Source organism: Panthera tigris, chromosome A1 (genome assembly GCF_018350195.1).
Source record: "Panthera tigris isolate Pti1 chromosome A1, P.tigris_Pti1_mat1.1, whole genome shotgun sequence".
In the NCBI taxonomy this organism is placed as follows: Eukaryota; Metazoa; Chordata; class Mammalia; order Carnivora; family Felidae; genus Panthera; species Panthera tigris.
Window position 1 is genome coordinate 135,570,688 of NC_056660.1, and position 105,657 is coordinate 135,676,344.

The 105,657-nt window shown below is 36.5% G+C and overlaps 1 protein-coding gene across 8 annotated transcripts; it reads left to right on the forward strand.

Moving 5' to 3' along the window:
• The first annotated feature begins 11,111 nt into the window (after positions 1–11,111).
• Positions 11,112–100,228, forward strand: BDP1 (B double prime 1, subunit of RNA polymerase III transcription initiation factor IIIB). Of its 8 annotated transcripts, XM_042987969.1 has the most exons (40): positions 11,112–11,125; positions 11,277–11,550; positions 14,792–15,065; positions 16,414–16,523; positions 17,666–17,725; positions 18,872–19,000; positions 20,171–20,304; positions 21,823–21,917; positions 31,352–31,406; positions 34,150–34,293; positions 37,252–37,533; positions 37,880–38,027; positions 43,320–43,478; positions 47,389–47,548; positions 49,285–49,376; positions 50,265–50,469; positions 51,231–51,343; positions 52,496–54,008; positions 55,054–55,241; positions 55,687–55,909; positions 58,598–58,776; positions 59,528–59,732; positions 60,794–60,933; positions 63,828–64,026; positions 64,315–64,505; positions 65,521–65,908; positions 67,812–67,934; positions 71,967–72,003; positions 72,809–72,901; positions 74,005–74,230; positions 75,197–75,354; positions 80,037–80,190; positions 80,442–80,622; positions 83,439–83,502; positions 84,047–84,233; positions 85,227–85,431; positions 90,254–90,287; positions 91,156–91,423; positions 91,884–92,133; positions 97,535–97,687. In XM_042987969.1, exons 2-40 carry the CDS (start codon positions 11,339–11,341, stop codon positions 97,661–97,663), a joined length of 7,707 nt encoding a protein of 2,568 aa, XP_042843903.1. In that variant the 5' UTR covers positions 11,112–11,125; positions 11,277–11,338; the 3' UTR covers positions 97,664–97,687. The 8 variants fall into 8 exon arrangements, with proteins under 8 accessions (XP_042843903.1, XP_042843946.1, XP_042843914.1 ...); XM_042987980.1 differs by lacking the exons at positions 11,112–11,125; positions 97,535–97,687 and adding an exon at positions 97,711–100,228 and having other exon boundaries at positions 11,136–11,550; XM_042987963.1 differs by lacking the exon at positions 11,112–11,125 and having other exon boundaries at positions 11,136–11,550.
• Positions 100,229–105,657: the final 5,429 nt, after the last annotated feature.

Sequence of the window (105,657 nt, forward strand, 5' to 3'; positions counted from 1 at the left end):
TTGTAATTAATGATTCTGTTTGCAACTAGAAATTTCAATTTACCATCAAATCACAGATCTGATGTGCTTCTAGGTCTTCAAGCATACCAATACATAACTCTATGTTAAGTGTCTATTCATAAGCCACCCTAACAGTCATCTTTAGTAAAATATCTTGAATACCTCCTACCCGCCCCCCCAAATTCCAAGTCCTTGACAAAATCCTTCATCATGCAATATATGTCTATAAAAACAAAGTATTCAATAGGATTTTGTCTTGATTACAGCCAGGTTGGTAGACTATTTCTTGGAAACTAAAAAACTGTAAAAAACCTTTTTTCGGTAATACTGAAGGAAATGTTCCTGCATGGATGCACCAGCAAGCAAAGTCATGTCCAACTGATAAAGTAGCATGAGTAGGATGTGGTATGGGAAATATTTCTATAAAAGCTCTATTAATCAAAATCAAATTTTAACATTTCAATTTTCCTGGGCAAATAGCCTAACAGCAGGCTACTCTGAACTTTTTCATGCGTGTTAGTTAATTTAGTGGTAAAACGTTTTTGTTTTTAAGAAGCAAAGTTCTAAGGAAAAGCCTGTATGAAGTGTTAAACTTTGCTGTAATTTATGGGAAATTCTAATGGAAAATTATGATTGACAAGTCCATAAAAATAATTCAGTTTTTCAATTCAATTCTCATGTTTTTTTTTTTTCTTTTTTTTAAATAGGTCCTCATCACCAAAGGCAAATAGGAGTTTACCTCAACAAGTTGACATGCTCTGTGCTTAGGTTGTATCATTGCTAGTACCCGACACAGATGGTAAGACGTACCAATCTCATTATCTAAACCGCCAAAGTCAATTTTATATTAGGTTTCCACGTGAGGGATATTTTCCATTCCGTAGCTTCATGAGGTATGATTGACAGTATATTTAAGGTATACAATATGATTTGACATACACATATTGTCCGAGGACATGCTTGTTTAAGGTCAATAGTTTTCAAATAGCTTATAGGCTCAAAGCTAACAGCAGGACACATGCCTTGAATAGAAAGGAGCTCTTTTCATAAAGGCACAACTTGAAAATACATCAAGATTCTCACTTTATCCAAGTGAGTAGACTCTTCCCATCTATGAAAACATGCAGAAAAAGAACAAAATATACTTTTTAAAAAGTGAGAAAACTAAGGTCAGTAATCAGTATTTCCTGCAAGCTTTACTTTTCAAAAGCACCTATAGTGTGTTAAGTGGGTAACAATTTCTTACACACACAACTAACAGAAAAGGCATTCAAAAGGAGTCAAGTAGCTGATGAAACTGACCTGTTATCACCTTGGGCAGGAGTGGCTGCTACCTCTTACATTTCAGCAGGACTTAGGAAGATTGCTAACAACAATCCAGTACCTCCTATTAAGGATGATGCAAGACAGTAACTTTAACGCCTAGAAGAGTGTTCCGTGGTCTTCGGAATTTAAGTTACATTTTAAAGTTGGCACTACTTTGTCTAAATTTTATCTTGCTTTAGCAACATACCAAAAGAATTATCTAAAGTGAATATATAAGTTTACTTCACTGACTGGATGCAATTATTCATCTATATTTTTCCTTACTCTCTTCTTATTCAGGTATTAAGGGAAATACCTTGACCAGTTACCCTCTTAAGCTGGAGCCTGCTTTGGAATCTGTGTCTCCCTCTCTTTCTGCTCCTCCCCAGCTTGTGCTCTGTCTCTCTTGATCTCGGAAATAAACATGAAGAAAAAAGTTTAGCTATTTAACTTACCCTGCTTAAATATACTACAACCAAAGAAACTAAAGTGTCAATACATTAGAGCAATTAAACTTCATTTCTTCCTGTCACGGAACTTTTGTCGGCTTTGAGGAAACACAGTCATGTTCAAGTAAAAAATGAAACCCTTTATCTTAACAATGAATTCATTCAAGTAAATGCCATCAAATAATTAAGATTCAGTTTTGAAATCTTAATGATTACAACATAGAAATCTTCCTTATCCTAATATTCATGTTCTTTTACAAATTGTACTTTTCCCTAGACTTGTAAGGATTAACTGATTAAAAAAATTTTACATTTTAATATTTTTTATTTTTGAGAGACAGAGAGAGAGACAGAGCACAAGTGGGGAAGGGGCAGAGAGAGAGAGAGAGGGAGACACAGAATCTGAAGCAGGCTCCAGGCTCTGAGCTGTCAGCACAGAGCCCAACCTGGGGCTTGAACCCAGAAACTATAAGATCATGACCTGAGCTGAAGTTGGACACTTAACCAACTAAGCCATCCACCCAGGCATGCTGATTTTTTATTTTTACTTTTTTAATGAGACAGAGTACAAGCAGGGGAGGGACAGAGAGAGAATCCAAAGTAGACTCTATGCTGCCAACACAGAGCCTGACACAGGGCTCAAACCTACAAACCTTAAGATCAATGACCTGAAGTTGGTTGCCCAACCAAGACATTGGTAGAGAGAGAGGGAAACAGAATCCCAAGCAGGCTCTGTGCTCGATCCTAGGAACCTGAGATCATGACCAGAGCCGAAACCAAGAGCCCCTCTTGGTGCCCCTCTAATTCCATCTCTCAGTAGAGAGCTCACTTGGGATTCTCTGTCCCTGTCTCCCAAAATAAAAAAAATTAAAAAAGACATGGATGGCACAAAAACAGATACTCAGATCAATGGAACGGAAGAGAATCCAGAAATGGACCCACAAACGTATGGCCAACTAATCTTTGGCAAAGCAGGAAACAATATCCACTGGAATAAAGACAGTCTCTTCAGCAAGTGGTGCTAGGAAAACTGGACAGCGACATGCAGAAAAATGAACCTGGACCACTTTCCCACACCATACACAAAAATAAACTCAAAATGGATGAAAGACCTAAATTTAAGACAGGAAGTCATCAGAATCCGCGACGAGAAAGCAGGCAAAAACCTCTTTGATCTTGCCCGCACCAACTTCTTACTCAACACGTCTCTAGAAGCAAGGGAAACAAAAGCAAAAATGAACTATTGGGACCTTATCAACATAAAAAGCTTCTGCAGAGTGAAGGAAACAACCAGCAAAACTAAAAGGCAACCGACAGAATGGGAGAAGATATTTGCAAATGATATATCAGGTAAAGGGTTAGTATCCAAAATCTATAAAGAACTTATCAAACACCCAAAAAACAAATAATCCAGTGAAGAAATGGGCAAAAGACATGTCTCCAAAGACATCCAGATGGCCAACAGACACATGAAAAAATGCTCAATATCACTCATCATCCAGGAAATACAAATCAAAACCACTTGAGATACCACCTCACATCTGTCAGAATGGCCAACATTAACAACTCAGGCAACAACAGATGTTGGTGAGGATATGGAGAAAGAGGATCTCTTTTGCACTGCTGGTGGGAGCGCAAATTGGTACAGCCACTCTGGAAAAGAGTATGGAGCTTCCCCAAAAATTAAAAATGGAACTACCCTATGACCCAGCAATTGCACTACTAGGTATTTACCCAAGGGATACAGTATGCTGTTTCAACGGGGCACATTCACCCTAATGTTTATAGCAGCACTATCAACAATAGCCAAAGTATGTAAAGAGCCCAAATGTCCATCAACAGATAAATGGAAAAAGAAGATGTGGTATATATATATACACAATGGAGTATTACTCGGCAATCAAAAAGAATGAAATCTTGCCATTTGCAAATATGTGGTTGGAAGTAGAGGGTATTATGCTAAGCTAAATTAGAGGAAAACAAATACCATAGGGCTTCACTCCTGTGAGGACTTTAAGGCACAGAACAAACGAACCCAAGGGAAGGGAAGCAAAAATAATTTAAAAACAGGGAGGGGGACAAAACAGAAGAGACTCTTAAATATGGACAACAATCGGAAGGTTACTGGAAGAATTGTGGGAGGTGGGATGGTCCAAATGGGTAAGGGGCATTAAGCAATCTACCCCTGAAATCACTGTTGCACTATACACTAACTTGGATGTAAATTAAAAAAAAATTAAAAAATTTTTCAAATTAAAATTGTGAAAACAAAAAGACATGGAAACTACTCATTATGGGGAAAAAAAAAAAAAAAAAAAGCAAAGGATACAGCTCAGAGCCTAACAAGTGCTTTGTATTCATGAATTATCAGTATGTAGAAAACCTGGAGATAGGATTTCAGAAATCAGACCCATCAGGAATCTTTGTGGATGGGGTGCCTGGGTGGTTCAGTTGGTTAAACGTCAAACTCTGGATTTTGGTTCCAGTCATGATCTCATGATTTGGGAGATTGAGCCCCTGCTTGACATTCTCCTCTCCCTCTTCCCTTTTATTAATAAAGTTGACTTTAAGACCTACATTAAGTTAATGACAAAGATTCTAGATTTAAAAGAGATTATGTTAGCTTATCACATTACCTCTGTTAGATAAACGCTCACTGCTGATAAAAAAATAACATTCAACAATATGTCTCATGCATAGTTTTTGTTTTATTCTTTGAAGAATGGTTCTGAAACATCACACTAAGTCAGGCTGAGAGGTAAAGTTTAAATAGTTTTGTAAGGACATGTTGTAACATAGGACTGCTTACTCCACGGAATTTTAATCAGAGCTTATGATACACCTTGTTGGCAGTAGCACCCAGGTTTGCCAAACAGTCATCATTTTTCTCTCGTCTGCATGGACTTCTTCTCATTAGCTGCCTTCTGCTTTTGTTGCATTATCTCAGAGTCCCTATAATGGGGGAAAAGGCTGTAAGTTGTTACAGAAAACTCAATTTACATTCTCACTTGTTTCCTATACACAACCCATTAAGCATATTAAGATATAATTTAAAAGAAGATATAAAAATTCATGTCTTTGTTTTCTTGGAGACAGAATGGGAAGAAAAAGAATGGAACGGCTTTGAAGCTGGATCTTATTTTGAAAACCATCCCTGTTGTTATGGTCTTGGGCAAGTAACCTCAAAGATCTTTCGACATCACAACACTACTTACCAGGGTTGTTCTATGAAATAGCTACCAAGGTATATACTGGCCATTAGGCAGCTACATACAGAATAATGGCTATTACTCTTGGTTGTCAACACAAGACCCTTATTTAAAAAAGATGTATTTAATGGCTTTGTAATCAACACCTACGATCTGTTCATGAGTTCCAGCCCTGCATCAGGCTTGTTGCAGACAGCTCAGAGCCTGGAGCCTGCTTAGGATTCTGTGTCTTCCTCTCTCTCTACCCTCCCCCTCTTGTGCGCTCTCTCAAAAATAAACATTAAAAAACAAACACAAAAAGCTTATGTATGAGTATGAAGGAAAAACAACACACCTACAAAAAAAAAAAAAAAAAAGTAGTATTTACTTTTCTGTTTGAAACCAAGCTCTGTTGTGCTTGCTGTAACTTCAGTAATGTTACTGAAGTTCAGAGCATCAGTTTCCTGTTCTATACATTGAGGCTAACATTCCTTCTCAGGGTGATGAGTAGAGGTAAAACGTACATAGTACCTAGAACAGAGCTTTCTAACAAGTGGATAATAATTCAACAGTGATTATTATTGAACCAAGCTAGACTAGATCTAGAGATCTAGACATCTTCACTAAAAATTCCAGGTTCACTGATTGGTACTATGTTCACTTTTACTCCAATGTGAGTAAAGAGAAATTTAAGACAAACCTTATCACTTTAATACCACGGAAAGCATCAAGTGATAATTAGCCAATGTGGGGCTTCAACTCATAACCATGGGATCAAGAGCTGCATGGTCCATAGACTGAGCCAGCCAGACACCCCAAAACACTGATCTTTAACTCTAGTTGCACATCAGAATCACCTGAGGAAATTTTTAAAGTTAGGTTTAACTTACAATAAAATTTATCCAGAGCACCTGTTATGCCCAGCCCCAAACCAATTAAAGGACTGGAATTAAAGCACAGGCTTCAGTAACACTCAAGGCTTCCCACGTGTTTCTAATGTGCAGGCTTGAGGACCACAGAGAAGCCCTGCTAAAGCATGTGCAGTCACTTCTTCACCTGACCTCCAAGTTGTACATAGACAAAATTAGAGGGTTTTTTTTTGTCTCCCATTATAGCATGCTTTTATGTGTTCTGGAAGGCCTAACAGTGGGGAAACAAACTATTTGTTACCATCTTAAAAACAGAATGCCTATTTGCAATGATGGTTGCTTCTCTTTGTTCTTCCTGTTTACATACTACCTCAACCCTACATGTGTTTTAAATTCCCATTTAAGGGGAGCAGACATTAAAGACCTCTAATAATTTAGAAACCCAACTTTCTAGTTGTGGAAGCACTGACTTTCTCAACAAATTCTGCTTGGAGAGTTCTAGAATTAAGCAATCTCCTGGCCTCAAAGCCATTCTTAATTAAAACTACAAAAATTGGGGTGCGTGGGTAGCTCAGTCCATTAAGCATCAGACTTGATCTCAGCTCAGGTCTTGATCTCAGGGTTTTGAGTTCAAACACCTCATTGGGCTCAGTGCTGGGCAAGAAACCTACTGAATAAAACCTTTTACAAAGCAAAGCCAAAACACATGCTGGCTTTCATTAAAAAACAAAACAAAACAAACCCCCCCAAACCCCAAAAGTACAACAAAGTAACTACAGTGCAATTGTGAGGTATTTGTTTACTACTGTAAAAAGGCAGCAGATTGATGAAGTTGCAAGGGTTTAAGTACACATATCATTTAAAGCCATCTTCTTGGTGAGAAATTTTAAGCTGCGCTCTGAGAGTATTTCTGTATTATTACAAAATTACAATTAATTTTCTATTATTTCTTACATAATTACATATCAAGGCTGTGGACCTTCATTTTCTCCAACCCAATGGATCTTCAGAAATGAATATAGCTACACACACTTTTTTGTGTCTCTTTCGTAACATTTATCCCTGTAATTGAGTCACCTGTCATCCTGACAAGGTTGAGTCGGAGGTCTGCTTTGAAAATGTTGTATCCCTAGCATCTAACAGTGTCTTTCATATGGGAGGCATTCCATTACTTCGCTAAATGAAGTTCTTATGGTTGTGGTGGGGAAGCAGAAGATTCATCCTGGGATTGGGATGACTGTAGTCATATAGTTACAGCATGTGCAGCACAGCTGTTCATCTGTGACCCCCTACTATGCAAACTAAGCTTAGTTCTACCCAGGATTTAAAAAAATTCTTTCCATTCTTAAAAGGAAAACTTCAGAAATTTGAAAATTCGATTAGTATCACTTACCTCTGCTTTCTCTGAGAGGTCGTCAAGCTATCCTCTTTTCTTTTTCCCTTGCTAATTTCCTGGGATTTCTTCATGTTTTTCTGACGGGCAAGTTCTCGCTGATTTCCGCCTGCAAAGTTAAACAGTCATGCTCTTTTCCCATTTCAAAAATTAATACCAATTCCGTTAAAAGACTCTTATTTAAATGCATCTGAAGTTAGCTTTTCATTTTTTAACAGGCCAGCAGAGCACTGCACTGAACAGAGTTCCCATAGTAGCCGAGGAAGAAGCTCAGACACAAACACTTCAAGTCTTAAGAGCATTATCATACCAATTCAGGTGTTCAATTAATGTAAATACCAGATCACTTATAGCCAGCATTCCACTCCTGTGTCTATATGGGTCAGTACATTCCAAATTAAGGTCTAGCTTTTGAGGAGTATGGAGAGAAGGATAGATACACAGGGAACACAGCTCCACAAGTTGGCCCATCACAATTCCACTGTTAAACGAGTAAACGCAGCGGTTCGGGATACATTACCTCGAAGAGCCAAACAAAAGAACTAAGGAGGGGACTCAACCGGAGCTTCCTGTCCTTCTCAGGCCTTAGGACCTTAAGGACCAACTATAAACCACTTTCTGACCAAGACCCGTCCCGGGGCCGCCGTCTTCACACACCTCACCTCCGGAGAGGTGTTCTTTACCCTGTGAACTCGCACTTGGCCGGCAGGCACATGCCCCACTTCTCAGGCGGGCCCGAAGCTAACCGTCCCTCTCCCTCGGTGGGCTGAGAATGGGGTCCCCGCGCCGTCGGACCTAAGGGGATACATCAGCCGGCTCCCGCCTCGTCTCCAGCCGCGCCTACGGACCTCGGCTTCCTCTGCAGACGCTCCCCGCCGCGTCCCTCACCCGTCCGCATACTCACGGGCCATGCCGACACCCGACCGAACCCAAAAGAGAGCCACTCGGAGAAGCAACGGCCTCCTAACGCGCTCAGCGGTCGTCCTCTCCCGCGGCTCTTGAAGGCTGAGCCCGCGCCGGCCCTCAGCCGGGCTACGCCTCTGCTCCTTCCATCGCCCCGCCCACCGAGGCCCGACCGCAGCCTCCCGCGAGTCGGGCGGCTGACTGCGCGTGCGCCGCTGGGCAGGCGGGGGCGGTCCTCGCGGTGGGTCCGGGGCTGGCGCCTTCTGGAGTTTAATCTAGGCTAGCATCCCCTCGGTCACGCAAATTTGGTCGAGTCTAAAAAGCAGGTACTGCGTCTGTGGATTTTCCCCACTGTGTACCGAGCCCTGGGGGTTGGCCAGCCCCCTCTTTTTGGTAACGACAAAAACAAACGCCACTATATCTAACTTTTAGACCAAGAACGTTAGCATTCATTAATCCCCTTGCAGAAGCGGGAAGAGGAGGAAGGGGACAAAACCGATGAAGGGTTAACTCAATATGCAAAAGACAGTTTTGGCTCTTTACATATTTTTTTTATTTCAGCACCAAACTTGTAAGTAGGCTTCATTGTTCCTATTCTGCGGAAGAGGAGATTGAGACTGTGAAACGAGGAGCGACTGTCCTAACAGGTAGGGACTCTTAGAAGTGAGATTTATAGTGAAGATGGATTTTAAATCTGTTAATTTCCCTTTTAATCTCATTGCCTTTGTCGCGGTGGACAGTACCGAAGGAATTTTAGGTTAATGGCTGTATGCTTGGGTTGTATGATAGGAAGGGAATAGCAGGGGATGCAGTTTTATCTCCTATTCACAATAACCTTGGAATGTGGGTAGAAGCCGTGGAGCATTTGCCATTGCTAGAAACATGTGCAACGATGCCTGAGGTTAGTTCAATACTTATGTTTTTCATCTCTCCTGTTACTTATTACAAACAAACGTGTAGAGTTAGATCGTACACCCTAAAATCACCTTTTTATAAAGGCTTTTATGTTGGAAAATTTCAAACATCTACAACAGTATGGAAAATACTGCAGTGCATTCTCAAGTATATGTGACCAAGCTTCAACAATTTTTATTTTAACTCCTAAAAGTCACCTATTTTACAGAAGGTAGGACAAAGTGGTGAAGACTTGGAGCTCTGGAGATGGAATGTCTTGGTTGAAAGCCCAGCTCTACTAATGAGTAGATGTGTGCACTTGGGTGTGTTATTTCATTGCAGTAAAGCTTCCATATTAAATGGGAAGGTAAATGTACCTCTTTAATTAACTGAATTAATGTATGTGAAGTACGAAGTGTTCAGTATATGTTAGCACTCAATATGTTAGCTATTATCAATCTTTTAACCTCAGAGAGCCTTGTATGCTTGTCACTCACCTTAAACCCCACCTGTCTTCAATACTGTTTATGAGCCAAGCATCTGATTCCACTTAAACAACCTCTTCTGGAGTAAATTGAGCAGGGGCAAAAGATTGAATTGTGTCCTGGGTCATTGTGAAGAAGGGAGGGAAGCAATTTGGGATTGGAAAGTAAGTGGAAGTGTTATTGTTTGTGTATGTAGTCTTAATTTACAGTCTAATTGACCTTTTTCTTTGCGGTTGAAAATATACTCTGTGAATGGTAGGGATATACTCAAGAGATATTGGGTGTGTCTGCTAGAGAAAACTGAAGACTTTTAAAATTACTCTGATGCCTTTAAGAATTTACTCCACAGACTTGGTTGTGTAACATATCTTAAGACTTTATATTTAATAATAAAATTAGATCTGATTCTGTTCCCTTATTTATAGTAATGACAAATTAAATCCTTGTTATTAATTGCCTTACCTACAGAATTGTGGGAGTGCCCTAGATTCTTAGATGGAACATAACATTTTGGGAAAGGCAATATCTTTATACCAGAATATACTGGGCAAAGCGAAATGGTCCTAGTAGTGGCTACAAGATTCGCGAGACATCTTCAGTAGGGGGCTCTTTGTCAAGTTCTTGACCTTCTTTAGGTGTATCTGAAGTCCTGTTCCCTCCCCAGATTACTGGAGGGAGCCTACAGAATCCACAGACTTCCATTTTCTTTCCAGTCTTAGAGGAATCTCTTCTCTCTAACGTGCTTTCATCCCTCTTACTCTCAAAAACGCTTCTCTTTCTTCTTCTGGATGACATAGCAACCTCTTTAATTATTTAAAGATTTTATTCTTTTGCCATTAACATAGCAGGATGTTCTTGTAGAGTTTTATTCTTCCAAAAAGGAAGTTGGGCCTGGCTGTTGTAATGAGTCAGGGAATTAAAAAGCTCGCCCATACTGTGTACAGCCAATTTCATCTATGGCCATTTTTCTTCTAATCATGTAAGTCTTCCCTAACCATATTACCTAAAGTAAGCCAGCCTCCCAATAATCTCTTTCATAATACTCTTTAAATTTTTTTAACTTTTTTTTTATTTTTTATTTTTTTTATTTTTGAGCCAGAGAGAGACACAGCATGAACGGGGGAGGGGCAGAGAGAGAGGGAGACACAGAATTGGAAGCAGGCTCCAGGCTCTGAGCCATCAGCCCAGAGCCCGACGCGGGGCTCGAACTCGCGGACCGCGAGATCGTGACCTGAGCCGAAGTCGGACGCTCAACCGACTGAGCCACCCAGGCGCCCCTCAAGTTTTTAATTATTTTTCATAATCTCTACCCCCCATATGGGGTTCGAACTCATGCCCTGGTATCAAGAGTGGCAGGCTCCTCCGACTGAGCTAGCCAGGCGCCCCATGATTTTCATAGTCTTATAAAGGGTCTTGGGTCTTATAGGGTCTTGACTACCTCCTTTCACTCGTTTCTGTAACTCCTAGGGACGCTGGGAGAGGGGGAGAGCTGACCACGGAACATCTCAATTTCCGGTTCACTAGTAACTCTGTAGTTTGACAGTTACCATGGCTCCGGGCGCTGTGCGTCTTACGCTTTTCCTAGGCGCTGGGTGATGGCGTAATCAGTTCCGGCGCCCTACGAGGGCGGGGAAGCAAGGTACTGGGGGAAACTTAGCAGGGTCATGAAGAAGAGGCGGCGGCGGGAGGAAGGAGGAGGTGGTGGGGGTGTGAACCTGCGGTAGCTGCCCGCTGGGCTGGTGGTGTGGCCGTGTGGAAAGGACGTAGTTCTTAATCCCTTCTCCCGGCAGCAGCCGGGGCTCGGGGCTGAGAGCGGCCGTGGGGCCGCCTCCCCGGGCCCCCTGGCTCCGCCATGTTCCGCAGGGCACGCCTTAGCGTGAAGCCGAATGTCAGGCCTGGTGTAGGCGCCAGGAGCTCCTCCGCTCCCAACCCCCAACGTGGACAAGAGGCTCCCAGGGCCCCGGATCCTGCAGCCGCTTCTTCCCCGAAGCCAGCGGAGTCTACAGATGTGTCCCCGTTGGATTTCGGGGGAACGGAGCCGCAAGAAAAGCCTCCCAGGAGCAGGTAAGAGCATGCAGAGAGGAGTATTTTCATCTGCCCCGCCTCTCTGGGCCTGTCACCCGGAATATGACCCCATGAATTTACTTTAGGAGTATTCTGTCGCTTGCATTAAGTCTTACAGTTGAGACTCTATGAACCTACTCCAAACTGCAGTTTGTCACTCTGGCCACAGGGTGTGGCACATGTGGATTTTGTTAAAGGTCTGTAGTTTCTCCGGGTGGGAATCTTGTCTTCAAGTGGTGGTGAGAAAGAGTCCAGGTGCAACAGTCTTGACGTGAAATTTACACGTGGTAATGTTAGCTTAGATTACTTTGCGTAGTTTTTTTTTTTTTTTTCTTCCTTCTGGAGCACTTTGCAGGGGTAGGTACTTTTTTAGATTTTCAAAAAAACATTTATGTAGTCTTAAAAGACCAGTGTTACATTGGTTATGCTGAGTTGTGTCAATGGGGAGGAGATACGGCTACTTGATTTGATTCCAGGGCGTGCCCCTTTATAGTGGCCATGTTTTCTGAAGGGAAAAAGCATGTGCTAATACCACATTTGGAGTCTGGATTTTTTTTTTCCTTTAAAATTTTTTTTTAATTTAATGTTTGTTTATTTTTGAAAGAGAGGGAGAGGGGCAGGGAGAGAGGGTGACACAGAATCTGAAGCAGGCTCTGAGATGTCAGCCCAGATTCCAACATCCGGCTGGAACTCACAAGTACAGAGCCCAATGCAGGGGCTCGAACTCACAAACCGTGAGATCGTTACCTGAGTGAGCCTAAGTGAGACTCTTAACCGACTTAGCTGCCCAGGCGCCCTAGGATTTTTTTCGTAATTTAACAGTTTATCAGACTTTGCCCAGGCAGAATTTGCTTATCTGTAAAATGGAAATAATACTCTCTGATTTGGAGAGCCAAGTTATTGTGGAGTTTAGAAAAAACTGACAAACTCTTGAATAGGACATGGCAGAATAGTTGTCTACAAAAAGTTATCTTTTTAAAATAAAAGCAATGGTAGTAAATAACAAAGTAGTTAAAATTAAGCCATTTTGGGCTACTAATGGTCTCTGTTTCTGTAATACATATGTGAGGAAACCAATAAAAATGGATCGTATTAAATAACAATGAGATGGTGTAAATTCTTTGTATGCTCTAACCAGAAGGTGAACATTTTATCCTTTTCTTTTTGGCCTAACTTCCTCTGTTGGCCTGAACTGGTGCTGGGTATAGGATGTTATTTTGCCAGCTTACTGATACTTAGTAATATCCATGTTTCTTATATGAATATTTTTTCAAAATTACTCCTCAAAAAAGAAATACAAGTAACAGTCACTGTTAATAAAGTTTGCAGAGATCCTGTTAACTACATACAGATGCATGATGATTGATAATTTAATAAATTACTCTGATTCTGTAGTCTTGAGACATTAGAGGTTGGTAATATTTGCTTTCTTAGAGTTGGCATTTAGGGAGTATATTTGATTTTTTTTTTTTTTTTTTTTTTTTTTTTTTTACTACGTGTTTTCTTTCTTTGTGGGTCTTTGCAGCTGTAAAAATCTATAGGGTATATGTTTTGTCCTCAACGATTCAACATAATTGAATGAAATGCACATGATGCATGTATCATTACAAAGCCTGATCTCGGTGTCATAACTTTGGGCCCTATGTTGGGTGTAGAGATTACTAAAAAAAAAAAAAAAAAAAAAAAAAAAAAAATTAAAAACATGGAGCTATCCTGCAAATAACCTGGAAAGGTTATTCTATAGGTTTAGGCATTTTCAACTTTTTTTTTTTAATTTTTTTTTTTTAACGTTTATTTATTTTTGAGACAGAGGATGAACAGGGGAGGGTCAGAGAGAGAGGGAGACACAGAATCGGAAGCAGGCTCCAGGCTCTGAGCCATCAGCCCAGAGCCCGACGCGGGGCTCGAACCCACGGACCGCGAGATTGTGACCTGAGCTGAAGTCGGACGCTTAACCAACTGAGCCACCCAGGCGCCCCAGCATTTTCTACTTTTACATAAAACTAATAACATGAAAAATGTAGACTGCTTTTAATTCTTACACCCTCTCTCTTCTTGACTTAATTTGCTTTCAGGCCATTCCTGAAATGTGTGTATCCAATCTGAACCATATCTAATATGTATTTTGGAGTGACTAAGTACTTTTTTAAGTTAGGAGTTTGATAGCTGTGTAAGTATTCATACCAGACGAAAGAGGAATGATTTCTACCTCAAACAGTATTTGATTTGATTAATGTAGCTCAATGTATATTCTCAAATACTGTAGTAGAGATATTTTAGAAATTTGATGTTTTGTATGTTTGGTTTGACTCCTCTCAGGTTGATAAAGCAATTTATAATTTAGATCAGCTAGGGGGATGTCAATATAGATTATAAACTTAGTTTTTGAAAAAATAATTGTTGGGGCACCTGGGTGGCTCTGTCGGTTAAGCAACCGTCTTCATCTCAGGTCATGATCTCACGGTCCGTGAGTTAGAGCCCCGCATCGGGCTCTGTGCTGACAGCTCAGAGCCTGGAGCCTGCTTCAGATTCTGTATCTCCCTTTCTCTCTGCCCCTCCCCCGCTCTCCCTCTGTCTCTCTCAAAAATTAATAAAGATTAAAAAAAAAAAACTTAAATAAAAATTGTCAGTTATATAGTGATTCAAAGTAGGGTCATGAAGTTTTAATTTGTAACTTGGCCTTTTGTTTTTCTTGAACGAGTTAGGATGAGCATAAACTTATATGTTCTAATGCACTAAGGGACTTGACGTTTGAAAAAGATCAGCAGTCTTTGTTACAATTTATGTATCTGTTAAAAATTTTAGTAAAGGGGTGCCTGGGTGGCTCAGTCGGTTAAGCGTCCGACTTCGGCTCAGGTCATGATCTTGTGGTTCACGAGTTCGAGCCCCGTGTCGGGCTCTGTGCTGACAGCTCAGAGCCTGGAACCTGCTTTGGATTCTGTGTCTCCCTCTCTATCTGCCCCTCCTCCACTCACACTCTGTCTCTCTCTGTCTCTCAAAATATAAACATTGTCTCTCAATGTTGTCTCTCAAAATAAACATTAAAAAAAATTAAAAAAAAATAAAAATTTTAGTAAACAAAATTTTTATTGGAATCTGTCATGAATAATGTATATCTCAAGTCGTTGATTGTTTTAATAATGAGATTTTACTGGTTTAGATTTTTGCCAGGCTAGTTTTTAAAACTAGAATATGAAAGATCCATGGTGTCCTTTTTTTTTTTTTTTTTAAATTTTGACAGTGATGAAAAGACTGACAATGAGAATTATGTTGAAGAATCCAGTAAGTCTTCCTCTGCTGTTTCACAGAGAAGAAAGCGAATATCAAGTACTACTCTGGTTAAGTCTGGTGTCAGTGTTCCTTCAGAATCTCATCCCTTATCTACAGTTAATCAAGAAGTTCCACAGCCAAAGCCTATTTCAACAAAAGAGAAACAGCCATGTTCAGACAGATACCGAATATATAAAGCCCAGAAACTAAGAGAAATGTTAAAAGAAGAATTGAGAAAGGAGAAGGTAAGGGAGAAAAATCACATTTGACTGTTCCTACTAGGTTTCTGTTTTTATGTTAGGCATCATTTGGAGGATTAATATCTGTATTTAATGGAGCATAACCAGTTAATGTTCCTTATTTTAATAGAAGATCCCCTTTTGTGAACTGAATGATTAATAAGCGCGATGGACTTAATAAGCTATTTTTTCTGCTATGTTAATTTTTATATTCATCTATATCTTTGATTTTGGTGAAGGCCAAAAATAGAAGGTCTGTTTCTACACACATAGAAAATATACAAAGCATATTTATAAAATAAACTTTAAGTATCATTTTTCGTTACATGAATAACATTCATTTGAATTAAGACAGATATTTGAGCAAAATGAATTGGTAATATTTTATAAATTGACAGTATGGAAATTATAAATGGGAAAAATTTGCATTTATGTGTATAGTAAAGCTCATCTTTTTAATCTTGAAGATCGATTATTTTTCCAAGATTGCACTGTACCAATAGTGAAGCATGTAAGCTCTGCAGTTAGATATTTAAGATTTGAATCTTAGAGTCATCCCTTAGTATGTGTCGTTGGGCAATTTAATTGATTTTTCTGTCTGTATCCTCATTTGCAAAATAAGAGTGATGATAGTATATATCTCACTGGAGGGTTGTAAAGATTGGATGAGTAAATATATGTAAAACACATTAAGACTAGTGCCTGGCAAACAGAAGGAGCTTAACAAATGTCGGCTTTTATTATTACAAAATCCCCTTGTTAATTCAGAGGAAGGCACTTAGTATGAGTATGGTGCTTTATATTATTTAATTCTATCATCTTTGTGTAGTAGATACCGCTGTTTTATGCAGGTGGAAACAAGTTTAGAGAAGTTATTTGCTTTGTATCACATATCAGTGGGATTTGAATCTATATTGTTTAAAATCTAGGTCTCTAAAGATGTTCTATAGAATCTGCTTAGGTAGATTTATTTTCAGGAATTAAAAAATTAAACATTTGCTTTAAGAATTTTGTAAAATTCACAGAAATCTAGTTCATTACAGGGTAAACAAAAACTATGTATTTATAAATTCTTAGCAAACTATTATAGTTAGAAGGCATTAGTAAGTATGATTTTATACGTTGAGCTTTTATCCAGACCTAGACACTTTAGTTTTTAAAATTCCTTGATGTGCTACACTGTTTAATAATGCAGTTTATGAAGTTTGTCCTAAAATTGGGAATAATCGTGGTAAGAATAATACTAAATCACTTGCAATGAATATAAGAGTGGGACATACCTTTGAATATAGTACATGTGAAATTCTACATTTATAAAAGAAAAGTGGATCTTTGTGTGTGTTTGTGTGTCCAGAAACAATGGAAAAACAAATATGCCATAAATGAAAGTCAGAAGCCACCAGATCGTTCAAAAATGACTATGAGAGATTTCATATATTACCTGCCAGATAATAATCCAATGACGTAAGTAAATTTTTCTTGTTGTCCTTTCTTTGGGTATGTTGTGAGTTAAGTAACACTTAGGGTACAAGTTCGTGTTTTCCAAAGGTATGTTGACAAAACTTATAGCAAATATGTTTTTTCGATAGAATTTTTAAACAACATTTAGTTGTATTTCAGGTAACTGCTTTCTTGGGATGGTGCCCTTTACCTCTGAAATTAAAAATAAGTTTCCTTTATTTTATTTTATTTTATTTTATTTTATTTTATTTTATTTTATTTTATTTTATTTTTAACATTTATTTATTTTTGAGACAGAGAGAGAGCATGAATGAGGGAGGGGCAGAGAGAGAGGGAGACACAGAATCGAAAGCAGGCTCCAGGCTCTGAGCCATCAGCCCAGAGCCCAACACGGGGCTCGAACTCACGGACCGCGAGATCGTGACCTGAGCTGAAGTCCGATGCTTAACCGACTGAGCCACCCAGGCGCCCCAAAAATAAGTTTCCTTTCTTACATTACCAAAATGTTACAAAACTAAACAACTTTAATCAATACTGCAGTTTGTGTTTCTTGTACACTATACCCTGATTCTAAAGGAACACTGTAATTTTTATGCTCTACCTCCTAATTATTTATAGTAGATATTATTTATCTTCTAAGAACAAAGCTTCTTTAGTAAAGTTAGCCTGAGGAGGCAGATGGTTTATAATAAATCTCATTGTTATGTTGTTGATGGTTTAGCAGGTGGATGCAGGAGTGTAGCTTTTTTCAGGTTTACCAGGTCTTTGGCTTGCTGCCAAAGGGCCAGAAGCCTAGGTGGTAAGTTGTTTGACATATAGAATTTGGAGATAAGCCATGTAGGTTGCTTCAGACATGAGGACTGGGAGAGCCTCCCTTCACTAAGGAATTAGAGAGTCAAAACGTTCCTACCTAGGGCATAGCAGGTTTATATTTGATGACAAGGTTTTTGACTGAGAAATTGACTCTTGGGCCACACCGTTATTCATAATAGTGTTATGGTTTATCATATAAAAAAAATGCAAGTTAAAATAATTTCCTTCTTGCCAATGGGTAGAATTAACAAGATATATATTGTTCATTTAAAAATATTTTTTATATTAAATATTAAATTGTCTCACATTTAAAAACGTTTGTTGTTTATTAGTTCTTCACTGGAACAAGAAAAGAAAACTGAAAAATCATTGACACCAGTCCAGACAAGAGAGTAAGCATTTTATCTTAGTGTTTTTTTAAAATAAGTTTTTTGATGGGTACAGTTTTAAAAAAAAGAAATCAAATGATGCTTTTTGTTATAGTCAAATTGCATGTGATAGGAATGTTTAGATAGAATCACTAGCAAGAATAAAACTTACTGTCTGATTTAAGAGTCTCATGCTCTACCGACTGAGCTAGCCGGGCATGTCTGATTTAAATCAAAATGTAAGGCGGCCCATACTGTGTATTATATATGGAAATGGCCAATGGTGTTATTTTAACGAAACCTTATATTTTATTTTTATTTATTTTTAAAATATTGTTTTCTTTAATATTTATTAATTTATTTCGAGAGACAGAGTACGTGTTCATGATTGCGGGGGAGAGGGGCAGAGAGGAAAGAGAATCCCAAGCAGGTATTCCCAGAACTATCAGCATGGGGCTCCATCTCCACAAACTGTTAGGTCATGACCTGAGCTGAAATGTTGGATGCTCAACAGATTGAGCGACCCAGGGACCCCTCAATTGAAGCTTTTAGAATTAAAAAGGATTTTGTTTTGTTTTAGAATAGCATAATAAAACAGTACAAAAATCAAATGGAACAAAAGTATACCGAGAAGTCTTCCAACTCTGTTTTTCTGTCATCTGGTTCTGCTGCCTGAAGGCAACAATTGTTACCAATTTTTTAATGTATCCTTCTAATTCTATTCTGTGTCTAAACAAATAAACGTGTATATATTTTTCTTTTTATTTCCCTTTTATAGTTTTTAAAATAAATTTTTTTAATGCTTTTATTTATTTTTGAGAGAGAGACAGAGTGCAGGCAGGCAAGGGGCAGAGAGAGGGAGTCATAGAATCCGAAGCATGCTCCAGGCTCTGAGTTGTCAGCGCAGAGCCCTATGTAGGGCTTGAACCCACAAACCACAAGATCATGACCTGAACTGAAGTCGGATGCTTAACTGACTGAGCCACCCAGGCACCCCATAGTCGGGGAAATTCTTATAACCACATCCTTAACGTGTATCTTTACTTAGGGTATAGGGAAAATTGGAAATCAAATGAAGGTTGGATTCGAAGTAATTTATTTCAGAAGTTGATAGTACTCAGGAGATCCTTCTCCTGGATATATGAATTAAGCTATCTTTACATTCGGTAGGCAAGAAGGTAAAAGTACTCCTGATGCTGAAGGTCATGAAGAAGTAGAAGAAGAAGTGGATGACGGGCCATTGCTGGTTCCTCGAGTAAAAGTGGCAGAAGATGGTTCCATTATTTTGGATGAAGAAAGGTAAGTTAAAAAAAAAAAAAAAAAAGAGATTGTGGTTTCAAACATAAGAACAAATGTGCTTTGTCTAATGAGAGAGATTGAATTTCTGCATCATTCATGGTTACCTGACCATATAAACACTGATGTTTATATTTTTTAATGCATGTTATAAATAGAAAGATGAGTTAGATTCATTTGTAATTTTTAGCAATTTTTATGCTGTGTTTTTTATAAGAAGATGGTACTGCTGATCCGTCATCCATTAACCTTCCACAATTGTTTTACTAACTTTACTGGTAATTGGGATGAGCTCCACTAATTATATGCTGGTCTCTACTCATGATACATTTCAAAAATTGGCTCAGTCTTGAAGTCAAAATTCAGGTTTTCTTATTATTAACTAATACCATATTTTGGTGTATGGTTATAACTAATGAAAATGCAACAAATGAATCAGGTTTAATCAGGGTTAATATTCTATATAACTTTTGTTATGACACGGTTTAAATTCACTTTGTAGTTTCTCAGTTATAATATTAAATTTTTCAAATTTGGCATTGTGGAATTTGTTGTTTGTCCAAAGTGTGTTTTTTAAAAAAGAAGATAAATTTACGAGTAACTAAATATAAAAGAGGGATGTAAAGTAGTCTGACAGTTCAGTATAAAAATCTTTTTATAGCATATAAAATTCTATGATAATGAAACATAAATGCAGTACTTTTAATAATTGTGTGTTTTTTGCCATTATTTTGTGATGATCATTTTACTGGTCATTAAATAGTTAAAAGCATTGTACTGCTTTGTTTACAGGAATATAGAACAAAAACATAAGATGCTTATGTTTCTCATCTTCTCTTGGGTTTAGTATGATAATGTAATATGTGTTAAATGTAGGGGACATACAGAAGTCAATAAAATTTAAGTAATTTTTTGGTGGTGCAAAGATAATGTGTAAATTTTATATTGCTATTAACGATTTCAGAAGAATGTTGGCATTTAATTTTATTACTTGGCAATCACATTTTAAGTGAAAATTAACAGAATCTTGGAAAATATGCATACCTCAAGTATATATTATACTTTTGTTCCGATTCTGTCATGGCACATTTCAAAATATAACTATTCAAATATCATGTATTATTTTCTTTCTTGTTCTAAATGCAAATCTATTTAAAAGTGTGTCTCTTTCAGTTTAACTGTAGAAGTTTTAAGGACAAAAGGCCCCTGTGTTGTTGAGGAAAATGACCCCATATTTGAGCGTGGTTCTACAACTACATATTCCAGCTTTAGGAAAAACTATTATTCTAAACCATGGTCAAATAAAGGTAACTAATTTTCATTTTAAATGTTGTGGATATTTATTTGAAGTAAAGTGAATTATTTTCTGTAAGTAAATAAAATGAAAACCATGTTATTTTCTGTCTAGCTAATTTTATTGGAACTGACCTCTGCATCCCTTTCCCCCCTCCCCCCCCTCCCCCGCCACTTATTATGGAACTCCATCTCTGGCTTTATCTTAGTGATCTTTTTAGGAATTAGCATTATGGTAATTTGGGCTAGAGTAGTCCTCTCTGTCAAATCCCTGTATAAAAAATAACATGGAAAACTATTAATATTTCTAATACTCATAATAATGTTCTACCTTAGATACTATTGTATAACAGAGTTTCTAAGGGTCAAAATTGTGCTGTTAAAAAGCATATACTACTTTTTTTTAAGTTTATTTGTTAATTTTGAGAGAGTTAGTGCAAGCAGGGGAAGGGTAAAGAGAGAGGGAGAGAGCGAGAATACCAAGTAGGCTCTGCATTGTCAGCATGGAGGCTGATACAGGGCTTGAATTCATGAACCGTGAGATCAGGACCTGAGCCAAAATCAAGAGTTGGTCACTTAACCGACCGAGCCACCCAGGTGCCTGAAGCTTATAATACCTTTTGAATGGTATCGCTTATTCTTATAAAAAATAATGCAGGTTGTTTTTGGGGAAAAAATGAAACAGAACAGAGTAATTCAGGACAACAGCAAAGATTCTATACTTTCCTCCTCTGTATTCCCCAATCCTATTTTATTGAGGTTACTTCTTTTAATAGTTTGTGTGTTGTTTTGGTTACTTTCTTTCATATACTACTTAGTGCACCTTAGTTGCTTATGTTAAAGCAGTAATATAGTGGCTGTGACTGATGGTTTTCTTAAGAACACTTTGAGACCAGATAGGCAGAATGTTATTTTCTTCTTCTTCCTCTTCTCTTTCCCCTTCTTCCTCCTTCCTCTTCCTTCTCTCCTTCCTCTTCCTTCTCTCCTTCCTCTTCCTTCTCTCCTTCCTCTTCCTTCTCTCCTTCCTCTTCCTTCTCTCCTTCCTCTTCCTTCTCTCCTTCCTCTTCCTTCTCTCCTTCCTCTTCCTTCTCTCCTTCCTCTTCCTTCTCTCCTTCCTCTTCCTTCTCTCCTTCCTCTTCCTTCTCTCCTTCCTCTTCCTTCTCTCCTTCCTCTTCCTTCTCTCCTTCCTCTTCCTTCTCTCCTTCCTCTTCCTTCTCTCCTTCCTCTTCCTTCTCTCCTTCCTCTTCCTTCTCTCCTTCCTCTTCCCCTTCTCTTCCCTCTCTTCCTAATTTTAGCTTCTTGGTATGAGTTTATAAATTTCTTATGTTTCTGTATAAAAGTTTAGACATTATTTTAGATGCATGAAGTTCTTAGCAATAAAATTGACTAAAGATTTCCTGGCCTTTAATAAAAGACTATTAGATACTCTCAAATTTATTTTTAACTCAAAATATATACTTCATGTAAGATTTTTTTTTCCTCTGAAATATTGGGATTAATTTTCATTCTTTCTAAATCTTTTATTTTTACAGAAACAGATATGTTTTTTTTAGCCATCAGCATGGTAGGAACTGACTTTTCTATGATTGGACAGCTTTTTCCTCACAGAGCAAGGATAGAAATTAAGGTAAAGTAAACCCAATACATTTGTTGATTGGAAAAGGACCAAAAATTACTAATACTATTTTTTTAACTTTTGTTTAAATCTCAGTTCATCCTTATTCATTACTAGTTTTGAGTACGTGTGTCCTTTTTTACAGCTCAGAAAGTAATGCAGTATTAGTGAGTTCTAATATGAGTACAATCTCCTTACCTTTAGTGTATTATCTATGTCTTGCTCACTTCTAGAATGGATTTTAGGGAGTACCCATAAAACCACTGAATCTAAGATAAAAGAAGCATTATGTAACGAAGAGGGAAGAATAAATGTATCAGAATACGTATTTGGATTAAGGGTAGCTTTTGAACAGAGTGTATTGCTTAATTTCCTAGGAAGGCATGAAGAGAGGCATGCTAAATTAGATAATTCCCATGATCTGATCTAACTGTTGCTTTCTTAGACTACCTTAACTTTGTGGACAGGGCCGCTATTAACAAGAGCAGTGATGTAAATTAGTGCTTTACTATGCCTAACAGAGTGAGTAGTATTCTCTGTTTTATTTTTCCCTTTGTGAGAAACTTAGTTACAAGTTTCCTGGGATGGAGTGCATATGAGTGCACACTATGTTGGCCGTCATGCATTTTCAATTAAAAAAATTTTTTTTAATATTTATTTCTGAGACAGATACAGAGCATGAGTGGGGGAGGGGCAGATAGAGAGAGGAAGACAGAATCCGAAGCAGGCTCCAGGCTCTGAGCTGTCAGCACAGAGCCCAACACGGGGCTCGAACTCACAAACCATGAGATCATGACCTGAGCTGCAGTCGTTTGCTCAACTGACTGAGCCACCCCGGCGGCCCTATGCATTTTCAATATATTGTGAGCTCTTTTTTTATTAAAAAAATTTTTTTTAAATTTTTTATTTTATTTTTGAGAGGGAGAGACACACAGTGAGAGTAGGGGAGGGGCAAGAGAGAGATAGAGACAGAATCTGAAGCAGGCTCCAGGCTCTGAGCTGTCAGCACAGAACATGACATGGGGCTTGAACTCACAGACTACAAGACCATGACCTGAGCCGAAGTCAGACACTCAACCGACTGAGCCACCCAGGCACTCCTATAGTGAGCTCTTTATTCAACCATGGGTTTTTTTTCCTTCATTAATTAAACTATCAGGAAAGACAGATGTTTTGTTCTTGTGCTGCCCTAGGCATGGATCCATCACCTGGGGACCATTATATGGTGTAATGGTTATTCTATTTCTGCAAAAGAAGAATTGTTTATATTATCTATGTTCCTTTTCTAATGTTGATCTTTGATATAAGGAGAAGAAAACGTTAAAGTATGTGAAGGCTAGAAATTGTCTAGGGGAGCTCTCTGATCTGAGTAATTAATGATAAATTTGTCACTAAACTATTTCTCCCCAAAATTGTTTAGACTCCTCCCCTAAGTTTAATGTAGTTCTAACAAATCTTTGGGCAAAATTTAGAAAAGTGAAAATTTAGACTAGTGGATTGTATTGGTTTTCAAATATCAAACCAGACTTGTGCTATTCTTTCTGATGTTGGATTTTATTATATTTTCTTGAGAAATTTTTTTTTTTTTAAGGTCATAGAGAGTGCATGCACGTGAGCCAGGGAGGGGCAGAGAGAGACGTGATCAGGGGATCTGAGGGAGGCTCTGTGCTGACAGCAGCCAGCCTGATGGAGGATTCAGACTAATGAATTTATGAACAATGAGGTCACGATCTGAGCCAAAGCTAGATGCTCAACTGACTGAGTCACCCAGGTGCCCCTCTTGAGGATTTTTTGCATCTTTGTTCATGAGGGATATTTTGAATATTTATTTATTATTGATTTATTTTTGAGGAGGAGGGGGCAGCGAGAGAGAGGGAGAGAGAGAATCCCAAGCAGGCTCTGCACTGTTAGCACAGAGCTTAATGCGGGGCTGGAACTCATGACTGAAATGATCTGAGCTGAAATCAAGAGTTGGACACTTAACCAACTCAACCAGCCAGCCGCCCTATGAAGGATATTTTACAACTTTCTTTTAATGCCTTTATCATATTTTGGTACCAGGATTATGCTGGTTATAGAAAATGAGTTGGACAGTGTTTTTGTCTTTTTTTTTTCTTTTATCTGAATGAATTTAAGATTAATACTATTTCTCCTTTAGTGTTCAATAGAATTCAACAGTGAAAACCTTCAGACCTGTAATTTTCTTTGAGGAAGGATTTTAAGTTCAGTTTCTTTAATACATATAGGTATATTCAGATACTCAGTTTTTTTCTTGTCAGTTTTGATGCTAAGTTGTTGAATTTATAGGCATGAAGTTTTCATACTGTTCAGTAATCATTTTAATTTTTATAGGATATTTCTCTTTGATAATTGACGTTTTCCTTCTTTTTTTTTCTTTGTCTTGCTAAGGGTATTTTGACTTCCCCAAATCTTTCTAATGAACCAACCTGTAGTTACAAGTTTTTAATTGTGGATTTTCATTTTTTTAACTCTTCAACATTTCCTTCTATTTATTCTGCCTTTAATTATATTCTTCTTAAGATGAAAATTTTGAACATTGACTTTTAGTACTTTTTTTCTAATTAGACATTTAAAGCTATACATTTTCATCTGAGTCCTGCTTCAACTGCATTTCATAAATTTTGATAGGTTGCTTTCAGTGTTTCTCAGTTAAAAATATTTTCTACATGTAGTTCTGTTATTTAGAAGTGTGCTTAATTTCCAAATATTTGGGACATTGATAAATATTTTACTGTTTTGTAATTGTTTTATTCCATTGTGAACATCAAATATATAAGCTGTAAGATTTCAGTCTTTCTGAAATTTAATGAGATTTATTTTAAAAACATGTTATATTCATCTTGGTCAGTATTTTTGGTGCACTTGAAATGAGTGTATACTCTGTTGTTGGATATGTTGTCTAGTTCTAGTAGTTAACGAAGCAAAGAATTGACATCTGCCTTCATGGTCATAGATTCGCCTCTTTCTGTGTTTTTATATTCAGTTTTTGACGTATATTGACTTTCTTGTGTCATTCACTTTTGGGCACAGTAATGGGTACATTCACTTTTAGTGTGCTGCTAAATTGATCATACAGCAATTGTCTTTTCTGATTTATGTCACTTAGTATAATGCTTTCAGTGTCCATTCATGATGTTGCAAATGGGAAAATTTCTTCTTTATGGCTGGATAATATTTCTGTACACATATACACACACATATGTACCACATTTTTTCTTTTTTTTGTGCTTTGCTTTTGTAATTTTTATTTTTAATTTACGTCCAAGTTAGTATATAGTGCAACATTGATTTCAGGGCTAGATTCCTTATTGCCCATTACCCATTTAGACCATCTCCTCTCCCACAATTCTTCCAGTAACTCTCTGTTTGTTCTCCGTATTTAAGAGTCTCTTCTATTTTGTCCCCCTCCCATTTTTATATTATTTTGTTTCCCTTCCCTTATGTTCATCTGTTTTGTATCTTAAAGTCCTCATGTGAGTGGAGTCATATGGTATTTGTCTTTCTCTGACTAATTTTGCTTAGCATAATACCCTCCAGTTCCATCCACATAGTTGTAAATGGCAAGATTACATTTGTTTTGATTGCCGAGTAATGCTCCGTTGTGTGTGTGTGTGTGTGTGTATACATACCACATCTTCTTTATCCATTTATCCGTTGTTGGACATTTGGGCTCTTTCCATTCTTTGGCTATTGTTGCTAGCGCTGCTATAAACATTGGGGTGAATGTGCCCCTTCGAAATAGCATACCTGTATCCCTTAGGTAAATATCTAGTAGTGCAGTTGCTGGGTCGTAGTATAGTTCTATTTTTAATTTTTTGAGGACCCTCCATACTGTGATCCAGAGTGGCTGTACCAATTTGCATTCCTGCCAGCAGTGCAAAAGAGATCCTCTTTCTCCGCATCCTCTCCAACATTTGTTGTTGTGTGAGTTGTTAATGTTAGCTATTCTGACAGGTGTGAGGTGGTATCTCATTGTGGTTTTGATTTGTATTTCCCTGATGATGAGTGATGTGGAGCATTTTTGCATGTGTTGGTTAGCTATCTGGGTGTCTTCATTGGAGAAATGTCTATTCATGTCTTTTGCCCATTTCTTTCCGTGACTATTTGTTTTTTGGGTGTTGAGTTTGATAAGTTCTTTATAGATTTTGGATACTGACCCTTTATCTGCTTTGTCGTTTGCAAATATCTTCTCCCATTCCATCAGTTGCCTTTTAGTTTTGCTGATTGTTTCCTTTGCTGTGCAGAAGCTTTTTATTTTGATGGGGTCCCAATAGTTTATTTTTGCTTTTGTTTCTCTTGCCTCTGGAGATGTGTTGAGTAAGAAGTTGCTATGGCCGAGGTCAGGAGGTTTTTGCCTGCTTTCTCCTCGAGGATTTTGGTGGCTTCCTGTCTTCCATTTAGGTCTTTCATCCATTTTGAGTTTATTTTTGTGTATGGTGTGGAAAGTGGTCCAGGTTCATTTTTCTGCATATCGCTGTCCAATTTTCCCAGCACCATTTGCTGAAGAGACTGTCTTTATTCCATTGGATATTCTTTACTGCTTTGTCAAAGATTACTTGGTCATACATTTGTGGGTTTATTTCTGGATTCTCTATTTTGTTCCATTACTCTGTTTTTGTGCCAGTGCCACATTTTCTTTATTCATTTCTCACTGGACACTTAGATTGTCTTGGCTGCAGTGAACAATGCTGCACTGAACTTGGGGATACATACATCTTTTCAAGATAGTGATTTTGTTTCCTTCAGGTAAATATGCAGAAGTAGAATTGCTAGATCATGTGATAATTTTATTTTTTAATATTTTTGAGCAACATCCATACTGTATTCTATAGTAGCTGCAGTAATTTATCCAGTCTGACACTCTTTTAGTTTAATTTTATTATAGGTTGTATTTCTGAGAGAGACCAATTCATGGTCATTGAATTCTTACGTTGACCCTGATTTAAAAAAAAAAAAAAAAAAAAAAAAGATAAAATGTCTGTTGTACATTTCCATGTAATAATTTAGTTCATTTACCTTTAATGTAATAACTGATATGACTGGGTTCAAGTCTATCACCTCACTATTTTCCGCTTACCCATCTGTTTTTTATTCCTCATTTCCTGCCTTCTTTTGGGTTATTCAGATAAATCTTAGTATTCTTTCTTATTTTCTTTATTGTACCATTTTACTCTTTACACTTCATACTCCATATGTAATAATCTCTTACGAGTATATTCCATCTACCCTTCATCCTTTGTGTAATTATATATTTCACTTTTGCATACTGTAATCCAATTTTACATCAAACTTATTTTAGCTTATAGTCTTTTGTCTTTATTTATTTATTTTATTTTTAATGTTTATTATTTTTGAGACGGGTGGGAGGGGAGTGAGGGAGGTAGACACAGAATCGAAAACAGGCTCAAGGCTCTAAGCTGTCAGCCCCCATTGTCTTGTCTTTAAAGGAAATTGAGTAGAAAAGTGGAAAAAAGAAACTAGCCTTAATATTTAGCCACCATTTTCAATGCTTTTCATTTCTTCGTGTAGGTTTGGATAGGAGATTTACTGTTGAAAAATTCTCTCAGCTTTGATTTATCTGAAAGTCTGTTTCACCTTACTTTTTGTTTTTTTTTTGTTGGATATGCAAGTGGTTTGATAGGTTTTCCTTTCAGTGTTTTAAAATTGTCATTCTCTTGCCCATTGGCCTCCAGTGTTTTTGATGATAAGTCAGTCATATTTTTTGTTTTTATTCCCCTGTATGTGATAAATTGTTTTTCTCTATTTTTGAGAGTTTTTAACTCTGGTGTTCAGCAGTAGGGTTATGATTTTCATATGGATAGTTTCTTTTCAATATTTTTTCTACTTTGTCCTTTTCCTCTGGAACTCCACTTATGTCTATTAGCTTGCATAACATTATACTTCAAGTTAAAGCTCTGTTCTTTTTTTTTCCTAATCTTTTTTTCTCTATATCACTTGGTTAGTTTCCATTACTGTGCTCACAGGTTCACCCTGTCTTCTGCTGTCTTCGGTCTGCAGATATGCCCATTCAGTGAATGTTTCATTTCTCATGTTACATATTTTTCATTTCTTTAATTTCCACGTGGTTATTTTTCTTAGTTTCCTTTCTTCTGAGATTTCCCTGTTGATTCCGTATTTTTCTTTAAATCATTGAACATATTTATAACATGTTTTAACTTTCTTGTTTGTTAATTTCAGCATTTAGATCATGTTGAGATCTGTTTCTGTTGACTATTTTTTTGTGCATCACATTTTCTTGTCTTCTCATGTCTTATGGAGTTTTGTTTTTTTTTTTTGTTTTTTTTTTAAGTTTATTTGGAGAGAGCACATGTGTGTTAGCGGGAGGGGCAGAGAGAATGGGAGAGAGAGAATATACAGAGCCTGACATGGGGCTTGAACTCCTGAACCATGAGATCATGACCTGGGCCAGAACCAAGAACCAGATGCTTAAGTAGCTGAGCCTCCCAGGCGTCCCTTGTGGAGGTTTTTTAAAAGATTTTTTTTTTTTTAATGTTTATTTTTGAGAGAGAGCATGTGCGTGAGCGAGAGTAGGGGAGGGGCAGAGAAAGAGGGAGATACGGAATTCAAAGCAGGCTCCAGGCTCCCAGCTGTCAGCATAGAGCCTGATGTGGGGCTCGAACTCACAAACCACGAGATCATGACCCAAGCTGAAGTCGGACGCTTAACTGAACTACCTAGGCGCCCCATGGATTTTTTTTAAACTGAGTACTGGACATTGTGGATGATATGTTTGATAGTGTCTAGATTATGTTTGTTGGTTTCTTTCCTTTAAAGAGTATTAAGTTCTAAAAGGCAGTTAATATTCTCTCAACTCTCCTTGTTATTGTCAAGGCTTGATTTTAGGCTTTATTAAGGCAAATCTAGGCTAATCCTTTTTCTAGGTTTTTTATCTGAACCATAGAAAATCCTTTGAATTAGTTTTCTAAGTTCTCTGAGGACCATCATATTAGTACTATTCGAGATGCACAGAAGAGATGGTATAATTCATTACATATCGTGAGTGCTTTAGGGCATTAGAATTTAATTCTCATGCTAGAGCCCTGAGTGAGAAAGCCTGCTCTAAGACTGTGGTCCTTATCTCGAAGCGGTGGCTTTTCTGGTGTCTAAAGTAAATGTTTGGGTATTAACTAAGTCTTTCCTTTTGTGAGGGCTAGAATTCTGTCAGCTTGCTCTGTTAAGTAACTTCTAGTATCTTTGTTTTCTCGTTCCTGGAGTAGTTGTTTTCTGCTAGGCCTTAGGCTATTGGTATGTGGAACCCAGATATAGATCAAGTACCCATGGAATACTTCCACTAAGCTTGTGAGACTCCTTTTTATATAGCTGTCTTCTCTCTACAACCCCTAAATATTCTCTAGCTCTTGAGAGCTCTGCTCTCTTTGGGCTTTATCTCCTCTTCATTGTTTAGGGAATTTAACCCAGAGAGCCATGGTGATCATGGGTACATCTTAGATGTTTCCATTCTATCCAGAAATGTGAGGTTGTAGTTTTACTCTTGCTGTTGTCCATTGTTTGCAAACAGTTGATTGATTTATTTTGTTCAGTAGTAAAGTTATTTTTGGTGTGGTTGGATGTGTTGAGTAAGCCTGTAACCAGTTACTTCATCAGAGTCGGTGGAAATTATGGGATTTATTTTACAATCATGGAATTTAGTTTGCAGTAGTTCCTGCCTATAAATTCAAGGAATAATATCAATACATTCTTTACAAATGTTTTAAATTGTTCTCAATTATGTTCCTCATTAGGTAAAATATGGTATAGTATTGTTTTAGAATTGAATAATGCCTAAAGCTTATTGGCATTTCTCTTAGGATGTTCAATTTAGTGGTTATATAGCCTCTCATTTTTATGGAGGTAACTTTTGAGGAGATGTTTAAAGAATAATAGGATCTTTATGGGAGAAAGATAATGATCCTTGAAAACTTAAGTGTTATTTACTTGGGAATGAGTTTTATGAAGAAAATAAAGACTGGAAAAAAAAGGATAAGCTGTAGATGAAAAGATGTTGAAGGCCTATGAAGTTTTTAAAATATGGGCAAGGCTCACCTAAAGAGTTTAAAGATGCGTGTGCCCTTGAATGATAAACAGTAAGGAAAGCAAGATCGAGCTTTAAATAAAGTCAGGTCAGTGGTTAGGTTCTTTCAGAGGGAAGAAGGGGGCCATGAAGCACTTCTTTGTTTTGTGATTTTCTCTATTTTTTCTCAATAAAAAGTTTGATTTTTGTATTTTCAATAAAAGCTTTTAGACTGATCTATAAAAGGGAGAGATTGGTGATTATGCCCTCTCCCAGGATGTAATTGCATGATTAGATAATCTTACAAACAAGCTTATACCCTCACACTTCCTAATGACCTTAGTTAGGATGGATTGACCCTTAAACTTTAACCATCTCCATCTTAATGGAGGTAATCTGGAGTGCGACAGGGAATGATGATCTCTGCTGCTCAGAAAAGCATGAAGAAATGTGCCTTAATATAAAGAAGTCTCTCTCTTTTTTTTTTTAAACGTTTGTTTAATTTTGAGAGAGCGTACACACACATGTAAGCGAGGGAGGGGCAGAGAGAGAAGGGGACAGAGAACCAAATGGGTCCTGTGCTGATGGCAGAGAGCCCAATGCGGGGCTTGAAGTCCCTAACCCTGAGATCATGACCTGAGCCAATGTTGGATGGATGCTTAACCGACTAAGCCACCCAGGTGCCCCAATATGAAGAAGATTCTAAAGATAAACTTGGCCTGACTCAAAAATTTGTTTTCTCACAGTCTCTCTTCTGTGCCATAAAAAACATGAGAATAGTAATATAAGATGTTTAACTTGATATGAATATATTAGTTTTTAAAGAGTTAATATTAGTTAGCTTAATTGACTACAGTTTGATTTGTTACCAAGCTAGTTAACTTTTTTCTATCCTCTGTAACCCTAGCTTCCATTGCTGATTTATGCTGTTGATTATAAAGAGGTTCAGGGAGCTCAGTGTAGATCATCATCTCTTTTTAAAAAGCTGAAGGTTTAAGTAGCTTGCCTGTTGGCAAAGATGTTATGTACAAGAGAATCATTTGTTATAAGAATTTTTTTAATTTTTGTTTTAGAGAGAGAGAGAGTGTACAAGCAGGGGGGAGGGGCAGAGGAAGAGAGACACAGAGAGAGAGAGAGAGAGAGAGAGAGAGAGAGAGACACAGGCAGACAGAGAATCCCAAGCAGGCTCCATGCTTCGTGTGAAGCCTGACTCAGGACTTGAGCCCATGACCCTGGGATCATGACCAGAGCCGAAATCAAGAGGCAGACACTCAACCAACTGAGCCACCCAGGCACCCCAGAAGTTTTATTTTAATGCTTATTTTTTAACTGTAATCTTCACTTTTTTAATAGGATAAAATTACTATAGGTTTTTGTTTTCTTCTGTTAACAGAATAAATTTAAACGTGAAGAGAAAACAAATGGATGGAGAATAGACAAAGCCTTCCGTAAGTATTAAGACCTCTTTTATGACATATCACTTGGAGATCTTAAAAAAGGACCAGTTTGGTTCCGGTGTGTTTTAGATTTGTGTTTTCTCTTTATTGTCATAAGAAGAATGAGACTGGACATTTTTCTCTTGAGCAGTGCAGGTCTGGCAGCTGATAACAGATCTATAGACAAGGGATTAGTAAAACATTAAGAAGCAAGCAGAGTTCTGAGTTCCAGAAGTTACAGAGGGACTGAAGACACCTTTTCTAAGTGTTTTTTTGTTCTGAGTCAACTCTATTCAAGAAGGAATTGTTTCTGGAAGAACTAACAGTATAGATGATTCCTTCCAGCGGCCAGTCATTCATTCAGTTAATAATAGTAAACATCTGAGAGCTGTTTAATGTTCTAGGCATTGAGGATATAATGGTGAACAGAGCAAATGAGAAGTCTGCTTTTAGAGCCTTAAGTCTAATTAGATGTGGAAAAGGATAAAGTCAGTAGTCATGGTTAATTGCAGATAGTGATTAGTTTCTAAGAAGAAAAAAGAGAGTGAAGAGTGGATATGTAGAATTGGTAGTCAGGGAAGTTTTATCTGAAAAGGTGGCGTTTGAATTTATACCTGAAGGGATGATACCTATTTTTCAGCTTTTAAGTAATTGCTTTACTGCAGTTAACATTTTTTCTTTTTGAGTCCAGAGAAGAATATCAAGGGATCTGTACAAAAAAAGCAAAATTAAATGTATTGTTTAAAATAGTACCTGTAGAGGCACCTAGCTAGCTCAAACAGAAGAGCATGCAATTTTTGATATTGGGATCAAGCCCCACGGTGAGTGTAGAGATTACTAAAAAAAAAAATAACAAACAAGAGTTAAAAAAAAAAATAAAAATAAACCTATATTCCTTGTCTGGAAGATAATTATCAATGTTTCATGATAAATGTATTCACTGTCCTTTTGCTGTAGTGCTAATCTTAGGAAAAAACCTAAAAAGGGGATTGATGTCATATAGCACGTGTGTTTTACCTTACGAGGAGACCCTGAGATGAGTGGAGTGTACTCACAACGTTGTATTGGGTCTTTAGGGATAGCACTTCCAAAAATAGCTCCTGGAAGATCTGGAGTATTTTAGTCTTAAACTTCTCTCTATTTTGGAGAGGTGGTCATGAAACTGTTCATTATGTTCAGTGCATTATAATCAGAAGAGAATTCATAAATCCATAAAGTCTTCATGGGGTATGGAACCATTGTTAAGACCATTTTAATGGATTATTTTATTTTACTGAAAAAGTTTTTAATGTTTATTCTTGAGAGAGGGAGAGAGGTGCAGAGTGCAAGTCGGGAGGAGCAGAGAGAGAGAGAGGGAGACACAGAATCCCAAGCAGGCTCCACACTGTCAGGACAGAGCCTGACATGGGGCTCGAACCCACAAACTGAGAGATCCTGACCTGAGCCGAAGTCAGATGCTTAACCAGCTCACCACCTAGGTGCCCCTGTAATACACAATTTTATTATTGGCTGATTTGGGTGCTTTGTAGTGGAAAATTACAAAAAATTAAACTGCAATTTTTTTTAGAACTTATATTTTCAATTTTTCTGAGAATTTTTTTTAAGTTCATTTTTTTATTTTGAAAGAGAGCGTGATCAGGGGAGAGGTGAAGAGAGGTGGCAGGGGAGGATGGTGGAGTAGAGAATCCCAGCAGGCTCTGCACTGTTAGTGTGGAGCCCATTGTGGGGCTCGAACTTATAAACCTTGAGGTCATGACCTGAGCTGAAATCAAGAGTTGGGCACTTAACCAACTGAGCCACTTAGGCGCCCCATTTTAGTTTTTTAAAATTTAATTTAATGTATTATTATTATTATTTTGATGTTTATTTTTGATAGAGACAGAACACAAGTGGGGGAGGGGCAGAGAGAGGGAGACACAGAATCCAAAGCAGGCTCCAGGCTCCAGGCTCCGAGCTGTCGGCACAGAGCCCGATGTGGGGCTCAAACCCACAAACTGCGAGATCATGACCTGAGCCGATGTCGGACGCTTAACCGACTGAGCCACCCAGGTGCCCCCATGGCTCTTTCTGATGTAATGATATTGATGGGTATTTAGTGAGAATGGTCCTGATCAATATTCACTTGCTTCCCTGTTTGCTGATATTTGGAAGATTAAATAGTGAAAGGGTTGTGATGAAGAGAGGACATGAGGTAGAGAGGCTTTGAGGAGTTAGTCATCTAGTCTTTTCTCAAAGTTGATTTGTAATGTACGTACAGTGCAATTTATAGTTTGAGTTTTGACATAGGGTATACTTGTGCAACCACCACCCAAAACAAGGTATGGAATGTTTTCATCGAACAGAAAGGCCCCTGTGTCCCTTTGTAGTCAGTCTCCACAGCTATCCTGATGCAGGGCAACTGCTATTTTCATTTGAATCACCATAGATTAGTTTTGCTTGTTCTAGAACTTCTTACTCATGGAATCATACAGCATGTGCTCTCTTATGTCTGGCTTCTTTCAGTCAACATTTTGAGATTTACCTATAATATTGTTTATATCCGTACATAGTTGTTTTTTTGTTTTTTAAACTGATGTAACTTGTTCCTATTTATTGCTCAGTTTTCTTTTGTGAGTCTCTTCTACAGTGACTAGAGTTGGTTATCCATTCTCCTAATAAGCCCATTTGCTTTTGATGTATGGTACTTAACTTGAAAATTCTTTTTCTTTTTTTAAAATATAAACTTGTGGGTTCTTTTTCTCTTTTTTTTAAACAGAGGAAAAGCGCCCTTTTGACTTCGATTTTTTTGCTCATTTGCTTCAGAAAGTTCTTGCTGAAGAAGAGAAAAGAAAACAAAAATCTGTTAAAAATCAGAGTTCAAAGGAGAAGAAATCTTCTAAACCACGGAAAAATGTAAAAGGTATTTTAAAAGGAAGCATGTTCTATTATTTAATAGTGATACACTTGGAATATTGTCCCTCGAGTCTTTGAGCATTCCTCTGTAGTTCAGGTAGTTGAGATCATCGGGCATCCGTTTGGGGAGACTTGATTTTTCTTCAGTCTCCCAGTTATCTGGCCTAAAATAGCACTTCCTTTTAAATTTAATAATTTGCATGGCTGGGCTATTTGACATCTTTCTTGCTTGTAGAGTGTTGTTGTAGCTAATAAAAGAGCACTGGAATTTGGGGGTGTCATGTTTGGTTACTTATTATCATTTTCCTTTGTAAAACAAACCTGACACAAAGTTCTAATGTTTAAAAAATGGGACTCTGATACTTTTGCTTGTGACTGAATTGCATTGTTTGAGCACAGTTTATTTCTGAGGGTTAGTGTTGATTGGTGCTAGGTAGAAACTTGTATATATGTAGGCATTTCTATTTTTAGGCAAATATTTTCTTGATTATTTGAATTCTGATCTAGGAGGATAATGTTTAGTTACATCAAGTACTTTAAAGAATCGTGGAACTATGGGGAAGTTTATATGTTAGGTTGTTCACATCCCAGACCCTTTCCACATGTTTTAGTCACTTGGAAACAGCCCTGGAGATCTTAACTCTCCCTATGGTCTCACAGTTTAAGTATTGACAGATGTAGGACTCAAACCTAGGGCTGTGAGAGCCTGCTTTGGGGGTCTGCAAGACTAATGCGAGGTTGGATTATTTGCTAGGAGACTCAAAAGATGCAGTGTATGGTTTTACACCAGCTGAGATTTCTTACAGTGAAAGGCTATGGAACAGAATTAGCAAAGGGAGAAGATACATGGCTCAAAGTCTAGGAAAATCCAGGTACAAGCTTACAAGAGTCCTCTCTCCTAGAGTCCCACAGGAAGTGCTTCATTTCTGTAGCAACAAGTTATGATGAGATAGATAAAAAGTTGTCTTCCAGCTTTCTTGTTAGAAACTGAGGGTCCAAGGTTTTTATTGGAGGCTAGCAATGTAGACACCCTCTGCCTGGCACATATCAGAATTTGGAACTCCCAAAATGAAAGCAGTTGTTCAGCATAAATCATATTGTTGGTACAGACATTTTAGGCACACCGAGCCACTTTTGTCAGGCTGGTGTGAATTCTCCCCAAACCTATGTTTCCAGACACAGCCTAAGGGTCAACATTTTAATCAGGCCTTTCGAGGGATGGCTGTGAGGCCTGCCTGCTGCATTAATTGTCTTCTGCACAGAGCAGTCCAGCATTTCTTTTCTTGGAGCATGATGTCTCTATCTTTTTAAAAATAGTGTTGGTAAGGGGCGCCTGGGTGGCTCAGTCGGTTAAGCATCTGACTTCGGCTCAGGTCACGATCTCGCGGTCCGTGAGTTCGAGCCCTGCATCAGGCTCTGGGCTGATGGCTCAGAGCCTGGAGCCTGCTTCCGATTCTGTGTCTCCCTCTCTCTCTGCCCCTCCTCCGTTCATGCTCTGTCTCTCTCTGTCTCAAAAATAAATAAAAAACATTAAAAAAAATTAAAAAAAAGTGTTGGTAACTATAAAATTATTACATTTTTTAGTGTGTTTTTTTTTTTTTTTTTACTTTTATGGCCCTGGGAAATTAAAATAGATATATTAACATGATTATTATGTTATAGGTCATATCATAAATAACATGTTGTGTTTTATTTAATGTGAGAACTTTTTATAGTTTTTTTATAACAAGTCTCAGAATTTAAAAATTGCTGATTATTATTCTGATAGGAAATCCAGTGTTCTCAGTTGTAAATTCTTGTTTTGACTTTTTTTTTTTTTAACAAATTAAATGATGTTAATTTTATTATTTTTTAAGATTAGGGTTTTTTTTGTTTTTAAGACTAGATATTTTTAGAGATGTCTTGATCAACAGTTGTTGTGAAGTTTGCTTTTGGTTGATGTCTCCATGGTGATTTCTCATTTCTTTTTTTAAATTTTACATATTTTTTTTTTTTTTTTTTTTTTTTTTAACGTTTATTTATTTTTGAGACAGAGAGAGACAGAGCATGAACAGGGGAGGGGCAGAGAGAGAGGGAGACACAGAATCTGAAACAGGCTCCAGGCTCTGAGCTGTCAGCACAGAGCCTGACGCGGGGCTCGAACTCACGGACTGTGAGATCATGACCTGAGCTGAAGTCGGACGCTTAACCGACCAAGCCACCCGGGCGCCCCAAATTTTACATATTTTTATCTTTTGATGCAATTGACTATTAATATGTCTTCATTAGAAGGGTATTTTAAAAATTGTTTAAAATTGTTTAAAATATTGTTTAAAAATATTTTTTTTTTGTTTTTTTTTTTGAGAGAGAGAGAGAGAGAGAGAGAGAGAGAGAGAGAATCTTAAGCAGGGTCCCTGTTCAGCGGTGAAGCCGAAGCAGGGCTTGATCCCACAACCCGGGATCATGATCTGAGCTGAAATCAAGAGTTGTATACTTACCCAACCAAGCTACCCAGACGCCCCTAAAAATATTTGTTAGAAAGGGTTGTTCATTGAAAAACAAATAATACAGAAAATGGCGAATTCTCTTTCCTACCCTGCCTTCAAATCAAATTGTCCAGATTTTCTAGGGATAACTGTTAGTAAACACTTCTATTGAAGTATATGTGTGTCTTAGAGGATATGTAATTGTTTTTGCTTAATAAAAATGAGATCATAATCTATATGTTCTCTGCAACTTGAGTTTTTTGTACAAAAATACCTTTTGAAATCTTTTACGTTACTACTTACAAGCCTACCTCATTATTATTTGTTCTGTGGATTTTTATACCATAAACGTGTTACAGCTTAATCTTTAGTCCCAATTGGGTATTTTAGGTTGTCTTCAAAGTTTTGCCCAGATATCCCTGAGTATTTATCTTCTTCATCTTTAAGATTTTTTCTGTAGGTTATTTATATGTTTATAACAGTATCTTTTATTTTCAAAGCAAAAAAAGTTGCCAGTGAAGGAGGAAATGATGATCCAGATGAGTCTCTGAGCAGCAAAATTTCAGATACAGAACAGTCTCAAAAGGATGCTCAAACGGGTGAAGAAGAACAGTCTCAGACTTTATCAGAACAGGATTCAGAACAGATTGCATTAGAAACAGACCTAAATCAAAAGAAAAGAAGAAGAAAGAATCAGGATGAAACTGCTAAACAGGAAGTAAAGAATCTTTCAGGAAATGCCACTGTTCAGTTAGATCATTCTAAAGGAGAAAAATACATAAGTAAGTTTCTTACATGTATTGATAGTCCCTATATATCTTGAGAAGAGATGTACTGTCATCATGTATGTAATTTAAATACTTCTGAGTAGCAGCAATTAATAACGCTTAAATTCTACAAACTGCCCAGGAAATTTGGGCTGATCTATAAAACACAGTTAAAATTTATACAGTTGTGAGTTGACTAAATTTTCATAAGTGTTCTAAAATTAAGATCTCTGCCTTGGATATTGGAAATTGTGGAATGGATTAATGATTTGTAGGAATAGACTGTTTTATGTAAATTCCTGTGTGCTTTAAAAAGTGGATGTTTTCGTTTTTTAGAATAACATGCATTTTGTATTCATAGATAACAGTCAGTCTTTAAGGCCTGAGATGAATGAAGATGAAGGCAATAAGGAACAGAAGCTTTCTTGCATACAAAATATAGATGACGTTGTGGATTTATCCTCCAGTGAAAAAATTGAGAAAAGAACTGATCCTATCCTTTTATCGAGGTATTCTCTATACCTTTACTGACTTTGTCTACATCTTCTGTTAGTTACTGAATGGGGAGTGTGACATTTCCAGCTGTAATTATGAATTTGCCTATTGTTCTTCTGAGTTCTATTTGTTTTCATGACTTTTGAAGCTCTCTTATTAGGTGCGTACATATCTAGGATTGTTGTATCTTCTTGGTGAAATTACCCTTTATCATTTGTGGATATCATTCTGATACTGCTCTTTGTTCTGAAGCTTAACTTTGCTACAGCTGGCTTTCGGTTAGTGTTTGCATGGGCTTATTTTTTATAAAGATTTTCTCTTTATTTTTGGTTCTTAGCAGTTTGAATATGTATATCCTGCTGAGTTTGTTTTTTTAAAATATGGTAAAAAGCATGTGAGATGTGCTGTCCTAACAAGTTGATAATTTCTTTTTAGTGTCATTCATTTTTGAGAGAGAAAGAGTGTGAGTGGGGAAGGGGCAGAGAGGGAGACAGGGAATCCGAAGCAGGCATTAATCAGGCTCTGAGCTGTCAGCACAGAACCTGACACGGGGCTGGAACCCACAAACTGTGAGATCATGACCTGAGTCAAAGTCAGACGCTTAAGTGACTAAGCCACCCAGGTGCCCTAGTCCTAACAAGTTTTTAAATTGCGTAGTAGAGTATTATAAACTATTAATTAGCAAGGTGTTGTATATAAGATTTCTAGACCTTTTCATCTTGTATGACAGATACATTCTATAAATTGAGTAACAACTCTGCTTCCATTTTAACCCCAGTCCCTGGCTGCCATCCTTCTACTTTCTGTTTCTGTGAGTTTGGTTTGTTTAGATACATCATATAAGTGGAATCATACAGTATTTGTCTTTCTGCGACGGGCATATTTCACCTTGCATAATGTTTCGAAGTTTCACCTGTGTTGCAGCATGTGACACTATTTCCTTCTTTCTTTGTGGCCAAATAATATTCCATTGTACGTATATATCACATTTTCCTGTTTCACTTCTCTCTCCAAGACCATTTAGATTGTCTCCATCTCTTGGCTATTTTATTATTTTCTTCGTAAGTTATATTGCTTTTGTTTATGTTTTTTTGAGAGAGAGAAAGCATGCACATGTACAGGGGAGGGCCAGAAGGAGGAGAGAATCTTAAGCAGGCTCCACCCTCAGTGTGTAGCCTAACACAAGGCTCAGTCTCATGACCATGAGATCATGACCTGAGTGGAAATCAGGAGTTGGACACTTAACCCACTGAGCCACCCAGGAGCCCCTCTGTGCTATTTGATTTGATATGATTTTTTATTAAAAAAATTTTTTTTAATGTTTATTCTTTTTGAGAGACAGAGACAGAGCATGAGTGGGGAGGGGGCAGAGAGAGGGAGACACAGAATCTGAAACAGGCTCCAGACTCTGAGCTGTCAGCACAGAGCTCGACGTGGGGCTCGAACTCACAAACTGCGAGATCCTGACCTGAGCCGAAGTCAGACGTTCAACCAACTGAACCACCCAGGCGCGCCCCTCTTTGCTATTTTAAATAGTGCTATGATAAATTTGGGAATGCAGATATCTCTTTGAACTTCTGTTTTAATTTTTTCTAGATGTATACCCAGAAGAGGGATTTCTGAATCATAGGATAGTTCTATTGAAAAAATTTTTTTAAGATTTTATTTTCTTTAAAATAGTGTTTACCCCCAATGTGGGGCTCAAACTCACAACCAGGAGATCAAGAATCACATGCTCTACTGAGTGAGCTAGCCAGGTGGCCCTGTATGTTTAATTTTTTTGAGGAGCCTTAACACTGTTGTTCATAGTGGCTGTGCTATTTTACATTCCCGCCAGCAGTACACAAACATACCAGTTTTCTGTAAACTGGTTTTCCTTACCAACACTTGTTATTTTGTGTTTTCTTTATTTGTGTTTGATAATGGTTATTCAGACATTTGAGGTGATACCTCATTGTGGGTTTGATTTGCATTTCCATGATTAGTGATGTTGAAGATATTTACATATACCTGTTGGCCTTTTGTATGGCTTTGAAAAAATTCTATTCAGTCCTTTTTCATATTTTTTAACTAGGTTATTTTCTTTGAATTATAGGGATTTAATGTTTTTTTTTTAATGTTGTTTATTTTGAGAGAGCGAGTGGGTGTTCTTGTGTGCGCATAAGCTGGAGAGGAGCAGAGAGAGAGAGAGAGAGAGAGAGAGAGAGAGAGAGAGAATCCCAAGCAGTCTCCACGCTGTCAGTGTGGAGCCTGATGTGGGGCTATATCTCATGATGGTGAGATCATGACCCAAGTGGAAATCAAGAGTCAAATGCTCAACTGACTGAGCCACCCAGGCACTCCTAGGCATTCCTTTTATATTTTGGGTATTAAACTAACAGATAAATGGTTTGCAAATATTTTCTCCCATTCCACAGGTTGTCTTTTGACTTAGTTGATGATTTCCTTTGTTGTGCTCAAGGTATTTAGTTTCATGTTGTTTCACTTGTCTGTCTGTGGTAGTTTGTTCATACAATTCGGAAGGTTAATACTTTGAAGCTGAGTCATGACTCTTGGGTCCTTAATTTTCTAGGTGACAGACATCTAAATTATGGTTTCTGAGACACAACTTAATTTCATAAACTACACACAAAAAATACTGATGCCTTTTAGAGGACAAACAACCCTGTAATGACTGTTAAGATCCTAACTGGTTTTGTAAAACAGTGAGCTGATTCTAAAATTATTATATACACAAGATTGAACGGTCATGAGTGGTAAAGACAATTTGAAAAACAACAGTTCTGGAGAGGAAATATATTAATACTTTAAAGCTAGAATAATTATCCTGATGATGAGTGATGTTGAGCATCTTTTCATGTGTCTGTTGGCCACCTGGATGTCTTCTTTGGAAAAGTATCTATTCATGTCTTCCATACATTTTTTCACTGGGTTGTTTTTCGGATAAGCTTGGTAAGTTCTTTATACATTTTGGATACTAACCCTTTATCTGATAGGTCATTTGTACATATCTTCTCCCATTCTGTTGGTTGCCTTTTAGTTTTGTTGATTGTTTCCTTTGCAGTGCAGAAACTTTTTATCTTGATGAGGTCCCAATAGTTCATTTTTGCTTTATTTCCCTTGCCTTTGGAGACATGTTGAGCAAGAAATGGCTGCATCTGAGGTCAAAGATGTTGTTGCCCATTTTCTCCTGTAGGGTTTTGATGGTTTCCTGTCTCACATTTTAGCTCTTTTATCCATTTTGAGTTTATTTTTTTGTATGGTTTAAGAAAGTGGTCTAGTTTCATTCTTCTGCATGTTGCTGTCCAGTTCTCCCACCACCATTTGCTAAAGAGAGTGTCTTTTTACATTTGGATACTTTTTCCTGATTGATGAAAAGATTGTCGACATCACTCATCATTAGGGAAATACAAATCAAAACCACATTGAGATACCACCTCACACCAGTCAGAGTGGCTAAAATTAACAACTCAGGAAACACTAGATGTTGGCGAGGGTGTGGAGAAACGGGAACCCTCTTACACTGTTGGTGAGAATGCAAACTGATGCAGCCTTTCTGGAAAACAGTGTGGAGGTTCCTCAAAAAATTAAAAATAGAACTACCCTACAACCCAGCAATAGTACTACTACGAATTTATCCAAAGGATATAGGAGTGCTGATCCATAGGGACACCTGTACCCTAATGTTTATCAGAGCGCTCTCAACGATAGCCAAATTATGCAAAGAGGCCAAATGTCTGTCACCTAATGAATGGATAAAGAAGATGTGGTTTATATATACAATGGAATACTACTTGGCAATGAAAAAGAATGAAATCCTGCCATTTGCAATATTATGGCTGGAACTGGAGGGTATTATGCTAAGTGAAATTAGTCAGAGAAAAGACAGATTCCATGTTTTCCCTCACGTGTGGAACTTGAGAAACTTCACAGAAGACCATGGGGGAAGGGAAGGGGAAAAAAATAGTTACAAACAGAGGGGGAGGGAGGCAAACCATTAGAGACTCTTAAATACACAGAACAAACTGAGGGTGGATGGGGGAGAGGTGAGGGAGAGAGGCAAATGGGTGATGGGCATTGAGGAGGGCACTTGTTGGGATGAGCACTGGGTGTTGTATGTAATTGATGAATCACGGGAATCTATCCCCAAAACCAAGAGCACATTGTATATACACTGTATGTTAGCCAACTTGACAATAAATTATGTCAAAAAAATAATAAAGCTAGAATAATTAAAACAGTGTGTTACTGGCACAGGGACAAATGTACTCAGCAGAACTGAATGTAGTAGAGCTTGGGAAAAAAGATTTAGTAATCTGGTACATGGAAGAGGTAACATTAGAAATAAGTGGGTGGAAAAAAGAAATTAGTGGGTGAAGAGTGAATGAACTATATTATATTCATTAGATGGTGCTTGGGTGTAAAAAAGATAATATCCTTATTTCACCTTTGCTAACTTTCTGATAGATTAAAGGGTACATAAAACAAATCTTTAAAACTTTTAGAAGAAGGTGTCGGAAAATATCTTTGTGATATCAAGGATTTCTTAAGATATAAAAAGCAAAACTTTAAAAGGTAAAATTGATAAATTTGACTGCAGTAAACTTAACTTTTTTTGACAAAGGTTTCATAAAGAAAGTGAAAGGCAAGCTGCTGTCGGGGAGGTTTTGTGTATGTCTAACCAGAAAGGAATATATAAAGAGGTTTTGCTGATCAGTCGGGAAAAGACAAACACCCAGTAGAAAAAATGAGGGAAAAAATATCTGGCTAAATGCTTTATGTGTTGAAACTGGTTAGTACATGGCTATCATTTATGTTGTTACTTGAAATATTTCATAATACGGTAGTCCTCTCTTTGCATAATGCAGTGTTAACTGCAACTTATGTGTATTGGAGCTATGTCCTCGGATTACAGAACTTTTGGTTAGCAGGATACCATGCAAAGCAGAGCCTAAGTGTATAAAATTTTAACGAGAGAAAATTCCTCAATTTTACTATGATTTTACATACAGATTTGATTTGTCAACCCCATGTATGTAATTAAAACTTTTTAATTTTGTGACTTCTCAAGTGGTTTCCCAGGCCTGTTAATTTGCGGTTACTACTTTCTCTGAAGGTAGAGTTTTTAACAACATGGTACAAGAAGGATCATAGAAAAGCCGAAATATTTATATTGATAGTTCCAAACTATGAAGTATCATTTTCTAAAGTGGATTTATGTATTAAAAAAAATCTTTTAAGTAGCTATTATAAGACATGTATTACTAAAAATTTCTTTTCCCCTGATGTGTTTTCATTTTGCTTAGTGGTCAACAAGATGCCACGCCATTAGCAGCTGAGACTTCAGAATCAAGCCCTTCAGATTTGCCTTTATCAGAAGTTGAAATTAGCACACCAAGTGAGGTTAATAATGCTGAAAGTAGTTGTACAGAAGAAAGCAATGTTGACCTAAAAAATAAATCATTGTAAGTATTTTACGTGGTAAGATTTTAAAATTTAGTTTCAAAATTTCATGCGTTCTTATTTAAGAAATTATAATGTTGTTTTCTTTAAGGATTAGAAAGGGACTGTAGACCATTTAATATATAATTGTACCATGGTCTAAGTGTGACATCAAGGCTTATCACTTTATGTTTCATTACAGAAAGATTCTCTTTTTTTTTTTAATTTATTTTTTATTTTGGATGTTTTTTATTTCTGAGAGAGAGAGAGTGAGTGAGGAAGGGGCAGAGAGAAGGAGATAGAGGATTCTAACCTGGCTTTGTGCTTACAGCAGTGAGCCCAAGGTGGGGCTCAAACTCACAAACTGAGATCATGACCTGAGCAGAAGTTGGACACTTAAATGAGCCAATTAAACTTAACTTGGAACCCTACTCTTTGGTTTATTTCTTTAATTAGAGAAAGAGAGCATGAACGTGTGAGGGGCAGAGAGAGAATCCCAGCCAGGCTCTGCTCTGTTAGCACAGAACCTGATGCAGGGCTTGATTTCATGAACTCTGAGATCATGACCCCAGCTGAAATCAAGAGTTGGACACTTAAATGACTGAGCAACCCAGGCACCCCTCTTTGTTTTGTTTTTTTTTAAGGTTTATTTACTTTGGACAGAGAGAGAGAGAGCACAGAGCCTGTCAATGACCTCAGTCTCATGACTGTGAGATCAGTATCCGAATGGAATCAGGAGTCGGGTGCTTAACCTACTAAGCCAGCCAGGCACCCCAGAAAGATTGTCTTTCATATCTGATGTATAGTTATGAGGAGCTTTATGCAAAGTGGTGACTTATGATGAAATTCTAAAATAATTTGAAAAGGCTAAACATTTGCTGTGATATACTACTTTTACTTGGTTTGAGTCATTTTCAAAGCAGTAGATTTTTGATATTGATGCCTCTAAGGATATTATATTTCCTTGTATGAAAATAGTGACTAATATCTTCACTAAAAATGGAATAAAAGCACCAAAAGAATCTCCTTTTGAAGAGAGGTATCTTAAAAATTCAGACTTCCTTTTTGTGTTCTTCTAACCCTTCACATAGGCTTAAAAGCTATTTAGTTTATGAATTCTTATTTTCGGTAAAGCACAGTCACACTGAGAATTAAACTTTTTTAAATAAAAATTTAGTCTTTGAAATAGGCAAACTATTCTTTCTATGTCTGTTTTTTATTTATTTTGAGAGAGAGAAGGAGAGTGCTTGCAGGGGAGGAGCAGAGAGAGAGGAGAGAGAGAATCCTAAGCAGGCTCCATGCTCAGCGCAGAACCTGATGTGGGACTCCATCCCACAAACCATGAGATCATGACATGAGTCAAAATCAAGAATCAGATGCTTAACTCACTGAGCCACCCAGGTCCCCTCTTCATTAGTTTTGAATGGCTGTGTAGTGTTTTGGTGTATAGATGAATTATAGTTTATATTATCAGAGCCCAGCTGATGGCTATATGGGTTGTGTTTTCAAATAACACCACAATGGTTAGGGGCACTGACCCCTGAGCAGTTGAAAATCCATGTATAACTTTGACTCCCCAAAACTTAACTACTAATAGTCTACCGTTGCCTGGAAGCATGATAACATAAACGGTTGACCACACATATTTTGTGCATTATATGTATCGTATACTGTATTCTTACAATTTAAGGTAAGCTAGAGAAACAAAATGCTTTAAGAAAATCATAAGGACGAGGAGCACCCCTTGATTTCAGCTCAGGTCATGATCTCACCATTCGTGAGTTTGAGCCCCCTGTTGGATTCCATGCTCACAGTGTGGAGCCTGCTTGGGATTCTCTCTCTCTCCTTCTCTCTGCCCCTCTTCTGCTTGTGCTCCTACTCTCTCAATAAAATAAATAAACTTTAACGTGGTGCCTGGGTGAGTCAGTTGGTTGGGCATCTGACTTCAGCTCAGGTCAAGATCTCACTGTTGACGAGTTTGGACCCTGAGTCGGGCTCCACACTGACAGCTCAGATTCTGTGTCTCCCCCTCTCTCTGCCCCTCCCCTGCTTGGGCTCTGTCTCTCCCTCACTCAAAATAAACACCAAAAAAAAAATTTTTTTTTTCAAATCATAAGGATGAGAAAATACATTTATTGTACTGTACTATATTTACTGAGTAAAATCTGTGTATATGTGGACTTGTACAGCTTAAACTTGTGTTGAAAGGTCAGTTGTATGTTTTCGTAGGGTGAATTGCTCAAAATGGATTCACTTATTCTAATGTGTATGTGTCTGTGTATATACATGTACACACTTAGGATTTTGAGAGATACTTCCAAAATATTCTCTGTAGGAGTTAGACTAGTTTATATTCCCACCAACATTGTAAGAAATCTCTCCTTTTTCAGGAAATGGTGTTAAACTTGGGTTTTTGATGGTAATTTTGATATTATAAAATATCTTAGTATAGTATCTCCCCCCCACTCTTCCTTTTTTTGGCAGGGGTATGTAATTTGATTTCATTGTTTTTATTGAGTTTTTTATTTTAAAGTTTCCTAACCTAAGGAAAAGTCAAAAGAAGTAAACAATGAACGTGTATTTGTAATTCCCCTTAGATTCTCTGATTCTTAATGTTAATTTGTGCTTGCTTGCACATGCATGCACACTCTACCTCCCCTCACCTTTAATTTGTAGTTTTCTTAAAACCTATTTTTATTTTTTCTTTTTTAAAACTTTATATAGTTTGTCCATTTTTTAATTTTTATTTTTTATTTTTTAAATATTTATTTTGGGGGGAGCACAAGTGGAGGAGGGGCAGTGGGAGTGTCACGGAGGATCCAAAGAGGGCTCTGCGCTGACCAACGAGCCCTATGTGGGGCTGGAACTCATGAACCGTGAGATCGTGACCTGGGCTGAAGTCAGACACTCAGCCTACTGAGCCACTCAGGTGTCCCTGTCCGTTTTTAATAAGTTATTGATGATACTGTTTTGTGGGAGTTCGTTATATTTTAGGGAGATTAGTCTTATTGTATGATTTGTAAAACATGCTTTCTCGGTTGGTAGTTTGACTTTTGACTTAGCCATGTTTTGGCTATGTAGAAATTTTTTGATTTTTATGTTGTCAAATTTCTCAAATTTTTTTTTCTTTTGTAGCTCCTGAATTTTTAGTTAAATTTTATAAAGGCTTACCCCACCTCACGGTTATAAAGAATTCATCCGTGTTTTCTGTATGACTTTATTTAATTCTGATCCATTTGGAATATATTATGAGTACAGTGCAAGGAGTGGAGCTAATTTTACTTTAGTCCCCAGTGTTAGTTTTGCCATCACCATTACTTTGATATTATTTCTTCTTCTTCTTTTTGTTTTTTTTTGAGAGAGACTAGGCTCAAGTGAGTGAGGGTCAGAGAGAGAGGGAGTGAGAGAATCCCATGAGGGGCAGAGAGAGAGGGAGAGAGAAGCAAGGCTCACCCGATGTGGGGTTGAACTCAAAAATTGTGAGATCATGATTGGAACCCAAGTGAGAGGCTTATCTGACCGAGACACCCAGGTGCCCCACTTTGATATTATTTCTGACAATATGTTATCCTGTATTTCATCTTCACTATTTTGAAAAGCTACCTTTATTATATTCTATCAAGTGTTTTGGAGTCACTTCTCAATTTTCTTTTGTGTTTCATTTATCTGTTTATTTACATGTCAGTACCAGTGTTTTAATTATTGATGCTATAGAGTTTGTTTTTAACATCTGGTAGAATATGTTAGTTACCTCCTCATTGCTCTTCTTTTTCAGTCTTCTTTGCTACTCTTATTGTAAGTTAGTTTAAAGGTCTTCTTTTTTGGCTCTGAGTGGATTTTTAAAGAATTTTTCAGAATTTTATTTGACTGGGCCTGCACGTTGGTATAATTTAAATGTTCATTTTTTTTAAACATAAAAACTACATTTTTTAGGGAAACTGATCAATCAGGAAGTGTTAAACTGATGGCAAGAAGACAACTGCAGAGACCTAAACCCAATTTGTCAAGGGCAGTTGGGAAGAAATCTGTTCTTTCACAAGGTAAAACAGATGGAGAGAGCAAGAGTTTACATGCTGAAACTTCAGTGGAAAAGGTATGGAATAAGAGACTTCGTGGAAATTAAAATTGTGAAAATTCTCCCAGACTGGGAAAAAATTTGTTTTGGTTTATAATGACACAGTAATGTGACTGATACTAGAACGAAGTTACAAAGACTTACACATTAATATTCAATGTGTCTTCCTAGTCTCCTATTAATGCATTTTCTTTAGAAGCTAGGGCATATCATTTTCAAACATCCTCAGTAGTGACAAATCTGTTTTTTGTTTACATAAGATTTTTATTCAAAATATTTTTTAAACAGTTCTATATAAAATTATATCCACAACCCTTTCTCCACAGACATATTCCTGTCTTTCACATACTTTGTCTCTTTTATATATATAAACATTTCTGTAGTTTATTTTTTTAAGTTTTTTTTTAAAGTTTGATTTATGTATTTTGAGAGAGATGGAGACCTTGTGAGTGGGGGAGGGGCAGAGAGCGAGGGAGAATCCTTATCAAACAGGCTATGCACTGTCAGCGCAGAGCCCGTTGCAGTGCTTGAACTCAAGAAACTGAGATCATGACCTGAGCTGAAGTTAAGAGTCAGACGCCAACCAACTGAGCCACCCAGGTGACCCATAAATAGGACTCTTTTAAGGAAATAGAGGATAGTTTTCTAGAGGAGGTGGGATTCGTGGGTCAAAGTATTTTAAATGTTTCTTGGCTTTTGTCAGATGACAGTAAAAAAAAAAAAAAAAGTCTGTTTACATTGCTCCAAGCATTAAATGCATGTTACTTTTCCCCTATATCCCTGCCAGCGTTATATTGTCATAAATTTTTTATTTTTGCTAAAATACATTTTAAAATGTCAGCTTTTTTCCCTGTCATGTGAAATCTTTATTATACTTTTTATAATACAGTTATGTTATTATCTTTTAAAATTTGGGAAAAGTGGGAAAAACAGATTGATGTAAAAATTAAAACAAATTACTTGTGATTTCATTATCCAGATGGAACTAACCTTTTAGCATACATCTTTCCAGCTTTTTTTTCCTTCCTTCCTTCTTTCCTTCCCTCCAAGAGCATGCGTGCGCATGCACATGTATGACAGGGGAGGGTCAGAGAGAGGGGGAGAAAGAGAATCCCAAGCAGGCTCCATGCTATCAGTGCAGAGCCTAACACAAGGTTCAGTCCCACGGACTATGAGATCATGACCTGAAGTGAAATCGAGTTGGATGCTTAAAAGACTGAGCCACTCAGGCACCCTGTGTTTTAGTATTAATTGTTTTTTTATCCTTTGGTACCTAACATTTCATAAATGTTTTTTCATATTATTATGTTTTGAAGATACAGTCTTTAGTGACTTCGTCATTTTCTGTCAATGGGTACACCTGAATTTATTTAACCATTTACTCATCATTGGATTTTTTTGCCTGTTCACGTTATTTAGCATTTTATATAATGCTCTTGTGCAAATTCTTGGAGTTTGTCTAAATATTTTCTTTATAGAGTCTTAGAAATGGTATTACTGAGTCAAAGACCATGAATATTTTTAAGGCTTTTGATTTCATATTGGGGAAGGGCTTTCCAGAAAGGATGTACCAATTTTTGTTTCTGCCAGTAATATATGGAAATATGTTTTATAATATAGCTGTATCTATCATTTTTAAAACTCTTATAGTTAGAAGAACAAAAAATGATATTTCACTGTTTTAATTTCCATTTATTACAATGTTTGGACTTTTTTAATGTTGTCAATAAAATGTAAAAAAATTGAATTCATAGAATCAAATGGAAAAGGATAAAGTGAATACATCTGACATTGCTGGAATGGAATATACAGAGAAAGTGAACCCAGAAACTGAGACTGTGTCTAAGTAAGTATTTAGAAAGTAGAATAAAAGTAGTAGCTTGTAGGAATGACTGTAATAACATCTGTACTGGATGATGTCTGAATTTTGTTTTCATTCAGAATACTTAAGTCTTTTTTTAACTATAGGTGTGTTGAAACATTTTCATCATGTTCCTTATGCTACTGGAGAAATAAATTATGATAAGGATCCATTGAGTTACGACTTACATTTCTTCCTCAACTTATTAACAAGATTTTAACAAAGTCTTGTTAGATGAATTAATGGTTAAAAGATACATGTTTCTGGATAATTTTATTTATAGCAGGAGGTTTCAAAAGGGAATATTTAACTTGGAATGCAGATTCAGAGTAGGCCCTGCTCTAATATGCATCTGAAGTATTATAGTGTGGACTGTACATTTATTCCATAATCTATGTCCAGTGCCCTGGAAGTGTACATTACATACAAACTAGTATTTTTATCTATTTATTTAATTTTTGAGAGAAAGTGCACATATGTGTGTGTGCAAACTGACAAGGGCCAGAGAGAGGGAGAGAATCCCAAGGAGGCTTTGCACTGTTAGTGCAGAGCTGATGTGGGGCTCGATCCTACAAACTCTGAGATCCAAGACCTGAGCTGAAATCAAGAGTCAAACACAAACCGACTGAGCCACCCAGGTGCCCCTGCGAATTAGTATTCTTAGTGGGGAATGGTATTACATGTCTGTTAGGGACAGATTTTTCCAGTTTTGTGAGGGTATGTTTTTTATAGTCAGCCTTCCAATATTATGTCTGTTCTAAAGGATACTTGTAATTTTATGTTCCAAACAGTTTACTTATTCATACATGGGAGAGGGGAATACTGCAAACAAATATGTGACTTCAGGATGACCATAATTTTATTCTTTTGTAGTTGTTCTAGTTTGAGTGAAAAAATTGGTGTTCAGGACGACGATCAAACAAAGGCTTTAAGACCAGCACGACTAATGAGGGGCCGACTGCAAAGGCCAAAGCCAAATATAGGTAAAGCTGCTGAAAGAAAAGAAATTCTTACATCACAGGAAAAAATTGGGGCTAATGTAAAAAAGAATGAAAGTGAATCCTGTATTGCTAGAGATGTAAGTACTCTGATTCTGTGCAGTTTTTTTGTTAAACAAGTATTTAAGTCCCCTTTTACCCCCCTTCCCTTAACCTGTAAGACTGTACAGTTCTGTACATTGTTCACAAATTTAAAGCCAAAATCTCAGAGCTAGTAGCCTTGTTACTTGTAATGCCATTGAACTCTCTGCAATCCATATTTTGTGCATTTACATAATGGAGCATGTTTAACTTGCACCTCATCACTCACATATTTGAATTACACTTCCTTTTTGAAAATATGACTAGGTATGTGACTTTTAACTCTGACTTAAACAGAGTAAAATGGTAAAAGCTTCCTACTAAAATATAATTCCAACAACTAAAGATTATTTTTGAGTTATGTATACAATAACTAGTCTTTGTGTTAAGAGTAAGAGTTAAGATCCTAGTCTGAGGTCTGAATTTGTTTTGTTATAAATCTCAAGGTCTATACTGTAATAATAGTAATCAGAACACAGATCCCAGGGAGTAATTCTAACAGATGAGACTGAAGTGCAGTAACTTGCTTTCTAATTAGGAGGAAAAGAATGGGGGCTTTGAGATGAGCTAGAAGGTATATAGCTTATGAAATTTTTTAAGGTCTCTAAAAAGAAAACGTTAAAAAATGTCCCTTGAATATCATTTTATAATTTTGAAATGTTTACCATTTTCCTTGGTCTCAAATCAGGCAAAATTTTCAGTGCAGTTTTTTATAGATGGGTGTTTCATTGTGAACCCTTAAAAATGTTTTGTTATTAAGAGTCCTGAACAGGTAGAAGATCAGTCATGTAAAAATTTTGAGTTTGAAGACATCACGTCACAATCTGAGAAAGAAGATAATTTTTTTCAAATGAATGTTAGTGAGTGTCTAAGGTAAGTATCCTCTTATTGGTTATGTAATGTTTGAATTTTTTTGTTAAGTTTTAGAAATGTTTAATCAGTTTTTTTAAACAAAAGCAAATGAGGCTGATTTGTAATCTGTGTATCAAATTGCTTAATATTTACAAATATAACCTCACTTTTCAGGGCAATTCATGTCATAGTTTTCATGTCAGTTTCTCATTTATTGGTGACTTGATGTGTTGCTTACTCATAAATTAGACCTTGAGTTAACATGATTGGCAGTATCACTTAACATGCATATTAGATTAAATATCTATGTCCAAATATGAAATGCAACTTATTTTCTTATATTTGTTTCTTTGGAATTAGATCCACATATGGCCTTTGTTTAAGATTCACATAAATTTTATGTAAAACCCATGTGTAGAAACCTGTACTTGTAGCCACTGCTCTCTTATATTTTTTCTTTCCCCTCTGGAACATACCCAGCAAAATCGATGGAATTGCTAGTATACTTTAGAAATTGTTTTCCCTTTGGAAATATTCAGTGTACACAAAAGTAGCAAGAACAGAATAATGGACTCCTGTGTACCTACTGTCTGGTGTCAACTATTACTAGCATTTTATCAATCTGTATGTTTAAAGTTTGGCTTTTCCTAATACTTTCTTGTTCACATGATACTTGCATGTGGCTTTTTGAGATGCTGGTCAAATCTGGCCATGGAAATGTGCTGCTTAACTCTTATGGCAAGGCATATGTCTGTATAAAGGGTAGTAGGGGCAAAGAGGTAGGAGTAGCAGACACCAGTTGGCCTAGCTCCAATGTAGGGAACTGGAGACTTTTTCTGGATGATGTAGATGACAATTAGAAGGAGACTGTTCAGAGCCAGTTGGCTGCTAATCTAATTGACCTTATCGATAGATTTCTCTTTATACATGTCTCTATGTGAGTAGATATATTTATTTTAAAAGTTTACAATTTCAAAACATGGGTTTTTCCCCCCCCTCCTTTAATTTTTTAAGTTTTACCCAGAGATTCTTGAGGCTTCCTTCATATTTTGCTTTTTTATTTGAGAATTCGTGGTGTTTCAGTAGTAGTTTCTCAACCATCCTCTCTTCAGGTGGCAGTATGGTTTAAAATTTGATTGTGTGTCCTCTTTTTTTTTTTTTTTTTTTTTTAAGTATTCAAGAGGATAATAAAGTCCCAGTTCTGAAAACTCGGTTACAGAAACCAAAGCCAAATATAGGAAGAGGAGCTAGAAGACGAGAAGTTTTCTCAAAGGAAGAGGTATCAGAGGAGATAGTTGCTTCGGGACAATTGACAGCAGCTTTGGGAGAAATTAAGAGAGTGGAAGAAACCTTACCAAGGGAGAAGATATCACTGGAGGCTAATAGTACTAAGGAAATGGAGTCACATTTTAAAAAAACTAGGAGAAGAGGTGTCTCTCCCATAGAGCAGATAGCAGAAACGATTGACAACACTGTGGAAATGGACACAGATTTGAAAGAAACTAGAGGAGAGATTTCCTCAAGGGAGAATATATCAGAGGTGTCTGATATCATTGAGGAAAGAGTGACAGATTTGAAAGAAACTGAAAGAGCAGTTTCCCCAAGGGAGAATGTATCAGAGATGCCTGATGTCATTGAGGAAAGAGTGACAGATTTGGAAGAAACTGAAAGAGCAGTTTCCCCAAGGGAGAATGTATCAGAGATGCCTGATGTCACTGAGGAAAGAGTGACAGACTTGGAAGAAACTGGAAGAGAGGTTTCCCCAAGAGACACTATATCAGCGATGTCTGATGTCACTGAGGAAAGAGTCACAGACTTGGAAGAAACTGGAAGAGAGGTTTCTCCAAGGGAGAATATATCAGAGGTATCTGATGTCACTGAGAAAAGAGTGACAGATTTGAAAGAAACTGGAAGAGCGGTTTCCCCAAGAGACAGTATATCAGAGATGTCTGATGTCACTGAGGAAAGAGTGACAGATTTGGAAGAAACTGGAAGAGAAGTTTCCATAAGGGACATTATATCAGAGATATCTGATGTCACTGAGGAAAGAATGACAGATTTGGAAGAAACTGGAAGAAGAGAAATATCCTTACAGGAAGATGCCCCAGAGGAGGTCAGCACTACAGATGAAGTAGAAACAGGTTTGGAAGAAACTGGAAGAGAGATTTCTGTAAGGGAGAATATACAAGAGGTCATTGATGTCACTGAGGAGAGAGAGACATCTGTGGAAGAAACTGAAAGAAGAGAAATAGACACACAAGGAAAGGCCTTACAGGTCAAGACTCTAGTTGAAATGGAGACAGATTGGAAAGAAATTGGAAAAGAAACTTCCCTGAGGGCAAAGGTACCTGTGGAGATCAGTGCCTTAGAGGAGAGCGAGATTGATTTGGAAGAAACTGGAGAAAGAGAGCTTTCCCTGATGGAGAACGTATTAGGAAAGACAACTGCTGTTGAAGAAACAGAGGCAGATATGAAACAAAGTGGACGAGGAATTTCCTTGAGGAATCCCAGCTCAGAGATTAGTGCTACTGAGGAAATGGTTGCAGATTTGGGAAAACCTAGAGAAATGGACATTTCCCTAAGGAAATATGAAGCAGAGGAGACCAGGACCTCAAGACAAATGGAGACAGACTTAATGCAGAGCAGTAGTGGTGGCTGCAGCACTGTGCCTTCACTAGATACCAAAGTATGTATTTTTCTGTTTTTGGGAAAAACTATTTTTGAGTACTTTTAGAGAAAAATTATCAAAATAAAAACCGTGATTATTGCTCTTAAATCCTTCAAAATTTAAAATCTCTGAAAGCTTAAAGTCTTCCCTAGCCCTAAATTCTGTGTTTTAAGACCTTAAAGAAACTATATATCTTTTTAAAAAAATAATTCAAAAAGATTTAATTGTGGAGAAGTTACCATTCTTAATGTCAATTTGAAGTTACTTTTATTTATTTTTTATAAAAAAGTGTTTTTAAGGTAATTTATTTTGAGAGAAAGCGCCCATGTGTGTCCACACGCATGAGTGAGGGAGGGGCAGAGAGAGAATTCCAAGCAGGCTTTGAGCCGTTAGCACAGAACTTGACTCAGGCTCTATCCCACGAACCTCAAGATCATCACCTGGGCTGTAGTCAAGAGTCAGATGCCCAACCAGCTGAGCCACCCAGGTGCCCCTGAAGTTAATCTTTTATTTAAAAAAATTTTTTTTATTTTTTTTATTTTCTATTTGAAAGAGACAGAGCAGGAGCCAGGGGAGGGCCAGAGAGATGGAGACAGAATCTGAAGGAGGCTGCAGGCTCTGAGCTTTCAGCTCAGAGCCCAACAGGGCTCGAACTCAGGCGCAATGAGATCATGACCTGAGCCAAAGTCAGACGCATAACTGACTGAGCCACCGCACACACCCAAAGTTACTGTTTTACATAAAAGGAATATAGGGAACTGGAATATAGGGAGTTTGTGCTAACTGTAGAATGAACATACATTGGAATTATTTCTTTTGGCCACATCTTTCTCAGTTATTTCCTTTTATTAAAAGTTTGCAATTCGGGTACCCAGCTTGCTCCGTAGGTTGAGCGTGTGACTCTTGATCTTGGGGTTGTGAGTTTGAGCCCCAGATTGTGGGTGTAGAGGTTACTTAAACGTTTAAAAATAAAAAGTTTTCTGTTACTCGAGGTTCATGCTTTTGTGACATTTTCCATTTGTGCCGATTTACTGTGGATGATTTCCTTTGATTATTCCTCCAGAACATTAGCAGTGAAGTACTATCCATGGTACTTACACCTGAGGCAGAAAAAAGAAATTCTGAAAAGGAACTATCCGGTCACTTGAGTAGTTTGAAGACTTCCTTGCAGACTTTGGAACTTGGCAAAACCGAAGACCAGGGGATGCAATCTCCAGATGCTCCAGAGCAGTTTTCAGATAATAATTCAAGGTACAAATATATTGGTCTGTGTGCTTTTAAAGAAAAAGTATCTAAAGTTATATTTTCAGATTCTGTGAAACAAAGGTCTTAAAACGGTTCATCTATAGTGTAATGTTGCAGATTTCAAGCTAGTTTTGGGATGACTGGAGGTGAGTTTTGAGGTAATTGTGATAATCGATTGAGAGAATTACTAACATCAGAATTGTATGTAACAAATATTCCTAAGTCAGTATGGGTGTGACAACGTGTATTTCCTCTGTGCAAAGGTGATATTCATAGGCTTATACCTAGATTGTACACCTCCTGTTTTTTTGGATCGACCATATTGTTCAATTTTTTTTCCTGTTAAGAATTGGAATTCATGTTTACTGCCAGTTTCTAAAGTTGTCCTAAGACTCTGGTCTCATTTGCCCCTTCATCTCATTCTAAAATTTGATAATCCTTATTCCAAAAGCAAGTCTATTCCTCAAGAACAGAAGCCATTTGAAGTTAAACCAGCACCTTTTGTGAGAAGTCGATTCAAAAGACCAAAACCAAACTTAGCAAGAGCAACTTTAAAGAGAGAGACTACGGAAGCAGGAAAATATGTACCTGGGAAGAAATTGGAAACGGATAAAGCTGAGACTGTTGTGTTACAGCAGAGCAGTGAACAGATGAACACTCTCCCTTCTCAACATGTGAGTGCTGTGGAAGGTGGAGGGTTTTTATTTTAGCTGTTACGGTTACTGAACTAAAGCAACTGGGATTAACGTTTCACAAATATTTTCTCCTGCAGTTTCTGTTGCATGTGACATTAGTGTTGCTGTACTTAATGTGCCTCATTATTCCATGGGTTTTTTTGTGAGAATCTTGAATCTTTCATGGTGGACAAGTGTGTCATGGAAAGACATTTAAGGGGGTTGGGATGCCAAGTTCTGACCTGCATTCATTATGTGACCCGAGCCAAATGGTGGCAGCTCATTTCTTCATAGGAAAAATGAGATTGATAGTCATTTTTTGTTTCATTCTGTTGTGAAGGGTGAAATACAAAGTTAAGAGCTTGATAGGAGTTAAAAGTAAGTTAAAAGTAAGTTTAGTTTACTTTGTTAACTTGGTCCATAACAAATTAAGATTGTGTGATATAACATCAGAAACTTTGAAATGAAGTGTTAACACTCATTAGTTGAGTGTTCTAAACATAAAAGTAGTTTTTTGGCCATATAGATGGCAACAGGTATATGAAAAGATCATCAGCATCATTAATCATCAAGAAAATGCAAATCAAAACCACAATGAGGTATCACCTCACACCAGTCAGAATAACTAGTATCAAAAAAGACCAGAAGTAACAAGCGGTGGCAAGGATGTGGAGGGAAAGGAATCCTTGTACACTGTTGGTGGGAATGTAAATTGGTGCAGCCATTGTGGAAAACCATATGGAGCTTCCTCAAAAAGTAAAACTAGAATTACCATGTGATTCACTAATTCTAGTATTGTTTATTTACCCAAAGAAAATGAAAGCTCTAATTCCAAAGATAGAGGCACCCCTATGTTTGTCATAGCATTATTTACAATAGACAAGATATGAAAGCAACCAAAGTGTCCTTCAACAGATGAATGGATAAAGAAGATGTGTTATATGTATATATATATATAAATCCACAATGGAATTTTGCTTGCCATTTAAAATAACATGGATGGGCCTACAAGTCTATTTTGCCAAGTGAAATATGCTGAGAAAACTAAGAGAAAGACAAATACCATATAATTTCACTTATATGTAGGTTCTAGAAAATAAAAAACAGAAACAGTCATAAAGACAGAAAACAAACTGGTGGTTGCCAGAAGAGAAGGGGTAAGGGAGATCGACAAAATAGGAAAAGGGGATTAAGAGGTACAAACTTTCTGAGCTACCTGGCTGGCTCATTCGGTAGACCATGCAACTCTTGAGGTTGTAAGTTTGAGCCCCCGGTGGGTGTAGAGATTACTTAAAATCTTGAAGAGGTACGAACTTTCAGTCATAAGTAACTCAGGGAGATAAAAAGTACAGCATAGGGAATACAGTTAATGTAGTGACTACACCTGTCGGGGTGATTATCAAGCAGTGTATGGAGCTGCTGAATCACTGTGTTGTATGTCTAAGACTAGTAACATTGTACGCCATCTATACTTCAATAATTAATAAAAAACTAGTTAATAAAAAAATGACCGGCGCCTGGGTGGCTCAGTCAGTTAAGCGGCTGACAGCCATGTGCTGGCATCTCAGAGCCTGGAGCCTACTTTGGATTCTGTGTCTCCCTCTCTCTCTGCTCCTCTTCTTCTTATTCTCTCTCTCTCTCTTTCTCTCTCTCTCTCTCAAAAATAAACATTGAAAAAAATTAAAAATAAAATGACAAAAAGTGCTTTTTTGAAATAAAATTCGTCTTTTATATTTTCAAAATAGCTTAGCTCTTACTGTGCTTAAAAATTTGTACTTTTGGGGTGCCTGGGTGGCTCAGTCAGTTAAGCGGCCAACTTCGGCTCAAGTGATGATCAAGCGGTCCGTGAGTTTGAGCCCCGCGTCGGGCTCTGTGCTGACAGCTCAGAGCCTGGAGCCTGTTTCAGATTCTGTGTCTCCCTCTCTCTGACCCTCCCCCGTTCATGCTCTGTCTCTCTCTGTCTCAAAAATAAATAAACGTTAAAAAAAAGAAAAGTTTAAAAAAATTTGTACTTTTTCTTCCTGATCTTATATTTTTAAAAGGTATATCTTTTTTTATTGGTTATTTTATCTGATTATAAAAATTTCAGATTGAAAAAATATGTAATCTAAAAAGTGAGAGTCCTTTATAATATTCCATTTCTCCCTCCCAAGTTAATCACATAGCTATTTTGAATGTATCCACGTAGCCTTTTCTGTATAGATACTTTTGTATATAAATAATAAAATGTTGTGGGTATTTTTATTATTTTGCAAAAATGGCACCCTAGCTTGCCTTCTCATTTTTTCACTTAACACAGTATTGTGAACATATTTTTGGATCATTATATAGAAATTTATCTTCTAAATGGCTTTGCACTGTTGCATTATAAACAAATTATAATTTATTTATTCAATACCCTACTGATAGGTTTGTCTTATTTCTAATTTTTTGTTTTCTTGCTTTTCTGGGGGGCTATTAAATTGCTATAGCAAATGTCCTTGTATGTAATTTTCTACATACTTAGTTGAGTATTTTTATAAGATACGTTTCTAGAAGTAGAATTTCTGGGAATTAAAATTTTTGGTAGATACTGTTGTTTTCTCTGCAGAGACTTGACCAATTTATTTTGCTTAGTAGTGTATGAAAGTTCCTATTTCCCTATACTTTAACCATACCCTTGATGAAGTTTTTTTGTCTGCCTTCTAGGATGTTGCTTCCCTAATGGCAGCAGGAGAAAAAGACAAATCAGGTCACAGGCAGGAGGAGGTTGTGATATTACCATGTATACAGACTGAAAAGGACCTTTCACCTTCAAGTTCTTGTGGTCCTCAAGAGGAGTCTCAGCCTGTGCAAGCCCAGGAAAAGGAATTAATTGTTTCTATGGGGTAAACAGTGATAGTTCTTTGAAAATCTAAAATATTAAAAAGAAAAAGAAAATCTAAAATAGAATTCCTTCAAATATTTCTCCAGTGTTTTTGAGATGTGTTAATGTATTTTAAAAGTGAATACCAAAAATACTTCGTTTATTTTTATTCATATGGCAGACTGCCTAAAATAGAAAATCACATTGAGTTCTACACCTTTTAATGCTTGACTGCTTATTAGATTCACTATTAGCTGCTTAAGGTTTTATACAAAGCATTGCATTAAAAAACACGTGTGTATAAGATTTATATTAATTATCTTCTTAAAAATTGTGGTAAAAGACATAAAATTTACCAGTTTAATTTTTTTTTTTTTAATCGTCTAATGGCATTGAGGACATTCGCATCGTTTTACAATCTTTGTCACATTTCTCTCTAGAACTTTTTCATGTTCGCAAGCTGAAACTCTGTACCCATTAACAAGACCTCCCTAACCTCCCTCTTCCATTCCCTGGCAACTACCATTGTACTTTCTCTCTGTCTGTGAGTTTCAGTCTTCTAGGTACCTTATATAAGTTCATTACCTTGTGAAAATTAAAATAATCTTTTTTTTAATAAAAGAAGATTTATGTATCATCAGAAAATAGATTTTTCTCTAATGTTACAAAAAGTTTTATAGTTTATTAGAGGAGATTCAAATTTTGTATTTTTATGGTAGTTTTCATCTTTTTACATTTCAATTCCCTCTCTTTGTCCTGGTCTTCTTTTCTAGGGCTCATAATATAAATAGTTCCCAGCAAGAATCCAAGAAAAGTGTTGTCCCAACCATTCGAACAGTAAGGGGCCGACTTCAAAGACCCAGACCAAACATAAGAAAGACTGGACAGAGGCATATAGAAAAAGGTGAAGCCAAAGGCATAGTTGAGGAAGAAAAAACAGTAGTACAGAAAGATGAAACTAAAAAACTATTGACTGTGGTGAGTTATTGTTATATAATTAAATTGAGCCTTTTAATGCATGTTAAAATGTGAAATGATAGCTCAGACTTGGCTTAGAGTATAGGCATCTGACACTCTAATCAATGAATATGTAACATAACCTAATTCTGTTCCAGATTTCCTATTCTGGAATTTTTTTAAGTGAAAATAGATACATATTTTTTCCTTTTTAATGAACTCATTCATTATGAAATGGGTTCAGTCATTTCATAAATGTTCAGTCAGTATAAAACAACATAATGACTCTCCCAGTCTTACTACACTGAGGTAACTACTGACAACCTTCTGACATATCTTCCTGGGTATATCTCCATCCATGCATGTGTGTGCACTTATGTAAATTTAAATAATAAAGTCATCGGGGTGCCTGGTTGGCTCAGTTGGTAGAGCATGTGACTCTTAATCAGGGGATGTAAGTTCTAGCCCCACAGTGGGTGTAGAGATTACTTAAAAATAAAATAATTTTTTTAAATTATAAAATCACTGTGTGTTAGTTTTATCACTTAGTTTTTACTTAATATGTTGACTTTTTGCATCAAGAAATATGGAGACACATCATTTTTCACTACTGCATGACATCCTGATGTTTGAATGAAAATTTAACCAATCTCTTACTGATGCATCTTGTGATACAAATCTAAGTAGTATAATGCCCTTTTCAACAGATCTTGTGCTTTTTTTTTTTTTGTCCTTTTTACTTGTCTACCAAGGGAAAATCTAGATTTAAAGTGATTATAATCCTTTTTTGAACCCCCCTGCACCCCAAAAGACTGTTTTTAAAAAAAAAATTAATCATTTCTGGTGAGGTTGTTCACAGCAGATAACTATTGTAGTTTTTAAAGCATTTTGTAAATGTAATAACTGCAATAAATGAAACTTTCTCTCTGAATTAGGACTTTGGTTTTGGGCAGCAAACATGAACATTGCATACCTAGTTTGACTCTTCATTTTGAAAAACTCAATACCTTTCTTAATGATTGAACAATTTTAGGAAGTATGTTCACTTGTTAAAAAAAAATCATCTTGTTTTGTCATTTTAGCCAAATTCTCCAGTTGGAACTGAAATTGAAGTTGTATCTTCCAAAGTTTCCGAAGGTAGACTACATGAAAACCAGAGTCACATGGTTCTTGTAGACCCTCTTCATGTTAACAGAGTAAATGTTTTAGATGAAAAGATGAGGTGAGTTTGCTTTTAATCAGAAAACCATAAAACTTTCTAAAGATGAAGATTGGATAACTTCACATCGAGAACATTTTGTTAAAGGATAAAGTAATAGTTAATTATGAAACAGAATATTTTAAGTATGCTTCTTCAGATAGTATAAGAATTGCATGATTGATACTCTTATAATTTATAATTTCTGCACAAAGCTTGGTGAACCTCATTATTTTTTACTTTAAAATTCAATTTGTTAGTAAACAGAAATTCTTAAGTTCTTTGTATGTTTACAGTTTATATCTTATTGAAATTCATAAATAGGAAGTTCACTGAAGTGTATATGTTGTATTTAGAACTGTGTTCTAAGCCAAATGGTGAGAATATCTTTTAAAAGAGTTAACGCTAGAAAGGTGAAGATATTTTAGTACCACCACTTTTATTTATTACTTGCAGTCTGCCTTATTATTACCGATACTACTTTTTAAATTTTTTTTTTAATGTTTTTTTTAAATTTATTTTTGAGACAGAGAGCATGAGCAGGGGAGGGGCAGAGAGAGGGAGACACAGAATCAGAAGCAGACTCCAGGCTCTGAGCTGTCAGCACAGAGCCCGACGCGGGGCTCGAACTCATGGACTATGAGATCATGACCTGAGCTGAAGTCACACGCTTAACCGACTGAGCCACCCAGGCACCCCACTGATACTACTTTTTAATTAGTGGTGATCAGAGAATGTTTCATTGCGTGGGTGCTGCTGTAGAGAAGACCAAAAAGAAGTGAAGGAGCAGGTCCAGATGATGTATAGGGGGAGAGAGAACAACAACTTGAAAATACTGCAGGCAAGAGCATGCCTGACTTGTTTGAGGAACAGCAAGGGGAGCAAGTTTGAAATGGGTAAAGAGGGAGAGAGCAGTAGATGTAAGAAAGAGCCCAGCCGAGGGCATTGGCAGATTATATAGGACTGTTGTAAGGAATTTGATTTTTACTCTAAGTGAACCTTTAAACACTAGTGACCTTCAAGATCAGTGTTTCCTAATGCTCTCATTTATAATTGAGTAGGTTGACCTAGAGGATTTAAATGGCTTGTTGAAAGTAACATTGCCAAATTAGTGTTTAAAGTTAAATTTTCAGGATTTATGACTTTCAGACTAGCAAATTGACATAGTTATATAGGCAGACCTTTCTGTATAAAGAAAGAAGCTTTACATGTTTCAAGAGATATTATGTGGAGCCTTTGTGTTTTTTAATGAGAGAAATCAAACCTTTTTTTTTTTTATTTTTTATTTTTTTTATAGATCAGGCATTGGCTGTTTTTGTTTTTTTTTTTTTTAAATGTTTATTTATTTTTGAGAGAGCCAGAGCATGAGTGGGGCAGGGGCAGAGAGAGAGAGGGAGACACAGAACCCATCTGAAGCAGGCTCCAGGCTCTGAGCTGTCATCACAGTGCCTGATGTGGGGCTTGAGCTCATGGACCATGAGATCTTATTTGAGCTCAAGTTGGATGCTTAACCAACTGAGCCACCCAGTGCTTCCTCCCCTGCCTTTTTTTTTTTTTTGTTAAATTTTTTAACGTTTATTTATTTTTTGAGAGACAGAGTGAAACGGGATGGGCAGAGAGAGGGAGACACAGAATCCAAAGCAGGCTCTAGGCTCTAGCTGTCAGCACAGAGCCCGATGTGGGGCTCGAACCCACGAACCGTGAGATCATGACCTGAGCTGAAGTTGGATGCTTAACCGATTAAGCCACCCAGGTGCCCCAGAGAGAAATCAAACTTTTAATTTTCCTTTTTGGAAACCCACACTCCAGCCCACAGCCCCCTGTTTTTGAAAAACCTTTTTCTATTTGTGAAATTTATTCCAGCTGTTTACTTTATCATGAATGGTAATTTCTTTAGGGTATGTAATCTTAACAGTTTTAAAGTTAGGTTATTCCGAAGTCCAGTATTATCTCTTTTGACTTCAGTAGCATTTTATCCTTACTTGCATTTGTAAAATCACACTTGACTGTCAATAGCTTAAGTTAAATACAATGTTTTCCTAAATACGTTAGCCTACATTGGAATGTATTTAGCCACATCATAACCCTGTTAGAATTTCTTGTGAACTTCCTAGGTGTTTGACCAAAGAGCTTAGCAGGGTTGGAACATTTAGAAATGTAATTACTTTCTCTTCTAGATAATTTAGTAGAAGTATTACTCATAATTAGTCTTTAATACAGATCTTTCAGAGAACTCCTTATACTTAATTTTCTTTATGATATCTAGGTTTATGTTAATTTTAAACTTCCCAGTTCAGAATTCAGATCCTTGCTAGTTATTAAAATATTTTCCAGGAAAACCTAGGATAGGTGTTTAGGGATTGTCTTGGGAGCTATTCGTACTCTATTGAATGTTAAAACCTTGTCTTTGTCTGATTTGGCAGATACACATGGGTTATATTGAGATCATATGAATCTGACTCTTAGTAAATCCTTTTCCATTAGCTGATAGGTTTCTGATAGGAGAATGGACTCTGGCTTTCAAGCCTGGTCTTGGGCCAGAAGGACCAAGGATGTAACCATTGTACATTTGTCCATGTTCAAGTACTGGCTTGCTTTTTTTTTTTTTTTTTTTTTTTGTATTTGGTTATTTCTTTGAAAATTACTTAAAGTACCATGACACTACACATCAGAATCAATGAATGAAAGTAAGAAAAGATTGTTATTTTAAAAGTATTTTCCAGATTATACAGAAACTGCAAGTTGTAAAAGCTTTTACGTTCTTTATATCATCATTTGTGCTTGGTTTTAGAGCCAATTTATATATAGTCCTTCGAACATAGAATTGGCTTGTGTTCAAAAGTGTTTGACATAGCAGCTGTTAAATCAACAAGGAATTGTGATTTTGGTTTTTCAACATGATCTGTACTTCGTTCTAGACCTGAACCTAAACGGTATGTTCCTAGTCCAGCACAGTTGACAAGAAGGCAATTCCAAAAGGCTAAGCCAAATTTGGGAAGAGCACATGGTAAGAAGGAGGAACTAGGTATAGAAAAAGACAGAACAGATCAGAGTGAGGCAAGGGAGCCAGAAGATAATTTGCTGCAGCCAGGAGATGATACCCAGCTCCTTCAAAAAGTAAGTTTGAAAAAAATACTTTTTATCATTCGCTCTGTTTTGTCAAGATCGTGACGGAGAGAATTTATAAAAAAAATACAGTTTTGTCTTTGGTACTGTAACCAATTTTATAAAAATTGAGCTACTTTCCAATATTAAAAAATTTAGAAGCTATGCATCGTGTGTGTGTGTGTGTGTGTGTGTGTGTGTGTGTGTGTGTGTGTAAGCTTAGAGCTTTAGGTCCAACCCGCAAACCAAATTACGATAGAGATTGTTTGCATGGTAACATTAGCTGTTCTTAAATTTAAGGAAAAGGCTGAGTTTCTGACATCATTGGAGGTTTCAGCAAGAAAAGATTGTATAGATTCCAAAGAGGCTATTTTGGCCAAAAAAGATGCCCATTCAGAAGTTGGACCATCAGGAAGTGTTGGAGAAAAAACTATAGTGGATAATTCTATGTCTTCAGTTGTTGAAGAGCAGTGTGTCAGTAAACTAACAAGGTAAAGTTTTATTTAACGAGTATCTTCAGAATAGGAAATAAAACTAACTTACTCTTTATGGCTGTCCTACCTTAATGGTAGAGTGAAAAAAGATGGCTTGTTAACAGAAGTGTAGATAATTTTTTATTGACAGATCTGTTTCTTAACCACTCAAGTTTTTTTTTAAACTTTTAAAATAAGAGAGAGAGTGCACACACATAAGCAAGGTATAGGGGCAGAAGGATATAGAGAGAATCTTAAGCAGGCTTCACACTCAGCACAGATCCTGATGTGGGCCTCGATCCCATGACCACAGCCAAAATCAAGAGTTGAATGCTCACCTGACTGAGCCACCCAGGTGTCCCTACCTATGATTTTTATTTACTAAAGTTTATCTTTTTTTGATGTTCTTAGGAAGACTTTTCTTTCCTATGTTTAAAATTTCTGAATGTTGAGTATATTAAGACATGAGCAGAAGTCTGATAAAAGAATAGTGTGTATTACTTAAATAATTAAGGTGCTGGTTTGAATGGGGTCACAAACTAAAGTGAAGGGTACTCATGTTCTACACTTTACAGGGAAAGTGGAAAGGAACTTAAGATCTAAAAAACAACATCATTCCATGGGTTTTCTGCCTTCTCTTTTTTCTTTTTACCTAGTCTGTTTACCCAGTACTGTATACCGGTATCACTTTTTGATCCTATATTCTGTTTTATTGGACCATTTTCTTTTTCTCATTTTTTTCTAATAATTTCTAGAAATTATCACTTAAATAGCAAGGAAAAAATGGTCCAGAATTAAAAACTTACCATGAAAAATGTGTAGGTAGATAAACTAAGAACAAACTCTGAATAAGGAACTAGTAGTAATAGTAAATTTCTTTATTTCATGGCATAAGTTTTTGACGTAATGGGTTGTGGGAGTTTTCATTTTAATGCCTTGAACTGGGATTTCATTCTAAAATTTGGTTTCCATTAAAATTATCTTTATCCTTGTGCATGTAATGACTTTATTGTTATTTTGATTATACATCCAGCCCTCCACAACTATTGAAAGAATCAAGTTACTCTAAAATTGCTCTGGATCGAAGAACAACGATCTCTTCTGCTTCTGAGAACGAGGTGGATCATGGTGGAAGGAGAATGCATCGAAAGATCAAACCAAATGTCACTAGGGGCCGTGGATCAAAACGAATGCGAAGTAAGACCTCTAGGAAGGAACCTCGTGCTTCCAAGTCCACGCTGGTGACTCTTCGGGCTTCTCAGGAAGAAGATGAAGATGATGCTGAAGATTTTGAGCCTGATTATGAAGAAGACAGTTACCATCTTGCTCCAGAAGAAGTAAACAAAGCTCCAGTGTTTGTTCCCATTGGTCTCAGATCTCCCGAACCTGTTACTGCTCAAATTGAGGAAACGATGGAAGAGGTATTTTGTTTTTTGAATCTTGGAACTTTGTCTGTCTTATTTTGTTCTTTTAGTGTATCATTATTTCTTCTTAGTGATTATTAGGATTTGAACAGTTCATTTGCTAAATAAACCCTGCCGTATGTAATTTGTTTAAGCCCTCGTAGATATTTGAAGGAATCAATAGAAGGAGGCTCCTGTATTACTGAACCTCTATAATCTAGGCCTGCCATGAGGTGGCCAGTGTAATAATGATAGAAATCTGATTTCACTTGAATGTGGAGGCTACTAAATCTACTTTCTGATTAATTTTTCCTTTTCATTTTGGCAGATGTTTTAACTCTCTGGTAGGCTCAGGCTAAGCTCTGGTTGGTAGAGAAGGTAGAAGGGACACCTTTTTTTTCTTTTCTTTTTCTTTTAAATGTGGTAAAGGACCCCTGAGTGGCTTAATTGGTTGGGTGTGAGACTCTTGGTTTTGGCTTATGTCGTGATCTCACAGTCGTGAGATTGAGCCCCACATCAGCCTCTTTGCTAGGCATGGAGCCTGCTTGAGATTCACTTTCTCCCTCCCTTTGCTCCTCCCCGCCTTGTACTTACTCCTGCTCTCTCTCAAAATAAAAAAATAAAATTATGAAAAAATTGTAAAATACACATACCCTAAAATTTATGTTAGCCGTTTTAAAGTGTATATAGTTCATTGGCATTAAGTGTATTCATATTGTTGTGCTACACCATCACCACCATCCATCCACAGAGCTTTTTTCGTCTCGCGAAACTAAACCTGTACTCATTAAACAATAATTCCCCATTACCTCCTCTCCTCTCCTCTCATTTATGGCAAGCACCATTCTACTTTTGTCTCTGTGACTTGACTCTAGCTACTTCACATAACTGGAATCATAACAGTATCTGTTTTCATTGTGACTGGCTTATTTCATGTAGTATGAAGTTTTTAGTAGTCATTCAGATTGATATAGTATACATGTATCAGAATGCCTTTTTTTTTTTAAAGGTTAAAACAATTTTTTTTCTTTTTTCTTTCTTTTTTTTTTTTTTTAATTTTTGAGAGAGCAGAAGCAAGGGAGGGGCAGAGAGAGAGGGAGACAGAGAATCCCAAGCAGGCTCCGCCCTGTCAGCGCAGAGCCCGATGTGGGGCTTGAATTCAAAAAGCCATGAGATTATTACTTGAGCTGAAGTCAGATGCTCAACCGACTGAGCCACCCAGGGGCCTCCAGAATGTTCTTTTTTTAAGGCTGAGTGATATTTCATTACATATCTATACCACATATCTTTTTTTTTTTTTTTTTTTTTTTTTCAACGTTTTTTATTTATTTTTGGGACAGAGAGAGACCGAGCATGAACAGGGGAGGGGTAGAGAGAGAGGGAGACACAGAATCGGAAACAGGCTCCGGGCTCCGAGCCGTCAGCCCAGAGCCCGACGCGGGGCTCGAACTCACGGACCGCGAGATCGTGACCTGGCTGAAGTCGGCCGCTTAACCGACTGCGCCACCCAGGCGCCCCTATACCACATATCTTTTATCTTTTCATCTGTCAGTGGACAGTTGGGTTACTTCTACCTTTTGGCTATTGCAAAGAATGCTGCTATTAACATGGGTGTACAAATACGTCTTCTAATCCCTGTTCTCCATTTTTTGGGGGATATACCTAGAAGTGGAATCACTGAATGACATGCTAAATTGTACATCGGATGCTTAACTGACTGAGCTGCTCATGCGCCCCAGACGTCTCAAAAATCTTAAATGTTTTACTTTTGCCAAGTTGATGTTGTCATTTTAAGAATTGCTGTATTTTTTAATTGTGTATGAACGTGGATTATTTCTTCAATTTAACACACTTTATTTTAGTTGTTTGTTTTGCTGAATATAGTATGCCAAAATGAAATAATGAAATTTCATTTTGATAGCTTGAAATAACTGTGAATGCACCTGATGTAGGATGTATAGCTGTTGTTGAGCATCCAGTCTCCAGCACAGATGTGACTACTCAGCACATGAAACAAGAAGAAAATTTGAAGGCATTATCTATGGTAAGCATCCATTCTAATATGTTTTGTCTTTAACTCTGTTTACGTTAAAAAAAAAATAGAAGTTTATTTTGAAAGTTTTAAGTTTATAAGCCATTCTTACTAATTTCTGTCATTCAGGGAGCTATAAGTATGAATAGTAGAAACTGGTAAATAATCCAAAGATTTTATATTTCACTCACAAAGCATTGATTTGTGTATGTTTGTGTGAGTCACTCTTAATAGCCTCATAAACTTAAGTTAAAGTTCTGTTGCATTAAATCTGTATTCAATATAAATTATTTAAAATATATTTAGTTCCTTTTTGTTTGATACTCTTCCTTGTTTTTGCAAATCAAGTCTGGGAATTATTTATTAAAAATTTTTTTTTTACAGTTTATTTATTTTGAGAGAGAGAATGTGCTAGCAGGGGAGGGACAGACAGAGAGGCAGAGAGTGAATCCCAAGCAGGCTCCACAATGTTAGTGCAGAGCCCGATGCTGGGCTCAGTCTCACAAACCTTGAGATCATGACCTGAGCTGAAATCAGGAGTCGGACACTTAACCAACTGAGCCACCCAAGTGCCCCCACCTTTTCACATTTTTTAAATTACTGGTCCGTGTGTCTTTTTGTTGAATTGTAAGAAATTTTTAAATAGTAAGGATACAAGTTCCTTATCAGATATACGATTTCCAAATATTTTCTCCTGTTCCGTGAGTCATCTTTTCAATTTTTTTTTAATTAGAGCATGAATAGTGGAGAGGGGCAGAGGGAGAGAGAGAGAATTCCAAGCAGGCTCCATCCTCAGTGTGGAGCACAGTGCAGTGTTCGATCCCACAACCCTAGGATCGTGACCTGAGCCAAAATCCAGGGTCGGATGCTCAACTGACTGAGCCACTCAGATGCCCCTCTTTTCATTTTCTTGATGGTTCCCTTTAAGTGCAAACGTTTTTTTGTTTTTTTTTTTTTAATTTTTTTTTTTTTAATGTTTATTTTATTTTTGGGACAGAGAGAGACAGAGCATGAACGGGGGAGGGCCAGAGAGAGAGGGAGACACAGAATTGGAAGCAGGCTCCAGGCTCTGAGCCATCAGCCCAGAGCCTGACGCGGGGCTCGAACTCACGGACCGTGAGATTGTGACCTGAGCCGAAGTCGGATGCTTAACCGACTGAGCCACCCAGGCGCCCCGCAAACGTTTTTAAATGTGATAAAGTTCGTTTTATGTCTTTTTTCTTTTGTTGCTCAGGCTTTTGTTGTAATATTTAAGATATCTTTGTGAAAGCCAAGATCTTGAAGATTTACTCCACTTTTTCTTCTAATAGGTTTACAGATTTTACTGTAGTTTTACATTTAAGGCTTTAATCCATTTTGAGTTAATTTTTTATATGGTATGCGGTTAGAGTTCTTCATTCTTTGCACATGACAATACAGTTGTCACACTATTTCTTTGAAAAGACCATTCTTTCTTTATTGAATTCTCTTGCATTCTTGTCAGAAATCAATTGGCTGTAGATGTATGGATTTTTTTTCTGGATTCTCGGTTCTATTCCATTTCCTGTCTCTTCTTGTACCAGTGATGCTCGATTGATTACTGTTGCTTTGTGGTAAGTTTTGGAATTAGGAAGTATAAGCCATCCTACTTTATTCTTTTTTTAAGATTGTTTTAGCTATTGTGGGTCTCTTGTAATTCCATATGAATTTTAAAATCATCTTGTTATTTTCTACTCGACATAATCTAAGATTGTGATTGGGATTGCATTGAATCTGGGGATCACTTTGGGGGGGCTAGTCCCATATTAACAGTTTTCTGATTCATGAACATGGATAGTTGCCCATTTACTTAGATCTTCTTTGATTTCTTTCAATAGCATTTTGTAGTGTGCAGGGTATAAACTTTGCACTTCCTTTGTTAAATTTATTTTCAAGTATGTTGTATCTGAGGCTCTTGTGAATGGATTGGTCTTCTCAATTTCACTTTCAGGTTTTTCATTGCAAGTGTGTATATAGAAATACAATTGATTTTTGTATGTTGGTCTTGTATTTTGCAACTTTGCTGAACTAATTAGTTCTAATAGATTTTTAGTGGATTCCTTAGGATTTTCTATTTACAAGATCATGACATGTGAATAGAGATAGTTCTACTTCTGCCATTCTGTATTAGTTTCTCAGTGCTTCTATAACAAAATGCTATCAACTAGGTGGTTCAAAACTACAGAAAGTTATTTTCTCAGTTTTGGAGGCTAGAATTCCAAAATCACCATCCCCCTTCTGAAGACTCTGAGGGAAAAACTATTCAGGCCTTTCTCCTACCCTCTGACAATTGCCAGAGATCCTTGTCATTGCTTGGCTTTATGGCAGCACATTTCCAACTTCTGCCTCCATTGCCACATCGTGTTCTTTCTGTGTGTGTGTCCTGACTTTTCTTCTAAAGACACCTGTTGTATTGGATAGGGTGAGCCCTAATGCAATATGACTTCATGTTAGCCTGATAACATCTGAAAAAGCCCTGTTTCCAAGTAAAGTTACATTCATGGTACTCAGCTTAGGACTTCAACATATCTTTCTCAGAAACAGAATTTGACTTAACACTTCTCCATCTGGATATTTTTTATTTCTATTGCTTGCCTAGTTTCCCTTGCTAGAACCTCCAATACATATTGAACAAAGAAGTGGCAAGAACGCATACTTTTGTCTCATTCCTGGTCTTAAGGGAAAGCATCCAGTCTTTCACCATCAAGTTTGATGTTAGCTCTGGATTTTTCATAGGGTTTTTTTTTTTTTTTATCAAATTGAAGAAGTTTCAGTTTATCCTTGGTTTGTGTGAGAGGATTCTTAGGAAAGGATGTTGGCAGTTGTCATATGCTTTTTATGCATCTTTGGAGATGATCATGTGATTTTTGCTTTTTTTTTTGTACTGATATGTTGTATTACATTCATTATAACAGGATGTCAAATCAAAAATTGCATCCTACTTGGTCATGGCATGCAATTTTATGTCGCTGGATTTGGCTTGCTGGTATTTTATTGAGGATTTTTATGTGCAAATTCATAATAGATAATTCTTCTGTTTTCTACTATGAATCTGACCCCAGATTCTTGGGTCAGAAGCTAAAGTCCTGATCCTCTTAGAAAGAAAGTTCTTGTGCTGGGACTTGCAAGGAGAAAGGGGCCTTACTTTTTTGGCTGCAAATGTGTGAGGTGGAGTCTCTGGTTCATTGAGCTGGGAAGAAGGAGCGGGGAGAGAGTCTTAGTTGAGATACCACAGGCTCTTAGTTTGTTACCTTATTTTCACCAGTTGCTCAAAAAGAGGTTTCTATTGCCTTTATGACCATTTCCAGAGGCTTTAAATGTTTGGTTTTATTAAATTTTACCAGTTTCACTGGGGAGAGGGTCAGCAGAGCCTTATGATGTCATGCTGGACATGATCTTGTAACCTTTTTTTTTTTTTTTTTTAAGTTTATTTATTTTGAAAGGGAAAGAGAAAGTGGGGGAGAGGCAGAGAGAAATGGAGACAGAATCACAAGGAAGCTCCACATGACAGTGTGGAGCCCAACAAGGGGCTTGAACTCACGAAGTGTGAAAACATGACCTGAGCTGAAATCAAGAGTCAGATGCTTAACTGAGCCACTCAGGTGCCCAGATCTTGTAACTTTTTAATTTATTAAAATTCATTTAAGTTTAAGCCACCTAGTTAAAAAAAATGGGTGATATTCGTCAGACTTTGGTTTCCATTGGATTAAAATCAGTGACAAATATGACTGAAGTTGAAAGATTATGAAAGTGAAGAAGTGAAGTAAGACTAGTAAATGCACATGGTAGATGGAATATGATTAAAGTTAAAAAGAAAGAGTAAAATAAGTAGCAAGAGACAAAAGAATTTGGCTTTTAAATTATTTCTGATGATGAAATATTCTGAATAATTATAAAGGGAAACCACAGTTTCCTCTACTTTGTAATCAGAAGCATAGAAGAACTGTAAAAGCATAGTGCTTTTTGAGACGTAGAACATATATTTGGGAAAATACATAAGGCATTGCTTATCTTTTCCTCTTCTAGGAAATGACCACAGGTGAACATACCCAAGATGAAACAGGTAACTGTTAATAAGGAAACTGCCAAAACTACCTGGTTAACACTAGCAGGGTGATTTAAAAAATTTTTTTTAATTTTAACTTAATTTTTTTTTAGAGGGAGAGAGCATATGAGTGTGCATGTGTAAGTGGGTGAGGGACAGAGAGAGAGAGAGGAAGAGAGAATCTTTTTTTGTTTTGTTTTTTAAATGGTGATTTATTTATTTTGAGAGTGTGAGTGAGGAAGGGGCAGCGAAAGAGGGAGAGAGAGAATTCCAAGCAGACTCCACGCTGTCAGTACAGAGCCTGACATGGGACTCGATCTTATGAACTGTGAGATCATGACCTCAGCCCAAATCAAGAGTTGGAAGCTGCTTAACTGACTGAGCTGTCCAGGCACCCCTAGTATTGGTATTAGTTAGTAATTGAGTCCTTGCTGGGAGTTGAACAAAAAGTTTCCACTGTTGAATGTTTTATCTCCAGGAGAAACTTGGATTCTTGGAATAATTACTTTATGAAGTGAGTTAAGAGTTAAATGTTTAATAAAGAAGTATTATTTCCTCTGATCTGCACAGGTTTACTTTCTTCGAAGGTAACTTAAGTTATTTAATGGGAGGGAGGCATTTTCAATGAATAAAAGCTAATAATGCATGATTTCTTTTTTTTGTAGTAATAAAATACTACCCTAGTAAGGAATTAGTGGTATGGAAGATACTGAAACTTGTTGCTAGAGGATAAACACCTGAATTAAAAATGTTTTCTAAAGCAAGCAATCGTAAATTTCCAGATTCATCCTTCTGTTTTAATGTTGTTATATTTTCTCACAAGGTACCAATGATGGAAGTACTGAAGCTGCTATAACTTTACTTACAATGGGAGATCTAGTGTTGCAGTCAGAGATTGGTACAGAACAGAGTGATGGTAAGAATGAAAGATAAGGCCTACTGAAAAAAACCTTTTAAAATCCAACTTCTAAGAAATTATACCCACAGTTGAGTAATAAGTCAGTACTTTTACATTTGAAGTTGGTATAACTTTGTTGTTTTTCCAGAAATAAGTAATATGTGTGCATTGATGCACCCACCTCAGCCCATTTAGATGTAGTGGCCACCATTTCAAGATAGTACACTTGGTTTATTGAAAAAAGGTTGTCTTTCTGGAATAATCCAATGAGTCCTCCACCTTTCTCATCATAAACATTGGTTAATTGAGATCACTGATCACTTTATACAGGTTTCTTTAGCCAAAGGAGCTCCTGCTTTGGATAGTCTTCACAATTACTTGACAGTGGAATACAGTATCAAGGGACAATAACAGTCAATGACATAATTTAGTTTGGACTGTTTCATTAGTTTGAACTGAGCCAAAATATATGTCCACCCAGATTTTTAATATTTTAGGCTGGCCTTAATGGAGAAGCTATGGTCTTTACTCTTTAAGCACCTTGTATTTTAAGTACATTAAATGGATAGTTACATTAATTATTTTCCTGTTAATTATTGTGCCTGGACATGAGTGGGTTGCCATTTTTACTATATATTATTCAGGGCCTATAACTATATATTTATCAACGAATTCTCTGGTCTGTGTTTCTTACATGGCTCATTCTCTCTCTCTGTCTTTTTTTTTTTTTTTTTTTAAAGTAAACTGTACACCCATCGTGGGGCTCAAAATCACGACCCTGAGATCAAGAGTCACATGCTCTACTGACTGAGCCAGCCGGGCACCCCTATATGGCTCCTTTCTCAGTGATAGAGCATTGCTTTGGAGCCTGTCACAAATCTCTAGAACCTAAAATACAGGTTTTTAAAAATTGTAAATGAAGGTGATAATATCTTGAAACTTATTTGAGGCTATGTAGTTACTGAAGGCAAAAAGATTCATTTTTACTTACAATAGCACAAAAAAAATTTTAGTGTGTGAGAATTATTAAGCCTATAGTTGTTTAATGTTGAAGGATTTACTTTCTTTGGATATCTACTTGTATTGGGTCAATTTTAATTTTCTGTTCTTTTCTGTAATAGGAGTATGTGTACTTCTTGATGTTCATTCAAAGGATAAAAGCTGTGTTCCTTTTAGCCCAGATAATGTAAATCACAAAATTGTTCGTGAATGTCAGGACCTTTCTTCACCTGTCAGTAGTACATCTCCTTCACCATTAGAAGAAAACAAGATTGTATTGGAAGAGCAAAGTACTAAAGAAGAAATTGGTTTAGTGGAGGAAGTAAAGGAAAATGCTATATCGACCAGGTTTAATTTGCTTTATTTTTTTTCCTTTTTTTTTCTTTTCTTTTTTTCTTTTTTTTTTTTTTAAGTAGGCTTCATGCCCAGTGTGGAGCCCAGTGCAAGGCTTGAACTCATGTCCCTGAGATCAAGACCTGAGCTGAGATCAAGAGTTGGATACTTAACTGACTGAGCAACCCAGCCCAGATGCCCCTATTTTGCTTTATTAAGCTCTTGAGTTTTACTAGAAAATAAGAGTGCCGGGGTGGCTTAGTTGATTAAGCATCTGACTTTAGCTCAGGTCATGATCTCATGGTTTGTGAGTTCAAGCCCTGCATCGGGCTCTCTGCTGTCAGCACAGAGCCCACTTTGGATCCTCTGTCTCCCCTCTCTGCCTCTCCCCTGCTTGCACTCTCTTTCAAAAATAAATAAGCATTTTAAAAAATTACAAAGAAATTTATTATAATAAATATATTTAAGTCAACTATCGATTAATTTATAATAGCTTTTGAGTAATACTTGTGTAAGTATAAATTTCACTGCTAATTTTTCAGCCTTTAAAGTGAGGATTGGCTGGTTTGACTTTAATGGTTTGAATATTTCTATTTATTTATGTATTTTAAGTAGGCTCCACACCCAATGTGGGGCTTGAACTCATGGACCTGAGATCAAGAGCTGCATGCTCTACTGACTGAGCCAGCCAGGGACCCTTAATGGTTTGCATATTAAAGTTAATGCAATATGTGCATCTTTGAAGCTTTAATGAGATAGTTTTATGTAACTGTAGTCTCTGTTTTACAGACATGGTCCAGATTCTCTTCCCTTCTCCAGACTTTCAGTAAAGTAACTTTAACATTAAAAAATGAACACTTAACAGAGATTGTGGCACCTGAGAAGGTGGCACATAACTATATAAGAGTAGTGAAGAAGGTGAGAGAGCTAATTCTGACACAGTTGATAAATTTCTCTCTCTTCCCATCTTTCTTTTTCTAGGAATACAACCTCTGATGTGACCAGTAATTTGAGAATGAGAAGTAGATTTGCCAAGCCTAAGCCAAATCTTAAGACTTTAAGGACCAGCAGGTTTGGCGTTCATCAGGAAGTTCCCAATTTGTTTGCAAGCCAAGGAGAAGTAGTAGAAAGTCAAAGAGGTAAATTTGTTTCCCTTAAACAGCTACGAAATTACTTTTATAGGAGAATTTGCGTTAACATTTCAAGTAGAGTATTTGGTTGTTAAAATTATTTTAATTTACTATTAAAAAGTTTCAAAAAGTAGAATGACTTATAAAATAAATACCAATAAACCCATTAACTGGCTTCAGTAACTATTACCATTTGCTCTATAGATGACCCTTAATAACACAGGTTTGAATTGCATAGGTCTACTATACATGGAGTTTTTTGATAAACAGTATAGTACTATAAAGATATTTTCTCTTCCTTAGGATTTTCTTAATATTTTATTCTAGTTTTATTGTAAGAATTTGGTATATAATACATATACAAAATATGTTAATTGACCATTTATGTTACTGATAAAGCATCTGGTCAACAGTAGACTATTAGTAGTTAGGTTTTTTGGAAGTCAGTAGTTAATATGCGGATTTTTGACTGCATGGGAGGTTTATACCCCGATCCCCCCATGTTATTCAAGGGTCAACTGTATGTATTTGATCAGACATTTTTTGTATGTGTGCACATGGAATATTCAAATAAACATTTTTAAAGGCAGATATACATGAATGTGGCAAAAAAATAAGACAGTGTCTATAAGGTACAAAATTTAAAAAACTTCTTCCTTGGTTCCCAGTCCCCTAATCTCACTTATAGTGGTAAACTGCCATTAAGTTTGTAGACTTCCAGGAGTGTATTATACACACAAGCATCTAAATGTGAGGCTGTGTGTGTGTACATACGTGCATCCACATATGTATACACATATATGTATATAAACACATGTATATTCCTTTCAGAAAGAATAAAAATATAAGCATACTATATCATATATAGTGTTCAGCCCTTAGGAAAAAAACAATTTTACTGAGATAATTCTATGTAATACAGTTAAACCCTTTGAAGGGTACAATTCAGTGGTTTTCATATATTCACCAAGTTATGTAACCATCACTGTTAGCAGGCACTCCCATTTCCCCAAGTTCTAGGCAATCACTAATCTTTTTCTGTCTCTGTAGATTTGCTTATTTTTGATGTTTTGTAGGAGTGGGATCACATAAGTGGTCTTTTGTGTCGATGTCTTTTACTTAGCATGTTTTCACAGTTCCTCTATGTTGTAGCATACGTCAAATACTTCATTTCTTTTTCTTGTCAAGTATTCCATTGTATAGCTATATTACATTTTGTTTATTCATTTATCTGTTGTTGGGCTTTTGGGTTGTTTTCTGTTTTTTGGCTCTTGTAAGTAACACTGCTAAGAACATTCATGTATAAGTTTTTGTGTGGACATATGTGTTCATTTCACTTGGATTTACATCTACAAGTAGAATTGCTGGGTAATATGGTAGTTCTATGTTTAACCTTTTGAGAAACAGCCAAACTGTTTCAAAAGTGGTAGCAGCATTTTTTAATTTTTTTGCTTATTTTAGATTTTTTGTTTTATTTTTAAGTAATCTCTACCCCCAACATGGGGCTTGAACTTGTAACCCCCAAGATCAAGACTTACATGCTCTACTGACTGAGCCAGCCATACACCCCAACATTTTGTATTTTCACCAACATTCTGTGAGGGTTTCAGTTTCTATTTTCTCAGACCCTTGTTATTAGATATTCTAGTTATCGTGAAGTAGTATCTCATTGTAGTTTTGATTTGTGTTTACCTGATGACCAATGATATTGAGTATCTTTTCATGTGCTTATTTATGTATCTTTTTTTTAGAGACATGTCTATTCAGATCTGTGCTCATTTTTAAATTGGGATATTTGTCTTTTTAAAATCTTTTTTTTTTTTTTTTTAATGTTTATTTTTTGAGAGAGAGAATGTGAGCAGGGGAGGAGCACATAGAGAGAGGATCTGAAGTAGGCTGTGCTCTGAGAGCGGAGAGCCGGATATGGGTCTCGAACTCACAAACTGAGATCATGACCTGAGCCGAAATCAAATGCTTAACCAACTAAGCCACCCAGGTGCCCCATGGGATTTTTCTCTTTTTAATATTAAGAGTTCTTTATATGGTAGCATTCTTTTTAAAGATTAGTGTATTGGAAAAAATCTGTCTATAGGATCACATAGGGCTCTTTTATTTTTTTAATGGCCTCACTACTTTGTGATGTACATGTTGAATCCTACTGCCACTTCTTTTTCCACCTCCCCTCCCTACCAAAGGCCCAACCCCTTTAGGTGCTAGTGAGAGCAGGAAAAACTGCATGCAGTAAGCTGTCTAGATTGTATAAAATCCTATAGGTAGAAGATCTGGATGGTTAGCAACATCTTTTCCCTGTTTGGGGTTTCTGGTTTTTGGTATTTCCTTTCAACCAGTAGTGCCTATGGTTCAGTTAGTTAATTCATTACTTACTCTGGGTTCAGGAATACCCAGAAGCTGTTTCAGTATGCAGGGTGAGGTTACCTTACTTATTTATTTATTTTATTTTTATTTAAAAATGTTTAATGTTTTATTTATTAATTTTTTTTTAATGTTTATTTTTGAGAGAGTGCAAGTGGGGGAGGAGCAGAGAGAGAGACAGAGACAGAGAGAGGGAGAGAAACAGACACAGAATCCGAAGCAGGATCCAGGCTCGGAGCTGTCAGTACAGAGCCTGAAGCGGGGCTCAAACCCATGAACTGTGAGATCATGACCTGAGCTGAAGTCAGACAGTTAACTGACTGAGCCACCCAGGGGGCCCTAAAAATTTTTTTTTTAAATGTTTGTTTATTTTTGAGAAAGAACATAAGCAGGGGAGGGGCAGAGAGAGGAGACAGAATCTCAAGCAGGTTCTGTCCTGTCAGCACAAAGCCTGACATGGGGCTTGAACTCATGAACTGTGAGATCATGACCTGAGTCTAAGTCAGATGCTTAACTGACTGAGCCACCAGGTGCCCCTAAAAATTTTTTGACTGTGGTTGACACACATACGTTAATTCCAGTCATAGTACGTAGTGATTCAACAAGTTTGTACATCGTGTTCTGCTCTCCAGAAGCATACCTACCGTCTCTCACCATACAGTACAATTACAGTACCATTGATTATATTCCTTATGCTGTGCCTTTTATTCCCATGATTTATTCATTCCATAATTGGAAGCCTGTATCTCCCACTCCCCTTCATCCACTTTGCCCATCCACCTACTTCCCTCTGGCATCAATTTTTACTTGGTATTTATAGGTCTGATTATGCTCTTTGTTTATTCATTGGCTTTTTAAAGATTCCATAGATGAGTGAAATCATTTGTTGTTTGTCTCTCTCAGTCTGACTTATTTCACTTAGCATAATACCCTCTAGATCTGTCCACGTTGTCACAGATGGCCTGGTGTCGTCCTTTTTTTTTTTTTTTTTTTTTAATTTTTTTTAATGTTTATTTATTTTTGAGACAGAGAGAGACAGAGCATGAACGGGGGGTGGGTCAGAGAGAGAGGGAGACACAGAATGTGAAGCAGGCTCCAGGCTCTGAGCTGTCAGCACAGAGCCTGTTGCGGGGCTCGAACTCAGGGACTGTGAGATCATGACCTGAGCCGAAGTAGGCTGCTTAACCGACTGAGCCACCCAGGCGCCCCCCCGTGTCGTCCTTTAATGGCTGTGTAACATTCCGTTGTGTGTGCATGCCACATCTTATCTGTTCATGTATTGATGGACACTTAGGTTACTTCGGTATCTTGGCTTTTGTAAACAGTGCTGCAGTAAACATAGAGTTGCTACACATATCCTTTGAATTAGTGTTTTCATTTTCTTTGAATACCTACTAATGGAATTTATTGAATGATATGGTAATTCTAAATTTAATTTTTAGAGCAATATCCATACTGTTTTCCATCATGCCTGTATCAATTTACATTCCCACCACTAGTACACAAAGATTCCTTTTTCTCTGCATCCTGAGTTTATTTTTGTGTATAGTAGAAAGTGGTCCAGTTTCATTCTCTTGTATGCAGCTGTCCAGTTTTCTCAGTACCATTTATTGAAGAGACTGTCTTTTCCCCATTGTATACTGCCTTTGTCATAAATGGACCATATAAATGTGTATTTATTTCTAGACTCTCTGTTCTCTTCCATTCATCTACTTTTTTGTGTGTGGGCCAGACCATACCGTTTTGATAATTACAGCTTTGTGGTATATCTTGAAATGTGGGAATATGATACCTCCACCTTTGTCTTTCTTTCTCAAGATTGCTTTGACTATTCAGTCGTGTGATTCCATAGAAATTTTAGTATTATTTGGTCTAGTTTTGTGAAAAATGCTGTTGGTATTTTGATAGGGATTTGAACGTAACTCTTTTATATAGAAATCATTTTATTCTTCTTTGTGGAGCAGCTCCCTCCCCAACATTTCCCCCAAGGTGGAGCTAGACCTCATATGTACCCACCTCTAAACTTCTTTTGTATGTGGGCTTGTGATTATATTGCTGTCATCATAGGGTAGACATAAAATTGCTGTGACAACCACGAGTGAAAAATGTGTAGTGTAGGATTCATTAATCTTCTGTTTCAAAAATCTCACTGGCCAGGATCACTCTTCTGCCATGTGAATAAGCTTAATTTTTGGATTAAGAGAAATTTGGAAGAGTTGCTATATACTGATCTGTCTTTGAGGAGACAACATATTTCTAATGTGGAGGTTTTAGCTGTACTGTTGTGGACTGTATCTTAAGTTTGTTTTTTGTTTAAGAAACTGAGAAAAATGGTTCTGAAGCAATGGAGGAATTACAAGATAAAAAATTTGAATCACTTACAACACCACTGAATAAGGAGCAGAGCATCTTGGCATGTGAACATGGTATTGAAGAGATGACTATTTCTCAAGAAGCAAACCTAACTGAAAGGTAAGAGGGAGGAGATTCCGGAATTTTGTTTATATTCTCTTTCAGCTACAGTAATTAGCTATAGCTTTAGGAATTTGATTGGCAAAAGGGGGGGTTCTGTTGCATTAAATGTATTTTAAAAATTTGGACACCATTAAATAATCTTTGACTCATTTAGCTCTAAACATTACTCTGTGGTTGTCCACTTGGTTTCACATACAAAACTGTAATACATACTCTGAAGCTCTAATATATACTAATTTCTCTTTCAGAAATGATGATCAAGAAGAGGAATCTCAAAAGGTTCAGTTATTTTCAGTTGATCCAATTGTTTGCTCTGAAACAAAGCCCCATAAGCTTGGTTCAGATATGGGTCTCAGTGAGAGTTGTATCAAAGAGCCCGAGAGAGAGGACTCTAATGGAGACACTGTGCTTACACTTAATGTGTCAGAGGTAAAAGAATGTAAAATATATAATGGGGGGGCTGGGTGTGTATTCCCCACTTAAAAAAAAATGAAGGTGTAATTTACATAGAATAACCTTCACCCTTTTATGTGCACTTCTGCAAGTTTTGGCAAACATATATAGTTGTATAAACACATGAACGGTTCCATCATTCCCCACATTTCCCAGGGCCCTTTTTTAGTCACCCCCTTTTACCACCCCCACTACTTGGTGATCACTGATCTGTTTTCTTTCCCTATAGTTTTGTCTTTGCAAGAATGTATTGTGATATAATTTTTTATTAAGTGTATTTTTAGTCTTTGGAGCATAGATAAAATAGCCAATACATAGCTTTGCCATAAAAATTTGGAAAAAGGAAGTGTTTTGTATACAGACTATTTATCTCTTGCTTGCTGGCCTCTGAGTCTGAGAAATACATTGCAGGTGTTTCCTTGAGATATTATTATATGTTCATTGCTGTGTGAGGTATTGAACAGACAAAGTTATGGGACTCATATGAGTGAATGCTTAGGCTCTGATGGGTGCTATGAAAGCAAGTTGCACAAGACTCTTAAAGGAGTGGTCCTCAATCCAATCCAGTAAAATCAGTATCTGGAAATAAGGTGTAGGCATTTGCAGGATTTTGTTTTTTTGTTGCTGTTAAAGGTTCTTAAGTTATTCTAATGTGTAGCTGGGACTGAAAGAATCCACGTGGGTGGCTCAGTTGGTAAGTGTCTGACTCTTGATTTCAGCTCAGGTCATGATCTTGTGGTTTGTGAGTTCAAGCCCCACATTCTGCTCCATGCTGATAGTGCCGAGCCTGCTTGGGATTATCTCCCACTCCCTCCCCCTGGCCCCTGGTCTCAAAATAAATAACTAAACTTAAAAAGAAAAAAAAAAATCCTGGATCTAGAAGAACGGGTATGAATTAGCCAGTTAAAGGGAGAGGAACAAGTGTAAAGAACAGGTGTGAAACAGCATGTCATATTCAGGGACTATAATTAGTTATGAGTGGAATATAAATGAAGAAGTAGTTAGAGTGAGGTTGGCAGCCTGGGAACAGATCATAAAAAAATTTTTATGGCTTGTTAAGGAGTTTGGATTATATCCAAAGTTAAGGGATTTTCCCTACCCCCCCCCCCCCCTCCCAACATGTTTGTTTTTACTTCATATTTTGAAATAATTTCAAGCTTGTTGAAAAGTTTCAAAGATCTTACATAGAATTCTTACATAGAATCTTTACTTAGATTCATTAGTTATAAACATTTTGCTTCATTTGCTTTTTCTCTGTCTTGCTCTCCATCTCTATAGATACACTTTTAAAAAACTGAACTATTTGAAAGTTGCAGATGTGAGACTTCACCCATAAATACTTCAGCTAATATCTGATATGAACGGGGATGTTTCTTATAGAGAAATGATACTCTTGTCATACTCAATATTACCATACTATCTGATATTGATTTAATAACAATATGTAATACATAGTTCCAGTCAACGCTCTCACATTGCATTTAGTTGTGATTCTCCTTATTCTCTCACTGTCTTTCAGTGTTTATTTATTTATTTTGATAGAGCAGGGGAGGGGCAGAGAGAGACGAGGACAGAGAATTCCAAGTAGGCTCCTTGATGTCAGTGCAGACAGAGCCAAACATGGGGTTCGATCCCATGAACTATTGAGATCATGATCTGAGCTGAAATCGAGAGTTGGAGGACGCTTAACTGACTAAGCCTCCCAGGCACCCCTCTCCTTATCCTTTTTTTTTTTTTTTTGAGAGAGAGAGCATGTGCACCTGTGTGCACATGTGCAGGAGGGACAGGGGAGAGGAAGAAAAAGAATCCCAAGCAGGCTCCATGCTGTCAGCGCAGAGCCTGATGTGGGACTGGATCTCATAACCGTGAGATCATCACTTGAGCTGAAATCAAGAGTCAGATGCTTAACTGACTGAGCCACCCAGGCACCCCTCCTTATTCTCTTTTAATCTAGATAGCCCTCCTGCCCTTTTTCCTCTTTTGTGAATTTGACATTCCAGGCTAATTCACAATTGGGGTTTTTGTTGTTGTTCCCTATTATTAGATTCAGGTTAAATATTTTTTGGCATGATTATTACCTAGGTAACGTGTTCTTCCTTTTGTATACCTTTATTAGACATGTAATGTCAGTTTGTCCCATTATTGATGATGTTGACTAATTACTTGGCTAGAATGGTGCCTGCTAGATTTCTCCATATAACAGCATCTTTTCCACATGGTGTTAGTAATTTTTCATATGACACCCAACAGACTTCTACCTAGTAGTTTTAGTATCAATTGATGCTTACCTGAATCAATTATTGACATTGTTGGTTACAAAACGTTTAAGTTTTAAGATTTTAAGCAGTAGAGAATTATAGTAAGAATTGTATTTTAGAGATTACGTTGTTGGCAGTTTTGTGGAAAACAGATTGGAAGGAGCTGTGTTGGAGGCAAGGAAACATTTTGCTTCCATTCAGATGTCATCTAATAGCACAATGGCTGCTATTATAATGGGGAAAGAGAGAAGGTTGAAGGGTTTGCATCTCTCTTTCCTGTTGCTTCAAAAATAATTTGATGAAATTCTCATATTTAACAATTTACTGGGAATTTCTTTGTGTATATGTATGTTTATTTAAAGGAATCAAAAGTTACTGGTACTACTGGTTTCAAAACATTTGGAAAATTATATATGGTTAAATAGTTGTTGAATTTTGAAGCAGTCACTCTTCCTGTATCCAATTGTCTGGAAAACTTTTTAAAACTAAAATTTGGTTGATCTCATTCTTGAATTTTAATTAAATTTTTTTTAGTGTACACCAAGTAGTATGCCAGAAGTTCAACAGGAAAATGTAATCAGTTCTCAAGATTTAACAGGTATGATAATCTGCTTTGATAAAGCATCATCAAACTGAATAGTATGGCTTTTACTTCCATATCCCATTTGATTATGAAAAAAACTAAAACAGTTTTTAAGTCTGCAATGGCCTTAAATTATGAAGTATTTTTTTAATGGTTTATTTATTTTTGAGAGAGAGAGCATGATTGGGGGAGGGGCAGAGAGAGAGGAACACAGAGGATCCGAAGTGGGCTGTGTGCTGACAGTAGCTAGTCTGATGTGGGGCTTGAACTCACGAACTGTGAGATCATGTCCAGAGCTGAAGTCAGATGCTTAACTGAGCCATCCATGTGTCCCAAACACTTGAGGTATTTTAGGTGTAAGTTTTTTTATTCAGAATTATACATCTCCTCTATAGTGAACCATCTTTATCCTTTATGAAATTCCTTTTTATTTTTGTGGGTGTAATTTACTTTTTATTCTTGTGTATAAGTTGTCTTGAGACTTTAGAAATGTAATAAATTAATGATTTTCCGTTGTTTCATGGTTCAGCTTTTCATTACTAACTTTTAAATTTGATAGTGAATCTAGTTGCTAACGTACATCAAGGTGGTGAAGATGAACAAGCATTCATTTTAACTCTGGTGGAAATCCCAACCAATGCCATAGAAGAATATACTGATACCACTGCCCAGTTAATGCCAAACCCTTTACTGCCAGCGCCCATATTGATCAAGTCCGTGAATACAGAAGAAAGGAGTGACATGAGGTAATGAATGACCTCAACTGTTTTCTTTCAAGTTTTTGTTTAAATTCCCGTTATTTGACATACAGTGTAGTTTCAGGTGTATGGTGATTCAGCACTTCCATACAGCACCCAGAAGCTAAACTATTTTTGCTAGGAGGAAAGGTGCTTTATTACTCAGATAGCATTGACTGAATAAGCCATTCACCAACATTATTTGTATTTGTCCTTATTTAGTAATTATGTGATAAGTTAGAGAAGATATCATTGTTTTTATATCTGATAAAGCTGCCATTTAAGTGTGTAATACTTTTGTATGAAACTTGTTTCGTATCTTAAGTATTTTGAAAGCTAAAAAAAATTTAGCAGTTTGGGTTATAAAATGCCATCTGTTAAAGGTGTGGTTACTTTGTAAGCATATATATTTTAAATTCTGAAATAAATACGTTCATAGAAGTTGCAAAAATAGTACAGAGAGATGACATTTTTGTATGTTTTTAGTACTGTTATTTTAATTCTTTTCTATAGAATTGTTGTATTTTAACGGTCATTGGTTAAGGCACTTAATGGTCAAGTAGCATTAGATGTTGAAGCCTTTCATATTTGGAAGAGGGATTTTAGGGGTGCCTGGGTGGCTCCCAGTTAAGCATCTGACTTTTGATCTCAGCTCAGGTCTTGATCTCAGGGTTGTGAGTTGAAGCCCTGCATTTGGCTCCACGCTGGCTCCTACTTAAAAAAAGGAAGAAGGATTTTAGATTGAAATTTTAACTTTACAGACAAAGAAAACACTATTTTTGTACCTTAGATTTAATTCAGTATTAGAGAATTTGTGAGTTTTATAGAGTTGTGAGTTTTTAAATGTGAATAGACGTCAAAACTAACATTTTTGTGAGCTTGGCCATGTAAATATTAGTTACTTGAAAGTTTTTTGGCAGTTGTCATTGGGATAGCTGAGCCTTTAACCTCATTAAGTAACTTCTAATTTGCTGATTTAACATGTATGCATTTCCTATGCAGTATGAGTTTTCCAGTAACTTCAGTTGGTCAGGATGCCATGTGTATATCTGATTCTGGAAGAGAGGATTCTGAAAAGCTTCCTGCTAATTTGGATCTTATAACTAGGAAGAGATTTCATTGTACGCTTGATGAAAGTGACCATGTTCCTCCTGCCAAAAAAAGTTCACTCACTTCAAGAGATGATTGTCAAAATTATACCTCTGAGGTAAGATAGAATTATCAAGCACATAAGATGGCCATATTACAACAGATCCATTTGTTTCCTTTAAACTCTTTAAATAAAGATAGTTCTAATAGTTTTTACCATAAATAACCCAGCTAAAACTGGTTTTAGATAATCACTTTTAACCAGTTCTAGGTGAAAATTGATGGACATTCATCAGGAAACCCATTCCCAGTTGTGTGTCATTGGCTAAAAATAAGGCCAAAAGCATCCTGTAGATCTGGATCCTGCCTCTACCATTTAACAGCTGTGGGACCTGAGTCAAAATAGGTCATCTCTGTGAATGAGTTTCCTGTTGTGTAAAATTATTACAGTAATATCATCACTACCAGGATCATAATGCTTAAAGCTATCCATTGCTCTTAGGAAGAAGACCCAGGACCTCGAAGGCCCTCTATTTGTCTGGTCCATTTCTGTCTCTGGCCTCACCTTGTGTTTGTCTCTCCCTTACTCTCTGACTATATTGGCTGTCTTTCAGGTTCTTGAATGCATCATACTTCTTCATATCCCAGGGCATTTGTTTTATTATCTCCTCTATATGAAACATTGCCTTGCCAGACATACACACTTCTTTAGCCTCCATCATCACTACCTCAGGGAAGCCTGAAGACAGTATGCACATTTGATCACCAGCCACTATGTTAAAGGTTTCTTGGCACCCTCTTGTTTTTGTTTCTGATACTCATGATAATTTATCTCATTATGTAGCTACACTTTGGAAAAGTTAATTTAGAATCTATATTCTCAGTGGGACAGTTGAAGACCAATCATCCTTAGATAGCAGACAATAGAGGCAATGTATTCTTTTATATCTGATAGGTGGAAGATGGTATCCCAGAATGTTTTTCATTTCTCTTATTACAAGTAAGGTTGAACATGTTTCATATGCTTAGAGCCATTTGTATTCCTTTCTCTGTGAAATGATTCTATATTCTTTAGCCATTTTTTAATTGCATTGTTGATCTTTTTCCTACAGATTTGGAGGAACTCTGTGTAATGTATGTCCATGAATGAGTTGCAAATATTTTTTCCCAGTGTGTCTTTTGACTCTATTTTTTGAGTTTTCTTCCCTTGCAGACATTTTTTGGTTGAAATTTTCTTTTTTTTTTTTTTTTTAAGATTTTACTTTCTAGTCATCCTTACACCCAAGATGGGGCTCAGACGTAACAACCCTGAGATCAAGATTCACATGCTCTACTGATTGAACCAACCAGGCGCCCCTTACTTTTTAATATGAAAATTTTCAAGCATTTAAAAAGGTAGACAGGGTAGTATAATGCCTCCCCATGTACCAGTCACCCAGTTTCATCAATTTATCATCATTTCTTACAGACATTGTTTTGTTCAAAAGTATATTTAATGACTTGGGGAAAGGATCATAGTACATTGCTATGTGCAAAGCCAGGCCACCAGTTTATATTATGCCGTTTAAAAATGATAGATGTACGTTGATGTGACTGTATAAGAACAGTATAATGTCTCGGACTTATTTGTGATTTTTCTTTTTTTTCATGATTTTTGTTTTTTGACCTTTGTTTTCAGCTTTTTAACAATGAAAAATTGCTTATAAAATGTCATAGTTATAATTGTAAATTCTGGAATACACATACTGCATTCATATAGACATGCAAACAATTTTAATTTTTCTGTAATCATATTTATCAGTATTTTTATGTATGGCTTCTAGGGACTGTGTTAGATAGATATTGAAAGTCCACTTTGAGACTTAGTAGAAATTCTTAGAGTTAATATTACTGATTTGTTTAGAATTTATTTCGGTGTTAGGGAGAGTGAAACCAACTTCATTTTCCCCAGGTGCCTGCCTAGTTGTCTCAGCACCGTTTTTTGAATAATTTATCTTTTCTCCACTGATTTAAAATTCCATTCTTATCACATATTAAATCCCATATGTATTTGTGTATATTCCTAAACTTTCTTTTCTTCTACTTTTAGATTCACCTATTTATTCTTGGGCCAGTATCCCACTGTTTTATATATAAAACTCTGATTATATAAAAACTCTAGTTTTTAAATGCTTTACTGTCTTAAATGGAAGGTTTCCCTCTCCTCCCACATCGCTTTATTTTTTTCTTTTTCCTTTTTTTTTTTTTTTTTAAAGTTTATTTATTTTTGAGAGCGATAGCACACGAGCAGGGGTGGGGCAGAGAGAGAAGGAGAGAGAGACAGACACAGAAAGAGAGGGAGACACAGAATCTCAAGCAGGCCCCGGGCTCTGAGCTGTCAGCACAGAGCCCTAGAGCCTGACACCGGGCTTGAACTTAAGAGCAGTGAGATTATGACCTGAGCCAAAGTCGGGGGTTTAACAGACTGAGTCACTCAGGTGCCCCACTTTCTTATTTTTTCTTTTCAAGTTTGTATATATTCTATATTCTATATATTCTATATTCAAGTTTGTATATATTTCAAGTGTGTATATATTCTAAAGTTTGGGTTTTTTTCAAAATTTTACTTAAATTTTAGTTAACGTATAGTGTAATACTGGTTTTGGGAGTAGAATTTAGTGGTTCATCACTTAAATAAAACACGCAGTGCTCATCCCAAAAAGTGCCCTCCTTAATACCCATCTCCCATTTAGCCAATCCCTCCCCCCCCAACCTCCCTCCATCAACCCTCTGTTTGTTCTTCTTCATAAAGAGTCTCTTATGGTTTGCTTCCCTCTCTCTGTTTTTACCTTACCGTATGTTCATCTGTTTTGTTTTTTAAATTCTACATATGAGTGAAATTGTACAGTATTTTTCTTCCTCTGACTTATCTCGCTTAGCATAATACACTTCTTCAGTCAATGGACATTTGGGCTCTTTGCATAGTTTGGCTGTTGTCGATAATGGTGCTGTAAATATTGGGGCGCATGTACCCCTTTGAATCTGTATGTATCCTTTGTGTAAATACCTAGTAGTACACTTGCTAAGTTGTGCAGTAGTTCTAGTTTTAAATTTTTGAGGAACCTCCACACTGTTTTCCAGAGTGGCTGCCCTAGTTTGCATTCCCACCAGCAGTGTAAGAGGGTTCCCCTTTCTCTGCAACCTCATCAACATCTGTTGTTTACTGTGTTGTTAATTATAGCCCTACTGGTAGGTGTGAGGTGGTATCTCGTCATGGTTTTGATTTGTATTTTCATGATGATGAGTTATATTGAGCATCATTTCATGTGTCTGTTAGCTATCTGGGTGTCTTCTTTGGAAAAATTTCTATTCATGTCTTCTGCCCATTTCTTAACTGGATTGTTCATTTTTTGGGTGTTGAGTTTGATATATTCTTCATAGATTCTGGCATATTACCTTTATCAGATATGTTACTTGAAATTATCTTCTCCCATTCCATAGGCTGCCTTTTAGTTTTGTTGATTGTTTCCTTCATGCAGAAGCTTTTTATCTTGATGAGGTCCCAATAGTTCATTTTTGTTTTTGTTCCCTTGCCCATAGCATTGTCTAGTAAGAAGTTGCTACGGCTAGTGTCAAAGAGGTTGCTGCCTGTGTTTTCTTTTAGAATTTTGATGGTTTAAAGTCTATATTAATTTTATAATTAGCTTGTTCAGAGCTTCAAAAAATCCCATTGATGCTTGTTTTAGGATCATATTAACTTGACCACTTAAGATAGGGAAAATTGATGTCGTAATTGTGATGTTGAATTTTTTTTCTTTATCCAAAAACACGGTATGTCTTTTCATTTGTTTAATTATTCTTTTATGTCTTTTAGTGGTATTTTCATCTCCTCTTCATTTAAATTCTCCATTTCTTATTAGGTTATACCTAAGAATTTTATCTTTTGTTGCTATTATCGTTGAATTCTTTTCTATCCGGAGAGCTTACTAAATTCCCCTCATCGTATACAGTAATTTTTCTTTTGTTTCTGTTGGGTTTTCTAAGTAAAGTCATATTATCTGCAAATAAAATTTTAATTTTTCTCATCTACTTTATATACCTTTAGTTTCCTTCTCTTTTCTAACTATATTGGCTAGTATAATTAAAGAAAAAAGTCATAAAATAGTCTTGATAGTAGATACATTTTTCTTACTCCTGACTTAAATGGGAATATTTCCAGTGTTTATGAAGTGAGATGCTGGTTTTTGAATTGTAGTAATTATAGTTTATGGTGTTAAGAAAATGTCTTTTTATTCAATGTAAAGTTTTTTCCAAGTATGAATATTATTGGACCCTTTTGCTACAAACAGAGAGATGATGATAGTATTTTTCTCTTCAGTTCTGTTGAATTATATTAGATTTCATGTATTGAATCATCTTTGCATTCCTGAAATAAACTCTGCTTGATTATTATGTTAGTCTCTTGATGTGTTGCTGAATTATGTTTATACTATTTCATCTGATATTTTTGTACTGGTTAATTTGAATCAATATTAGCCTTGATTTATAAAAAGCATTTGGAAACTTTCCCTCTTTCACTGTGCTCTAAAACAGTTTAAAGAATAGGAGCAGTGTCTTTTTTATAAGTGTTTGGTAGAGTTTCTATAAGCCATCTTTTACCCTCGAGCTTTCTGGGAGATACCTGCTTTCTTTAGTTAGAAAAGAGGGTGGGAGGCACCTCGGGGGTTAAGTATCTGACTCTTAATTTTGACTCAGGTCACGATCACATGGTTGGTGAGATTGAACGCCCATGTTGGGCGTTGTGCTGACAGTGCAGAGCCTGCTTGGGATTCTCTCTCTCCTTCTCTCTCCGCCTCTCTGCCATTTATGCACACTGTCTCAAAATAAACATTAAAGAAAAAAATAGAAAGATTGACTTGATACATGGATTCAATTTTTTTTGTAATTTTTTTTTAAAACAGGGGTGTTCAGAGGAAATAAGTGTTGAGGAAACAGGTGAGTGAAATAAATTTTAATGTGATTACATTTTGTTATTTTTGGATATTTTTGATGCATCTATTCAAATTTGGAATTGAAGAAGAGTCTTGCTTACTTTCTCTAAGTATTTTGCTTTTATTATTAGAAGTTTTTCTTCTTAGCTGAGATCTTGGATTTGACACTTTCGTAGACATAAGCTACTTTCATCCTGTAATAACAGAAAACCATATGGCTACAGAATTTCCTGTAAAAGCTTAACAACTATATTTCAGGAATTACAAAGCTGAGCATAAAGGAGTTTTTATGGTTCCTTAGGTTTACCCAGAGATTAGAAAAGACATATATATTGGGGCGCCTGGGTGGCTTGGTCGGTTAAGCGTCCGACTTCGGCTCAGGTCATGATCTCACGGTCCGTGGGTTTGAGCCCCGTGTCGGGCTCTGTGCTGACAGCTCAGAGCCTGGAGCCTGTTTCGGATTCTGTGTCTCCCTCTCTCTCTGCCCCTCCCCTGTTCATGCTCTGTCTCTCTGTCTCAAAAATAAATAAACGTTAAAAAAAAAAAAAAAAAAAGACATATATATATATATTTATATATACACACACACACACACACACACACACACACACACACACAGAGAAAGCTTTTCTAGGTAAAAATAGGTTGATATGACTGTTTTGTATCTGAATACAGAAACTGTTACCATAGCTTTGTACCAGTTACAATTCTTAATAGTCCCGATAACTTATATATTAACTTATAATTTAGCTTACTCTTATTAGGGTAGGTTTATGATAGAATGTCCTGATTTTTTTCCTTCAAATATTGCAGTTCAATTGGATATATAAATTTCAAGATGGATGCTTACCATTTGTCTTTGTTTTTTGAAGGGGAGTCTTACAAGGGACAAGATACCTTCCCTACCTCAGGAAGCACACATACAACTCCAGAACCTCAGAAAGAGCAACTTGAACCAACTTTGCAGTGTATAGGATCTCAGTCTCTTGATGAAATAATAGACACGCATGCAGAAACGAGTACACCTCAGTTACCTCAGAATGAGATGATTGTCTCTGATAAGGAAGAGGGAACTGGTGCTGCTTCAAAGTCTGAACAAATGGGTAGCATCACAGCAGCTTCAAAAACCCCATTATCCAGGTACCGTGAGAAGCTCTTTAACAAATGCTCCTTTCTGTTTCTGTCTCTCAAAGGATAAATGTAACCTCTACGCAACAAATATAACATAAAGACTAAGTCCAGTACTAAGGATGATGTTTTATAAACATATTCCTCTGTCAGTAATGTAAAGGGGAGGAGTTTTGTCAAAGAAAATTCAGTAATGTCAACATTTTTGCAAGACTCCAGACAAATAAAACATTCTGTATAACAAGAGCTTACCTTTAGATGCTGATACTAACTTTTAGGTAGAAAATCTGCATAGGTAGCTACTGGTATGATGGAATAAATAATGATCAGAATAATAATGACACTTAGTAGACATGCTGATGCCACTAAGGTGGTATATCACATGTGCCATTTTAGCATTAAAGGAAAGAAGTTGGTATTAAGAATGTGTCTTCCTGGATATCTTTGAATATGCTTACATTTGCATTTCTAGACCTGGCAGAAGACCCCTGGGATTTTTGTCTTTAATATGTTCAAAGAATAGTTTGGAGTCTGATGAACCTACTCATGTTTATAATAAGAAACGCCTAAAGCCTTTTATACCTACACTAAGACAGAATTTGAAAAGATCAAATCCACTCAATGAAAGCCAGAAAAAAACCCAAGAGTCCTCTGATCTGCTTCCATCTCCAAGTGTTGTTGTTAATACCGAATCTGAGAATATTGGCAGTTCACCAGCTCAGGTATGTGATAACTGTCATATTTTATTATTTGTATAGAATGGGTTAGATATCAGACTCTACTAGGAAGAACATGGCAATTGTTATTTTCTTTTGGATGTCAGAAATTATGTCAGAGCATCGCTTGTCCATCTCCTCCCCGTCATACCTCATTATAAGGGAAAGAAGGTAGGTGTTGAATTAAGTTACAGCTCCTTTAATACAGATCTATTAATATTAAGCTAGTCATAAATGGACACTTAACTGATATTCCTTTAATGCAAAGAAGTTTTTTAACCTGTGGAAGCAAAACAAAGCAGTAGTTGCATTCTGTTTGCTTTTGGGGAAATGTCCTGGCACCCATAAGAATTCAAGCAATGGTGGGGTGGCTGGGTGGCTCAGTCAGTTGAACATCTGACTTTGGCTCACGTCATGATCCCACCGTTCGTGAGTTTGAGCCCCCTTCAGGCTTGCTGCTGTCAGCACAGAGCCTGCTTTGGATCCTCTGTTCCCCTCTTTCTCTGTCCCTCCCCTGCACTCTATTTCTCTCAAAAATAAATAAACATTAAAAAAAATTTTAAAAATTCAAGAAGTGGTAAGATTAGAATTCGTATGTTTCATTTCTGTTTATTCTGAAGCTGTTCATATGGCAACTACTGGGATGGAAAAATACATGAACTTGTATCAAAAACTTTGGAAGAATATTGGGGTTGGTTACTTACGAACTCAACACAGGAAAGCTATTGGATAGCATGAGCCTCAAAAGGAGTACTTTTATAAAAACCATCTTTAAAAAATTTTTAAATGTTTTATATTTCATAGAATTATTTTCTGAGACTAATATTTTATGAGTCTTTATTATTGCCAAATTTCTTTGGAGAACAGTTATTATAATTACCAGCAATGTAGCTATGCCAGTTAAATTACATTCTTGCCAGCATTAGATCTTACTCTTCAAAGTAAATTTTTTCTTAATTTATGTAACGGTAGAGGGTGGAAATGACATTTCATTTGTTTAATTTGCATTTCTTTAGTTATTAGTGGCTTGGTTGTTTCCCATACATTTACTACATTTTCTCTCTCTCTCTTGCTCTTTTTTTTTTTTTTCTTCCTGTTTTGTTCCATCTTTTGCTTATTTATAGCTTTTGGGATCTTAGTGGTTTGCTTACCAGTTTATGTCAGATCCTTATGTAACAAAGCCACGTACCTTTTAGCTCTTTGCTTCAAGGAATTTTTTCAAATTCATTTATTTTTTAAAATTTTGGAGGTTTTTTATGATGAATTCTAAATACATTTTACATAAAGAGGAATCACATTTTGCATTTCTGTAACTTTCTACTAAGGCAGCAAGGTCGGCAACATTAGATTAATGGGAAGAATGTTCGTTGGTTTCTGTGCCAATTATCTGGAAGCCACTGCCTTCAGAGTCTGGACATGACGTCAAATACTGGGGAAGCAAACACACATTCACACATTCAATAACTGCCGTGACAGATGGAGAGAGAAGACATTGGGAGCAGACAGAAAGGCTGACTTTCATCAGATGCAGCATTTACTAAACTCCAGGCACTTGGACACCATGTTCATGGTTCCTACCATGTTACCCAGCAATGTGTAAAAATGTAATGACTCACTGAGCACTTACTATACTCCAGATTCTTGTCAAATACCTTCTTTTTTACACAAACATCCTTGTAAGATAGATATTGATGGTATTACTCCCACAGGCCCAGAAGGTTAAGTGACAGAAGGGCCCAAGTTCCACAGCTTCCATGAATTAGGTTAAGAATTTACTGAAATACTTTTTAACTACTTCAGCAGCACCAAGCTGCCTCCAGGTTATATGGTTTATCCCCTATTAGTATCATCATTACTCTCATTTACTTCATGGGTTTTTTTTTTTTACTTTATTTTTGAGAGAGAGAGAGCGGGAGAGAGGCAGAGAGAGAGGGAGAGAGAGAATCGCAAGGCTCAGCCCTGTCGGCGTGGAGCCCGACGTGGGGCTCAAACTCACGAGATCATGACCTGAGCCAAAACCAAGAATCAGACCCTTGGCCGAGTGAGTTAACCAGGCACCCCTACTTCCTGTTTTAAAATACAATTTTCATTTTTAGTAAAATATATTGTCAATAAAACTTTAAATTTCTACCATAAAAAAAATAAATAAAATTTTGGAGGTTTTTTTAATATGCATAAGTTTTATTTTTTATTTTTTTTTTACATTTATTTATTTTTGACAGATACAGAGTGTGAGTGGGGGTGTGAGTTTTTCCCCAAGGTATAAAATGTTCAGTAATCAGTTTTAAAACAAACTCTGTTCATGGTTATTGACTTTGGTATAGAGTGAGGCAAGACTAATTCTCAAATTGCTATTTTATTATTTTTTGTGAATAAGTAATATATTCTACAAGTTTTCAAATTCATAATCTACAAAAAAAGTTTACAAAGTTTCTGACCTCTGTCCTTTAGCTTCCTTGTTTCCCCTTTTTATAAGCGTATGCTGTTAATCAGCTATTGGTTCACTTTTCCAGAGATGTTTTATGTGTACACAAATATAAACATTTTTCTTCTTTTTGTTTCATAAATAACAGCATACTGTTCTTCCTTGCTGTTTTCACCATAACAGTCCGTCTTAAAGATCTTTGCAAAACAGTATATAAAGAGCTTCCTCCTTCTCTGTCTCAGTCTCTCTCTCTTTTTTAAAATGTTTATTTTGAGAGAGAGCGTGGGTAGGGGAGAGGCAGAGGGACAGGGAGAGAGAAAGAGAATCCCAAGCACTCTCCACTATCAGCGCATAGCCCATAGCAGAGCTCCATCCCACCAACTGAGATCATGACCTGGGCTGAAATCAAGGGTTGGACACTCAACCAACTGAGCCACCCAGGCACCCCATCTTTTTTTTTTTTTTTTTTTTAATTTAAATTAAACTTTTTATTTTGGGATAATTGTAGACTCACATGCAGCTTTAAAAGACAATACAGAGATCCCATACACCTTTTATCCATTTTTCCCCAATGTTAACATCTTGCAAAAGTATGGTACGGTATCACAACCAGGATAACAACGCCACAGTCAAGCTACAAAAGAGTTCTGTCACCGCAGAGATTCTTTGTGTTGCCTTTTATAGACACACTTCCATTGCACTCCCTCTACTCTCCTTAACTTCTGGCAACCTATTCTACACCATTAAATTTGTCATTCAAAGAATGTTATGTAAGTGGAATGTTGTATACAGTTGTGTAAATGGAATCATACCTTTGGAATTAGCTTTTTTCCCCACTCAGCATAGTTCCCTAGAGAGTCATCCAGATGGTTTTATGTATTTGTTACTTTTTAATGCTGAATAGAATTCTCATGTTTATCCTTTGACCAGTTGAAGGACATCTGGGTTATTTTCAGTTTTTGCCTATTATGGATAAAGCTGCTGTGAACATTCATATGCAAGTTCTTGTGTGGATGTAAGTTCATTTTGCAGGAATAAGTGCCCAAGAATGCCCTCATTATTTTTAATGACTATATCATACTCCATTGTTTGCGTGTACCATAGAGCAATATTGGTCTCACACTGGTAACCATTTAGGTTATTCCTAATGATTTGGTAGTTCACATAATGTGGTAATATCTAACTTAGAAATGAGTGATTTTACACTTTTATCCATAGGTTGAATTCCTTCCTAGAAATAGAATTGCTGATCAAAAGGAATGATCATTCCTTTGACAGATATTACTTGATTGTCTTCCATAGCAAATATATCCGTTTCTATTTTTATCAGTAGTATATGAGAGGGCCTTTTTCCTCACGCTAGCACATAATCAATTTTTTTCACTTATGACATTCTTCATAGATTTAATGAGTATATATGAGTGAGGTTGAGCACCTCTTCATGTATTTGAATCACTTGTTTTCTCTGAACCATCTGTTCGTATGTTTGGTTTCTTAAAAACGTTGGTTTATTAGTCTTTTTCATATTGATTTGTAGAAGCTCTTAAAGAAAACCTTTTGTGACAAAGGTTGTACATGGTTTTGTTTTGTTTATTGTTTTTTTTGTTTTTTTTTTAACCTGTATGTCCTTTATCTTTTGATTTTGTGTATGGTAGTTTTTGCCATGCAGATGTTTTTTATTTTTACATAGATGAATTTATCACTCTTTCCTTTTATGGCTTCTTCCTTTCTGGTCATTTAAAAAGACACTCCTTCTCCCTTAGTCCAGGATTATGAAAGTGTTTTCCCATGATATTTTAGAGTAGATTATTTTTTTCAATGTTTATTTTTGAGAGAGAGAGACAGAGTGCAAGCAGGGAAGGGGCAGAGAGAGAGACACAGAATCCAAAGTAGGCTCAAGGCTCTGAGCTGTCAGCACAGACCCTGACACAGGGCTCGAACTCAGGATCATGATCTGACTTGAAGTCAGACACTTAACTGACTGAGCCACCCAGGAGTCCCTACATTTACATCTTTTAATTAATCTAGAATTTATTTTGTTGAGGATATAGGTTTGACTTTTTTTTTTCCCCCTGAAATGGTTATACAGTTGTCCAACATAATTTAAAAGATAATACAATTTTCCCTTTTTTTTTTTTTTTTTTTTTTTGAAATGTCACTTTTCTCAGATACTAAATTTCCACCTGTATGTGTTGGGGATATTTCTAGTCTTTTTCATTGATACATATATCTGTTCCTGTGTCTTAATTTGTCATAGATTTCTAAGTATGCTAATTTTTGATAGGATTGCTTTAATTTGTAATGTTTCCTTGAATACTGTTCTGTTTTGTGGGTGTATTCTTTTCTATTTAAAAAAAAATTTTTTTTTAATGTTTATTTATTTTTGAGAGAGACAGAGCACGAGTTGGGGAGGGACAGAGAGGGAGACACAGAATCTGAAGCAGGTTCCAGGCTCTGAACTGTCAGCACAGAGCCCAACGCAGGCCTCAAACTCACAAGCCGTGAGACCATGACCTGAGCCGAAGCGGGCTGCTTAATCAACTGAGCCACCCAGGCGCTCCATGGGTCTGTCTCTTCTTATGCAGATTATTAAAACTTTTCATTGCAGATTTGATAATGTTAGTTTTTTCTATATTAAAATTTTTTTGTGGAAATTAGGGTAAAATAATGGACCTTGTGTATACTGTAATTAATCATGCCTGCTGTTTTATGTTGAGTCCAGTTTTATTAAAACTAATGCTTGAAAGGTTACCTTATTCATAAAACTCTTACTATGTTTTGTATTGTTTCCCTAATATAACAGCATAGAAATGAAATTATTTGGTCAATGAGCATGAACATACTTAAAACTCTCATATTTATCACTGTATTGCTTTGTGGTAGTTTAAACTGATAGGGAAAAGCAGTATCAATTTAGACTACCACTACCAATATATAAATGTTATATTGCATGCTTATTATTATTTTTTTTAATCTTTTTAGGTTTCTTATGATCGTCCCTTACCAAAAGAGGAATGTAAAACTGGCCAAACCCGGGCACCTGAAGAGGGGCCAACCACAGTCTCTGAATATTTTTTTAGTGATATATTTATTGAAGTGGATGAAACATAATAAAAGTCTTTTTTGTTGTTGTTTTTTTTTTTTTTTTCAAACTCTAGGATTTCCAGAGTCAATTATATCACCTAAGCAGTATTTAGAAAAAAGCATCACTGGCTGTTTTTCTTGAGATTGACTTTAAATATTTAATGAGCTTGATTTGAAGCTTTTATGATCATTGGAAAACATTGCTGAGGTTCCTTTCATTCTGATTGATTCAGCATTTTGGAAATACAAAGCAATTAAGACTGCTTCTGAGACAGAAAAAGCTTCTCTTGTTTACATTTTTACTCTTCCTGTGCTGAACATACATGGACATTCTGGAGTGTTTTGGATAAATGTTTATGTATAAATCACAGTGCCCAAGTATTCGGAGGTGGATTGTATTTAACACTTAGTGAACTTCTTTTGTAAAGGTTTTTTTCTGGGGTCTTTTTTTGGGGGTGGGAGGTTTTTTGTTGTTGTTGTTGTTCTTTGTTGGTTTTGCTGAAGGCCTTTTCAGTTGCCTCTCGGTATATGAAAGCATATTGTGAAACTCCACTTTAGTATGGTAAATGTTAAAAACTTTTCTATTTTCATCTATTTGACTGGAAAATATGTATTTTTCTAATTGATGTTGATGTAACATTAGTCCTAATTGAACAAGTAAGTAGTATTTAAACTTATTATTTATAAAGACGAAACATCAAAAAGTTTATTTATTTTTAAATTGTTTATTTAAAAGAATATTCAGTTTTAATTATTTTCACCACTCAGATTATGGGTAAAGAAGGTATTGACAAATTTATGTTTGTCCCTTTTCCCTCTTTAATTTTAAAGATATTTAAAGTTATATCACTAAAGTATTTGGATAGTATATGTTTTGAATACATTTTTTCTCATAGTTTAGTATATTGAATTTGTACTGTGAATTTTTGGTTTTTCTTATTTCTTGGATAATCTCAGGATTTGATTGGGGGGAAAACCCTTAATTTATGAGGGAGATTTACATACAAAACTCAATCCCCTTTACACACACATACACTTACACACATTCCTTTTTTAAAAAACTGATTTCTTGATAGTTTTTTTCCCCCATTAAATTTTGCTTAAGGAACATTCAGACCTGTAAGCACCGAACATAATTGTGATGTTAAAGCAGAAAATAAGATAATAAGATTTTGTTCAGTGATTATCATCAGTATTAATTTAAGGGTTGTTTTTAATTTTGAAATTTTGTTATTTACATATGTAATTCCATTATCCACCCAAGCAAATCTTTGGTGGTTGTTCAAATCAAACTTCTTAAAAGCAGATTTAATCTTCTATTTGAAAAGCCTCAGAGCAGGAGTCAAAAATATTTTCCAGAAAATATTTTTGAACTTGTGGGCCAGAAGGAATCTGTGGCAACTACTAAACTCTGCTATTTCAGTGTGCAAATAGCCAGGGGACACTTAAGTGATTGACATGGCTGGATTGGGCTTTTAGTTTGACCCCTACGTTAGACAGCAATTTCATACCTTAAGGTGCTGACATCTTTATCTATCTATGAAATATTCATCATTGAAGTTATGAGTTGTGCATCACAGTTAAAACTGTGTTGATTGATTGCATTACAAAATGATCAGTATTTCAGCTGGGAAAATATTTTAATGTCTAGATAACTGTATATTGAAAAAAATTGTGGCCAATTTTTGAGTTCATTAGTAAAATCGGATATGGCTCAACAATAACAGCTTATTCATTGCTGTACAGTGAAATTTACAATTTAACTTTTTTGTCATAAAGGAGGATCTATAAATCTGAGTGGAAATTCTCAATAGGTATGCATTAATTTATTTTGTGTGATTAAGATGTCACAAAAAAATCATGGTATTAAATCACATTGCCATTTTAATGCCCTGTTTTTATAAAATTTTTTAAAGTCTCATATTCTGAAAGTTTCATTCAGTTAATGTTAGTTTCAGTGTTAAGTTGCCACAGTTAACCTATTATTTTATCCCTTGTGTAATATTTATTTTTTAACTTTGCTAACATCTGTCTTGTACATCTATAATGAATTGGTTTTATGGAATATATAATTTCTTACTGTATACGAAATAATTTTATCTTTGGGCATTCATTGTGTTAGAGAATCAAGTCAGCCAGCTAAATTGTCCTACTATTATATCCTTAAAACTAATCTGGGAAAATGAGAAAACGTAATCAGTGTCTTTACCTTACAAGGTGGAAAGAATTACTCACACCGATATTTAATCTGATTCACATAAAGATGATGTTGTGAAGAATTGTATAAATCTTAAAAGAGGTATGAATAATGGTTTTGTTTTCTTGACTTTTCCTCCTGAAAACTTAGGTCTTAGCAAGCAATCAACATGATGGTTTAAAAGCCTAATTGTTGGTAAATGATTGAGGCACAGATAAAATTATGAATATCCACTGTTGACCATATTATTTGAAATAGAAGTGACCATGTATATACTCTCTTGCTTGAAGGAGTTTTTCAAAAAGCAATATCTGTCATTTGTAAATTTTCTTGTTCTAAAGAAAGCAGTTATGTTCTATAGGTATAAATTATGTAAATAAAATTATTTTATACTATTTCGGTTGTGTTTTTTTTTTTTAATGACTGAAAGATATTAATGTTTAATTAACCAAAACTTGTCAGTTTTTCACCTACAGCTTTCTTCCTTCCATAAAAATATGGTATACCTGGAAGAATTAATCTTTTATCTGATACGCTTGCTGTGAAGGATATTTTTTTTATCTTATAAGAATAAAGAATATCCTTTCCCCTCATTCCCACTTAGGACATGTGGAGAGTTGCTTTTTTGCTTATATAATGAATTTTTAGGTACAAGAACTCTCAATCTCTTTCACTCTTTTTTCTCTTCCCATTTTGTTTTCTCTGTAGAGAAAGACAAATGGGAAACTTTAGTCCTGAACATAATATAATCCTGGACTTCTGAAGTGCATATTGGCAAAATCTTAGCTGGTCAAAAAATTTGGCTGAGAGAAATATTTGTAGAAATTTTCCTAAAGGGTAGTCTAGTCCTTTCTCCAGATAGAATTTTTATATTGAATTTGGTCACATCATCAAAGAGCTATGTATATGGGCCGCCTACATTGTTTTGTCTGCTTGAGGTTAGAGATATTATGTCAAATAGTGCAAAAGCCTAAAGAAATTTTGTTATTTTTACTATAATGATGTTACAGAGTTTTAAAAAGTTTTATCACCCAATATCCTACTTAGAATCTGTAGGAGACATTTGACTTCAGTGCCAGGAATAATTGGGCTTCTGTTCAACTGGTCTGATGTTGTATGTGGGCTGTGTGAATCCTTATGTTGTTTTCTTTATCAATGCAAAGCTAAATTTGTGGCTAAAATTCTGACTTTTTACTCTCATTTCCCCCTGCCTGGATTTTTAAAAACTCACTTTTTTAAAACAATAGGTTACCATTTATTATGCTAGGCACAGTACTAACCTTTTAATATGCATTATTTCATATTAAAAAAATTATTATACATGGCTTAAAAAGTAAAGTAGTGCTAGATTTCAAACTAGCTATTTCTTCTGTTATTACATATTTCTAAATATGGTTATTCTGTTAATCTCTTATTTATGAATGTTAGACATTGTGAATTGACTTAGCTTTCTTGGGACCGGGTGGCTCGGTTGAGCGCCTGACTTCATCTCAGGTTGTGATCTCATGATTCATGGGTTTGAGCCCCACAATAAGGCTTTGCACTGACAGCATGGAGCGTGTTTTGGATTTTATGTCTTTCTCTCTCCCTCTCTCTCTCTGCCCCTCCCCTTCTCTCTCACATGTGTGCACGCTCCCTCTCTCAAAAATAAAAAAAAGAGGGGCGCCTGGGTGGCTCGGTCGGTTAAGTGTCCGACTTTGGCTCAGGTCATGATCTCGAGGTCTGTGAGTTCGAGCCCCGCGTCGGGCTCTGTGCTGACCGCTCAGAGCCTGGAGCCTGCTTTCAGATTCTGTGTCTCCCTCTCTCTGTGACCCTCCCCCATTCATGCTCTGTCTCTTTCTGTCTCAAAAATAAATACACGTTAAAAAAAAAAAAATTAAAAAAAAAAAGAATATTAGCTTTCTTAAACTCTCCCTTCCATGCCTTCCCTCTTAATATGTTACAGTTACGGCTTAATCCATATTCAATAGTGTTATTGTATTAATTGTAATTATTCAATGCTGTACTACATTATGTACTAAGGTGACATTTATGGTGCAACCTTTTGTTTTTCTTGGAGTTAATAATTGCTTCAAAATGCCTCCATATAATTTTCCACGTGGCCAAACTGTCAGATAAACAGTTTGCTTTTTTTCCTGGAAAACTTTATGGACGTCTTTCTTCCTACTGTAACTGGTCTAGTGGCTTCATAGGTCTTTATGTGCAGTACAGCTGTCATTGTGGTACTGCCCTTCGCCATTTCTCTATGAACTTCCTACCCTTCTTTCCTGGTTTAGATTCTCTGTAGTGCCCATGCCATTGTCTGTCTTGATTTTTTTGGTGGGTACATCCTCCACTGTTTACGGCAAGAGGATACATGGGTGATAACATTATTTAAGACATTTCATGTCTGAAATTTCTTTATTCTACTCTCAGGCTATGAATAAAAATCCTGAATAATTTGAAAATGCTTTTCATGTCATTTTAAAGGCATGCTCCATTGTCTTCCAGTTTGCAGTTTCCATTCTGATTCCCTATCTATCCTTTGAAAGTGGCTTGCCTGTTTACAGTTTTATGACCTGGTATTATTCACAATAATGAACTTTGGTGTAAGCTTGCCTTCCTTTCCCGCCCCTAAATTCATGCTGCTGGAAACTTAATGGATCTTTTTAATAAGGAATCTTCATTTACCTCCCTTCTGGGAAATGTTCTTATTGTTTTGATAATTTTGTCCTTTTCATTTTCACGGTTCTCATATCTGCAGTTTCTATTAATCTTTTTTTTAATTAAAAATATTTTTATGTATTTATTTGTTTTGAGAGAGAGAGAGAGGGAGGGAGGGAGTACACGCATGGGAGGGGCGGAGAGAGAGGGAGAGAGAATCCCAAGGAAGCTCTGCACTGTCTGCGCAGAGCTGACGTGGGTCTTGATCTGAAGAACCATGAGATCATAACGTGAGCCAAGATCAAGAGTCAGATGCTTAACCGACTGAGCCACCCAGACACCCCTGCAGTTAACAGTTTTAAGGCATAGTTTACATTTAATAAGATACACAGATCTGAAGTATTCACTTTGAGCAAGGACAATGCATACACCTCTGTAAATACCCTGCAAAACAAACATTTCCATCATGCCAGGAAGTTCCCTTAAGCTCTTTCCCCTCTGTCACCTAGAGATTAGTTTTGCTTGGACTTAAACTTTGTGGAATCACACACTGCCCGTTTTTTTCTAACTGGTTACTTTCGCTCAATGTTTTTGGGATTCATCGCTGTTAGCAGTTCGCTTTTGCTGCTGAGTTTTATTCTATTTTATGAGTATACCACATTATACGAATACACCATAATTTCCTGTTCATTTTCCTAGGGGACTGTTTATATATTCTTATGCAAATCTTTTTGTAGACATGTTTTTATTGTGTAAATCTATACTAGTGTCACCTCATTTGTTACATTTCTAAGTACTTGATGTTCTTTTTTTTAAAAGATTTTTTAATGTAATCTCTATACCCATCGTGGGGCTCAAACCCGCAACCCCAAGATCAAAAGTCATATGCCGTACCAAGTAAGCCTGCCAGGAGCCCCAAGACTTGACGCTCTTTGATGACATTATAAATGTTTTTAGAACCATTTATAAATGGTGTTATAAATGGTGTTTATTTTCTAATTGTTTATTGCTAAAATATTAAAACACGATTTTTGTATTATAATAAAGATTTTAACAACAGTTATTTTCTATAGCACCCATTCATAGTCTTAAGGTTTATTTTTTTTAAATTTTTAAAAAATATTTTTATTTATTTTTGAGACTGGGAGAGACAGAGCATGAGCAGGGGAGGGGCAGAGAGAGAGGGAGACACAGAATCTGAAGCAGGCTCCAGGCTCTGAGCTGTCAGCACAGAGCCTAATGTGGGGCTTGAACTCATGGACTGTGAGATCATGACCTGAGCTGAAGTCGGACGCCCAACCGACTAAACCACCCAGGCGCCCCTATAGTCTTAAGGTTTAAAAGCAACCCTTGGGTCTATTAAGGAAGCCTTTCAATATTATAGCAATGCTATTTGCCCTTAGCAAACAGAGTTAAAAACTCAATTATAGTAAGATACACAAGTATAAACCACTAAAACTTTAGATAAGTATAACATTAAGAATAAACTGAAATTAAATGCCAATCAGGAAATAATTGCTAACCTCTCATTTATCTAATAAATTTATCTAGCAGAGTATCTTGTTTCCTTATGACATGTTTTCCCATCTTAATTTCTCATTAAGTGACTAAAGCTTGTAATCTCTAGCTTTGATTACATTTCTACCAAATTTTAAATTGGAAATGAGGCTTAAAATTTTATTTCCAGGGGTGCCTGGTTGGCTCAGTCAGTTAAGCATCTGACTCTTGATTTTGGCTCAGGTCATGATGTCACAGTCATGAGACTGAGCCAGTCATGAGGTCAAGCCTCACATCAGACTTTGTGCTGTAGCTGGGAGCCTGCTTGGGATGCTCTTCCTCTGCCCCTCCCTTGCTCATGCTGACTTGTTCGCTCACTCTGTCTCTCAAAATGAACATTAAAATAAAATTTTATTTCCATGTTTCCTTCCCTTCTACAGATTAAAATTCTTGATTTCATATATTTATTTCCAGAAGCTTTTAAAATTTTTTTCATAATCCTGTTCTTGTTTCATGAATGCCATATATTTTCATTTCTCTAAGGATGTTGCAGTTTATTCTGTTCCTTTTACTACGGTTTCTTCTGAGGTTTTCTTGGTTGAGGTGGGTATCTTTTTTTCATGCTGAAAACTTTCCTCAAATGCCTGTTGATCCTTGGCTATCCATGTATATGTTAGAGAAATTTTCTAAAATGTTGATTGGGAGCTTTTACAAGCTTAATGGGGTATCGATACATAGGACATGCCAATTTGGAGGTACACTGTAGATGCATTATTTTCTAAGGAGTTTTTCCATTGGGGAACTTCAAATGTCACTGTTGATCTTTTCTGTTAAGTGTTAAGGTTTCTCTAGACTTCTATATAAACTTCTATATGGACTTGTATATAAATGCTGGTAGCCAGCATTTGAGACATTGGAGGAAAAAAGAAGGTGAGGAACAGGGTTTTCTTGATTTGGCCTCCAAACTTTTAATCTTTTTGATTTCAGTCTGGCACTTCACTCTTGTCTAATGTCCCTATATTTGAAATTTCTGAGATGGCAATTTCTCCAGAAAATTTCTCCTGGGCAAAGTGGGAATGGAAACCCAGGGTTCTAATTACTTCTTATACAGATTTCCAAGTAGTTCCACTGTTTCTTGGTCTCCACTGCTTCTCCCCACATCCATCCACACCTTTCTCTGTTGCTGGTACCATCAATTTCTGAGCCTTGCAGGGATTTCTGGGAGGCAAACTGACTTGTTACTTGTTTTTATCTTCCAATGCAAGCACTTAGATTTCAGCTTCCTTTTTTCTGCTAAAACTGGATAACCGAGATGAAATGGGACAAATCCCTAGAAACAAAACCTACCAAGACTACATTGCAAGGAAATCGAAAACTTGAGAAGTGCCTGGGTGGCTCTGTCAGTTGAGAGTCTGGCTCTTGATTTTAACTCAGGTCATGATCCCAGGGTCATTGGATCAAGCCCCGTGTTGGGATCTGCACTGAGTGTGAAGCCTGCTTAAGATTTTCTCTCCTTCTGCCCCTCTCCTCTGCTCGTGGTGTCTCTCTCTCTAAAACAAACAAACAACAACAACAAAAAAAACTCCAGACAAAATTTGAATAGATATACAGTAAAAAGATTGAATCAGTAATCAAAAACAAACTCCAGAGAAAAAGGACTTTGTGGCTTCAGTAATTCTACCAA

Bases quoted from the DNA above. Each gene is read 5' to 3' on its own strand.
- BDP1 (XM_042987969.1), top strand. From the start codon at position 11,339: ATGTTCCGCAGGGCACGCCTTAGCGTGAAGCCGAATGTCAGGCCTGGT. The intron at 59,733-60,793 runs GTGAGTTATTGT...TTGTCATTTTAG, and splicing joins CTAAAAAACTATTGACTGTG to CCAAATTCTCCAGTTGGAAC. The intron at 85,432-90,253 runs GTAAGATAGAAT...TTTTTAAAACAG, and splicing joins GTCAAAATTATACCTCTGAG to GGGTGTTCAGAGGAAATAAG.